Here is a 144179-nt window from a genome sequence, read left to right as displayed (position 1 = left end):
TGTTGTTGTTACTGTTTTTTTTTCTTAAGTGCTATGAAAATCAGTGACTTTTTCCCTGAAACTTTGTGTGCTGCCAGATGGGATGCTCTGAGTGCCAAAATGTTGACTGTGAGCACCCCAGCATCACTTTCTGTGAAGTACTTTTGGACTTCAGTTCATTTTAGAGGCAAGTGAACAGTGACTGCCTCCACAGAAAAGCTTATTAGGATTGTAGCATTTCTGAACCTGCCCTCCAGCACTCTGTGCACTGCACTTTTTGTGGGACAAAATCATTTTCCACTGGCTCCAAAGAACACCTTTCTGCACTGTAGAGGCTCACCTGCTTAATCATGGTAAATTGCTGTATAATCATTAACTGGCCAATATCTGTTAAAGCAAAACTGAAATAAGGAAAAACAGATGTTGTTTTCTGTGTTTAATGAAAAAGGCTTATGCATCCTCATACAGCATTGTCTGACCTTTCCCAGATTTAGACCTTATGTACCAGACAAAGACGTTTACCACATAATCCATGTATTCGAATGCAGTTTACAGAGTTACCCAGAATACATTTGAAAAGCAAAACAACGGCCCTTGGCAAATGTGCCAGTGCACATAACCTCTGTGCAAAGGAAAGCAGGACACCTGAGAGCTGCAGATCCCAGAATGCAACTGCTCACATGCTCGGTTGTCCCCTGGAGGCATATAAAAATTTTACACTTAACAAGAAGCCTGAGCATTTCACAGCAATGTGAGGAGGAATAAATATCACCCCATCTCCAGTGCATTTTAATTATTTCATTCTACTGTCACGAAAAAAAAAAAAAAAAAGTGCCACCATTAAAATAGTTTTCCAGATAGAAATTTCTTCTGACACTTCCAGAGAGAATGTCAGCTCCTGGTGTCTGTATGGAGCAAGTTCTCAACGTATAAAGCTAGTAATATATGTGAAACTCCTGTGGCAGTCACTGCACAAATGGGGAGCAGAAACTAACAACTCTTCTGTACAGGATATTTTCTGGGAAATAAGTCACCTTAGAGATAGCACTGACGCTGCAGTGAAGTGAGCTGCAAGTCTCTCCCTGAAGGTAATAGAGCTTGTTCTACTGGAAGAAGTGGTGGTTAATTCAGGAGGTTTTTCTCTTAAAACTAGAGATTTTATTGCTTGAAAGAAATGATTCCCTTATGCTAATCAAGTCTTCAGGAGGTCATCATTCTCTTTGACCCCATCACCTCTACAAAGGGGACAAGAAGAGCAGTGAGAAGAGCAGCTGCCATAATCTTCCTCCAGCACTGAAGATGATAGGTTACACTAATGCAGAAGTGCAGTATCTCATGAGAAACTCAATTCACAGCTGTCATTTTTAGTATGAAGTAGTGAAGTCATATAGAAATGCTAAAGTTAGTGCCATAGCTCCCAAAACTATAAGTATATAAAACAGCACACTTCCACCCTTTCCCTTCTTGTCCCATAGGAAGCCAACACCTTTCCTCTCAGGGGGATTCTATCTCCATGATTTTGGCTCTCTTTGTACAGAATCAAATGAAATGTTCATCCAGTCTGGTAATTTGTGTCTTACAGAGAGCAACAAAAGGCACTGTGAACAAATAAAAGAGTAGGCCGTACTTAGAGTGCTCTTTCCCTATTATCCACTCCCAGTTTCTGATAATCTAGATGTTCTGCATTTTGTTTAATGAAATAAGCAACCTCTTTCTGTTTATCGTTTATTTTCAAGTTTTTGTTTGCTTAATTGTTTTTAATCAGTTGCCAGCATGACAATTTTTCCAACTATCCCAGTTGTTTTGATCAAAGATACAGTTTCTCTTCCTGCAAACCTTGGTCTGCCATTTGTTGCTTTCTAGTTCTTGCTTTCTGAAAAAAAATGATGAATCTATCCTACATGCGATAGTCAGAAAATCCATGGTTTCATACATCTCATCATACTTCTTTCCAATTGCCCTTTTTTTTAGATGAAGAAAGTGAGGTCTAGCCTCACTTGTAGCAGAGATGAGAAGGAGTTGCCAGGATAGCACCTCAGAATCTTAGTAAAGCTGGTCAAGAATATGTCAACAAAGTATTTATTTTTTGAAATGTCCGTTTGTAGAAATGGACTGTTTTTACAAGAAATTCCAGTCTTGATAACTCCTTGGTGAGATATTTCTCAAGTCAGGGTGACTTTTCTGGCCAAGATGAAAAGGACAAACAAGGGCACAACTGCGCATCCTTTACCTATTGGGATAAATGAACACAGACATGAAAACTTCATGAACAACCTATGTTCAACACTAGGACTTTTATATAAGCTAAAGAAATGCTGACTGGATACAAAGTTTGTAACTCAGCCAGGTCAAAGAATGAAGCAGTAAAAAGTAATATATTGAACTCACATATTTTCATGCCTGTGGTGTTGCTGTAATCTCCCTGGCACAGTACATACAATTCTCCTTCACTTTAGAGCTCTTATTCCAACTCTAGGAATATAAAGAGACTTCAATTATGAAGTAAGAATAAATTACTATCAGTTTTAAGAACCTTTTACACTACCTGAGTGCAACTGTCTGAGAATCAAAAAAACAAACAGCTTTGAAATTTTAACAGAAAGAAACATTCTGCATTTGCAGTTTGAGATTAACCAGAACTGAAAATCTGCCTTTGTTACTGAATCATGTCTTGAGCTCTATCAGGACACAACCCTTTGCCTTTAGAGAATTTGGCTTTAATGTTTACTTTTAGAGGAAAAGGAGGTGGGAAAAAAATGCATCATTTATCATTCAGGATGGTAAAGATTGAGATACCAAGAGACATTTTTGGTGAAAGGCAGATTTCATGCTGTATGCCACAGTTCTTAGATGCTCAGCAGACTGTTTCTTATTCCACAGAAAGTCAGCTGTAGTGGTAGCTAGCATTAAGAATGTCATATTTAACATTTCATTTCTGCTACTTAGCTTAGTTAATCATTTCAGAGAAGTGCTGCTGACTGTGAAAAGTGGAAAATGAAGTACTTGTATGTGGAACTCTGCCCCAGGTGGGTCTTTTGCTGAGCATAAAAGAGTTTTAAGATTTTCCTGTTTTGCTAAATTTAATTGTGCTATTATTTAAACAGAAACAACCAAGGATGAACCTTTCAAGGACTCAATTTCCAGCTGCAATCCACGTTAAAAGCAGCTCTGGTAGCTCGTGTGTTTGCACAGTGCAGATACCAGGATGATACTACCTACAGCCGTGCAGAGGTATTAGAGGTACAGCAAGGCTGACTGCTGCACAACCTCCATCCCTGGACATCCTGTGGGAAACTACACATAGTAGTAGCTAAATCCTCTAAGCTGTCAACCCAAAGAGATAATTAAAAATAAATACACTTCAAAAGAAGGGTTCATTTTTGTCTCCTTGTAATTCTCTGTATTAGAAAAGAGCAGCATCCACCTTCACGGTGAGTTCCACATACAGCATTGCTTGCTCACTGCTATGGAAGTATGTGAGATTTCAGCAAAGCAAAACCAAAGTGGAAAATTTGGTGAAGAATCAGTGTCCTTCACTATTTAAGCACTATTATGAGTACAGCTTGGAACAAATTTACCTCTGCTGACAGGTGAAAGAGATGGACTTACTTGTGTTGATACAGCTATATGAGAAAGGAGCTAAATTGTCCCTTTTCTCTACCATGCAGTATCCATGCTGGGATGAGAGCTTATTATCACTATGACAATTACTCTCCCGTGCATTGCAATATGGAGAGTAGCTCAGCTAATGCATGCTGGCTCTGCTGAACTAAAAATGACAAATATCACAAAATCATTTTCAGTGTCAATTTCTCCTTTGTTCTTGTATTTTTGTAATCCACAAGACTAATCTCTCAGTTAAACTAATAGCTACAACACATACAGATTCATTGTTTTCCCATTATCTAGCACATCATAGCCCAAGCCAAAGCATAGCTAAGCAGGCCAGATTTTTGACAGGGTGTGGCTAGGAATAAGTTTTTCTTTGTGAAGAAGGACGCGTTTATGAAGGCTTAGATTAGGACTGGATACTGCATAGCCAGCGACAAACACATTAATTTCCTAGTGACAGCTATAGCAAAACGTCTCTGTTCTTTGCAGTTAAAGTAAGAAATACAACTTGTACCCTTATTTTATTTATACCATATGTTGGTGTCTGTAGTTATCCATATTGCAGTGAACTTACAAAAATGCAAGGTCAGGTAAGGAAAGCCCCGGAATGATGGATGTTACTTTCTATCGTAGATTTACCTTGAAGTATTGGCAAAGATAAAGAAGAAATGATACACAGACATAAATAAGAAAAAAATTGGTTTTAAAAAATATTTTTATATCACTGAAAACTTTTTGTTACTCTTAACCTGCTAAAAAGCACCAGTTCTGCTAGAGCTATAGATTTAAGATCTTTCTAGGAAGATAAGACAATTGATTTTCACTATTACATTTTATCATTTCTTTATAACTCCCATCTTAATCTTTTCAGTCTAAAGAAAAAAATAATGTCTGTATTCCAGAATCAGATGCTTCCATTGATTCAGAAGCCTAGAAGGATTACATCTCACTGATTTTCTTTGTCTCAAAAATCAGATATCGTCTCAAAAAAAAAAAAAAAAAAAAAGTGAACAAGCTAGTATACATACTTCACCTTAAACTGTGTAGCTTTTCTTACCTTTTTGTGCTTAACCTTTTCTAGGCTGTTTTGGAGGTGAGAGCACTAAGTCTCCACGAGGGAATGGCCCATGTCCCTTTCCTGCCCCAGACTTCTGAAGAAATTCTGCATTACCTTATCTGTCTGTGACTGCAGTGGTTATCTATGAAATGGACCTGCCCTTCCTATTGACAAGGTAGGGAAGCGATTCACAGCAGTGATCAGTCACACTCTATAATGCATAAATAGCTGCATACACATATATGTATACACACAGTTTTAGCAATGACATTTTTACAGCTTTTGCGAACATTCTGGAAAGCATTAGAGTGCTTGGCAGTGCTTATTCTCAAGCAGCATGTCTTTCCATGAGTGTTCATGAGGCTGATAGGTATGTCCAGCTGAGTACCAACTAGTCTGATAAAGGTTCTGGGTGTTGTACAGGAAAAGGAAACCTAACTTGCAAAACACTGCAAGGAGCACTCTTTTCCATCTTGATGTACATGCTACCAAATATTGCCTCTACAAATAAGGAAAAATGTGAAATTTAAGGCACTTCATTAGAAGAAACACAAAAAGAAGCAGAGAAATAAATGTTGCAAATGTAGCTGTAGGGGACAGAGCTTTTCCTACTAAACATGTCTGCAGGAAAACACTTGAGATAAGCTTCATTATCTTTCTGTAGACACATTTCTAACACAGGTGGGAGTCACTTAGGTAACCAGCAGATGAGAAGTTTTCTAAAGGTCAAGCAGAGTCTGTCAAAGTCACTGCTAAACCTGATTAAAAAAAATCATGTAGAAAGCCTCCTACAAAAATAAAAAGGTTCTTTCTCTCTTTTGAAAATATTTTATATCCTCAGAGAGAGGTTTTGTTTATTTTATTCAGTTTTCCAATAAAAAGCATAAAGAAATGTTGATTTTAATTGTGATTCTTTTTAAGGCTCTGCATTTTTCATGCCTTCCCAGTGTTTTGTGGGGACAATACTGCTTCCCCCTTAGCTGCAGTCAGTGCCAGTAATTGAATCTGGAAGTACTGATTCCCAGACCCTTACACTTAAGTATTTCATTTTATGCTATAATATTCCAGAAACAGTGTGTTTAAGAAAAAAAGAAAGAAAGAGAGTGAAAGAAAAAAAACTCCCAAAACACAGCTCCAAATTATCTACATAAAGCAAACAGAAATGTAGATACTGGAGGCTTTCCAGGACTCCTGGTTTCCTGTGACACTAAGAAGACAAAAGTTGGGGCAGCATGCTGCAAACAGATACCGAGCCTTTCCAGCATTGATAGACTTTCCATGTCTGCAATGCCACCAGAATAGAATTAGCTGTCAGACCCAAATTATCTCTACTGCAGGCTGTGCTGCCTGGGTTTGCAAGGCCATAAATCAAGGCTATCCCCTGGGATAGGAAGGGGAAAGCTGGGCACTTCTGGCTTTAGCCCCACACTTGCTTCCACCCCAGCCTCTTCCTCCATGGTGACTTACTTGGAGGGCCTCTCTGCACTCGCACTTCACACGCTTACTACCCATTAGCTTGCTCAAGTCATTGGTGGATGTAAGGAGAAAGAGACCAAGTCTAGAGCTTTAAAAAGTGTTATTCCAATCAAATTTTTAATTTTTCTGCTGTTGGCCTTTTTTCCCCTCTTGCTTGCTGTCTGTGTTAGGTAAAGTTGAGTAAGCAGTAGGCTGATTTCATGGGAACTGCTGGAACAGGTGCTTGTGGGAGAGTAGCTTGCCTTCAGAGCTGACTCTTAATTAATAATTGAAGAAGCCCTAGGAGCATAGATAGGTTAGAATTTATTTCATATTTCTGCATTTAAAAATTGCTGAACTGTGACCAGCTCAGATAAAACCATCATTTGCAGACTTGTACCTTCAAAAGTAAAAGTGTTATAAGCCAGGTTCAAAATAAGCAGCTTGTTCCTACATCCCATTACTTGATACTTGTCTTTGTTAAACCTTACATTAACTGAAAGGCAGTAGCTGTGCTACTTTTTAATTCTGAATTTTTCTGACATTCAGAAGTTTCATGGAAAGGGAGAGATATGTGTGAGGGAAGGAGTTACTCCTGCACTTCTGAAGAATAATAATGGAAAAGAAAACTTTTGTCTGAGTTGGAAACCTGGACTGCTATCCTAGCTGGAAGGCAGCGGGCAGCTGAAGTGCTACAGCACCATCTCCTGGAAGTCGAACACTTCTGAATTTCCAAAGCCAATGCAATTCTCAGTCACACAAGCAGATGAAACGTAATCGTCAAAACATGCAGTGAATTCAACGTATTTTTTGTTACAAAAATGCTTTAACAAAAATGAACTTAAAAAATGCAGATCCAGTAAAACCATTTCCATGACTTATCACATTTCCAAATATATATTGTTTTTAAATAAGAGATTATCACCGTTGGGCAGTACTTACTTCTTAACATGAAGCCTTTGATATTAATTTACAGGAAAATGGGAGGCATAAAATTAGATGGTAAAGTTGGTCAGAAAGTGCCCTTAACAAAAATGATTTGGTTAGCTTTTCATTGTCTATGGTGAGATAAGTAGGAGTTTAAAAGTCTGACTAACTCTACAAAGAAAGCATTAAAAGCAGCTTTTGAGGATGTTTAAATTATTAATTTCCTTGCCCTGGAATCTTCGTTCTAACCTGAAAGTATAGACCAGCTTTTAAAATAAAATAGCTAACCTGTAAATACATCTTTCACAAATGATCTACAACTGATATAATTTTTTTTTTTCCATGAGATTTCTTAGTGATTTCTTCCCAAACACCTACTGAAATTCTTTCATAGTCTGTGCAATTTTTTTTTTTTTAATTTTTTTTTTTTTTTTTTTTTTTTGCTGAGAACAAAGGTTATTTTTGAATTAAGAGAGTAATTTCCCACCCCTGCTGACAACATAACACGGTGACTAAACATGCCATGTTCATCTCCCATTCTGGTTTAGACTCTTCCAGTGTATGAACTGCTCATGGCTTTCCCCAGCCTCTACCATTAGAATGTGTCACTGCATGGTGCACAACATAAGCCATGGCCTAAAGAATCCCAAGTGATACAATTCACAAGCAGGTATAGTGTCTTAGCTCTGTTTCTGCTTCAGATACTTTGTGCAGGGACAACAAGACCATCTCTTTTCATCTCTGAAAAAAAATGATATTTGGTTCAGGAAGTAGAATGTGGGTAATGCCCTATATGAAATAATTCAAAGAGTCCTGCCGAGAGGTTTTTGTTTCTACAACTTCATTCAGCAATATGAGAGAGCACAAGAATCTCAACAGATCTTGATAGTCTTTACAGCAACTTGTCCTTGTGCTCCACTGATGTGGCATATTTATTATTTTCAACTGAATCTTCCCTTTTTTCCACCCTCTCTACAATAAGCCATTTCCTGTTGAGACACATCCAGAAACAGCTTATGTCTTTGCTGTATTCAGATCTCTGTTTTAAATTTACAGTCTGCGAAGCAACATCCAAGTTTCACAGTTGCGGGCAGATCGCTCCATCCCGTGGCAGCGCTGCTGCTTGCAGGCTCCCCCTGGCAGGCTGCAGAGAGAGGCAGAAGCACTGCAAAAACCCACCACGTCTGCAAAATCTGCGAATAATGCTGTGTATTCTTTAATGCCATTGGCACCCTCTCTATAAGCTCTTTACGCTTCCTTTGCACTTGTCTTTCTGTTACAGCTCACTTCATTTTGCCAGCTTGGGATATTTTCCAGCTGCGTCCTCTTATGACCAGTGGACAGTATCCTGAATTACGTAAGAGAGATACTGCCGGGGAGATAGAAGCTTCAAATTTTACTCCTCTGAGTATTTCTGATCCGAGCTTTTTCCACTAAGAGAGGAACTTAAACTGGACACACAGAAGCTTAATATAATAGTACATTCAACATGGGGTATTGGTGAATGGGAAGCTGGACATGAGCCAGCAGTGTGCACTCACAGCTCAGAAAGCCAACCATATCCTGAGCTGCATCAAAAGAAGTATGACCAGCAGATTGAGGGAGGTGATCCTGCCCCTCTACTCTGCACCTGTGGGGCCTCACCTGGAGTACTGTGTCCAGATGTGGAGTCCTCAGTACAGGAGAGACATGGATCTGTTGGAGCACATCCAGAAGAGGGCCACAAAAATGATCCAAGTGATGGAACATCTTTCCTTCAAGGACAAACTGAGAGATCTGAGGCCATGCAACCTGGAGAATGCTCTGTGGAGACCTGATTGTGGCTTTTCAATATCTAAAGAGGGACTGTGAGAAAGAGGGGAGATTTAGATAGGATATAAGAAAAAAAGTATTTTAGAATAAGGGTAGTGAAGCACTGGAACAAGTTGCTCGGAGTGGTGGTGGGTGCCTTGTCCCTGGAGACATTCAAGGTCAGGCTGGAAGAGGATCTCAGAGCGTGATCAAGCTGTAGGTGTCACTATATATTGCAGGGGAGTTGGACTAGATGGCCTTTAATGGTCTCTTTCAACTCAAACAATTCTGGTATTCTGGAATTCTGAGATTCTGGAAAAGTAAATTTTTGTTTAGATTAAGCATGAAAAATGCAGAAAAAAATTGAAAACTTCATTTAGCACAGGGCTTTTCCAAAAAGATTTCAACATTGAGTGATTAAGAGCCAAATGTTGATGTTTAAATGAGGTTTCATTTAAAAAACTAATAGAACCGTAGGAAAGGAAGGTTAAAAAGAATCTCAGAACTCATACTTCTGTGGGAAGAGATCGGTTATATTTCCTCATTATAGCCTCCTAACTATAGGTATATGCTGTATGTCGACTTCCTAACTCCTGTGTTAGAAAGGATTCACAATATCTGAACTTAATGTTCAGATGTTTTTCTTCAATTCCATTGCTTTTCAGTATATCCCTACGGGATATGAAGAAGTTTATTCCTTTCCTCTCATTGCACTATTGTTCTACACATTTGAAGCTTGTTGTTTTGTTGTCCTTCTTTAGGCTGCCCTTCCTTCTCATGCTTTTATACCTATTACTCAGCTTTCAGATCCTCCATCTGGCCCATGTATTTCTTGTTGTATGGTACGCTGAAATACAGTACTCAAAATCAGCTCAGTAGTAGTCAGCCCTTACAAAAAAAAAAAAAAAATCAGAAAAATCAGAAAAGTTTTGTTATTAAGTCTTCCCTGTTGCAATTTTTTTTTAATATGTATATGTCTGCTTGTCTATTTGCTTTTCTAGTATTCTGTCATCAGAAGCACTATATATTTCATTATAATTCTGAAATAAATAAAAGTATGCCCACCAGCCTGAAATCCATCATCCTCAGTTGTTCATGGAAGATTTTTAAAGTCAAAACACTCTTGTTAGAAACAGAGATCATCCCAGTGCAAGTGTAAGAAATGTTGATTTTGTGATGAATGTTGTAGTCTAACGAGAAGCTAGAAATCAAAAGGGCTGAAAGCTAGACTACCTTCATAATATTGGCAAAATATAGTTGGCATGAGTTTCTACTCATCATATCTGGCTCAAAGGATTTCTATGCTAAAGAATCATGCCTGCATCAGATTGCATTTTTAACAATTTCTGGGAAATTCCAGTATAAATAATTCTGAAGCACTGAAGATTTTACATACTAGGTCCACCCGAACAGATGTTGGTTCGTCTATTGACGTTACATAATGACAACCAAAATAGCATTGCATAAATCTCTCTAATACTCTTCATGATGGTCATCAATTAATTTTAAATATAACACCGAAGTGTAAGATTCAGAAAGTACCTAGAGGATCCCTCAGATTTATGGATGTATGGCACTTAGCCACAGCATTTCTAATAAATTTTCAATAAAGAGAAAGTACTTAGTGGTATGGTGATAGCTTTGATATACAACTGTGTGAAATCTGACAATTTCAATATTTTTCTTTTAAGTAAATTTGCCTGCTGTGTTTCTCACTCTCTGCTTTCTAATAGCTATAAAATGGACTTAATATACACAGTGAAATCTCTTCCTGACCAGAAATATGTAAGAGACCTATGGCCATTAGTTCTTTTTTTCACACCTAGACAACTGGGATAACACTAAATAAAAATTAAAGATTTTCCCTAAATAAATTGATTTATGAATTTATAGGTAAAGGATACAGATATTTATTATTATTTTTAATTTCTTTTAGAGTCCACTATTTACCTCACTGAGGAACAGAGAGGATCTTGTACTATACCTTGTAAAGAACTTAAAATATAAAACAGGTTGGGAAATAACTGAGTTTGGGGCTATTTAACAAATGGTAACTAGAAAGAATGTCAGATGGACATACAGTGAGAGATAATATTAAAATTGAAAGTGTCATATAGCTAGATGTGTAACTTATTTCTCCTTTTGTCTTTGCCTTGGAATTATTAGTCCATGAATTTCCTGCCCTTATCCAAATGGCATGATGAAATCTGTTTATACCACTCTTCCCACAGCAGAGACCTTTGCAAACTGCAGAACATGGATAGATCTGCCAGCAGTGGCTGATCCAAAACCACAAGTGACCAACCCCCCATCATCTGAGTGGCATGAAGAAAGATTGGCCTTTTGTCACTTGGGTGTGCAGAGAGGGTTTGTTAAAAATACCACCCTTAGTGTGCCAAGCAGCAGGAACATGTATTCCTCCTTAGTGGGGCACTCTGCCTTATAGAACTGAGGGATAAATAGGTGGGAAGGAAGGAAAGTTAAATGGATTCTGGGAAAGGGACACTGTAGTTAACGAAGGAAAAGATGATAAAAGTCAGTGCTGTCAAAACCAAAATGAAGTGTTACTCAAGATGAAATGGCAGAGTTTGGGAAAAGCCTGAACATTTCAGCACCCAGTCAGGCAGTACAGCCCAAAGAGAGAAGAGATGCTAGGATGCCCTACAGAACATACCATCCTGGAGGTGCCCCAGGCTGGCTTGTCTGGGGGGGGTTGTCTTTGTCTCACTCACTCCTGATCAGGTAAGTCACACCTCCACATCCTTCTGTGAGGTGGGAAATATGTTAGATCTATCACTGGGGAAATGGAATAGAAGATTTTGGTGGAGGAAGTCAAAGAGGACACATGCTGAAGACAGTGGTAAGGAGGAGAAGTTTCCATTTATGTAAGAACTAAATATAAGATGAATGAGCAGGAAGGTTAGTTTAGAGTCATTGACTCTGCAGATGTAGGGGAACAGATCTGACCTCCTGGGGAAATAAAGAAAAGCAAGAAAAAGTAAAATTGAGAACTCTTTATAAACAAATGACAGGAAAAAAAATTAAGAAGAAAAAGATTTGCTTACGGAAATTGCAAATTAAGGGTCAAAGTACCTGAAGGGGATCCAAGGGAGAAAAAAAATGGTGAAATTCAAAATATGGACAGTACATTCATACTAAAAACAGCCTTATTTTAGGACTGGTGAGAGATTCAGAGATAGAGCTTCTTGAAATTTTTTCTTGAAAAAAAAAAAAAAGACACTGAAACAAGATAGACAGCAGATACAGGAACAGCCACTTTTAAAAGCTGAAATAATGCTGCATTTTACCAGATCCAAGAAAATCTAAAAAACCTCTTATTCTACTTTCCTATTGATTGGAAAACCAGGAATCTGATACAACAGGAACAAAAAAAGTGAGCTTGCACATATTATTTAAAGTACATACACATTTGGAAGAGGAATGGGAGGACTGAAGATGCAGCAATGGTAAAATTAAAGCAAAATAAAATAGTAACTATTTTTCTGGAATTAAAGTAAAATATTTTCTTTTCTCTCTGCCTTCTGCCTATGAATAACATTTAGCAACAGCTATTCTGTATATAGCTGTTTGCTCACATGTATACTAGGATCACTGATAACTCTGCAATAATGAAAGCATTTAAAAATCTCAGTCGGGCCTAAGTAGATGAAAATATACTAATGTTTATTAGAATGAAGAATTAGAATGAAGAATACAACAGCAGAAAAAGAAAAAAAAAAAAAAACAGGAGAATGTGTACTGCATCTTGTTCTGGAAAACCAATCAAAAAAAAAAAAAAAAAAAAAAACACGCTCATTTTTTATAATAGAAAAATAACTGCACAGCAAGCTGGAAAAATAAGCTTTGCCACTCTCCTACTATTTTTTGTAATTTCTCAAATTTCTCTTCTCTTCCGCTGTCATCACATCCCCAGCATTCAGATGATGGATGAAAGACCCATGTGGATTTTTTAGAATTTGAGAGTTTAGGAACCTCTCAAGCTATTTTGCTGAGTTTTCTGACAGAAACAATAGCCATTCTAGTCTTACACCATGCTATTTCACAGTAACTCTCAATTAAATCCCCTTACAATTGACCTCAATGGTTTCTTTTTGACCCAGATGCAGCTTTCCTTCAAACTCCTCTCCTTGTTCCCTGCCAGAAACTGTTCATCTTGTTTTTCTTCATTTGCCTAATGAAAGGTACCTTCTGAGGAGCTACCAAAGAATAGATATGAAGATAAGCTCAGTCCTGGAGACATGCAGAAAAGCTGCTGCTGAACTCAGTGGACAAGTGTGTCCTAGAAATGAATGAGGTCTTAAGCGCAGCAGTTTAGCCCAGACGGTTCATCAGATCCTGACTCTGGTGGCTCAGAGACAGCCCCTCCAGAAGGTTAGCCTCCACCTGAGAAAAATGTGAATAAAAATCTTCTCAGGTCATCAGCTGAAGATGTAACATATTTTGATTTAAAACTCGGTTTCAGCTTTGAAGTATTAACTCAGGAACTTTGAAAACCCTTCTCCTGTAGAAGATTTGGGATCAGTTAACCAGCAACAGATGGCAACAAAGAGAAAGTCATAAGGAAATTGGAATAAACCAGGCTTCAGAAAGTTTACGGAGCTATGGAAAATAGGGTATAATGATTGAGAAATTTCTCCTTCCTAGAGCTGACTCAGCAGTCAGCTTTTCCTCTACCTGCCCTCAGGGGAGCTGTGTCCAGACCAAGATCACAACTGTAGATGCTTTTATCTGGGTCAGTCTGGATTTTCAATGAACATGGTCTGAGGCAGAATCCAGAGAGCCAGGAAGTGTAATTTCCTAGAATCCAAATGGAAAAATTACAGGAAGGGAGGGTGTTCTGAGAAGCATAAGGGAACATAAAGACTTCATAAATGTAATGGACATGGAGTCTCCAAGAGCAAAGAAGCTGAGGTCTGCAGAAGCCCCATGAATGAAAAGGAACATATTTCTCCACAGAGAGAAAGCTGGCTGTGATCTACTGTTCCTGGCAGATGGAACTTCAGCCTCAGCTGGCAATCTATCAGGCTTTAAAAAGAAAAAGAAAAAAAAAAAAGTAGTAAACTCTTGGCAATGAGTGGGAAACCAACTGCAGTGCTGAGGGAAGAAAAACCACATGCTCTGACGGCTGAGTGGTTCATGACCTCTGCTCACAAGAGAAATTGAAGGGTGATAGTGGCTGGTGACTCACTTCTCTCAGTAACAGAAACCATTTGTTGGTATGACCCAACACTTATGGAGAGGTTCTGCACAGATCAGAGCTATTGCAAGAGTTTACCAAGGCTCATTCAGCCATCTGAAACCTTTTCCGAGTGGCTCATTCACTTGGGAAATAGTACTACCATTCTAGGAACTAGCTGGAGAATGCCATAAGAAACAGCAAAGCTCCTGGACTGGTTATGAGATAATAGAAGCCTCAGCTGTTGTGCTTATCAATCCCATCAGAGAAAGGTAAAAGCCTGAGCAAGGACAGCCACATCCTGAAGATAAATATATATATATATATACAGACGGTGCAGTTTTAGAGGACTTGGGTTTCCTGAAGGGGAGAGGAGGTATTCATAATAGGGTCATAAGAGGGACAAGAAGGAAATGACTGAATCGGTTGTAGATATGTGCAAAGTATTTTGCCTTATACGATGCAGGATGCACATGTTCACTATGAGATCTGGAATCTGGTGGGAGACAGACCTGTTGGAATTCTCCAGGGTAATAATAGAAGGAGGAAAGGGCATCTTTGAGAAAGAAATACAACAGGACACAGAGAATGTATAACTGTGTATATTTTATTAAAATTTAACTATTACATATTTGGGCATCTAATTTAAACTAGCCAGGTAAGCACATTGCTATCAGTCCCTCCCATCTGTCTTTGACTGCTATTACAGGGTGGGAAGAATTGCCTCTGAAAGAGTCTGTCTCCCTGCGTTGCATATGGAGGAAGGGTAGACAGCAAAGTTCTTAAAGTCTCATATAGTAAATGTTTTTAAATTGTTGGGAGTGATAATCAAATCTCTTCTGGATTTGATTCTGAACCAGGAAGGAGAAAATGAATGAAAGTGGGAAAGGGGGAGGCAACTTAAGTGAGAATAATCTGTGAAGTGGTAGAACCTTTGCAATGGATATGGGTGCAGCAGTGGAAAAAAGGACAATGGATTTCAAGAAAGGGAATTTTCTTAACTCAAAAGGACTGATAAAACCTAAATAGGAAACACAACTATAGGAAAGAAGTTCCAAGGGAGTTAATAGTTTCTTAAATAAAGGGACAAGAAAGATGTACAACAAGGTATAAGGAAGAGCAGCCATCTCATAGATTGATGTGACATTCTAGTTTAAAGGGTTCTCTACTGTCTTCAACAGCCTTACAAACCAGAACAGAAGAGACTTCTTTTAGTCCCTCACAAGCTTTTTCCTCCCTCATCTCTTTTTGTTTCCTGTTAGATATAAGACAATTATTCTTAGTTATAATTTCCATTTCAAATTTTCCTTAATAACTAACATGCAATCTTAACAGTGAGAGGCTAAGTTCAGGTTAGTTCTTTCAATACTTCATTCTGAAGAAATAAATGAACATGGAATACAAACTGTTTAAATTGTTAATGACAAGCATGAAAAACATCAGTGTTTCATAAATATGAAGTGGAAGTTTCAAAAAGACCAATGTACAGAATAATATTGATACTGTTGTTGTGAAGTGATAACAAGACAAGAGTAGCAAGAAAGAAATCTGTAATTTTTTAAGTCATAGGATCTAGTCTGCTTAATGAAGATGGAGGGCTAAGGACAGATGTTGCCAACAAATTTGAAGAGTTTGATGTTTTTCTGGAATCAGTCTTCACCAATCGCAATTAGAGAGCTAACACAAAATCAGTGTTAAAGAAGGATGAAGTCAGTTGGCATAGAAAAGAGTAACTCTGAGGCTATCTAAATAAGTTAAAGGTTTTCAAATAATTTGATACCTTGTTGAAATCCTCCTCAGGCTAGTTAGGCCATTTTCTAGAGTAACAGCAGAAAATCTAGTGATTATGTTAGCTGGGCTCCAAAGGAATGAAAAGAGAAAATGAAGTGTAATGTTCAGAAAAGAATCCTCAGTAATTTATTGGCCAGTGAAAACTTATTTCAGCTCTAGAAAAAGTGAAAAGATTGTAAGTATTCAATTCGTTAGATTTGTAATGAAAAAAAAATGTTGTCAAGTCCATCAAATGGCCTTTTGCGATAGAATAACAAGCTGTTTGCAAAAGAAAAACTAAAAAAGTATGATACATCTGTGGTTTTTAAGCTTTTGACTTAGTTTTCTAGTCTAATTTCATAAAAAGGTTCAGAGTAAGTGGTTAAAATAATTATTTGCATGGAATTAATTGGGAAATTAACCCCACTATTAAACAATTTTGATATGGAAAGATAGATACATAAGCATGAAATCTACAGTGTTCTGTGGTGGGTCTGCTACTCTGCAGTGGGCACGTCAAATAACTTATGCAGTAGAAAAGAAATATGTTTTTGAAATCTGAACTTATATCAACCTTGAATTGCAAGTGTATTATGGGACAGGATTAAAACCCAAACAACCTTGATAAATTGAATACATTTTTGACATCAAAAATGACACTGAGAAATTGTATAAATGACATGCAATTAACATGACAATAAACATAAACAGGAAAACATAAACAGTATAAACAGTATAAACATAACAGGAAAACAAATGTTTGGAAAAATATTACTGTAAAAGCTTTTGAAGCTATGGTGGATCACATAGTAAATGTAAATTGATGGCGACATATATTACAAAACAGCTAACATCAGATTGGCAATAGCTAACAGATGGACTATATAGACGATGTTCAGGAATCCCTTCCACCTTAGAAGAAAATGTGAATTCAGACAGACATGAGTTCTGCATGTGCTCCTGAAAGGCACTGCACTTCTGGAGAGGGTTAGTGGTCAGCAGCAAGTCTAATCAGAAAGCTGAGTATAATGACCTAGCAAGGAAATGCAAATTGGATGTTTTGTTTTGTTTTTAAGTGCAAATAAAGGAAGTGGAGGAGAGACTTATAAGCATCTTTCAACTATAGAAAAATTTTCTAAAAAATAAAAAGAAAAATTTGGTGCCAGTTTTTACTTCACACACGCCTGGAGATAGAAAAAGCCTCATAAGTTGAAGTAACAACAGTGTCAATTTACTTAAAATTTTCATACTGTAAGGAGAGGAAAGTATCAAATTATCTTTCCAGTGATGATTATAGAATCCTAAAACTTTGTAGACCAATTAAGGCAAAAAGCTGTGAAATAATATATAGATAAGTAGATACATAGGTAGAGATTTTACCTTAAGTAATTTGTATTAATTCCTTTAGACTCTTTCCTGTGCATTTACTTTGATCTCACAAACTTTACTTAGTCCTGGTTTTTTTTGTTTTTTTTTTTTCTTCATAAGGAATAAAAATGATACAGAGCAATCTTAACCTCTTTTGTTACTTCAATCACATTGCCAGTTGCTGGAAATGGTGCCCATTTGGGGAAAGATAAATGCAGAGAAATCTGAGTATGAGAATAGCCATGACAGTGGGATTACAGTCTTCTGTGGAAGTGTCTAAAATCCACATTGGATATAACTACCTCTCTTTGGAGAAACTTTCATCATGTATAAAGGTGAGACTTCACTGTAAAGTGTGTTTTTATTCCAGAGGAACTGAGCTATCTCTGAGCCTAGAATTAAAGAGTTAATTTAGTTATCCTTGGTTCAGTCTATAGAATATCTCAAAGGCTTTGAAACCAGGGTAGAGTTTGGAAGACAAGTTGTGCTGCTGACAGGTACATATTCAGGAATACTGTATGAATTTAGTATATTTCAGGATTGAATAAGACATAAATAATTATACCATTTCCTATCTGTTATGTCAAACAGTCTTTCATCTGCAGGAGATGAGTGAAGGTTTGTCCATGAACACTTCCGCTTGAAATCTTTGCACATTAGTAAACATTCTTTTTCTTCTGGGTGAAGAAAAGGAGAGACCTATATTCAGTTTTATGTATATTAAAAAAACCAAACAAATAACAACAACAACAACAAACAATTATAATAACAACAAAACAATAGGATAAGGAATAGAAGCAATAGGAAAACATTTATTTTTACCTCTGTTTAGTTGATTTTATCTCATAAATTATAATGACAAACGTATGTGACAAGCTCCTAAAAATGATGTGTTTACCAATCATTTATGTGCTATACATAAAAATAAAAATAATAATAATAATAAAAATAATTCTGTTGCTTCCATTATTTAAATAAAGTCTATTTGTTGTATTTTTATTCTTTTTTTTTTTTTTTTTTCCCCACAATCTCAGTGTCATTGCAAAACAGTGTGAGAATGATACAATCTCCATAATATAACTGCTTGATAAAAATCTCTAAACCAAAAACTGGGAAGCATGAGTACTAATGGAGAAGTTCAGATAGCATGGAGTAGCAGGGAGACTGATCCATGAGTCTCTCAGACACTGAAAGGTCAAAATTAGTTCTATTAGTCTGTTGAGTGCATTGAAGGCAAATGTCTGTTTCCAAGTTTCTAGTGTGATGGATCCAAAATTAAGCCAAAATGCTGAACAAATAAGAAATGCTGGGAACATTTGTTCACAGAAACACACTCACAGAACCACAGGATTGTGTCCTATGGATTGTGTCAGGTTTCCAAGGATTGAGACACTGTAATATTGCAATCTGTTTCAGTGTTCAACTGCCCTCACCATAAAAAAAAAATTAAAAAGACCTGTTCTGACATTGAAGCAGAATTTCCTGTATTTCAGTTTGTGCTCATTGCCCCTAGTCCTGCCACAGAATACAACTGAGAAAAGACTGTCTCCAGATCCTTGTTATGTATTTACACACATTGACACGATTTCCCTTGAGCCTTTTTTTTCTCCAGGATGAATCAGCCTTTCCTCAGAAGTCAGATGCACCACTCTCTTCATCATCTTTGTGCTCCTTTGCTGGGTCTGCTCCAGTATGTTCATGTCTCTCTTGTACTGGGGAGCCCAGAAGCGGATCCAGCAATCCAAATGTGCCTTATCAGGGCTGAATAGAGAGGAAGAATCGCTTCCCTTGACCTGCTGGCATTGCAGCCCTGTTGCAAGCCAGGACATTTTTGAACTTTACTGTGAAGGCCCTTTGCTGGCTTATGGTCAACTTGGTGCCTGACAGAACTCACAGGGTTTTCTCTCCAAAGCTGCTTTCCAGCCAGCTGGTCTCCAGTGTGCATTGCTGGATAGGGTCACTCCTACCCAGGTGCAGGTCTTGGTATTTCCATTTGCTGAACTTCATAAATTGGAGCATTTCTCCAGCTAACCAAGGTCCCTCTGAACTGCAGCACAAGCATCTGGCAGATTAGCTACTCCTCCCAGTTCTGCAGCCACATGGGTAGAAGCTGGCAGTGCAGATTTATGTGCAGTATCAGAGGTTCTCCTGAAAGCACACAGAACCATGCTTATTATTTACTAGATTATATAGAACAAATGCATATATATATATATATCATAACTACATAAGTATATAGTTATATAAGCAGGCACAGATATATATTTATACACATACTGATATTCATATAAATATATATTAGGGGTAGCAGACAAGTTCATGGGTTGTGGGAAGATATTAGGTAGATGAAGTTCATTTCAAGCACATTCAAATTCCACCAACAATGGAGATGAATATGCTTACAGACATCAAGTCTCCCCATCCAAAAATGATCATCAGCCCCTGCCAAGCACAGCCACAGGGACAGCACATAGCAACACTGCCTTCATTTTATCAGTTCTTCAGGAAACCCAGAGATTGCTGTACCTTGTGTCAAGGTTCAGTGAAACAAGCACATACTGGTTGGCAGCCTGCCGAGCCCAATACACTGATCTTGGCAATGAATTGTAGGAAAGATGATATTAAGATTCCTCTTTGCCTCTATTCAGTGCAATGTGAAGGTAAATCTCTCTTTTAGAATTCTTTGCACTGCAAATATTGTGCAAGTTATTGAAGTAAGATATTCAAAATTCAGAACTAATTCCCACTTTGATGAGTAGTTTAATTAAATGTTGCCTAAAGGTGATATGACTTTCTTGAACATACCCTAATAAAGCATTTCAACAAATACCAAATCTATATTAAAAAAAAACAAGGCATATTTAATATCCTAAGAAAAGAGTTTGAATGACATGGTCATAGCAGAATATAAAACCCAGGTTAATGTAGAATCAAGTGGACAATTAGACCGAAATAGATTCAGAGATGAGATTTAGAGATATTGGACAGAAAAGATGTAGATGGGTAGACACAGGGCAGAGATGGAGAGATGAAGAGATAGATACAGCAGAAATAGTCTCATGAAATAGTCTTTCCGTGTTTGGTGTGCAGCTGCATAGCACCTGCCTGACATTTACAGCAGATAGCTTTTATTCATTTCATGGGATATTCATCAAAATGTGGTTGAGAGATGGAGAAAATTCCAAGTATGTGTCATCACTTTACTGGCTTGTGCAGCTGTTTCCTAAAGCGCACAATGATGTTGTGTTGTTAAGGAAATACACTGTCACCCCGCTGAACAAATAAAGCATTTAGTTTTATTGAGTAACATTACAATAATGATGGGAGATAATAGACTAAAAATACTGCTTATTCAGTGAGTATGGACAAGAACTTTACTGTCCATGAAAGAATCACTTCATGTATGGAAAATAAAATTTTTGTGATTTATTTAGCTAATATTGTCAAAGTACCTTTTTAATCATATTTGTGTAATATAATTACGGATATAAGATTCACTCAAGGACAAGAATCTTAATTGCAAAACTCATCAGAAGTACGGAGTTTAAAAAATAAAAATAAAAATAAATAAAAAGGTAGAAGGTTGCATCAGTAGATTCTATGTATATATAAAATAATTATGCTGTAGAAAGAATAAAACTAAGTTAGGGTGCTTTGTTGTTGTCAGGATATTGAACTCATGCACTTCTGATTGTACAAAGGCTCATGCTTCCTTTTCCTAGAAATATATCTGAATTGATTTTGCATCTCTTTCTATAAGATACTAACATTTGTCAAAACCTGACACTTTAGAAACTTTTATTTAAGATATTTATGATGATGATGGTATTTCAGCTAACTTGTCTAAGCCACAACCCTATGGAACTATACTGTTAATTTTATGGGACTGTTTTGCTCAGGCAAATCCAGTCCGGTGCCACAACATCGTGCTCCTTTTTTATTTTATTTCTTTCAATTTTTCAACTGTTTCTGAAGGAAAAGAATCCTCTGCAGTATTTTCTCTCAGAAATTCACATGGAAGCCATTTGTTAGTAGTGGTTTAATTCCTAATAATTCATCATACATTTCCTTATATTTAAACACACATTTTAAGATTCTTGAAGTAACTAAAACTTCAAACAAAGATGTAGGGGAAAAGTACAGGCTTTAAAAATTTCATGCTTGGGAGTGCATGATGGTACAGAGTGGGTCAAAATCAGCTAATTAGCTAGCAAATCAAAGGAGGTGATTGTCCCCCTCAACTCTGCCCTTGTGAGGCCCCATCTGGAGTGCTGTATCGAGACCCGGGGTCTCCAGCACAACAAAGACATAGAGCTGCTGGAGTGAGTCCAGAGGAGGCCACAAAGATGATCAGAGGTCTGGAACACTGCTCCTATGAAGAAAGGTTGAGTGAGCTGGGCTTGTGCAGCTTGGAGAAGAGAAGACTCTGGAAGACGTTATAGAAGCCTTCCAGCACCTGAAGAGTGTCTACAGGAAAGATGGAGGACTCTTTACTGAGAGGATAAAAAAATAACAGTCTAACAGTGACAGAACAAGGGAGAATGATTTTAAACAAAAAGAAGGAAGATTTAAATTAGATATTAGAAGAAAATTTTTTCTCAGATAGTGGTAAGGCTCTGGACAGGCTGCCAATTCCTGGAGGTTTTCAAAACCAGGTTGGATGGAATACTGGGCAGTCTTACCTGGTGGGTGTCAATCCTGCCCATAACAGAGAGTTGGGACTGGATGATTATTAATGCCCCTTCCAGTCCAAGCCACCCCTTTATGATTGTATGAATTATAGTGATAGAACAAGGGGCAGTAGTTTTAAACTAAAAAAGGTTAGATTTAAAGTAGATATAAGGAAGACATTATTCACAGTGAGATTGGTGAAGCTGTGGATGCCCCAGTCCTGGAGGTGTTCCAGGCCTGATTGGATGGGGTCTGGGCAATGTAGTCCCTACTGATGGCAAGGGTTTGGAGGCAGATGATCTTTAAGATTTGTTAAGATTCCTTCCAATTCAAAGCATTCTATGTTTCTACTTCTTTTTCTTTACAACTGAAGCCTCATTCATGCACTTCACTTGATCCAAAACCTGACCACAGCCTTTCACACATCAGGGCTGCCCTGCTTAGAGAGTCACCAGAGAGCACCTTGCAGTCTGCACTGTCATGCAAGCTCAGTGGTATTTCTGCCCAGTATAATGACAAATCCTGTCCTCCAGAAAAGCATTCCCATAAGAGCAATCTTGAAGCATATTCAGCCTACAGTATGTCTGTGGAAGCAAACTGAAGGTAACAGCTTACCAGCACAGGGTTACCCTATCAATGAGTTCCCCTTGCACAGCCAGCACGTGACAGCAGGATGCTAGCAATACTTGATGTGCTGATCCTGTCCAGCTGGAGCAAAGGGCCATAAAAGTGCTGGGAGACAGGAGTGTGAAATAAAAGAAGGCATCTATAAATGTGAGATATGGGGAAAAAAAAAATAGCATTCAGTAGACTTATGATGTTTACTTATTTATTGTAAATTGAAAGAAATTTTAAAAATCTACAAAGCCATTGCAGAGGGTTGAATGCTAAACTACTGATGTAAGCCCTTAGGACGATCTTTGCAATCACAGCTACGGTGACATGCAGTTACTGAATCCGTCCAGGCCATCTGTGGTGGCAGCTGAAGAAGGGAGTAGAGATACTCTGTTGTAATTTATGGAGAAAGCTTCAGAGCTCCCTGAGAGACCGCACTGTTCTAAAGGCACCCTTAACCACTGCAACCACAAGCTTTTCTAACTTGAGCACTCGGTAGCATCCTCTCAGTGAAAGGATAGTGGATTCAGTCCATAATGCAAACTGTCCATTGAAGCCTCCTGCAGCTAAGCGAGGAGCTCATAAGGGTTGGAACATTTTGGGCTTTGTCCTTTAGGAACAAAGTTGTTAAACTATGACCTCATGGTGCCTCTGTCATTACCATGGCTTAGATCCAAAGGCAATTGAAGTCGACTCCTATTGACTTCAGCGAGCTTTGGAACAAGCCTTTTTCCACTTCAGCACAAGGCTATTTTTAATGAATGAAGACAGCCTCATCAGAATCCGTTTTGGCCTTTAAAAATGGAGTGTACTGTTGCACTGGAACTGAAAGCCTCATCGTGATGCTTGGCTATGATATCAGGGTGGAAGGGGAGATAAAAGCCCTTTTCTTGCATCAAGCTGCTCCTGCTGGAGCTGCCTTTTTCTCATTTCTTTTTTGTTGAAATAGCAGTGCTATTGTTTGCTTTTGTTGGTCTCTTGGGATTTGAAAATCTCTTCCAAGGGAGGGGAGTGCAACCTGCACACACACACACACCCCACACCTGTCTTGTGTTCTCATTGCCATTTATATTTCTGCAGAAATATTTTATCTTCATCATCTACAAGTCAGTGGTTTCCTATTCAAAATAAAATTTCTATTCATTTATAACCCAAGACAGATCTCCCAGAAGAATCCACTGTCATACTGCTCTGCGCAGTTTTTCCATTCTTAAAATATGTAGCAGAACAACTTCCAAACTGCTTCTTGTGCTCAAGGGAGATTTTTAAAATTTTTTTACTTCTGTTTTTCATAGTTTGTAGTCCTGTCTTAAAGGATCAAACATTTTCATTGTTATGTAAACAAGAGATACTAATTTAAAAAAAAAGAAAAAGAAAAAGGAAAAGGAAAAGAAAAAAGAAAAAGAAAAAGAAAAAGAAAAAGAAAAAGAAAAAGAAAAAGAAAAAGAAAAAGAAAAAGAAAAAGAAAAAGAAAAAGAAAAAGAAAAAGAAAAAGAAAAAGAAAAAGAAAAAGAAAAAGAAAAAGAAAAAGAAAAAGAAAAAGAAAAAGAAAAAGAAAAAGAAAAAGGAAAAGAAGAAGAAAAAGAAGAAGAAAAAGGAAAAGGAAAAGGAAAAGGAAAAGAAAAAGGAAAAGAAAAAGAAAAAGAAAAAGGAAAAGGAAAAGGAAAAGGAAAAGGAAAAGGAAAAGGAAAAGGAAAAGGAAAAGGAAAAGGAAAAGGAAAAGGAAAAGGAAAAGAAAAAGGAAAAGGAAAAGAAAAAGAAAAAGAAAAAGAAAAAGAAAAAGAAAAAGAAAAAGAAAAAGAAAAAGAAAAAGAAAAAGAAAAAGAAAAAGGAAAAGGAAAAGGAAAAGGAAAAGGAAAAGGAAAAGGAAAAGAAAAAGAAAAAGAAAAAGAAAAAGAAAAAGAAAAAGAAAAAGAAAAAGAAAAAGAAAAAGAAAAAGAAAAAGAAAAAGAAAAAGAAAAAGAAAAAGAAAAAGAAAAAGAAAAAGAAAAAGAAAAAGAAAAAGGAAAAGGAAAAGGAAAAAAAAAAGAGATTTCAGGAATTAGATAACTGTATTTTTCAAGCATTATTTTGTGATATTATGTGTCTGAGGCAGTAATAGAAATAGCATTTCAGGCCATAATTATAAACAGAAGATGACTGTAATCAATATAGCAAAAAGAAAATTTATAAGCAAAATATAAAATTGAAGAATGATCTCTCTAACTTGATATCTCAAAACCTGAATAACTTCTTAGGTTGTTTGATTTTATAATATTCATTTCATAAAAAGTATGTTGCTCTGAGGCAGGAAGAGTACATATTTAAACATATTAAAATTTCTTATTCAAAATTAATGACTAATTTCAGCTAACTCTGAACTGTGAGAGAAGAAGGTAAGAAGATCTGTATGTTAAGGACAAGTGTCTTTAACTTGCTTGGTGTTAATAGAACTCACCAAAGGAAATATTCTGAATTTTAGGGTGCTCTTTGGATGGAAGTCATTCTAGAAGTGGAAAGTGTTGTTATTGAAAAGAACAACAGAGTTTTAAGGGCCTGAGCCAAAAGGAGCCAGGATATGGAAAGAGCCCAATCCAAGCCCAGTGGGGTAAATCAAAGACTTTCTATTCCTCACTGTGGAACTTGACTCAAATTGTGAACTTAGCATGGTGACATCTGTGTGTTCTTCAGTGATGGATGCAGTGGAACAGTGCTGGAGATGATCACAGATAGTTACCATTGCTGCAAAATAACAATTTCCTGGCTTTGTGTAGCATTTCTTCAGTTTTTCATGCCATTTTCTGAATGTCATCTTTCATCTGTTTCCCATGGCTCCTTTCTGTTTCCTATTCTCTTTCTCTCTCTCCTTCTTTTTTTTTTTTTTTTTTCTTTTCTTTCACAAGATAAAGCAATAACATATACAATCAGATGTGAAACCTTTCTACCCTGTTTTACTCTTTACTCTGTTTTACTCTGTAGTGTTTTGTCTCTTTGCAACAAATAAGATTGCTTTTTTTTTTTTTTTTTTTTTTTTCATTCTGCTCAATAAACTATATGTAAGGTTGGAAACTGGAATACTGAATTTGTGGCAACCTGAAGAATAACATCTTACCTTCTCTCCCAGGAGAGATTAAATTATGAGTCACCTCTTTCTCTGCCATTCCTCCACAAGTAAATTCTGCTGCTATCTTATATTAGAAACAGGCTGGAAAAAATGAAAGTGCAGCTGCCTCCTTGCTTTTCACCTCATAGGAAAATACATTAATGTTCTACTTCTTTGGGATTAGGGAAGAGTTCAGGTCTAGCTGGGGCCCACCACACACGTGCAATAGATTGTGAGGTCAGTCTGTGTAAAGTTTTCATGAGTACTACTGAGCCTGACTACTGGTCCTCAGTGCAACTATTGTTCTGCACTATAATTGCCCAGCTCATGGCTGGCCCAAAGGGACTAAGGAATAATACAGTACACTTGCCAATATGTCTCTAAGAATGTTATCTGCACTTTGATCTACATAAAGTGAGAGGAGGAAGAACTCATTCTGGGGCAGCATGAATGCATAGGCTTAGGGAGGGTCCCTTGAATCTGGAAATATCATGGTACGGTAGGCTTTTGAGAGACTATTTCATTCCATAAAATGATAAGAAGGCAAAGAGAATAGAGACGTAGGCTATTGACTTCCCAAATAAGTCTGTCTTGGCAAACAGCACCGCCTGCTTTTCTTTCCCTTCATAAAAATCATTCCTTCAGCAACCAGTATGTGCAAAGACAGCAAGTCTTGTCTCAAGCCAGAAACATATTTCATTCTGCCTCAAGTCTAGTCAAGGTGGTACAGCTGGATTGCTTTGGTTATAAGAAAGGCAACAAGGTTATTGAATGTGTCAGAATCAGATCTTGCCTTTTGAACAAATATACTTTCCTTTACTGCAGATTTGACATGAGCTTTTGAAATAAAGTCTTCCCTTGTCACCTTCTTACCTCAACACCTTTTTCTCAGTATATTTTTTGTTTCCTGAGCACTCTTTCCTCCCAAAATTTTGCTGAGACTACTTGAAGTGAGATGCCTTATTCTCTCACTATCTTTTTTCAGAGCCTCTATAGAGCAGAGCCCCTGGCAAAGGTAATGAAACAGGCCCTGACAGCCTTTCTGAGAGAGTCTCTGCCATCCACCTTACTCTGCTTTTCCTTAGGGCATCCATCTAGCCAGGGTAGAGGCAAAGGAAAGGGGTGCAGAAGGACTTGGTGTCCTTTAATTCTCACTGCTTTTCCAGTGGGACTTTAGAGGTGCAAGAAAAAGCCTATTCCATTTGTTACACAAGGCTATTTCTGTTCACAAATAGCAACTTTTAATGATGTGAATAGATACATTCCCAATAGTAAATGACTGCAGAGTCCTGCTGAGCAAATTTTGAGATAATCTTTGGTTTATCCATAAAATGTAGATGAGTTAGAAGCGATAAAAGAATAGATTCATAGAATCATAGAATGGCCTAGGTTGAAAAGGACCACAGTGATCATCTAGTTTCAAACCCCCTGCTATGTGCAGGGTTGCCAACCACCAGACCAGGCTGCCCAGAGCCACATCCAGCCTGGCCTTGAATGCCTCCAGGGATGGGGCATCCACAACCTGCTTGGGCAACCTGTTCCAGTGCGTCAACACCCTCTGAGAGAAAAACTTCCTCCTAATATCTAACATAAACCTCTGCTGTCTTAGTTTAAAATCATTGCCCCCTTGTCCTATCACTATCCACCCTCGTGAACAGATGTTCCCCCTCCTGTATATATGCTCCCTTCAAGTATTGGAAGGCCTGAGGTCTCTTTGGAGCCTTCTCTTCTCCAAGTTAACAATCCCAGTTCCCTCAACCTTTCTCCGTAGGAGAGGTGCTCCAGCCCTCTGATCATCTTAGTGGCCTTCCTCTGGACTCATTCCAAGAGCTCTTTCTTGTACTGGGGGCTCCAGGCCTGAATACAATACTCCAGATAGACTACTTATGAATGTTCAAAGTGGAGGAATACTGACACCTATGTTCTGTGGTTAAGCTGGAAGAGAAACACAGCAATTAGAAGAGAATGGAAAGAAGGAGTATTACCTAAACTGATCAGGATTCAAGCTGTAAATATCCTGAAATGGACAATTTATGTGTGACCTCCCTCTGAATAAAGGAAATGGTGGACTGGAAAAAGGCATGCCTATATATCTGATGTTATAGGCAACAATAAACAGAAAGTTGGAAAGATGGCTCCTTGTGTTTTAGCTGAGTTAACTCAAGAGAGCTCAGCCAATTGTTTGTAATCAGTGTAAATAGCTCTAACAATTCATCTTTGCAGTCAGTCTGGTTAGTCTACTGGGAAACCAGCCCCAGGTTTCTTCAGCAACAGTGGACCGAGTGAGCAAAGAGCAGTTCATCCCATCTCATCTTTTTCAGACACCTTAGAGACAAGTCTAAATCTCACTGCACTCGTGAAATAATATAATATGGAATACCTATGGAAAAACCATGACAGTCCACTCCAGAGGTACTATTTCTTTCCACTGACTGTCATGTAACTTAGTTATCTATTCATCTGATCTGTAGCCATCCAGCTTAGGTGAGATAAAAAAAAAAGTGAGCAAATCAGGGAGAAAAGCTCAGCTCTGAACTCTGCTGTGTTCTGTGAAACGAATAAATGAATGATGCTACAGTGTAGAGGAAATGAAACACACCAAACACAGACACTGCAAATCTATCATTGAATGAGTATAAGAGGGAGATAAAAATAGATTTTTAAGAAATAAGGCTCCCTTGCAAATCTCTGTTAGTTTTAAACACCTTTTTAATGTTGCAGTGTGTATCCCAGACTGATGTGGGTTGGGAACTTGCTGTGTTACTGCAAGGTAACTAAGGCAACCAAGATGCTGGTCTTAGTATTTGCTCCTAACGCTTGATATAATAAAATGCTCATAGAAAGAAAGTATGAGAAAATCAGTCAGAGATTTCAGAAAAGCAGTGTGCAGCTATACTTTATTAGGAAGACATCAGGTCCCTACCAGCAGGGCCAGCATCAGCTGGAGCAGCCCAGCCTCCTACAAAGGCTGCAGTTCCCAGACCTGTCTGTTCTCCTCGGGGCTTGGAACCTTTCACCAGCTGTGTGTGGTCTGGCTGAGCAGTGCCTCTGGCTCCCGGCAGCTTCCTATCAGCATGCTTAACCTCTAATTTTGGGAAACAAAAATACTGACTGGCACAACACCTCTGAAAGGGTGCCAGTCCCTGATTTCAGTCCGTCTTCTGCTAAGGTCAAATTCTTCTCTAGTTTCAGTTTCATTTTCTTTTACTCCCAGTAGTCAAGAGGAGTTTCCCTTGGGCATCCTTTCAACTGCTTCATCAACCTTTACAACCACGTGACTCTTAATAAATGGTAAGTGATGAGATGCTATGGCTACAAGCTCACAGGTTTTGGTCTGTGAACTTGTCCTGTATTCAGAAGAAATATGCCCTCCTTTCAGTGACACTGGCTGGAGCACTGAGCGAAAGTAAATCCATTTGGGCTCAGCCAATGGGAACGTGCTGTCACTAAGGAAAGTGTCCTGCTTGCAGCCTAGGCTTGAACAGATCTGCATTGTAGGTGCAGAATAACCTTGATATGCACTTTTCTACACAGATGGCTTATCAAAAACATTAAGAATAGTATTATATATAGGTGTTCTACAAAACACCGTATGCATGGCTTTTCACACCACCGTTTTACACTTGTTTAATTTGCACTTGGTGCTTTTTCTCCTTTCTCTTGTATTTGCATATGTGTGTTTATTTTTTAATTGCACAGATGTTTGCTTTTTTTTTTTTTTTTTTTTTTTTTAAATAAATGCAGTGTCCTCATCTACTTTATTCAATGCCTCTCCTCTATATATTTATCTCATTTTTTTGTCCCTTGTCAGGCTATAAATCCACCCTGCCAGATTTTCAGCTGACATTGCTCATATCCAAAGTGTTTCTAGGTTCTTAGTTCTCTCCCATGTTTAGTTGACTACTGGTTAAACATATTCACTTCGGTTACCTGTGTAGTCTTGCTGTTTTGCTAACTGAGTGCAGAAGTGGTGGTTTAGGAGTGTGGTCATGGGAGAGAAGGCTTATTGGTGTAAGTCAATGCTCTTGATTACTGCACTGTCTATAGCATTGCTACTTGGGTCTCATTATCTTCATGCATTGAAAATAATGTTATTGGAAACAATATCTAAACTAAATTACAATAGTAAACTGTGGAACTATCTGAAAGCATTCTAGAGGAATTCAGGTGCTATGAACCCTCCAGTATCATCTGTGGTCAAAAATGAGTGACAGAGATACAGAATACAGAATCACAGAATCACAGAATCACTAAGGTTGGAAAAGACCTATAAGATCATCCAGTCCAACCATCCACCTGTCACCAATGGTTCTCATTAAACCATATCCCTCAACACAACATCCAAACGTTCTTTGAACACCTCCAGGGTCGGTGACTCCACCACCTCCCTGGGCAGCCCATTCCAGTGCCTGACCACCCTTTCAGAGAAGTAGTATTTCCTAATATCCAGCCTGAATCTTCCCTGGCGAAGCTTGAAACCATTCCCTCTAGTCCTATCACCAGTTACACGAGAGAAGAGGCCGACCCCCAGCTCGTTACAACCTCCCTTCAGGTAGTTATAGAGAGCAATAAGGTCTCCCCTGAGCCTCCTCTTCTCCAGACTGAACAATCCCAGCTCCCTCAGCCGCTCCTCATAAGGCCTGTGCTCCAGACCCCTCACCAGCTTTGTTGCCCTTCTTTGAACACGCTCCAGGGCCTCAATGTCTTTCTTGCAGTGAGGGGCCCAGAAAAGTTGTTCACTTGTCTCTTGCTCGCTCTCCTTTTGCCTTCCAGGTTTCTTCAGAAAGCAGATCCTAATGATACGTGTATCCAGTCTGTGAAAGTAATGACAAACAAAAAAATATTTATTTATTTATTTATTTATTTATTTAAATTTCATTCTTCCCATCCAGCATCCTTAGAACATCCACAGAAAATACTCCTGCTATTCCCAATGCTGCATCTTGGGAAAACGCTCATACCCACGGAACATTTCTGTTGAAGAACTGAGCAATTATATTTCCTTCTCCAAAACTTCATTTAACAGAGTCTTTGTCTCTTTTGGTGCTCCACATGTGGAGACAAGAGGAATTAGGAAATGTGCTTGGACCTCTCTCATCCATCTGGTAAGTGGATGAATTCTCCAGCTCTCTTCCTGAAGGATATTTGCCAACGCGTTGTTCAGTGCTTATTGCTACTTTTCTCATATGTTCTTAGTCAATTGTTGCAATCTGTAGCTATTGTCCTGAGATAGGAATTAGTAACAATATCCAGAAAATAGTTGTGCAACACCACTAAACCCTAATGCCAACTTTGTATATCACATCTTGCATGTAATTATCTCCTGGAACTTCCACTGTCATCAACACATCTTATGCAATATCTCCTAGAACTTCTGTTGAGGCATCAGAGGCAAATAAGGATGGAGAAACTTCCAGTTAAAGTGCCCTCCAGGTAACACTGACTGCTTGCCGAGGCTTGAATCATGGTGATATTCACAAGTCTTCAGAACTAGTGCCTAGTGCCTGTCTTCTGAGGGATTATCACCTTAGATCAAGGACTTCTCTTACAACCTTCATTTAATCAAGAATTAAATGTGAAGTAGCACCAGAATACAGCTTTTTTTTTTTTTTTTTTTCTTTTTTTCCAAATGAATATTCATCCTGCCATTAAATAATGGTAGACTGCTAGTTTTGGTTATTTAATAAACCTTTGCTCACAAATTATTAGAATACTTCATTTTTACCATGCTGATATACTGTCATCTTAGTGTAGCCAAATCTATAGAAGGCCTGAACCCATCATACAAGCCAGGTCCTAAAAGCAAATAATAAAGTAGGACTAGGAGATCAGAGCAGATACAGATATCTGAATTTAGAATGTGAACAATGTGAATCCCATCCATCTGTCTGTATGACATTTGTCTGTATGTCTTCATCAGAATGAGAACACACTCATGACATTCCAGGCCCAGTTCAAAACCAAAGCTAAAAGTGTTATTTAAGATATAACATAAATCTAAATTCAAAAAATTCTAAGTATATGTAGAATTCAGGTCAAAATGTGTGCTAATTTAATTGAAAAACAGACAAACAAAATCAACACAGAAAGTCATACAGACACTATGTTCTGCCTTTTCAAAAGCAAACTTGTGCAAACTTTCAATAGCAAGACCATTTAAGTTCCACAGAGGGTTAAACACGTTTGGGAATCATTTAGAACATGCAAATGAAATGAGATGAAATGAAATGAAACACAACACAACACAACAAAACAAAATAAAACAAAATAAAACAAAACAAAACAAAACAAAATAAAATAAAATAAAATAAAATAAAATAAAATAAAATAAAATAAAATAAAATAAAATGACTTCCAACAGAGAGCTGCATGCAATTTATAAATTGCAGTGTGCATATTGAAATAATTTTCATTTTCTACTTTACAAATCAAACAACAGATAGTCTGGCTACAAAATAATACTATCTGATACTTTCCAGAGGAAGCTGCTGATAAACCTCATCATATATTTAACAAAATCTTCTTGCTTGCCTGCAAGAGAAGTTGGTTGCCACTTAGCCCCCAAGCTTTGTTATTCTGTTTTAGTTGGAGGTGAGAGCAACCCTTCCTGTATCTGCTTTACGATTCTTTGGTGAGCCTTTTGTGTACAACATTTTAAAGTCGACCAGCTTTAGAGACACAGTCTGAGGGGAACTGCAGAGCAAGGAACTGAATCAAAATAATCTGAAGTTTTGGAACTTAAACCTAGTCCTTCATATTGGAAAATGAATGTAATATGACTTTAGCAATGCAGAACAGAAGACAAAAATGAAGAAGTTGGAACTTTGTATATGAATGCACAAGTGAAAAGCCTGCTAGGCCTCGTCAGTTTTTCATTGAGTTTCCTCTGTTCAGTTTTTCATTTGAGTTCCCTCAAAATATCTTTCAGGCTAAAGCACCACCATATCAAGGCAGGCAATGAACATTTCTCAAATGAAATACATTCCCATATCTAAGTCTGTAAATCGAATAATTTTAGATAAATTGTTAACAGCAACACTCACTGAACTATTAATATTAAAAAAGATCAGGTTTTGTTTTACCCACAGGTAAAAATAACTAAAGACTGATAGGATCTATTTCTCTTAATCATTTATTGTTGTTTTTCTGCTTGTCTCTCTGAATCTTGTTTCATATCACATCTTAATATTAATTCTATCATAATGGTCATTGGCAGCTTGCTACATGTTCAAATTAGTGGCCACAGAATTTATTCACCAGAGAAAGAAAAGTCCTCCATAGCAAAGAGTGTCATTGATAAATCACAAGGCCAGGATAAAATCAACATCAAACAAATGTAGAGGCCATCTTGCCTGGATTATACTTAATTTTGAATTCTTCCTGTTGCCATGACACCAGGCATGAAAAAGAACAAGCCAGGCATTGAAAAGAACTCAAGAGCTGGTTGGAGATTTGTTTTTTCTTATGTTATAAATTGTAAGAAAATCCCATATTAGTGAAATAAAAGTAAGCAGCAGAAGGGATTTTCTTCTTTGTGATGTGGAAGGTTGTAGGACAGATATCTTCTGAAATCTTGCTTATTTAAGGAAGTAATCATAATGATTCAGAAATGTTTGCTTAGTGTACCCGATTCTCTTTCTGGCAAATCAAGTGATTAGCACCTTCTCTAATTCTTGCGGGCTACCTTTACTTAATATTCATTTGCATCCACCCACTCCCTGCCACCAGGAGCAGTGCTCAGCCAGAGTGCAGCATGCAGCCCACACAGCCAGCATACAAACCTCACACTATCTGCATATTAGCTCTTCAGAGATGCTAGGAGAGGTTGAATTCCTCAGGGTGCAAAGGTCTATTTTAAATGAAGGATATGTAAGGCACTCCAGAGAGTCGTGGAAATTTTTTGGAACGTCATGTTCCGACCATTTTAATGGACTTTTAAGAGATTATGAGATTTTCTTTTAAATAGAAAAGATTTTCATTCCCCTACCAAGAAGCTGAACACCCCTTTATCCAGGAGCTTTTATAGTTCCCGTGTTGCACACATGTGGTTGATGAACTCTCAACACAATAAAGCTCTGTAAAATCCTTCTGTTGAAGCATCATTAGTGTTTTTATTTTTTTTATTTTTTGTAAAACTCTGCGTAACACAGGCTCCCAACTGAGACCAATAACTGCTGCTTGAAGTAAGACACCAAGAACACCAAAGTCATCTCTAGGGGCCTGTCACATATCTGGAGACCCTCACCTCTAGCAGAGATGGTCACAGGCATTTCTACTGACTGCTCTCAGATGATAAGGGAATGGACAAAGACTGCTGATAAGGGTGATGGCACTAAGCACCATATATGGTTTCTTTATCACCTCATTGTATATTCAGCCTCATTTTATAGAAGTAACAGATAGAGAGCCTTTTCCCAACGCCTCTCTGCTTTTCTGCCTGGGATCTCCTTGTTTTCTGTTTCCTACCTGGAGATCAGTGATGTGGCTCCTGAAGACACATGTCTCCCAATAGTTGTCCTTGACATACAAGTACAATGCTGCTCTGCATCTAGAAACCATTTACCATTGCCAAGAAATTGTGACAGTCACAGGCAGCACCAAAAGGCCAAAGGTGGTCTGCATTTGAGAAGTCTCTCATTCTGTACCCACCTCATCAGCGCTGAAAGCTGTGGAAAACTGTTGAACATGCGGTGATATTGAGAACAATGTGCTATCAGTCTGGTAAGACACACTAAACTACACCAATTGTACTTTTATGAGGATGGATAGTGATAGAACAAGGGGGGAATGATTTTAAACTAAGACAGGGAGTTTTAGGTTAGATATTAGGAGGAAGTTTTTCTCTCAGAGGGTGGTGGAACAGGTTGCCCAAGGAGATTGTGGATGCCCCATCCCTGGAGACATTCAAGGCCAGGCTGGATGTGGCTCTGGGCAGCCTGGTCTGGTGGTTGGCAACCCTGCACATAGCAGGGGGTTGAAACTGGATGATCACTGTGGTCCTTTTCAACCCAGGCCATTCTATGATTCTGTGATTAGATATTTGTGGGGTCTTGCAAAGGACAGCTGGAACCAGCTGAAAACCATGCTCCAAACACGTCCCAAACAGGCTGGAACTGGCATGACCCAGAAGGTTCATAGGAGTACCTGGAAGTTTGGCAGGAAGATGGCAGCAGCCGGGACACCACATTTATATAATCATCAGCAGTCATGGTTTGTGTTTGTGCCAGCAGGATCCTGAAACACATCTCCATGCTACAACAAATACTAGAAACTAACTCTTCACTGTGAATTACACAGATGTGGGGTGGGGGGAGGAGACACAAACATTTGGCTGCATATAAATAGAGCAATAGAGAAGCAGAAGGGCTCACAGCAAACACTCATTGTAGAGTGCCTCCTCAGCCAAACATGTTGACTGCTAAACGGATGGTTGGAGTTATTGTTTGGACAGTTGCATTGTTTCTGCTGAACATCTGTATTGACGAACACAGATACGACAGCAGGCGTGGGTAGGAAGGGAGAAGAGAATAATTTGGCTCAGCAACAACATCCGTCAATTATAAAATATAGGGAAGGTGCAATATTATTAGCCAATGCATTATCTGTTTGGAATTAACTGATTTTTAGTGTTCCCCCTCCTTTTCTTAGTATGACTAATCAGTGCTCTCTGACTAACTGGCATTTTGAAACAGACCTTTCTCTCATTTTAGATTTATGGACTGAAACATCTCTGTGCTTAAATCAGGTTCCTGAAAGTTCAAACACTGAGGCTTTTTGACTTTCAGAAAAGGTTTATATACTCTGAGAGAAGAGGAGCAGTAACATATGTTAATATCCAGAGCACCAGCATAGTGTGCAGGCTCATCACAATATTGTTATTTTTAGCCAAGATATCATTACAATTAATTCTGTGCAAATTTTGAAACATATACTATAAAAGCTTGAGTTGGAAATGTCATTCATATGGATTTCTGTTCAGTACTCTCAAAGACGGCTATTTCTTTTTGCTTGTAATTGTGTTCAGAGACTGCACCCTGCTGGCTCATGGCAGCATAAGGGCTTAAAATACACTTTTGAGTGCTTTTTAAAATGCACTAAAGAAAAGCCTATCCATATTCCAGCTCAAGTGTCACTCATTTGACCTGTACCCAACGTAGAAGCCTCATGTACACAATCAAAATGGGTGTGTCTAAAAATGAAGAAATAAATGCTGCATCATTCCCTTTTGACAAGGCAACTTTCAGATTAAATCTGTATGCATTTCTTCTGCAGTTAGTCTCACAAAATGTCAGTGTTGTAGCCAAAACATGAGACCTCAAACTTTTGAGGCAGCATTTTTGCCACCCATTAAAACACCATTTCAAGTGACAAAAGAGGAAAAACAATGTGTGTACTTGTTTTTAATCATTCTCAAAGAACACAACAGTGCAGATCTCAGGAACGCCCAAGCCTGCAGACAAATTCTGACAACTGAAACAAGACACTGGCAGAGAAAATCCATTTCACAAACACAGCTCCCTTTTGCACACGCTCACTCTCACAGCAAGGTGAGCAGGACCACTAAGCGGAGCCTATTGAACGCCTAAAATTAAAACACAAACTCACTAAAAGTAACATGAACACTAATCTGTTTTAATGGGCTCTGAGCACCCAATTCATAGCATACACTTACATTTACAGGCCTTTATTTTTAGTTTTCCAGCTACTTGGGAGGGGTGGGGGGGAGAAAGGCAGTGTTTTGAAAGAAGAAATAATTAAATTCTATTCCCAACACACTTTTTTCATGTAAAGCTGCCAAAAATATCCCAGAGTCTTTATCAGCCTATTCAGTATGTACAACTTGCTTTGCTCCAGGATCAGATTTCTTGTTCTACAAATTTATGCAGTAGAATTTCTACTTCCTGAAGACATAGATATGCTACACTAACTAGAAGACATATTTGACATTTAGGAACATGCTGTGCATAAAAATAAAGTACCACACATGGGCTAGACACACACATTTACAATTGGATTTTAGAAAAGCAAATTGAGTTAGGATACCTACAACTTACTCCCAGGGGCTGTCTTCTTTGGGACTGAAGTTTAAATTTAGCATTTTGTACTTATTATAGCATTCATTTCATTTTCAGCTAGAAAAAATTAAAAAAAAAAAAAGGCTGAATTTCTGTTGTTTGTATGTGTGAATTGGTTTGCATCATCTACCTCATTGAAACATTTGTCTACGTGAATCACAGTCATTATCACAGACATTGATCTGGAAATTCCATATGGGAGCAGAGTGACCTGGTTCTAATTTGCACCTGGTATCTGAAAGCAGTGCTTGTGCTAAGGACTCAAAGAGTAAAAAGATGCTTTGCTCAGTTTTAGCTATAGAAATGTTGTGTATCTGGACAAAACCTGTGGCCTAGACTTCTGTGGTCAAAGTGGGTGGGAAAAAAATAAGAAGTATATTTTAAGTGGCTGAAAAAAAGCTGACTAGGTTGTCCAGACAGCTACCTTAACAAGCAGCATAGGATGGCAAGGGACATATCACCTTCCAGGAAATGGCTGAGCTTTTGCACTGACTGACAGCAGTTAAGGGAAAGATGAAAGTTAGGACAAACCTCATACTTAGGTGGTGTCAGATTCAAGGCTCAGTCTTCATTCTCAAAAAGCAGAGTGTGGGTAGAAAATGCTACCTATCCTGCACAAAATCAGACTTTAAGTTTAGATGTGCTGCAGTCGGGTAAGCAGAAAATCTCCTGTAAGAAACATCCTCTGTGGCCTCAGAATAAAACTAAAACTGAAAGCCAAAATAATTTATTTTGGAAACACTTTCTTCTGTGTTGGCAGTGGCAACATTTAGCATTACACCATAGTGTAAGTAACTGAACCCGTACAGTTATATGTCTATTTGCTACGTTTTTGTGCTGTAGTATTTGATTGTCTAAATCATTCAGATCCTGGAGGACAGTTACTGGACTGATTATGAGTCATCCTCCCACCCAGTGCCCAGGTACAATTTTGGAGTTACTGTGGACCACTCCTAGTTTGCTTATATACTCTAATTTTAGACAGGTGAGACCTTGAAATCTGTGACTTCACATTCTCTTTCTACAGTTTCTTGGTTCTCTTATTATGGACCTTTTGTACAGAAACCCAGTCACATACTTGAAGACATTAGTAAGAAAACCTTTGTGTGGCAAGGTAAGCTGAATCTCGAATAAAGACTGAGGAAATGCCCAAGAGGTTGAATGTTACCAAACTGCAGGAAAATTGCAAGTGACTGAAAACTAACTCTCCTCTCTAAAGAAAACTGCAAGGCAAAACAAAGCCTAATTGGAAGCTAAAGACCTTGGGAGCAGAGGAAGAAAGTAGAAAGATTGCTTTGTTAATGATACCTGCTCCACGAATTGTTCAACCCCCTCCTGACATTTATGCACTGCTTTCTGACAAATTAATCGAAGAAAATACCTCAACTGCTCTTCTCCTTGAGGAGAAAAATCATTATGTTCAATTAAAGGTGTAAGTGAGTAGCAGCTAATAACTGCTTTTTCTTAAATTATAAAGGGTGAAGCACACATTTTTATATGAGCCATGCGCACCATATTCTTTTTCAATAGATTGGGCCTTTTTTTTTTTTTTTTTTTTTTTTTTTTTTAAATAGGACTATTTCATAACAAGTAAGAAAGAAACCATGGGGGACCAAAGAAAAGATTGCATCCAAAACTGCAGTTTAGACAGAATGTAAACTGCTTGTTAATGGAATTAAGGACATGAGAGCAAATTCCCACTGTTACACAGCTAAAGACATTCTGTTGTTCGAGAGGTTGGACTTTGCCTTTAAAATCTCAACCTCAGTACTAGCAGCTGAGGTGAATACTAACTACTCTCTCTGGAGAGATCTGCTGCAATCACCTCCATCAGAACCAAACCTGTGGTGCAAGCACATACTCATGGCTCAGAGTGATGCACAGTGGAGAAAAATTCACCCAGGAATTGCCTACAAGAAATGCCTGCAACAGGAGGTGTACCAGAGACTTGGTTGTGGGTTGGGTCCACTTCCAGAGATGCCCAGATTCACTCTATTGGCTCATGTGGGACACCAGGAGACAGAAACCTCAGCTATGCCCAGAAATGAGGAAGTCATCAAAGCTGTGTGTGCTCTGAAGGAAGGAGAGGCAGGTAAGTATAAGCAGTCCTACCATAACAGAAGTACTTTTCTTTAGTGGACTCATAGCCTTGAAAAATGACTTGGAAAAATCACAAGAGACACATTCATTTAAAATATCTATTGAAATTACAAATTAAACTCTTCAATATGATTCAAAGTACAAAACACAACATTAAAAGGCATTCAACAGCTCTTTTATACATCACAGTGTTAGTGGCACAAAATGTACTTACATTTCAAATACATCAACAGAACTGTTTTTACACTTGGTCAAATACATTATTTATACATATGCATGACTTCTTCATGCTTATCCCTATGCAAGTTTTAAAATACATCCATGATAAAATGATCAAGAAAGGTTCCGTTATGTACCACGTACCTGTACCTAATGTTTCTGGAATTCTGATGAGAGATACACAAATCAAAGCAACAATGAAGACCGTAGGGCTCTAAACACAAACAGCATGCCTTACTTAGTATAAGTGCACTAGCAATTAAGCACTGATGCAGGTTTTTTTGATGTCCTTAATATCACTGTCATCAACAACCACCATTCTACCTGTTTTTCTCTGGATTGTAGATAATATGTGTGAAACGTATAAGCTTTGGTTTTAAAGAACTAACCTGCACAAAGCTTTATGCATGCTGCACCATATTGGGATGAAAACTGTCTATATTAAGCATATTTATTCCTATGCAGTAAAAGAACTACAGATGAAATGCATGAAACTTCATTTTTATTTTCCTGCCCATTCCAATTTTAAATGAAAAGCACTTCATCTTTTTCTGATCCATGAATCTTTTATCGTCAGCTCTATAAGCAAGAGAGCTTTTCTCTAATTTTGATTGTGTTTCCTGCATGTCAGGGTATCAACTAAGCTAAGAGTTTCACCATTCAGCTCTTATTTGGCCTGAATATTTGAGGGAAGATCATGCTGCTTGGTACATGGGAGAAAGTATCCCAAATTCTTGACATGCTAAAGTCAATAGTAGGAGGTTTTAGGTTGAAACACAATATGAATTAAATTGAAGTATTAATATAAATCTACTGCAAGCATTTATATATAACCTTTCATCAGAGAATCTTGAAAGGCCTTAAAACCAAAGAATTTGTCCTCACAACTCTCCTGTGAGGTAGGTGAACATTGGCCCGTCCGTGTAAAAGATGGTTAAATTGAGAGAAAAGGAGATAAGTGACTTGTCCAATGTCACGTGGGGAAGACCCAGTGCTACTGCCACTGTTCTGCTGATCTCTCTCAGGGCTAACTTGAGCCCAATGGTAAGTATAGGGAGATCAAAGTCTCTGGAGCCTGGACTTCACGCTCAGTCCTGTGCTCACAGGACAAGACACTATTTCACCCCAACAGAATGTGCAAATAATGTACTGTTACAAAAGACATTAAAAACAGCATATAAGACAATGCTAACAAACTAAATAATAGCATAGCTATAAAAAATGCAACAGAAATCATGCAGTAAATCTTCTTTTTCAGATGAAAATCTAAAAAGCTGTTGTAACAGAGTTTCAGCGGAAAAGCAGCAGACATTCACCTCTCCATGTCACGGGGCTTAAATGTTTATAATAATGTATTTACAATTCCACATAAGGGTATCAAATCTCACTATCAACAGAAACTATAACATAAGAATGTCCCAAATTCAATGTATCATTGACAGAAATATGCTATGTTGGAAAAAGACCTAACATTTAAAAAAATTAAAAGAAACAACAACAAGAAACATGACAAAACCAAATCCCCGAGAACATACATAGAATGATACTTAGCATACCTGAAAGGATTAGGTATTTGGGAAATATATGCAGGCATATAGTCAACCCTAACATGATATGAATCAAGAGATATGTAATAAAAATCTCCCATAGTAATTCAAGTATGTTGAGATCAGATACGCTGACAGAAGTACAAATTTTTCTGATTATATATAATGTTATCTGCAAGTATCAATTATATACATTTTTAAATGTCCATATTTTTGAAGGAATTCTTTATCTTTCCCTTTTTAAAATTTGGAAATACATCAATTTTGACATTGATTATTAACTGACCACAATACTGTGGGAATCTTCAGCCTTACTATATTGCCACAGAAAGGCTGTCTCTAAGTAAGGCACAGTAGAAATCAAATCTCAGACAAGGACACTCCAGGTGCTGTTAGCAGGTGGTCACACCTCGGCTATTTCCTATCATCAGCCACTGCCACATACAGGGAAAACCCTTAGTGCTTCTAATTAGAGGAAATTAATGACCCAGGAAATGTTTATGTCCTTTCATCCATTTCTTTTTCTGCAGTTAAACAGAACTACAGGGCCAAGGATGAAAGACCGTAGTTGAGCTTTACCACCCTGCCTTATGAGCTTACCTGCAGGAAGCTGTCCTTTGCAGAAGGGTTGCCATTGCTTCTGCACCTGGAAGCTGTGACCTGGGGCACGTGGGCTTAAACAGTGCTCTTCCACCAGGGATGGGATATGCACTATTCAGGCTTTCCTACAGATATTTTGGAACAGCTAAATAATTTTTAATAACAAAGACATATAAAAGAACTATGATAACAAAAATCAGATATTACAATTAAAGATCTGAGCTGTACCTTGCCATAAACAAGCTGAACACATCAAAAAGAGTTCAGACTGTTGGGAATCCGCTGTCCTTTTCCTTCATATAATCATGGCTGTAGTCATGAAAATCAAGTAGAATAAGTGAATTGCAGATAACCTCCATTTCCCAAAACTAAAACCTGTGTTTAGACACATTTTGAATTTGGAGACCATTAAACTGGGGAAGAGAGGGAGGGGAAGAAATCCAAGAGGTGTTTTACCAAAAAACGGCCCATATCAAAACTGTACTCTGCAGTCTTTTTGTCTAGCAGGTGAATATTATAAAATAAAAGGTAATGAAAAGTAGCAGTTATTTTCTCATGCTTGAGCTATGAAATCAAATTCCCAGCCTGTAAGAGCAGCCAGAAGCTGTTGCATTTAAGAGGCTTAATACATTTTCAGTGCAGAGTTATCCTGGCTTCAACGTATTCATCAATCTCAGCACACTGACAAAGCACAGAAATAAATGATGAAAAAAATGTAGTCAAACTTCAGTCTACACATCATTCAGAAGATTTTCCTCTAGTATTACACGCAGATATGCGCATCAATTCAGGTGCTTCATATTTCATGGAGACAAGTTATTAATCAAATTTCTGCCAGCTGTCAAATCAAAACAAAATGGTTTCCAACTAAAATATTACTAAAGAGAAACTACAATGATTAACAGTAGGTTGACTAGCACACTTTATTACCCTGGAAACACACAGCACTGAATTCTGCAAAATTATTACATTGAGTTAGTAATTATTTATCAAATGAAAACTTGTTTCATCACAGTATTGTTATTAAATAGCACACACCATAGATATTAACTCTGATAATGGGCTAAGTAGTTTAAATGTTAACTTCCACAAATATCCCAGGCATTTTTTATTATTAACTACAGGGATGATCTTGATGTATTTTTATACCTAGAAGGAAAGATTCACTGATAATCCAAGAGTTTGCTAAATAGTAAAACTAGTCCTGTATTTTTAATACCTGCCCTAAAGACAGAAACAAACTATTCTGAACTCCCAAAATATTTCAATAGCACTGCTATTTACACATTTGGTTTAAATAAGACTATCTATCTATATAAAAAGATGGAGATACCTGGATTAGAAGTTACATAGCCCTGTAAGTGTAGCAGAACTCCAAACAGCAAAAAATAACAATTCAGAAAAACACTAGTGGTCCAGTGGTAACAATACCATCATTTTTAAAAGAACCTTGATTAGATCGCAGGTTTGTGTCTCCACTCAACCATACAGCTTCATCAATTTATTTTAAAAACGTAGCTTTCAGTCAAACACATTTCTAATACGACTTCAAAATATTCCAGGAAGGCAACAGGACCAACTTTGCCCCTTTGTCCCTCCCCATACTTCAAGAAAGGCATTGGATGGCCTATATGCACCTTATTGACTTTGTTATACTTGGAAAAATATGCATTAAAAAGGATGTTATGATAGCATTAACAAAAACACATAACAAACATGGTAAAGACACAAAAAAGTTGACTATCCAATTAAAATGATAGACAACTTACATACATACAGGAATAAGACATCAAATTTTGAAGCAAACAAATATGCAGTTTTGATTTATATGCATTGTTAGCTTGTGCTGTTGAAGTCATTCAGCACAGTTCCCAGTCTTCCAGCAGGGCCAGAGAAACCTTTTGCATTATGTTTTAGCAATATCACCTCTTCCTTTCAGATAGCTACCTGGGTCCATGGTCTCCCTTAAGCACCAAACTTGCCTTTCATTACTGTCTTTGTCTATTAACAACTTGATCTATGCAACAGTTCCTGAAACCAAGACTGTGAGTCAATGAAAAGCAGAACAGGGCAAGTAAGGCTACAGCAATGTAAGTGCAAGAGAGAAACATCAACAGCAATAATAAAACCAAAACACATGTTGTAATGAGTCCAATCTTCCCTTGGTCTAGGTAGGTAGAGGGTCATCATCTCCTTTATTACATTTGCATTTGCAGCACAGAACAAATGGTGTAGCAAGTAAAAGGAAAGGGGAGGCCACCAAAAGTAGAAGACCAAATCCTGCAAAGATTCCAACCACCTGCAAGAGAAAGGAGTAGCACTGTTAAGGATGATACCTGTCTAGATTCTGATGACATCAGCATAACATCAGTGTCCTTTGGAAGAATCTCAGCAACTGCCACTGGCCTCACCAGAGCTGCAGCTTTTTACTGTGTGTATGCTATAGTCAACTCCTCAAGTCAGCAAGCACGAGAGAGCAAATGTTCATGTTTTGTTTCTACAGTCAGAACCATGCTGCATGATTCAGCTCCATCTCACAATGTGAGGCAAACAGCTATTTGCCTGTTTTATTTTTGTTGCATTTGGAATAGCTAATGAAGCAACCAACTAGATGCTTTTTTCTTGATCAAGCCTATTAAATATCAGGATCGAGACTACAAGACAGGCTCCTACTTGAGATGTTCTCCTCTTTTACTGGAGAAAGTTCTGAAAATAAGCAGTCAAGGTTCTGGTGTTGTTCGTGGAGAATCTTCTCACCAGTAGAAACACAAGCTTGGAAATCCTAGTCAGACTACAAACACTATGGGCTGAAGACCAACTATGCGTATGCCTAATGTCTGTGGGTTTTTTTTGCAGTCTGACCAGAGCTAATCCTGCTGTTTCAGGGGATATGACCTAACTCTATCTAAGAGCACTTGTATTTTTCATTTACATTATTGATCATCCCCTTCACAGAAGGGGCTGAAGACATCAAATCGTCCATCTTCTCAGTGTGCCAAACTATTAGTCTCTACAGAGTTTGATTTGGATTTTTAATTTAGTTTTTTATTTTTTATTTTTTAATTTAGGCAGAGGGTCATTGCTTGAGGAAGTTTCTCATTTGTCATAGACAGCTGCAACTGTATGCCTGCAAATTATTGAAGAAAATCATTTAGATTTATTCACACGAGAGTGTTTGTGAATAATTTTGAATAATGGAGGCAGGAGGGGAATGCTAATCTGCCCGCAACTCCTTGAAACAGAAGGCAAAATGAAATTACAGTGCAGTCCTCATTAAGAATTCTCCTAGCCAGGGCTATATATGCCACTTCAACTAGCTGGCAAATATTTAATTTGCCTTGGAAGAGAAGGGATGATTTACGAGTGCTTTTGCCTGCCATGCACCATTTCTCTTGCTGATTGCTAGGTACCTCTCTCTTGCAGTTCTATGAGCGAGGCATTTTGGAGCAGCAGTGGCAGGAGATGGCGCTGTGGGATAAACAGCACAACGATGAGCAGCTCCCAGTCATTCTCCTCACCTTGCACCAGGTTCTTCCTTCGGCCGTCTAGGGAGAAGGAGATCAAGCCTCCTTCTTCTAATAGTACTTTCTCTTGCCAAGAGAAATTTCTTTTGCAGCTCTAGTGGTGTGCACATTTCATTACTCATTCTTTTTTGGAATTGCTGACAGTCTGATGCAACTTCCATTTACTACTCTCTGCATTCATTTGCTACTGACACAGAATAAAGCTAACTTCTCATCTTTTTCGAAAACCATGAGCTGTAACTGGCTTTGCCTACCTCTTTGCAGCTCATGCAATAAAGTACACTAGAGATGAGATAGAGCCAAGCTGGTAGATACCTAGTCACTGGATTGGACCAACAAGTGCCAATATTAATGAGATGCCTATTTACAGCTTCCTTTCAGCTTCATCATGGCATTATTGAAGACATGGCTAGGTTTCACTTTAATTTTCTGGTGGTTTTTTTGTTTGTTTGTTTTTGTTTGGTTGGTTTTTTCTTAGTTCTTTTTAACAGTAGGTTGCTGACTGAGGGTTACTTATTTTCCACATGGTTCAGTTGCTTCTGAAGAAGTCACTGCCCTATGCAGCACCAAACCATTCCTTCTGGCCAAAAGAAATATATCATTTTTTTAAAATCCACAAACAATAAAACAAAGTCTCACTTCAATTTTCCCTAGATAAATACTCAAAGAAACTTAACATAGGGAAATGAATTCAACATTGAATTGCCATTAGTAGGTTCAGCAGAACTATATTTTCATTGGAAGAAAACTCTTTTTTCTCATCAATGACCAGAACATCAAACATACTGTCAATCAATTACACTTGTATTAACTACTGTTGCAGAGAACAGAATCCAAATATAGAGTGAATCCCCTCTATTACATTCGTTATTATATAAAGAAAGCTTATGTACATAAGCTTCAGTGCTGTGGAGGGAGAAGGCCGTGATCCTTCTCATATCATTTGTTTGTCCAGAATTCAGGTTTATTCTCAAACAGAAAGAAACCTGTACTTCAAGAAACTTACTTCCTCCCAGGCTAAGGTAAATATTTATTGGCAGAGAGTTAATTTAGGAAGAGATAAATTAGATACCCAGATGTTCTGTTATCTCTGAAATGACTGCCTAATTTACAGCAGTAGGTTAGACTAAGTCACACTGGCATTTATATTACATGACTGAAGGTAGTGCAGACAGTGCTTTTATTACAAGCATTCACAACTGGGTCCTGTCAGAATGATTCTAGACTACAAGAGGTATCCTCAGACTCTTTGTAATTGTCAATTTGAATCCATGTTTGGAACTACTAATAAGTCACTGGGTTATACGCTAGACTACCAAACTCTATCTAACCTCCATGAGTGAGTCAACTTGAAGCCATAGCAAGATACTGAGCGTAGAATGGCCTGGGTTGAAAAGGACCACAAAGGTCATCTAGTTTCAACCCCCCTGCTATGTGCAGGGTTGTCAACCACCAGACCAGGCTGCCCAGAGCCACATCCAGCATACTCAGGCTTATTTCTTTCCAGTTCTGTACTGGAAGCAAAAAATCTCTTGGAGGATGAGTTTCCCATTTGACTGTAGGGGTATTGGCAAAACAGATTTCCACCACATTTACTGAGAACAGATTCGAACTGGTATTTTACTTATTTCAGCAAACATAATCCTTTATAGTTTTCCATGGCTTTCTGCCACAGAGTGTCCTTTCTGGGAGAGCAAACTGTTTTTCTCCAAGCTGCTGCCCTCTTTAAACCTGCTATGGACATTAGCTACCATTCAGAACAGAATTTTACTTTGAGATGTTAAAATGAGTAAGGCAAAGAAAGGCACTGTTACTGTATTGTTTCTCTGTAGATCCATACAGTGCTTTTAAAGATCTGAGTTTTACCTGTGTTCTGTGCCAAATAACAGATGCCCTGGAGTGTCCCAGCTTATTTCGACAAGGTCCTTTGTCGTAATGTATGAGGAGAAAATCATCCTACAAAATATTAAATAGAAAAGTAAGCAATAAACCTGACAAAATATTAAATGGAAAGGTAGACAATATACAGAAATACAAACTGTTCTTCAAATTATAGACTGCTACTTTCTGAGAACTTAAAACCAAAAATTGCACAAGTAGGTAAAAGTTTGATAAAGTGGACATGACCAGGTTCAACCTTTCCAAAGTGCCTTTGTTTACAGTTAAGTCTCTTCACAAATGGGTTTGCATAGGAAGTCTTAAGTGTATATAAGGAATCTGTTCTCTCAAAGGCACTCAAATATTTAATGCTAATATCAAGTTTAGAAAGAGGATCCAAGAAGAAAAGCTGTCCAAAACACATATTATATACACACTCATAAGGAACAAAGGAGAATAAATACTTGTACCACAGGCTTCCTAAGCTTGGTTTATTTTATTAGTTGAAAAATAAAAGTAAGGCCAATACAGATTTTTGAGAAATGATTGAGAAATGATCTGTCCTATCATCCTTTTACAAACAATCCAAGTATCAGGGGAACACTCCTTTTTAACTGAGCATTTAACAAGCTTGCAATTGTTAAAGGCCTGTTGGTAAAACATTAAAATGGGACAACCATAGGATTTGAACACTCTGAGTAGCTTTTGGGAGCCTAAAACTTTTTTTTTTGCTATTGTTAACAATGTTATAAAATAAAACGGACATGGAAACAGATGTTGTATACTGTATGTATTCTGATCTTTGGGCACAATAAAAGGCTGATTTTAAAAATGTAAACACAGCAGCAGCTTATAGACTGACAAATTCCTGGTGTTAGAGTAACAATGCATTCTTTTTGATATATGAGATCTATTTCTTGTCCCATGGAAACAATAACAAGTAAACAAATCCAAGTTCTAGCCCCCTGCATGGTGACACACCAAATCTAGTGTTTGTCTATTAAACTTCCACAGAACTGAGAACACTGCTATACTTACCCTGTAATTTCTTCACAAAAGGGAACATTGAAAAGTCAGTGCTAAATAAAGCAGTATTAAAAAAGAGGCCAAAAACTCCCACAATACATGTCTCGTAAAGATTGAAAACAGAATATATTCACAAAATTTTACTTTATAATAATTATTTCCTAGCACACATGGACAAAATGCTAAGATCACACAGGTCAGACAAGTAAAATGGAATAAACAAATTCTACTAAATTACCAGCATCAGCTCTGGTGGGTCCCAGTGCATCAAGTTATGCAGAAGATAATGATCTAGTATTAATTGATAAATGAGACAGCTGGATAGCAAAACAATGAACTTCTCCTGAGAATCAGAGTGTACTGCATCTACTCACATCGAGAGATTCCAGACAGTACCAGCAAAAGGCGTGTTTGCAGTTCTTACACATCATTTGGGCACATCCTTCATCTCGTTCAATGTAAACTTTACACTTTGGGCAGCGCTTGATTGGAGCATCATCTTCTTCCATTTTAAAAACGGAACTGTCAGAGACAGTAAGGAACTTATAAGATATGCGGTCATGAGAGATTAGAGAAGAATTTTTAAGAATTGTGCTAAGAAATTATGCCTACTTTTTCAAAAAAATCTTGAGATTGCATGTTTCTGCTTTCCTTGAGGATCTTCTTTAGTTTTTGTTCCCTCCAGAACAAAAACCATTTTTGAGGAATGCTGTTATTTCAGAGTTGATCTCTTCATCTCTAACACTGTCCTAATGAAGCATGGTTCATAAGTTATAATCAGTGCCTCTTCTTCTTGTCTTGTACCACTATGTAAAACTGTAGGACACTCCATCGTGCAGTGGGCACAACAAAGAGGAAACAGTGGAAGAACATTTAATTCCATTGAGTAGCTTTATACCCTGCAGAGCCTTTATGCATGCCAAACACTGAAATGTGCTTGAAAAATGTATCTTCCTGCAGCCACTGCCAGTGGGAGATACAAGATTAACTGATGGGGAATCAACTGATTGCCCTTTAATCAATGGCTGGATAAAAGGACATAAAATCTTTAGTCATACTATAGGCAACCATGTCAAAGAAAAATGCTTTGAATACATAAAGTGTATATGAAACTCCAAATGAAGGTAGCACAAATTGCTACTGACACATTAAGCTTCAAAACGCTAAAGAAAACTCACCTTAGTTTTTACCTAAGGTAAAGAATGAAGTAAAAGCAATGAAAACAATAAGGAAAATAGATCAAGCATTCTAGCTTTCCATGAAGTTAACTGAGATTCTTTTCTGATCAAGCACACAGAAAGAGCACATGAATAGGAACTCATCAGGACAACATCCTAGTCATATTTTTCCCGCTGGGGCAAAAGAGCTGCTGATAGAGGTTGAAGGAGCTCCTTCGTGCTTTGCTGGGAATGGTGACAAGGGGTGAGGCAGCTGAGAGGTCTATTCCATTATTTAATACACGTTTATAAAAATGCAAATGACTAGATGAAGGAAAATACCTTTAAACTAAATATCTGGAAATTGCTTCTTTATTATTCATATTTATATTTGTTCAAAGATTTGGTGTTTTGTTTCCAAACACTTGATCCTTCGCAATGCTTTACCTTGTTTCTCCTGGAAGAAAAGAGATTGGCATGTTCTCCTGACAGCCTTGACCTGGATGCCAATTAGATTTGCAAACAGAGCAGAACTCAATGTCACAGGCTTTGCACTGGACCAGCTGGGGGCTCTGTGGGCTCGATTCCTGGAGCTGGCAAACTGCTTGGCAAGTAGAGGATGGACACCAAGTCCGACATGGATCCAAAAGCACTTCTGGACAAGGACATAAAAGAACAAATTTCAAAGGACCAGCCTTCCACAACAATAGATTCCAGCTGAGGTTGACTGGCAGGGCATTCAAAACCACACATTTTCAAAGGAAGCTTTTTAATTTATTCTACTCACTTAGACATAAACCTGGCCTGTTTATCAAATAGGCACCAAAGTAAAGTGGGTTTCCAGCATCAGAATTAATTATTCATTTTCATTCACTGAATTAAACTTGTTCCGAGAATGAGATGTGGTATTTTTCTTCAGTTGTACTTAACAGTTATATGTAGTTATATACCTGTATAACTATACAGCTATACAGGTATAATGTATCAAAAAGTGCTTTTACAGTGCATTGCCCAGTAGGATTATACTTTCAGTTGGTCTCTGCACTAACATAACCACAAGAATAACAAGTGTTATCCAGTTTTATCCTTCTCTTGAAGGCTGTTTACTTGTAAGTTATTTCATATTTCAAAGCCCACTAGAGTCAATAAAAACTCACCACTGACTTTAGTGGTCTCTAGGCTGGGTTCTTCCCTCAGCAAAAGCCTTACTCTAAGTTCTCTGTGGTCACATACTCTTTACAAGATTTCACCCAGTTCCACATCACTGAAGGGAGCCAGTCAGCTTATATCCTCATAAAAATTAACAAGAGTCATATTATCGTAACTGCCTAATATTTATGGGCCAGATTTTAGCATAAGGGATATTGGTGGCTTCTTAAAAAGAAACAGGCTACCTCTCAAGCAGCACTCTAAATAGAAGTCACTCCCTCCCTCAGTTACACAGCAACACAATACATAGTAATTTTCTTTCCTTAGTTTATTCCTAGAACATTGCAATGGGCATCACGCCAACAAAAGCAGAAACTATATATACATTTTTTCTTTCTGACGATTCCCTCAATTAACATACATGATCTTGTGCAGAACCAGATTCTGAATTTTGGGGTTGCTGAGGAGTGATACCATTCCCAAAACTTTGCAATGAATAGCGTTACATATATTACCTCTTTCAAATTGTAGTTTCTTATACCTCTGCATGATTTCTGATGCAACCATGCACTCAATCTGTTGAAGGAAGAAAAAGATAAATTTCCAATTAAGAACAGAAAGGACATTTTCAACAAATGGAGAGAAAATGTTTGACCTTTTGAGAATTGTTAAAAATGTATGCTGGCAACAATGACAGCTGTAACATAAAGAGCAATATATGTATCGACATTATGGAAAGAAAAAAACCAACAATCTGCAATAAAAACATACCTCATTTTCTTGCAAATGACCTCGCTTTGGGCAGGCAGCATCAGGGCAGCTGATTGCTGTTTCTAGACCTTCTTTGATCAAAAGTTCCACATACTGTTTTAGGCACTGTAAGAGAGCCAAAGACTGAGTTAACTCTTCCACCAAGAATAAACCATTCAATACTTTAACACTTTTCCTCTGGAACTCTGAAGAACATACACTTCTTTGACAAAAATACTGATGTGTCCATTTTACTACCATGGTCTGTACTCACAGCATGTATTATGGTTATACTCTTAGGTAGAAAATAGCAAGTTCACTTCCTCATCAAATAATTCTTCCTCAAATTAAAATATGCAGCAAATATAAAATAAAATAAAATAAAATAAAATAAAATAAAATAAAATAAAATAAAATAAAATAAAATAAAATAAAATAAAAACCAGCAATAATGGGGAAGAGACAAACCAAACAGGGAGCTAGAGGGAAAAAAAAATAAAAACCTGACTCCAAAAATCTTTGTGTGACTGGAAATCACAACACAGCTTAGTAAGCAGTAACTAGCGAGAGACAGATGTCTGTCAAGCACATCAGAGAGCAAGGAATGTATCTTGCCTTCTGTTTCTAGAAAATAACTATGTAAACTTCATGGTATATCTCCATGCTCCATAAGAAGCAAGAATGTGAGAATTAGGACTCCCAGAAGAAGTACAGTTTCCATGGGTACCGAATAATAAATATTAGTGGTACTAATACTTTTTCTCTCCTAGCAACCGTATCACCTTACCTAAGTCATAACTGAAAACATTGCATCTGACACATTGGCACACAGAATGACTGTCAACAAGAGAGAGGGCAGGGGATTACTTTAGAAAAAGGGCAAGTCAAGCCCAACCCTCATTATGTTTTGAAGAATATCTATCCCTCTCCCTCCATACTTCTCCCGTCAAGGTGAGCACACAGGTGCCTGCTAGGAAGGTGAGGGGAAAGACTAAAGGAGAGAAACACTTTTCTCTGCAGATTCCTCAGCTTCAGCCAGCCTGGCACTACACAGGAAGAGCAAATGAGGGTCTGTTTGCAGGTCATACCATGGTGGACACCTCATGGGTTCAGCAGTACCACTATACATACAGCACAAGCCCAGCACCAGCCTGGAAAGGCCAAGGGCTGAGTCAGCCCTGCTGAACCCAGTGTTCCCCACTGGAATTCACTGCACAAAGCAGACTCTGCCCTGCAGCCAGGTCACAAGGCATGTGTTTAGCCCAGCCCTGTGCTTGTGGCTTGTGGCTGCTGTGGTCCAGGCCTTGAGTCTACTCACTCAGCCAATCCATCTTCAGTTATCTCTCATAATATGTCTTTGCTGCTTCTTTCAGTGAACCTATCATGTAGCTTAGTGGTTTGTTTTGGATTTTACCTCTCATCGCCTGATTACAGCAAAAACTTCACTTTCTACCCACTTAATTTCAGCTGCCATGGTACACGGCTCTGCTGGTGACAACCTGCCATTGCCTTGATAGCTTGCAAATCATTTCTGACTCCCCTTTCCTGCCTCTCTTACTCAATAGAGACAACAGGTCTACATTTTAAAAAAAAACCAAACAAAAACAGACTAGATAATTGATATCTTTAAAAGTTTTATATGCATTAGAAAAACCCTTTGTGATGAATCAGAGCCTACATCTTCTTTATAAGCAAGGATTTACTGGAGATAACAGTTCATTTAGCAGATATTTGACTTGCAAAAGGTTTCCAACGTTTCACTTTTATCCCTGCAGAGAGGTGTAGTGGTTTGAGAGGACAGCTAGCAGCAATGACAGCAGGATGAGCTCTGCAAGAACCAGGCCCTAGGTTGCGTGCCTTGGCAGGCTGTGATTTCAGCTGGAATGAGGTATTAGCATGCCATAATGACACTGTTGGCTCTTCCCTTTCCCCTCCATTTGCAGATGCCAAGTGTGGATTAAAGCAAAAACGCATACAATTTTAATGCCAGCACTTAGCACTTATAGAAAGTACTTTTCGAGCTGAATGAGCTTTGCTATCATTAATCATTAATGTGGTTAATTCCCTCAGCCTGTTTGGGAGCATTGCCAAAACACATTTGATTTGTTTCTCTTTCTTCACATCTTCCAAGGAAAGCTATAGCTCATCCCTGCCACAGGCAGTGTCCAAGGCTTTCCCTTTCCACTGATGTGGCACTGGCACTATATACTCAAAACGAACCCAACTAAGGTGTACTTATGATGCTGTGCTTTCTGGGAATAGAGGTGCTGTCTTGAGGCCATGAAGTATCATTAGTCAGTTATGCAGAGGATTAAACATTTTGTTCACTCAAGACTTCTCCAGTCTAGAGATTTCTCAGGTAGAAAAGGGGTAATCCAGAGAGGTTGCAAGGCAGTATGAAGCAACCTGTGGCATGAAAGCAGACACAAAATGTGCTACTTGCAGCAAAAAAAATTATCTGGTGCAGTACTGGAAATGCACCACTATGAAGGTAAAACAATACAGTGTATAACTGGGCATCTAATTCCAATGTAAAATTCAACAAAATACAAATAACTTTTATAAAAAGGTGACAAATTGCTGCTCATATTTTGTAATGGTTTTAGGGGTCTCATATTGAAAGAAAATATCCTAACAGCTTTCCCACTAAGGCAACAAGGTACTGTATAGGATGATTCAAAAATGTATAAATCACCCAAAATAACATTCAAAATGAACTGCATTACATAAAATTCCTCAGAAAAAATGGGAGCTGAAATTAGGAACATAATGACAGAAGTAGGGAAAAAGGAACAATATATCCTTCCTTTTGTACACTGGCTCTTACAAAACTAACATGTCTTTATTTTTCTTTTAATTGACACACGTCAAGGGAGAGTTACTCATACTTGAAGCAATACTTTTACTGAATTTAATTGTTTCTCTCTTTAAAATACTTTGTATTTCAGTAATTAAGTATCTAAATATTTAATTGAGTCATACTCAGGGATACTCTATAAACCTGCTAAAAAAATGGCAGTGACTATTCTTCATATTTCTGTTTACATATACAGCTTGACATAATAAAGCCACAATAAGACTTGTCATTTCAGAAAAATTAAATCTTTAATCTGAATTAAGTAGGTCATAAAAATAAATGTTTCCTTTGCATTCAGTTTTGTACTCAGTTTCTGTACTCTGACAGTCTTCAGGCTTAGACAGCATGAAGAAGGATCAAGTATGCTGTAGTTTGTTCCTGTAGCTTGAGTAATGACTAAAACCATATGTACTCCTACTCCTTTTCTAATACTGAAGTAAAACATGTCCTCTTGTGATATTCTTTAGTCAAACTAGTGTATTTTACAATACAGCTGCAAAACGTGAACAGGCGCTTGTGGCAGACGTTTCTGTCCAGTGTACGTACTGTAAGCATACCAAATGATTCAGGGGAGAAAAGGAGTAATTATGCTATGACAGCACTCCAGGAGATTACTAAATTGAAGTATACAGATCTATACCCTTTTACAAATCTTTGCATTTTCCATGGAATCATAGAATTGCCTAGGTTGAAAAGGACCTCAAAGATCACCTAGTTTCAAACCCCCTGCTATGTGCAGGTCGCCAGCCACCAGACCAGGCTGCCCAGAGCCACATCCAGCCTGGCCTTGAATGCTCCAGGGATGGGGCATCCACAACCTCCTTGGGCAACCTGTTCCAATGTATCATCACCCTCTGAGAGAAAAACTTCCTCCTAATATCTAACATAAATCTCCCCTAACTCTGTTTAAAACCATTCCCCCTTGTCTCCCCAGAACCTTCTTTTCTCCAAACTAAACAATCCCAGTTCCCTCAACCTTTCTCCATGGGAGAGGTGCTCCAGCCCTCTGATCATCTTAGTGCTCTCCTCTGGACCCGCTCCAAGAGCTTCCTGTCCTTCCTGTACAGGGGGCCCCAGGTCTGGACGCAGTGCTGCAGATGGGGCCTCACAAGAGCCGAGTAGAGGGGGACAATCACCTCCCTCTCCCTGCTGGCCGCCCCTTTTTTAATACAGCCCACAACACAGTTGGCCTTCCGGGCTGCAAGAGCACACTGCTGGCTCATTTCCAGCATCTCATCCACCAGGACCCCCAAGTCCTTCTCCACAGGGCTGCTCTCAAGGAGTTCTTCTCCCACTCTATATAAATACCTGGGATTGCCCCAGCTCAAGTGCAACACCTTGCACTTGGCCTTGTTGAACCTCATTAAGTTTTCACGGGCCTGTTTCTTCACCCTGTCCACGTCCCTCTGGATGGGCTTTTTAAATTAAAACAAGCTTGTAATATACTATCATATATAAATGTTAGATAAGAAACCTCATGAAAACACTGACATATAATTGTTGCAACTTCCCTCAGACACAAGAAAGCAAACCATTGCACAGCATGTTTCAGACTGAAAGTCAAGACTCATTGCATGCCCCAGTTGCTGTCAACCAGCATAAGATCACTAAGAGCAGACTGATTAGTTCCCCTGAGTAATACACTTATGCTTTTCCCTTTGATTGCATACTCTTTGTGTGTTCCCGCTCTGTCCTTTTTCTCACTGTTCATCACTGTTGTCCTTTCTTACCAGCTGGTGTCTCAATGACTGTCTTCTACCTGGTAATCTAAGAATCCTCTTGTCATTGCAGTTCCCCTGACAAAGGGCAGGAGAGCATCCATTGGAGGAGTTTAGGTCTAAACCCATTCTTCCACAAAGACCAACTGAGAGCCCAACTCAGGTTTACTATGAGCTTCCAAAATAAGCAAGGTATGCTTCATTTTATTTTATTTTTTTCTTTGCTTCAGCAACAGAGGGCTAAATAAAGGAACAATTTTCCTTCTGAAGCTGCCAAGCACAGCCAGATATTTACGGCTCTGAACAATTTATTGCACTTCCAACTTTTGTACATTAAGGACCACAATGGTCAGAAAGGTACAATCACAATGACCTCTGAGGTGCTGTTGCTTTAGAGCTGAACATCTTTGTCCAATGCTATAAAGATCAAAGTGCTCTATAAGGATCTAAACTTTCCCTAAGTTCCAGACTTTAATATATAATTTCACTCTGCTACATTTAACTCTAACTAACCTGCACAGGACACAGCAAAATCTCAATGTAAAGAATTAAAATGTCTGCTCTTTTTTTTTTTTTTTTTTTGCTTTTAGAATTCCTGCAACAATTATGCCTATTTCTAACGAAGATGCTTTGACTTGTTTCTTCTGACATTCAAAACCAAGATAAAACTATCAAAACACATACGAAGAAAACTCCTGTTTTTCCCATATGAGGCAACATCAACTGTCTACTTTGAGGGGAAAAAAGGGGTTCACTTGGTCTTTAAGGTAAGTTTGCAATACAAATGCACTGAATTAAAAACATTTGGAAATACTTATGGTCAATGACTTCACTGTTTGAAACAGAAGAGCACACCTTTTCAAGAAATTATAGCAAGATTACTATTAAGAACACTCTATTGCTAATATCACAGGAGATAAGAAATGACTTTTTAAGATGACATTTTTCATTTGAGAGTTGGGCAGGCAAGAAGATTATCCTGTATTAATTCCTTACCAGTTGCTACATGGATTTTCTCACAATGCAGACTTCTAACTATACTAATGCTGCACATATAAGTATCAAGTCATCTGGGAAATTTCATAAATAAGTCAGTGGATTTAGAAAGGCAGAAAAGAGTGACAGGATTGCAGAGCCAAGTATATCATCACCATAACATTTGATTTATTTCTTAAAGCTTTAAATTTATTTTAGTGTTGGCATTAAGCCACAGCCCATCCCAAAACAAAATATGCACTCACAAAAAATCATTGCATGATGGCATTGGTAAAACAGCCAGGAGAACAATCCTTCACCTTGAGCAGACAATCTCTATGTTCTGCATTCCACTTCAGGAACACAAGAAAGGGTTGATGTGCTTTCTTCAATGTGGGAGATTATTGCTTTATTTTTTTAACAGAAATTCTGATTCTAAAATTAGTACTCCTGACTTCCAATGCAAAGAGGGGAAATGGAAAAAAACATTGAAAATAAAGTTCATACTAAACAATAAAACATTTCCAAGCAAGGCTATTATTAGCTAGATCAAATTAATAAGATTTCAGCAATATCTCTATCATCTGTAAAATAGGATTAGATTAACCTCTGTAAATACGCATACATAAAATAAATGTATGCGCTCACCCATATATTTACTGAAACTTGCATTTAACAACAGGAAGAGATAGGAAATGCTGGTTTGTATTTTAAGATTTACATTAAAAAAGGCACAAGTCTAGGTGAATATAATCATTTCTTTTGGCCTGACAATCTGTGAAGAAAATAAATATGAAAGGAAAAGAAGTGAGAAGTATTTAGCACTGTTTTGTAGCTACACATCTTTTTGTGCTAAAAATATACTGAGCCAAAATTTAAAATCCATATGATAAAGGTACACTAATAAGTAGGAGATATTAAAAATACACTTCATCAACTACTTAAAATAGTTTTGTTACATTTTTATACTCTGCATCCCAGGATTTTTCTTTATGTTGCTCAGAATTGAATACTGGGAAGGTAGTGCTTCTCTTGTCAGAAGAGAATATGATACCAAGGTTATTCCACTGCTCTGTGCTAATTCCATAAGCCAATTCCACAATCTGTCTGGTACGTAGGTATTTATACTGGTGGACATTGTGTAAGTCTTCAGGGTAAGGTGATGTAATGCTAGCTTTTAGCTTTGGATTAGAATAGTAAATAGGAAGCAGAGTGCAATAATCTTAGAAGTGAACTGGGAGAGAGAGCTAGTGTATGAAGAATGAGTGACTGTTCATTGCTACAAGTAAAAAGAAGAAAGATGAATTTGGGTGCCCATGTCTCAGATAGTGGCTATTATCTTTGGAATAATGCTTTCCTTCCCTTTAGTCAAAAGAAAATTCACTCTGAACTGGAGAAATTTTCCATGAAGAAATCATTCTCTAAAGGAAAGCAAAGCTGAACAGTTCCAAAAGGAAAAACTCCTCTAAAATAAACAACAGCCTACAGCTGGGTATTTTCTGGAGAGGACTGAATCATGACTGCATTTGGTTTGAGCCCGAGGCTTCCTTAATTTTTGAAGAGTAGGAATTCCAGTACCCATATATTACAGCTATACATTACATTTCTCAATATTTCTGTAGATCTTCTAAAAGCAACAAGACTGGCAATCTGGTGCTGAAAAAAAATGTGCTTTTAATGTCAGCATCTTGTGGAAAGAGAAAAATACTTTGTCAGATTTCAGTGGTATATTTAGTAACATAAACATGTGAGAAGAAAAACATTGTAGTTTTCTTGGAGAGCTTTTAAGCTTCTTCCAAACTTACTGATTTTTGTAGGTATTTTTTTCTTCGTGTGTGTTAAGCAGTAGTTATAATCCTGCTCAAACCTATTCTTATTTAATCACAGGCTCAGCTTTAAAATGCTCTTGCACTGCTGCTCCCTTGCGTACAATTCTCTATTGCAGATCTACAATCTGGCTTTTTAGTATCACCTTAATCCTATTCAAATGACAAGTGATTTACAGGGAAATATTTATGTGTGCTAAATCACAAATATCCCTAAGGCATACAAGCACAGCAGTGATTTTTTTCTCTTTATTAGATATACTGTTACCTATTACGGACCAAATCCAAGAGCACAATCTATATGCAACATCACAAACCTCTTAGATCTGAGACAGATGTACATTAAACAGATGTTTAATGTTTCTGATTCTATTTTAAACTTTAACAGATCATTTCCACTTACCTAGACATTGTGTCAGAGGTAAGAATTTACTTTCAAAGAAATCCAGACTACCAAAATTACATCTGTTATTAAACTTTTATCTGAATCATCATCCTTAATAAATCGCATGAGAAAACAGTCACTTGATACATAGTACTTCAAATCGAATATCTGAAAGCAATAATGGAACATTCTTACCCAGTTACCCTTTCTTATATCCTTACTTTGACTGAGGCAAAAATCATGCTACACAAGCATGCAAAATTTCACTCTAATACAAGAATCTACATGGTTCTGCAGTGGAGAAATATCTAGTGCCAAATTTGGTTGCTTTTTCAGTTGAAAGACATGCACTGAGAAATGAACCTTGGCCAGGACAAGAGGTGGGAAACATGACAGGTGATAACTGCTTAGTACCAAACTATATCATCCTGCTATAGCCCATATTCTCAGCTTAAATTCAGTCACATCTTCTTGCCCATGGATAATGGCCAAATGATAGCTTGGCTGGAGAAGATACTTGCAACCTGTTCTACCATGCCTCAGGACAAACTCCCTGGGCATCCTTCCCTCAGACATAAAATAAGGTGTTGTCCAAAGGTCTTCATGCTCTCATGAGCTGAGAGAACCTCAGGCTAGGAAACAAGCCAGCCACCAGCCTAGAGAAGAGATTCAACTGGTACAAGTGTGACTGTGCTTAGTGCAAAGGCACAGCTCTTGATTCATCCTGTGGACATCAGGGAAAGCTTGGCTGCATTAGCTCTGCCTCTTTCCAAATATTTTCTGACCATGCGCCCAAATATCATAACACTCACTGGCATACACTGCTTAGTTGATGCAAGCAACTTGCAAAGATTATGTATGTTAGTGAAGGGGTGCAGCATTTTTCTGCATCAGTGTTCAGCTGTGTCAGTTTGAAGATGGGGAAGTTTCACTATACTGCCATCAGTCAACAAATGACTAAGTGCAGCAAGAGGGAAATAGTATCATCAAGATGCAGCTATTTTCAGGGAGAAATATCTCTTAAAGAGGAATCCTGTTGACTTCTTCATCAGGACAAATGTCATTAGAATAAGGTTAATATTCTTTGAGGCACAGCAAGTGATGTCTGGGGAAGATCATTAGCAGGACCAAGTAGCAGAAACTACATAAAACTGAAAAACAACTGTGTGTTTCCAGCTGAACATCTCAGTTGAGAAAGGGACTTACAGCTGCCTACATTCTTAAGTGTTTTTTTTTTTTTTTGCATGGCCATATATATGTATCACAAAATGGTCTTCCCTTATACAGTTGCATGAGAGAAGTTACATTTTTACTTTTTTAAATTTCAGACCAGAATGAGTACTTTTGAGTTGGAGGCCGATACCCCTGCAGCAAAAAACCTTTCACTTTCACATGCAAAACAGTAACCAAACAATGAGTAACTAGTTTTCACAACACCTTGATAAAGACAACAAATGCTTATCTTTCCCAGTAAAATCACACCAGAGAGGAAGAGATGAAGGCTCTTAATCAAGCCCAGCTTTCACTTAGGGTTCTGCAGTTCCCAACTGCACCTTACTCTGCAAACAGACCAGTTCATTATTAAAGCAGGGAGCTTTATCATCATAGCACCTGGGAGCCAGAACCTGAACTGCAATGTGAACTTTACGTAAACACAATGACCTGTGATCACAAAGTCTCTACTGACACACCACGTGTCAAGATTGGTATCAGGTCTCTGTTAAAGTTTCAGGGAAGTGAGAACAAGCAGCAAGCTCTAAGCACTGCCAGAAGCTGGTGGGAAACAGGAAAACATTAGAGCTGCTAGAAAACTACCCAGAGCTCTATAAAAATGGCACAAAACACTTGGTTTTCCCCTCCCTCCTGTTTCAAAGCAAGTAGGGCAACTCCCTTAGCTGTATAGGGAAGGCAGCCAGGCTCATATGCTCTCTGCTCTTGTTATCCTCACTGCCTGGGGAAAGTGGAAACTGCCTCATTTGGAGTGAGGGAGAGAACTAAGTAACCTTTGCATTTTACTGTAATTCAGTAATGCTCTATGTGCTTTGAGTCAATTGCAATTAAAAAATAATGCTTGCTGCCACTTACAGGCAGCTTAATAATGTTTGTCTGGCTGCTCATAGGTCTTCCATTCAGGTCTTCATCCTACTAAGGAGCTCAGTTAGGGAAATAACTGGAATTAAACAGGTGTGTACAGACAGCCATGATTAGGCAGATAGAATAATCCTGGTTAAAGAGGGGTACTGATAGCAGGATAGTCTATCACTGTACCTACTGTCACTGTACCTACCTCAGATAGAATATGCTTAAATAAATATTCAAATCATTTAAGCCAAACTCAGAGGGACACCTAAAGCACCAGAAAAGATGAACCAGCTGTCTCCATGGCTGTGGATAAGAATCAAGGTATGAGTATCTACTAACAGAGAAATTAACACTGCTTTACAGTTTTATAATACAGTCGCAGGCAGTTATGGCAGCAGAAGATAAGGCTTAAATAAATGTTGCTTTATTTTCTAATTGCAGAGCTTGTGTCTTGCATCTGAGTAGCCCTCCTCCTTTCCACTGGTAGTAAGATAGCAGATGGGTGATTAAAACAGATTTCTCTATCAATAAAGACAAGCTCTCTTTCAGGCTTTGTATTTCTTCAAGATGTTTGCTTCTGTGAACTCCCCACTTGGGTTTTTTTGTTTTTTTTTTTTCTGTTAAATTGAGAAAGAAAAGCAATGAATCCATTGGTACCAGTATGACCAGTACTACATAAAATCTTGAATAGAATTGAACGGTTTCATATCAAGTCAAGAGGATCTTAGCTTGGCTTGAGAAAAAGTGCTGGCATCACTGTACATGCAACACACTATTTTAAAATATCTGTATGCTTTATGCAGTATTTAAAAAATACACACAATCTGGAAACAGATTTCAGCAGCTAACTTATTAACTGGAACAAAACCAGCTGTAACTTAAGTACATATACAATTGATAAGGTATCAAGGGAACATCCTGTCCCATAAAACACACAAGAATTTCAACATAGATCATGAAGTGGTGAGAACTGAAAGCAGCAAAAGGGCTAAATATGCTTCCTTTCTACCTCCTCTAAGAAAGTAGGGAAAGGCTAGATAATAACTAAAGGATTTGGGAGCAGTATCTACATACACTGGACATACTCTATGCATAATAGATTCAGTAGACTATGCTAAGACAAGTAGAAATATATCTGGCGAAGTATTTGACCTTGATAGACCAAGTTAGATCTCTATGTAGATACATATGTACAGAGAGATTTTATATATGTGTGTACATATTACATACATACATTTGTGTATATATATACAATTCTGTTCTGGCTTCTTGCTTTTATATCAAAGACCGGAGATAAGCAGTGACCTCTGCAGTGATATGAAGGAGGAGAGAAAGAAAAAGAAGTGTCAAATAGAAGTATGAAAACTGTCTTGCCACAGCTCTTGCTCCTGACTCTGACCCTTCAGTCTAAACCTCAGCAAGCTGAGACAGAATATTACAAAGAGGCCTTTTAAGTGCAGCGTTACTGGCCTGTAGGCAGAATTCAGATCACCATGCAAATTCCTCAATTCTATAATATTTCTGTCTGCAAGCCTTCACTCCCTTATAACCATAGAAGTGCTGTGGTAAAGATCTCATGAAAGATTGAAAGATTAACCACAAAGATGATCAGGGGACTGGAGCACCTCCCCTATGAAGACAGGCTGAGGGAGCTGGGCTTGTTCAGCCTGGAGAAAAGAAGGCTGCGGGGTGACCTCATTGCAGCATTTCAATACGTAAAGGGAGCCTACAAACAGCAGGGGAGTCAACTCTTTGAAAGAGTAGATAACAGCAGGATGAGGGGAAATGGTTTTAAGTTGAGGGAGGGGAGATTTAGGTTGGACGTCAGGGGGAAATTCTTTACAGAGAGAGGGTGAGGTACTGGAACAGGCTGCCCAGAGAGGTTGTGGATGCCCCATCCCTGGAGGTGTTCAAGGCCAGATTGGATGGGGCCCTGGGCAGCCTGTTCCTAGCATTAAATGGGGAGGTTGATGGCCCTGCATGTGGCAGGGGGTTGGAAATTCATGATCCTTGAGGTCCCTTCCAACCATGGCCATTCTGTGATTCTGTGATTGTCTCTTGCTGACACTTATACAATAACACAAAATTGCTATTCAGAAAGATAGAATGGGGGCCTCCCTCTCTGGTGGATCTGGGTTGAATAGAGCAGATTGCGACTCCTGAGCTGATGAGACAGAGAAGCTACAATTTCCCATTGTATTATTTTGCTAATTGTGGCTACTAGGACAATAAGCCATCATGCTTTTTTATTGTTATGATTGTTAATGCACACACAAAGCTATTGAGCTCTCAGGTTTTTGTACATTTGCATCCATTAGGAATATACCTGTTTTTTTGACTGCTTGATGTATCAGAGAGAAAAAGGTCTAGAGAGCAGAAAGGAAAATAAGCTGCCTGCTGTTAGCTTTTTGTTTCTTCGTTTTCTAAGTATTGTCAACATCTTTGTCCTCTTGGAATTAGGTCAACAGGGGAAATCTTAAGTTTGCTTTTTAAACCTGAATAAAAAAAGTAAGACATTAAAGCATTTTAATGTCACTTTTTCCTACTATAAATTAGCACACAGGAGGTAGCCTTAAATTTCAAGATAGGATGTCTCATAGCAGTTGCTTTTCCCAGGAGAAGTAATTAATTTTGCATGTTTTGCTCAGAAAGCTTTCATGATAACATTCATCTCCTTATAGATGGAATTTGAGAATAAAACAAACAGAATCACTTTATTGTTGTTAAATTTATTTTGTATTATGTGGGTTGCTCTGAAAGTAATGCCTTCTATTTATTTCCATGGTAACTACAACAACTACAAAGAGCACAATAACATTATCTGATAGAGCAAACTCTGCACCAGCAAGGGTGACCCACTGTTTCACAACAGCTACAACAGTACCATTGCTGAAACACACCACCTACTGCCTCGCTGCACTCATATCTACTATTTGTTCTCCAGAACTGTTCAGCAAGCACCAATTAATGTTAGTGAGAGTAATTTATTTTTCTTGCATGGAGGAATTTAATTGCACACTTATTTCATACACACTTCCATGCTGGATGCCACTTCGATAGAATCTTCCTCTGCTGTCATTTGTCACATGGCAACAAAATGTGAAAGAATATTGGTGAGAAGGTTCAATATTTACTGGCATACCACCTACATCTGCTTCTGATGTCATGGGCCAACGTCATAAAATAAGAGGCATTACTTTCACAGCAGCCCCTGTAAAGCAGGAGACATTAATGTTAGGGCTGTTCTGAAAGTAAGTCAAAAGGATTTATTCTGTGTTGTTGGTATTGTTTTTTTAATTTTTTTAATAACTTTAATCTGGCTGTTTACAAAACACCATTCATATTGAGGACTACCCTGATGATTTCCAGAAATACAAAGTTTCCAGAAACATTCCAGAAAGAACAGCACAGCTATCAATTTCTTCCTTCAGCATGAGTTATACAGACTTCGGCCTGACTAATTCCTATTTTCATAGGAAATTTATTAACCTTAGGCTGTCCAGAAGGTAGTGATGAAGGCCTTTTGTATCCATCACTCTGAATTACTGTGCTGCCCAGATCAGTGGTCTCCCAATTCAAACAGCTGAGATTGATTCTTATTTCCTTCCCCACCCTCAGCCAATGAATGTAAGGGTAACTTTATTTTCCTTTTACTTTGCAAGACAACTTGGGAGCAAATATGTTTTTCAGGGCACTCAAACATCAGCTCGTACAAATCCTGAGGTAGATGAGATAGGTTTGTTCTCCTGAAAAGGTCAAAACTGAATTAACTATTCAAGACAATCAAATAAGGATGTGAAAAATGATGATTCCATCTGAGTAGAGGTGAATACAGGAATCTAATTTTAACATGGTAAGTTTACTTAGCCTTCTCTTAGAACCTGGTCTGTTAGTGTAACAGGTTATACCTTCCAAAATGACAGTAAGAGCAAGTAAGCAGGAGAAATAGAAGATAAGGAATGGCAGCAAACATCAGAAGGAACAAGATGGTGTGGAAGAGGCATTTGATAATGAAGCCTTCTAGCTACCTCATAAGAATTACTGAAAAATTAATGAAAATAAAACATTCTCTACATCCAGGAAACAGAGACACAGAAAACTCAGCTGTAAATACCAGAACTATCCAGTGTACAATAAAGAACAGTTTTCGTGAAGTCCAACAGTCTGTTTTTTTTTGTGAAGCCTGTTATTTTGTATGCTTTTGCATGCTTGAGTAAACACTTCTTTCAGAAGTGCATGATGAAGCAATGCTCACTTTTTAATTGGACAGAAATATTGTTTACAACAGACTTTATCTGTTTACCTGCCTGTGTATTCATCTCTCTTCCCATGGAACATCAAAGGGAAAGTTCTTTGTAACAACTTGGATTTTTTGGAGTATTACATGTATTAGAATCTGAGCTGTTCACATCACTTCTTTTTCAAACACAACAAAAAGGAGCTGTCTCTTTTGTTGGTAATTCTTGATAATCATCAGAAGAAAAAAAACAAATTATGAAAAAATAGGTAATAGTTCTAGATAAAAAAAGAACCAGTAAAGACCACTTAAAAATTCTGATGCCAACACCAGAAAAATTAGGGATAGGAAGTTACTATTACTTTTATTTCTTCGTTTATAAATCAGCAATATTCATGTATTGTGAGGATGATCCTTGCTAAACATTACATTTGTGTTCATCAGTGTTTTCCACTTTAAAGCCATTCCAGGAACGTATTTGTGCAATACAGCAATTAAAAGGAGCCAACAAACTGTTAAGTGATTCTAGTATTATAGAATAAAAATTAAGATCAATAATATATGAGACACTTTGCTACTTCTTCTGGCAAGTTCACAGCAAAACAAAACAAACAACAGCAAAAAAAAAAATCCAAGTCACAGATAGAAAAGAGAGCAAAGTAAAAGTGAATAATCTGGCTAAAGATGTAACTGTGTACAATATACTAAAGCGCTAAGTTAATTTTATTTACTTTTTTAATAGGAAAACCGAGATATTTATTTGCTAGTCTCTGTGTCAAATGTGCAGCTCCAGCACCCATTAATGGGATGAAGTCCAACAAGACCAAGTGCCAGGTCCTGCACTTTGGCCACAAGAACCCCAGAGAATGCTACATGCTTGGGGCAAAGTGGCTGGAAGACTGCGTGGAAGAAATTAACCTGGGGGTGTTGGGTTGACACCCAGCTGAACATGAGCCAGTAGTGTGTCCAGGCAGCCAAGGCCAACAGCATTCTGGCTTGTATCAGAAATAGCATTCCCAGCAGGAGCAGGGAAGCGAACATCCCTCTGCACTCAGCACACGTGAGGCTGCACCTTGATTACTGTGTTCAGTTTTGGGCCCCTCACTACAAGAAAGACATGGAGGCCCCTGGACACACTTCAGGAAGGGCAACAAAGCTGTGAGGGGTCTGTAGCACAAGTCTTATGAGGAGCAGCAGAGAGAACTGGGATTCTTTAGTCTGTGGAAGAGGATACTCGGGCAAGAACTTATTGCTCTCTGCAACTATCTGAAAGGAGGCTGTGGTGAGGTGGAAATTGGCCTCTTTGCCTGCCTATCTACTGATAGGACTAGAGGGAATGGCCTCACATTGTGCCAGGGTAAATGCAGGTTGGACATTAGGAAAAATTTCTTCACTGAAAGAGTGGCCAGGTGCTGGAATGGATGTCCAGGGACGTAGTAGAGTCACCATCCCTGGAGGTGTTGAAGAAATGTTTAGATGTTGTAAGGGACATGGTTTAATGGAGAAATACTGATGGTAGGTGAACTGCATGATCTTAGAGGTCTTTTCCAGCCTTGGTGGTTCTATGATTCCATTTCTAGTGTAACATCAACACTTCAAGGTGAAGCACACTCAGTAAAAATGCATATAATTTCTTCTGTTAAGAATTGTGAATTGTTTTCTATGCCTAATTAAAAAGAAGGCAAACTCACCAGAGTACAGAAGATGCATTGGCATTGTGCTATTGTTGTCATCTGCTCCACAGGATATTCACCAAGGCAGAGCTTGCAGGATACTAACGGGTCAAGTACCAAGTCCCAGGTAGGCCTATATCTTGCTGTAGTCATTGCAGAGCAGTCTGAAAAACAGAGCAAAAGTCAAGATACTCCATCACTTCATTATATTGATACTCTGCACTCTTTTGCTATTGCACACCCCAGTGTCAGCTTCTGCCTGCTACATATTTGGAAACAATATAAATAGCAATTGTTAGTTGGGCAGTGTCAGCACTTGGAGTAAATATACATCCCCTGACTGACAAGGCACTCAAGCAAAAGGAAAAAGCCATGGGATGCACTGACAAAATGTCACATGAGCAAGCAAGACACATCTTTAGGACATGGACTTGCGTCTGACACAACCTCATTCCTAATTCTTGTCATTTTCAGCAGGAGTTATTAGCTTACTTTGACCTACATTGATTATCCATTATTAAAAATACATTCCTTAATGTCTCCCTGCTCCAGCTACCAAGCAATATATGCAGCATCTCTTCCAAGAGCCAAACATCCATTATGTCCCTTTTCCAACCTGATGGTATTACAGCTCACAGTGCCAGATATTTTTGTTCCTAAGAGCATGACAGATTGATCAGTTTGCTAAGCTAATTTTAGAAAAAACGATGGATATTCTGAGCATCCTCAGCATTTCTAAGCCTGCTTTTTTTCTCTCAACCTTGCACTATGCTGAAAGCACAGCTTTGCTGCAGCAGCAAACAACTGGGACAAATAAGATGACAAAAAATGTGCTATAAAAAGATTCTATAATACTTATATATCATCCTCAAGACAGCAAAAGGATAGGACTATGCAGAGCATCTTTATCCTAGGTTTCAGGGCCCAGATGGAGAGTTGTCAAATGACTAAGGAGAAAGAAAACAATCTCACACATAACAAATGCATTGCCACAAAGAGGAAAGGTAATTTAAAAGTTACACATACGGGGAAGAAAAAGCAAACAAAAACCACACTCCTTCAAATCAGCTAGGGTAATTTATGTAGTATATCTAATCTTAATGTCATATTTACTATTTTTTCATGGTGATACTGACCTTCCAGAAGCGGAAAATTCACATCTCAGGATTGCTGAGAAGTCTACTTTATCTCACCACCCCATTTCCCCAAATTAGCTGCTTCCTTACTTTTACTTTTGCCCGCATAGGATAATAAAATACGCCAACTATACTCACAGCTTTTTTTCTTTTTCCCCTATTTGCACACGCATGAACTTCAGTATCTAAAACCTAACATCTACAAACTTCCTAAGACCAACAGAACCACGACAAATATGACCTTTCTGTCTTCTGCTGAGATTTAGGCAGATGTTCAAGCAAAAGATGGTATTTTGCCCCCAGACAATCACATGGAGAATTCAAAGCAGTGCTTGTTAAGCCTGAGCCTTTGATACTCAATTCATTGTGGACACGACTCCACCAAGGGCTCTAAAATATTTGAAATAAAGTGATGATTTTACATTAGTTTTCCATTCATTCTAACCCACTGGAAGAAGCTCTTTAAAAGGTACATCAAGGATGACAACAAAAAAAGCAGATCCTTGTCATATTTCATTCTAATACAGCTATCATGGAGAAAAGATAAAACAATCCCATTTTCAGGAATGCTCAGGATCACTTGCTCAGAAAACCCCACAGTTTCGAAGGAAACTGGTAAAAGAGCCCTTCAAAACATCACGTGAATAATGGCTCCAAGACGCAAAATAAGAATAGCTGGGATGTCTTTTCTGAGACCAACATGAAAGACCAACACTGTCATACAAATCAGAGCCTAAGATTTTGGAGGCTATTAGACTACTGTCAATTCCCACTACTTCTTCCATTTAACACAAAGTACCAGTAAAAATTTTCTTCCCAACTCTGTTGTATCTGACATTTACAGCTAGAATTATGAAATATTTGAGAAGCAATGATCAAACACCATCCAATCTGCTTTGTATCAGCTCCAGTGTCCTTTGCTCATCCTGCCCAGTTTATTGCACATCTGCTTCTTATAGCAACAAGGAGATGAAACCAGCAGATGAACAGTGAAGAGAGAAATAAGTTATGGGTGCACTTGCATATGTCAGGCAGACAAAAGTTCTAGCAAGCTTTCTTTAGAGCAAAGATGTAAAATTTGACCCAATTCAGACTAAAAGATCGACAAATATACCAATATGATGAAATCCAGACTAAAAGAAGTTTTAAGTATATTCAGTGCCTGTCAATAAGTATAGGGGAAAATATTAACCTTTCAGCTCCAAGTCTTATCCATGTTCCCTAAGTCTTTAACAGAGGTTTACTGGTATCACTGTGATAATTAATTTTTTTGCAAAACAACTGCAATAACTCAATGAGAAATATTTCTCTTCTTTTGTCTTCTTTGGCAAAGAGTGAAGCAAAGCAAAACTTCCTCCAAGCTAGCATCCTGCAGGCCAAGAGAAACGGGTTGCCTGATAAGAGTTGACATCTAATCCGTGACTTGAAGTCAACCATAGTGATAACAGAAAGCAAAATCTGGCCGTAGTGTCAAATAGCAGTAGACCAGCCTGCTTTTTGCTTACCTTTCTTGCCAAGCATCTGCTGCTGAGAAAGGAATACATGCAGCAGAGACCAATTACTTCCCTTTGATCACAGGGGCATGTTTAAAAAAAAAAAAAAAGTGCTTATTTGATTCTCAAGCCACTTACAAGAACAACTGCTCCATGCTGTCATAAAAAAAAAAAAAAAAAAAAGAAAGAAAAAAAAACAGCTTCAGGCTACCAAATTAGTCTCATTAGTTTTTTGTATGTCACTTTTATAACAGCGTGCAAAAGGCAAAAGATAGCATCATAATAATTTTCACCTTTGACTTAAGCCTACTGCAGCCTAATATGCATGTACATTCATTATAACCTCAATTATTTCCTAAATCCGTGTTAAAGTAGTCTTTTAATTATGATGTCTTACAATCGTTTGCAACAGGAAAAAAAAACAAGAATTATTGTCACTGGTGGCACTAAAGTGAGGAACTTAGACTCTGCCACTTGGCATTGCAAAACATACATGGAAAGCTACCATGTTTAAGTGGAATATGTCTGCTGGTCATCCCTGTAAAGAAACACGCAAGAAATGAAGCTTTCCAAAGCAAGAGACTGAATTTCGCTTCACAATCACCTGGCACACTGTTGTAACTAAATAAGTTTTTGTGTTCACACACACTGTGCTCTCCCAACAACCCTACAAATTCATAGAAGAGAAGACAAATAACTTTCAGTCAAAATGTGATAATGTTCCATAGCCAGGACTTTTATTGCTTCAGATTGTGTTCTCATATGTTTTTTAGTGATGTGCAATGCTTCAGGAAAAATGTAAAGCAACAGCAAGAAGAAAAAGAAAGCAACTAAAAGAAAATGTAGAGGACCAAAGCAGTGATACATAAATACTGGAGTATTTCTGTAATGAAAAACATCAGTTACAACTCCAGACAGTAGGAATTTGAGTATCTGCTAGTAAGCCGTTGGAAGTACAGATAGTAAAGGTACAGCTACAGTTCAATCCAACTCCTAAACAAATTTTACCCCAATTAATGCTTAGGTCACTACAAATTGAGACTGGATTACCAAAGTCAACACATGCATTTCACAGATCCTGGTAACGAATCAAGTCAGATTTATTAGACTTAGAAAAACAGAACAGAAGATAGCTTTCAGTTCAGATTTCAAACTCAGCATGATCATAGTCGCTCTCATCTACACATTCCTGCAGAATACATCCATACACAGTAAAACTGAATCTGTAAAAATATGGTAATGCAGCACATTTTCTAGGACAGAATCCTAAAAAGCTGGAAATAGAAATCACAAGAAATAGCTGATGTAATTTTTTGTTTAGAGCTTTCTTTTCATAAAGAATCAGCAAACTGATTAATCAACTATTTAGTTCTGCAGCCATGTGCATGTCCACAGAAAAGAGGAACCACTGCAGAAAAACATGGAAATGACAGAAATCTTGCTGCTATAACAACATTGTTAATACATTTCAAATGTGATTGTCATGCATTCTGTGAGATAAGCATGGAGGGGAAACGAGCAGTTCATTATTTCTGCACAACAACTAATGACTTAAGTGAAGATAAATGGGATTTCTGACCTTAGATTTTGGCCTACCTACACAGACTACTTTATTAAGTAAGAACAAATGGAAGATTTGATCTCTGATAAGCCTAGAGCTGAACAATGCCTTATTTCCAAGCTTCTGAACAGTAAGATCAAAATGTAAAAACTTCTGTGAAAGCAAAGATTATACAACTTTTTCTTCAGTGCAAGTCATTTGAGAACTTACAAAGCTATACAAATTTTTATTGCACTTTTAAGTCAGTTTTTCATGACACTGTAGAGTTAAGCTGCAATTGCATCAAGTTAATGCTGCATGAATGCAAAACCAGCTAGGTGTGAAAAAAGTGCAAAGAAAATACAGTTGAATAAGTGGTCATATGCTGTGTGCTTTAACTAATGGGTCTTTTGCACCAGGTAAGACTCAAAATAGAGCTTCCAACAGAATCTTAATTTCAGCTCTAGACTGGGGATAGGTTTAATTTCTAAACTAAAACAGTCATGTACTCTTAAAGTCACATGCCTTAAAGTTTCATCTTAATGTCTAACTATATTTACTGGTAGGATGAAAACCAACTCTTTTAGAAGTCAAAGGAAAGGATTTAAAGATTTAAAATTGGTTCTCATTTCTATTGCCCTTCTTTGTCAAAGTAATTTCAGTAAATATAATGCAGGCTATATTTTCTCCTAGAAAGAATCAAACACACCTGCTACAGCACAGTTTCTCCAAATATTTTACTTCTTTGGAGAAAAAAAAAAATGGATGTTTCTGAAGTGAAGTCATATGCAGAAAGGCTATTATATGGCACATTGGAACTAGAGCTGGTTGCTGTACTTTTTAGGTGAATATTTTAGAACTAAACCACTCTGAGACTCCCTAAGCAGCTGTAACTCACTGCACATGAATGTCTTCATGTTCTCTCCAAAGGAACAGCAACTTTTTGACACAATTGAGGTTGGTGGCTGAGGGTATTCTGTAGGTCCTCAGAACTTGCATTGTTTTTCCTCTGACAGACTTTGAACTGGATGTCACTTTCTCTGTTCCTAGGCTCCTTGATGGATCATCAGGAGGATTATACAGCTTGAGAAATATGGAGAAAGCATACATGACAGAATTGACTAATTAGTAAATATTTTTGTTAATACTATCAGTTTTGGTTATGTAAATGCACCATGGCTTTCTGATTAGACCATTTAAAAGCCCCTACATGAAACAAACTAATGAATAAATTTACCCACTAGGATTTTTTGATTGTAAGAGCTGTCAAACAGAATTAATGGCTTTCTTATCAATCCCAGTTAGATACAGGCACCTACAACTGCATTAACTAACTGCTTCTGCACCTTCATCTCCATGAACTACTTGAGAGGTACAGAAGAGTCATTCTGCCAGCTAGCTGTCAGGCAAACTAACACCTAAAAGGCTGGACTTACATAGATGCTTGGAGATGACTGCGTTCCGGAGGTTTGTAGCCTACCTTCCCTAAGCTCTTAAATCCTGCCCAATATTTACTTAATTCTTAATGTACAGTCTTAAATCTGATTCACAGTCAACTAAGCAAGTCCAGTGAATACCAGTTGTCCTTCAAATGATATACTATGGCATAACTTTTCATCACGTAAGGGCACAGGAAATCTTGTCAATGCACAGTGTACTGTGAAATCTTGAGCTGAGCTCTACTCTTCTATTGCATTGGTTAACCCTCAACATCAAGCTTACTATCTCTGTTCTCATCTTCAAGTGATGCTATGGCCTGGGCCTGGAATAGATAGACCACGTAAAAGTTTGGAGCTCTGTCAGCAGCTTCAACCTTCTGGCTAGTAAAGAATATGACAAATGGGCTCCCTCCTGAGTGGAGATGGAATTGAATTTTTCGATGATCCAGGTCCACTCCATGAAGAGCCAGTGTTTGTTTGCTTTATCTTCTTGGCAAACATAGACAAATAGGTATGTATGTAACTATATTTTATGTATAAACGTACTATAATGTATACATGAAACATAAAACAAAAGTTTTAGACATGTCAGTGACCAAGAAAAACTGAACAGTACCACTGAACAATAGCATCAAGAGTGCAAAAATGTACTGGACTGCTCCAAAGACACATGATTGAGTTAGGGGAAGTTCAAAAAAGTCTGCTAAACAGGCTGGCTGATAGGATTTCTTCCCTCACACAGCCTTTTCTTACTAATTAGATATAGTGTTAGAAGGCATAAAATGAAAATTTTAACAGCTTGGCTTGGTTACAACACAAACCGTGAAAAGTTTTAAAGTATTAGCAGGGTAATGGACAATTTGTAGATCTATTCATGCATATAAAGTGTTGCCTATCAAATGAATGGATAGGTGTAGAGGAAAAGATGTTACAGAAATAAAGAAAACAAATTTTAAAAAGCTTTAACTGCTAAAGAAGACACACCAGAAACTCCTCTTTTGTCCAAAAGATAACCTGTAAGCTGAGACGCAGAAATGCCTCAGAGTACAAGATCCTATCATCTGTACTGAAAAATGCAGACTCTGTGCAACGTGACAGAGCCAAAGAATTTTCTGACCTTGTATCTTCCTGTGTTTGTCACCAGCTATAGTGCCACTGTGGGTTCTGGAAACACTGCCAAGCAGCAGCAACCTGAAATAAACTGGGAGTGGCTGTTATTCAAGCCCTGTAGGCCTGAATAAAACAATTTGAAGGAAAAATAAAAATTGTGGTGAAAGAAAAGAAAGAGCAGGAAGATAAGAAGGTATGGGGAAAGATACACTGCTCCACCCTGAACAGGAAAATCTGTCTCTCCTACTAGAGGAAAAGACTGGATACTGTAAGCACAGGTACATCACCTGGACCTGAGGTGGGCAGAAATGCAGCACAAGCATTCTGCTCTGGAGAAGATGGGCCTGCGCATCTCATCTGTTTGCCTTAAGAGTCACAAACCCATTTGGCCCTCATTAAGAAAGCCCATGAATTCCCAGCTGCCTCCTAATGCTTTTCTACTGCATTGAGCCACTGCCTTTGAATAGTAGAGCCAAGGACAGGTTAAAAATCTATAATTGTTACAGCAACAACTAAGTTCATGTCAACACGTGGAAGACCAGGGGTTAAATCATTAACAGTTTAATGTCATTAAATGTTTAAGCTCTTTGAGTATTTGAGAGAGAGGAAAATCAGCTGCACACAGTATCTAGGAAATAAAGGTTTTCTCCATATGAAGAATGATACTTCACATTGTTGTTCTTCCCAAATTTAAACAAACCAGAACTGAGATTACACAACTGAGACAGTAGTCTGTCTGAGATCAAACAGACTGAAACAATTCATCAGCATCCTGACCAACAGAACAGGGGAAAAAAACAAACCACCAACAACAAAAAACCAGCTTGCTTCTCCACTGACAATTGGCTAAAACAAAAGCACTATAATTGTTCTTAAAAGGAATTGTGATCTGAATAAGCATTTCAGCAGATGCTGGCAAGAGCCAGAGATATTCAGAGTGAAAGAGCTACATCCTGTTGACTTGGCTTTGTTTATCAGAAGATGAAATCAGAAACAATTAGACTAGTTTCCTGACTGAACGTCTTCAGATTTTACTTCTACTGAAAGAAGGCAGATGGTTACTTAGTATTTAGATTTCCAGAGTATTATGCATCTTGTAGCTGCCACCTTTGTTAAAATAATTCAAGCTCAAAACTATAAATATACCAAGGGCTACACAGCCAGCACTCATCAGCCAAGGAAGGCAGCAAAGTACGCAGTTAAGACCTGTTCAGTGTTAACATAGTAAAGTGAAGATATTTGATGCTTTCTGTCTATCTAAGCTCCCATTACAGTTACAGGATGAAGGTGCCTACTTCTGGCCGTGCTGGCTGAGTTTGGCAGTGCTGCTGGCTATGCTGACTACAGCTTCACTACTAGCTGTCGGTAGCCTATAGATGCCTGCATGTCAAATACCTTAAATCTTATATCAGTTATCACTAACTGGCAGTGAAAAGTCACTCATGCCTCAATTATTTCCTAGCTTGTGAAGTTATAACAAGTTTCAGACAATTCCACTGCTCTCTAGGGTAACATATCATTTAATTATTTTCCAGAAATTCATAAACCACCCAGTCAAAAACAACTGCTTCTCTTTGTCTTCCCTCCCACCCCTGGTATTTTCCCATTTTGATTTTTCCTCTTCCCTCAACTCTTTTCCTCTCCACCCTTTTTCTCACTTCCTCCTATTCTTTCCCCCTCTCTGCTTACAAGGAACTGATGAATTAGTGCTCCCTTTGAGCTGTCTCCACAATAACAATAAATCAGCAAGGAACAGTTTGAAACTTTAACATACCACAAGCATTTTCTTCTCCACAGTTGATTCCCTTAGAAAAGTAACAGCTATGTTTACACAAAGCCCAAATAATACCAAGCTTGAGCTCCGTGGCTTTTTCGTCTGTTGGCAGGGGATGGAAGAGAAAAAGGGAAAAGTCTTGGAAGCTTAAAGCTAGAAACCACATTTAAAGCTGTGTGAAATTACTGAGAATATGTGAATATGAGCAAGGGGAGTGGAGTGCTAGTTCTGACTGAGACACTCAGAGACTTGTTGAGCAATTCCCTTGTTTCCACCAAAAGGAAATCAAATTTTTCTTTTTTTTTTCTTGCAACTAGGAAAAAAAAATGCATGCTTGGTGCATTGCCCAGCACTGCACTTTCATAGTGCTTTACATGTATCAGATGAAGGAACAAATTACTCAGGAATGACAGAATCACAGAATGGCCAGGGTTGGAAGGGACCTCAAGGATCATGAAGCTCCAACCCCCCTGCCACATGCAGAGCCACCAACCTTCCCCATTTAATACTAGACCAGGGCCCCATCCAATCTGGCCTTGAATACCTTCAGGGATGGGCCATCCACAACCTCTCTGGGCAGCCTGTTCCAGTACCTCACCACTCTCTGTAAAGAATTTCCCCCTGACATCCAACCTGAATCTCCCCTCCCTTAACTTAAAACCATTTCCCCTTGTCCTGCAGTTATCAACCCTTTCAAAGAGTTGATTCCTCTCCTGTTTGTAGGCTCCCTTTAGGTATTGAAAGGCTGCAATGAGGTCACCCCGCAGCCCTCTTTTCTCCAGGCTGAACAAGGCCAGCTCCCTCAGCCTGTCTTAGGGGGAGGTGCTCCAGTCCCCTGATCATCTTCGTATACCAATACACACTGCAAAAGCTCTTACTGTCTGTCACTTCTATTTTAAAAGTGAAACTTAGGTTTTATCGACAGCTCGTACCCCAGCTGTAAGATATACAGAAAGATATCCCCACATATGCTGCAACTGTCCCATAAAACAGGTAAGCCTGTAGCTGAAAATTCCCTTCAGAGAGGGATGAGGTTGGGTTAGCTTACTACAACTTTGTTCTTCTGACTTGATAATCAAATTTCAAACATATATTTATGAGACAGCATTTTCACAGTTCCCAGTGCTGACAGCAAGTTCCCAGTCTTGTCATTCAGCTCTGACCCTCAGAGACTAGCATGAAATTTTCCTGTGTTCTGAAGAATTCAGAAGACCCAATGGAGCATGTAAAGTCAATGGGACTATTAGGAAAATTCCTAAGACCTCATTCAATTGTTGGTACTGGAGAAGGTAGGACTTCTAGAACAGATTGTCTACATAATTTGCCTTTCACTGACTAAACAGGAAATTTTAGAGGTCTTTAAAGAAAGATTATGTTTGTTTAATATCAGGCACCTCAGCCAATAATAAACAACGGGGAAAAAACACCAAATTTTCTGGAGGAATTCCACCTCCTGACACCTAGTGGTATGAGCTGTGCAATTAAACTGAATTATAGATCGTTAAGAAGGGTCATTTCTTTCCTTTATTTTTCCCCTCAAATTCTGAGAAAACGCTGAGAAATTCTCAGCATACCCTGTAAAGAGGATCTATCCTTATCAACAGTATTACCTACTCACCTTTTCTCTTCATAGCATCAGACTGAAAAATGGATAACTCCTGTATCTCTCACTAAACAATTCATCCTTAAATAGCATCTGATGCCTTATGTGATAAGAATAATCCATTGTGTAAAAATATTTCTTCTTACACCTACCCACTAAGTATGGTGGTTTCACCCTGGAGGGCAGCTAAACTTCACCAAGCCACTCTCTCACATCCCCCTGATCACCTAAAGGAACAGTGGGAGAAAATATGATAAGAAAGGGTTCAAAGGTTGAGATAAGGACAGGGAGATCAGTTGCCAGTTACCATCATGGGCAAAACAGACTCATTCTAGGAAGATTAATGTAATTTATTGTTTATTACTTACAGATTAGATCAGTCAAAACTAAAAATAAACCACAAATTCCTGAGATCATTAAAGATTTTCTCTTTTCTCTAGGAGAAAAATAGTCTGCCTTTAAGCAGAGTGTTACAAAATGTAATAGTATTATTGTCTAAGGTAGAATCTCAGGCATTCCAGATTGGCAAACAAATTGTATGAATAAACTGTTCCCAACTTTCATTTTACATATTACAGAATTACATCTTTCATCTCCATTTTTCCAAATCAGATCCCACCGTGACATTCAATCAGAACATGGTTGGACACAGATCTCTCACCCACACTGAACAGCACAGCTAGGGAACTTAAAATAAGAATCTGTCTATAACACTAATTCAGGGCAGATCTTTAAATTGGTCTAAGCTCCTACCTTCTCAGTGATGGTCAAGTCGCATAGCACAGGCTGTGAAAGACCTTCAAGGAATGCAATCAAGGTAAAGCTCTTATAATCGCTTGAGCCACTATGACTACATACACAAGAGGACGATCTAGTGGTTAGAACATTACTTGAGTTTACTTGAGAGCAAGAAACTACTGATAACCGCTTCTGCCACAAGCTTTAAGTATAACTCAGCAGTTCAATTTACTCATGCCTCCAGCAGACATGAGAGCTGGTGGTACCTACCACATCACGTAGGCCAGTGGGTTGAAAGAGAAACTACTCATAACACAACTGCAATAGCACTGGCAGAAAGACAGAGACCTGTTGGCTGATGTAGCAGCATATTGGGGCAACTGAAAAGATAAGGGACAAATAAAAAAGAAAGAACGCAGGTTCACCGCAGCAGAAATGCTGTGCTCGAAGCTCCCCAACCAAAGTTTCCTAAATAAGAAGCACTGATGAATTAAAAATCTTTGATTTAGAGAGTGCAAGCAGAGGAATATTATTTGACTTTTCTCCATACAGCTCTGTAAATCTGAGCACAGCTCTTAAAAATGAGTAGGTGTTGGGCTTTGGTTTAATCGTTTCTAGTTCCCATGTAGCTTTCTCTTCTTACTCAATGGTTAATCATAGTCAGTTAAGACACATTTGGAGCTTGAAGTATAGTTTTTGTTTCCTCATTTATAATAAAACTTTAACAACAAAAGCAACAGGGTGCTCTGCATTTGTAAATGGCTCTCACTGCCAGCTAGTTAATTTAGTAAGGACGTTAAAAAAGGGATAGGACTTTGCTTTCTTAACCTTTAATATTGTGCAAGACACCAGAATATATTAGACCTCTCCCCCAATTAACATACACATTGTAGAAGGTACTTCCAACCTAAATCATTCTGTCATGCTCAGTGCAGACATGTTAAATGTTATCACATGCTGTATAAAAGCAGCGCTGGACTGTGGCTCTGAGCGTGGCACATGCATTCTGCTTCATCTATGATTCCTCTGGTTTCCTCAGCTCTGGAAAGATAGTGAACTGGAAAAAGTCCAGCAGAGGGCCACAAAGATGACTCGGCCTCGGAGTATCTCTGATATAAGGAAAGGCTGAGAGACTAGGGACTGTTCAGCCTGGAGATGAAAAGACTGAAGGGGGAATCTTATCAATGCTTATTAATATCTAATGTGCAGGAGTCAAGCGGATGGGGCCAGGCTATTTTTGGTGGTGCCCATCGACAGGACAAGGACAATGGGCACAAACTGGAACTCAGGAAGTTCCATCTGAATGTGAGAAAGAACTTATTTGAGTGTGACAGAGCACTGGCATGGGCTGTCCAGAGAGGTTGTAGACTCTCCTCATCTGAATGCTTTCCTGTGTGACCCACCCACTGTAGGGAACCTGCTTTAGCAGAGAGTTGGACTCTATCTCCAGAGATGCCTTCCAACCCCTATGATTCTGCAACTGTGCAGGAAGAGTACCAAAATGCTATCCTCACTAACACTTTCTCATAGGCTACAGTGCTTGTTTGCTTAGTTGTTGAGTGCACGCAGAGCACAGAGACAGAAAATGTATTTATTCTCAGCAGAGAGATCTGGCATGCTGCATAAAACGGGAAATTTGACAAGATTTATTCTGGCAAGGAGAGAAAAACATTTCTAGGGCAGCTTACATTTGTGCTCATCATTCTAAGGACTTATAAAGAAAAGCTTTAAAAACACCCAGTCCAATGAATAGCTTTCTTATGAGTTTTGATGATTTTTAAAGAAACTTAGTATTAACAGCATTTTCATTTTACTTCCTAAAGAAAAAAACAAAATGAAGAAACAGTATTTATATTTAAAGCATTGATATCCATAAAAATATATTCCCTAAGCTATTTTATAAAATGAGCTCCTCTTATACATCAAAGCAATCAACTAATGATCAGAAAGGTCACATGAGTTTGTCACATGGAAACAATATCCATGAAAGAGCTCCTAAGAGGCATTCCCCTCTCTTCATGAAACACTCACCTCAAGTCTCATACCCTGAACATACATTCTGTCTGAAAAAATCTGGTTTAAAAGCTCTACACATAGTCAGATAGTTACTCTGTACGGTGAGTATTGTAGTGGATCACAGGTTTCAGAAGCTAAAATCATAGTAATAAAGTTATAAAGCTCAACTAATAAATATCCTCAATACTCTATTTACTGCTTCAAAAAACAGATGGATGAATTTCCGAATATTGTGTTCAACCATTTTCTCTAGGGAGCCTACAGAGGGGAGGGGAGTCAACTCTTTGAAAGGGTAGATAACTGCAGGATGAGGGGAAATGGTTTTAAGTTGAGGGAGGGGAGATTTAGGTTGGATGTCAGGGGGAAGTTCTTTACAGAGAGTGGTGAGGTGCTGGAACAGGCTGCCCAGAGAGGTTGTGGATGCCCCATCCCTGGAGGTGTTCAAGGCCAGGTTGGATGGGGCCCTGGGCAGCCTGGTCTAGCATTAAATGAGGTTGGTAGGCCTGCAGGTTGGAGCCTTGTGATCCTTGAGGTCCCTTCCAACCCTGGTCATTCTGTGATTCTGTGAAAACATGTCTGAAGCAGAATTTGAGCAGTTCTGACTGCTCTAGCATCTTTCCTTTTGTATGCAGCACTAAAAAAAGTGATAATCTCAACTATTTAATACCTAAATGCTAAAAATAAAGAAAAAATCTTAGTAAAATAAAATTTCAGTGGAAAGAAAAATTATTACTAAGAAGGCCAAATTAAAAAATGGTAGTTAAAGATATTCTACACTTTCCAGATGCCACGTGTTGAAATTGGAAAGAATCCTACTATCTAAAATGCTCAACTCATGCTTTCCCAAACCAAACAAGAAAAAACCCACAGAAGCCTGCTTTTTTTTTTTTTTTTTTTACAGCTTCTGGGAAGATCACAGATGAGGTCGTTTACCATAGTCCAAGCCAAGTTACATGGCACTTGCACAGACATATGCCACCCACCCAGCTCAAGACATAATGTCCTATTTAAAGAAAAACCACTGTACTAAAAAATGAATGTTTTTTGTAAGTTCTTTTCCTATTCTTTTTCCTATTTTACTTTAATGGTGTTTTATGTTAAGGAGATGGCGAAAGAGCAGCTACATTGGTCTGACATACCGATTTTAAAATAGAAACGGAGAGGAATTGCTCCAGAGGTTCTAAACCAAACAACATGAGTGGCAACCCACTGTTTAAAATTAGCTTTTGTGGTTTGTTTTTAGATACTCCTAGTAGCAAATTCAATCTGACTGCTCTCTCTTGGTTGACTTTATTGTACCTAGCAATCTAGGAGACCAGTAATAGAAATTTCATTTAAATATGGCTATTAATGTTCCTAAAGATAGCCTATTGTATGAGTAAGCTTTGTCACAGGCCCTAGATTTCCCCTCCCCCACACACATCACTGTCGCCCCTGTAGAGGACAATAAGTGCTTGACTAGGAGTTAAAAGCTCTACATGCTTTTAGGATTAAGTAGTTGGTCAATATTAAAACTAGACAGGAAGGAAAAAAAAAACTTCTACAGGGAGGGAACAGAACACTGAAATGTCTTGAATTTCTATTTTAAGACTAATGAAAAGAACCCCCACTAATGAATAACCATCACACCAGATCTATACCGTCTTTATTTTCTATTTCCCTGGTTAACCTTCACTGACAACTAATACAGTAGTTTGCCTCAATCAATTGGAGTACACCGCCCTTTTGTTTCTTTCCAGCAGGAAACCGATTAAACATTCAATAGCAGAGTAGTGGTACTTTAAAAGTATATAGGAGAGAGAAACAGAGCAGAGGGCTGCTGTTTCTCCAAAAGAAGCAGAACAAGCCTTTCTCTAAGTAGGGGGGAAAGTAAGGACAGCACGTCTTACAGCAGTGAGCACAAACAAGAGCAACTGAAAGAAAGGTGCTTGGAGGCCTTCACAATTCATTTAGACAGGGGCAGACTGTCGTAGGAAGACACTGCAATGCAAGAGAAGATGGAAATCCAGTGATTCTTTCATCCATACCAAACACTACTATGAAAGAAGAATAGGTAGCTATTACTACAACAACCATAAGCCAAGGCAATGCTACATAAGCTTTAAACATCTGAAGTCTGGTAAGTGAAGTCATGTTCTCAAACACACTGTTAATGTGAATACATGACAAAGCAACTAGGTCAGTAACTGATTAATCCCAGGCACATTTGTAGTCTAATCTGTGCTTTAAAATAACAACAGAAAACCCAAGCACTGGTAGCAAAGGCCTACAGAAGACAGTATTGATTAGAAGGCACACAGACCAGGAAGAGCCATCCAAATACAAGATACTAAGACGTTTAAATCATAAGCTGACCACGTGTCTTCTAAATGGCAGTTACCAGATGAATGAAAATAACTAGCCATTTATAAAGTGTATGATAAAAACAGGAGTGTAGGTCTTTAAAAAAAAAATCACAATGCATAAAAAAAGATTATGAACATAAAGCAATGGCATAAGAGCTAGAATGCAAGCTATAGAGAAGAGAATTCTTCCCCCACACACTGGTCACAGCACTTTGACATTGAGTGGCCAACTAGACATGATTCAAACCTATGAATAGAAGTTACCTGATCTTGGTTGATGAAGACTGCTCTAATACCTTGCAACCTGAAGTAACCAGGAGGCCTGGGATACTGGGACACCAGCTGTGGTTGACAGATGGAAAAAGCAGGCAAAGTGGTATGTAGTGCATAAAGGAATATAATTATCCTGCGTCACAGACAGTTTGTACTCTCTCCTGTATCCTCCACTAACTCTCAAAATTAAATGTTTTTATTCTGGAGAGACTGACTTTGTGTTTGGTTCAAGAAAGCGTGGTTGAAAAGTGGGTGTTGTGCTTGGAACAGCAAGTGGTGAGGTTTGAGAGGGCTCCAAGTTCCTGGAGAAGTTTGTTCCACAGCCCATGAGACAGCTTCTGCTCTTGCACCACTCAGCTTGCTTCTGCAACAGACTCAGCCACCAACCTGCCTCTTCCTCAGCTCTGAGCTCCAGTCTTTATGGTAGCAGCACTTCAAAATTATGACAAAAATGAGAAGAGCTACTGAATAACAGGAAAGTTATTAGACAAGTTGTAAATCAGCCTTCTACCTTAATAGTGAAGGAAAAGACAGTATGAAACTCACATCCTTTCCCTGAGATGCAGAGTTCTTCAGCAGCTTTGTTCTCACCGGCAATTCTTATCCTGTACAACTGTTTCAACTCAATAATTTTACAGGAAAGTAAAACTGGATGGAGACATGCAAAAAGCAAACCAGAGCTGAAGACAGAAGAAGGAAGAGCTCAAAATGAATCTTCATCCCATCCTGGATAGCAAGATTAACACCAATATAACAATTAACATGGAGAGAGCTTTTGTACTGATTTCACTTGGAAGGACACTGGAAAAATACAGGAGAATAAAAAACTGTTAACATAAAACTAGAGGATCCAGAGCAATCCCTGAACCTAGGAAGGTACAAGAAAGTTTCTCAAGCACATCTGCAGTGAATCTCATTCAAGAGGAGAAAAAAAGTGCAAGTTTTTTGGGGGGAAAGCTCAGGAACTGAGTTTGACATGCAGCAACAAGACGTTTTGCATGAAACAGTCAACTTCTATAAAGGACTGGTCTGCAGTGATTGCTTAACACTTCTCTTTGAAGGTCAAAATACACAACAGCAGACAAATGCCTTAACTTATGCCTATTTGTCCACTTTGCACATTGCCAGTACATTCCAGCACATTTAAGTATTGGAATCTTACTGCATTTCCATATTTTGTGTCTGCAGTGGTCTGCAACCTCTACTCACTTCTCACTCACTGCACAGAGGAAAAAGCTGGGCTATGCCCAAGTCCACCAACTCTTCAAATCCATTCTTAACAGAAAAGCAGCCAGTTTCACATAGCCTGGAACAATCTATTCAGAGAGCTCATTTCACATATACACAACATCTGTTCAAAAAGCAAACGTTTGCAGCCAGATTTCAGTTCTACAAAACACAAAAGGGGAGAAAAAAACCCTCCCATTTAGTTCTCAGCATATGGTACTACCACCAAAACAGCTTATTCAATTGCACCTTCTATAAATCAAGACTAAGTTCTCAAAAGAGCACTACAACAAAAGAGAGGGGAAAAGACTTCTAGTATTTGAAATAAAAGCCTAGAGATGTAACCTACCACTGATGATTTCAATCAAATGCTAAGCTTGTCTGGAATAATTGCAACACACTAAGAACTAAGAATTTATTTTATTTTTGAGACTGAGAATTCCTGGCCTGGTTAGGACCATTCTTTGTCACTTTTCACAAACCACACCAGTGCCATATAAACAACAGAGCAAACAAGGAACACAGACGGCTCTAAAATGAGCTGACATAAGATACTTTCTAAAATTTTACTTTCCAAAAAGAAAAAAGAAAAGTCATTGTCCACTTTCACCACTTCCAAACCTTTATTTGCTATCAGAGAGGAGATTTCCTTTGGACTGAGGTCAATGGTTTTACTTTCACATCTTCTTTCAGGAACTATAATTAAACAAAACCTACTTAGTGGCTGTTGCCACAAAGTGTGTTTGTCACCTCTGCAGCACAGTTCTTTCTTCCTGTCACAGGCTGAAAAAAAAAAACAAACCCAACTCCTGTAAGCAGTTTATATTCACATCTTCACTAACTTTCATGTCACCTCTCAACATTTCCAAGCTGAACTCAGCAGCAGCCAAAGGCACAGCTTGGCTACAAAATGTAACAGAATAATAATAATAATGCAAATGATGTATGTGTCACTGGAGCTGGATCATCCACACTGCACACTCATCCCTGAACCATAGCACACCAACTCAGTTACAGGGATCTCAGCTGCCACCGGGCTTACAGACAGCAAATTAGAATACATTAACTTTGCTATGACATCTGATCCAAAGCCAAAACACAGTGATTGCTTCCTTTCACAACAAAATGGAACATTAGAATTATATAAAGGTTATTAACAAGACGACAAACAACTTCAAAAGAAATCTCCACAATCTCAAACCAGTGCTAGATCATTAGATAAGTTTGCCTTTTTCTGGCAAACTCTGGTTTTCACCATTAGTTCCTTCTCTCTCAGCTAATGAGCAGGAGTAAGCTACAGAGATACATCTATGAAAGCACCTCAGAAGAAGAGATGCACAAGCTTTTCCTCAGGATACTTAGAGAAGAAAAATCAATACTTATTGCAGCTCAGCAAGTTCTGTCAATATATTCACTGTCATACAAAGGAAACAGCAGGCTTTTGCCTGCTAGACAAAGATAACACAGTGTAGCACTCTTCTGCTTTGTATTAACAGCCTGAATTATGTATGGTATGTTCTTGTTCGTCACACAAATACCTCATGATCATCCGTATGCCACAAATATTTTCCAGTACAGACTTCTGCCAGAATATGCATCATTCCAGTAATCCTTTAGAGTCATTGCAGAGTGTGCAGGATGCAGAAGTATTCAAAATCAAGTCACATTTCAGCTATGGAAGAGCACAGTGAGGCTGAGCTGTTCAGACTCATCACAGAAGACCAGAAGAGACTGATAGAGTCTAGAGTTGCTTCACATTTGGTGACTACCATGCATGAACAGATAGGACTCTCCTAGGAGAAGGATGGAGAGTTGATCACGGCAAAGGAACCTGGGGAAGCTTGGCTTATTTGTTTGACACATGGGGGATCAGGAGGAGATATAGTCACTCACTGCATTCAGATGACACAGGGTAACATACATCACAAAGTATGAAATGAGTTATCTAAGCTAGAGAGATGTCATTGACTGCCAGGGCAAACAGGCATGAACTTGTCATTATATATTTATTATAGAAACTTGAAGAGTTGTTCTAGAGTAATAGACAGGCAGCAAAAGTTTCTACTACATCTTCCCAAAAGAAGTAGGGTGAGCAGAAATAATGATTATTTGTGAGATGAAAGTTTATGAAAAGAGAAGTTACACAATCTACAGTCCAAACTGCAAGGGACACAAGAAATCATTTCTAGTTCTTCATATTAAAGTTTTAAATCAACTGCATAAAATAATAATAATAAGCAATGAAGAGTTGTTTAATTTCATTTTTTTTAAGGAAGGGATACTGAAAATGCTGAGACATTCTGGTTTAAAATAAATTTTATCGATTTCTTTGCCTTTTTGTTTTTCTGCTGGTAAAAAAAAAAAGAGTATGACAAAATATTTTTTTTTCAGTTGGTACAAAAAGAGTGAGCGGGAAAGAAAATGCTATGTGAAAAATATTTCAATAAACTTTACAGTTAAGCAGTACTTCTTCACACTAAGACACGTTGCTCAAGTTAAACATGCAGCTTTTTGTATAAAAACTCAATACATAAACTCAAGCCAATGAGGAAATAGTTATGCTTTTTTCACACTAGATTCTTTCTGTGTTCAGAAAAAGTCACGCAAGAACATTGTTGCAGTTTGAGTGCTAAGCCAAGAACATCAGTTTGAAAGAAAAGGAGAAAAAAAATCTGCTAGTCTGTACATATATGAGTTTACAATATTATTTCCAAAAGATGTATGTAAGCAAAAGTGGCATTGCTCAGGAAAATGCTAAACTTTGAATATCTAATTACAAGCTCAGGCAAATGAAAAATCTGAAATTTATATTAATTTCCACATATGGCAACATATGAGGGTAAACATAATGCAGCAGTTCCAATGCTAGCGACATTTACACGATCTTTTCTAAACCACAAGCAGAATAAAAATGGAGACATTTTCATTATTTAAAGTGAATTTTTACTGCCTTCTAGAATGCAAGGAGATTTAGCATGTGTGCTACATTTTTCTTCTTTGTTGGAAATGCATTTATCAAATACATGAACTGTTTGCTATGACATGAGTACAGATAGATCTATAGCCAACCCAAGAAAGAAATCACTTTTGTTACCATATTTCCTTATTTGGATTATTACTACTGGTTAAAACTGAAAGCATAGTATTGTGCAACACCAAGCTACCAAATCAAGGAATGTATATGAAAGCAAAGCGGGCTCTCATGTACAGTTCGATGAAAACAAAAACCTAATCAGCCTATTTAAGGCAGTACAAGAAGACTGTGCTTTGAAGACAGTTACAGAACTGGACCAAAACAAGTCTCTGTGCCCTGCACTTTTCTAGGAAGTTAACTGGAATGCACATTTTTGCTTTTTTTCTACATTTAATTGGTAAATAAACCAGGTTTTTTCATCGTAGAGCTCCATAATTAAAAACAAACTTTAACAAATTCCCTCCTCTGTAGCAGTTCAAGCTATGTGGTTTTGATTTTTATGGGACAACACAGCAACAATTCCAGAGCCTCCATAAAGCCCTTCTCTCACGGGCTTTCTTTCCAGCTCCTGTTGGCATAAGAGTCCTATGAAAGAGTGGCTGCATTGGAAACTGCATCTGCGTTTGCCCAGGATAAGTGCTGCCAAGACAGTCAATGCAAGTGCCTACCACAACAAGCTCTCCTTTGTCAGTCACAGGGATCCCATGAGACAGCACCAACCAGTCTAGGAATTTGGCTCGATGCAGAGGTAGACAATCCTAAAAAAAAACAAAAATAAGGGTCAGACTTTATTTAGATTGACTGTATAAAACCGGAACTCACCGCTCTGTTCCATCAATGAGCTTTGAAAAGAGTGTGGAGGCACAGGAGGTCTTAGTGAAGGCAAAAATTCACCTCTCGACTCTTTTTTGGCTCAAAGAGCATGTGGGATGGGATAAGTCTTCTTAAAGTGACACGATGAAGATTTTTTTAATGCAATGTATTTTTACACCTGAAGAGGAAAAAATATATGTTATAACGTCTCACATAGATGCAGTCCTCATGGTCAGAGCTTCACAAAAGTATACTCTGAAGGATAACAGACCGCATACAGCAATAGATTCAGGGACTTCTCGTGTGCAAGAACTACACTGAATTAAGGCAGCTTTCCACACTCTTAACAAAGCATTCCCTGAAACTGTACCAGGACAACATACATACAAAATCACATGCAAAGCCCACCACTTCGAGCAAAGCTAGTCTGTAGGCAGAGCATTTTAATAAATATGATAAAATGCCAGGGAAGAGGAGGAATTCAGAATACAGAAGCTGGCAGGAGTGCTGCTTTCATTCCAAGCCATTTCCCATTTTCTGATCTATCCAAGTGTTATTTCTGAGAAAGAAACCATTGCCTCAGCTCCTTTTCAGTGAATACTCAGAAAAACTACATCCTCAAATGGAGTAAGTAGATTTTAAACATGAAAGCAATCTTTTATTACTTTGTTCATTTTCTTTAAAGCGGTTTTGGAATTAGCTTATTGCCACACAAATAAGATTCTGGTCTTCCTTAATTTCTTAATCATGAGCTTTATTAAAGTAACATTTTAAAACAGCTGTACATTTCAAGACGTAGTTTAACCTTTGGAAGTTTTGAAAATGAGCATTTAATTCCTGCAGTGTTCTCAGCTTTCACACTGATTTCCACTTAGAGAGATGTGATACAGGAAAAAAAAGCTATCTTTCATACTAAAAAAAAAAAAAAAAAAAAAAGAATAAAAGAACGAAGAACAACAAACATCAGTAGCTAAAAGATTGACCAGACAGCTCAGGAAACCTTTGTTTGCGCAAGCTTTAATCCACAGGCATGTATGCACATGCACTACAACATCTTAGAGCTATCCAACATGCTGTTCATCCAACTGTTGTCACCAAAAGGAGGTTCCTTCTTCCCTTCTTGCACATTCTCCTCACTTTTTAACTTTTTCCTCCTACTTGCTTCTTTGCCTCAAATTCTGCTTGAAAATTAGGAAATAGGACCAACTATCATTATTGCCCTCTTCCCACATTCTCTTGATGTGTTAAGGAAGAAATGACAATCAAAATCTATTTTCATTATGGTACATCTGCTAATAAAAAAAAAAAAGTAGCTTCCTTGAGCTGAAGGTCAGAGGGAGCATTGCATGTATTAGCTGGTTGGTCTGAATTCTAGAGATCACTTAAGTCCCAGCTAGTCTGAAAGCTAGACAGGCTACAAACACTGTCCAAGCACATGGTCTGCCTTTATCTGGACACCTCAAGAGATTTACTTCTTTCTCCAGTGGTGGAGAAAGAAATTTACTGACTTGAACTACATCCAGTAAGCTTTGCATGTGAAGGGACTTAGCTTTAGTCAGTGACTGTAGTTGCACATCTGTCTAAATGGGAACGGACACTGGGGGGGGTAGAGAGGAGAAAAACAAAGGAAATCGCCTTCCAGAAGCTTCCTCCTTTTTCTGTCTTTCAAAGTCTGGAGAAACCTAAGGAAACAATTCCCTTTTTGTCAGTGTTTGCTCTCACACTGTCTCTCCCAGCTCCCAAAATTCAGTGGAACCTTAGGGATTTACCTCCTATTTCAGGCCTTTCCTTTCTTAGCCAAAGTAGAAATTTCAGTCCTTCTCTCCAGCATTTTCTTAAAAACACTCAGCTACTAGGTTAAGCTCTGCAGAGAGACAAAATTCTTATATCCCCTCCCACACAAGGCTCTCCCTTCATTAGCCAGCATCCTGCCAGTCACCCAGCCTGGAGGTTAATCATTAGAGGCAACGTGAACTTGCCCATCTAAATCATGCAGAAAGAACGTGCATAATCCACTCAAAATGCAGTTTTTCCTCATCAGATGAAGAAATTGCTTACTCAGGTACTCAAGATCTTCCACCTCTTCACAGGTTTCAACCAAGAAATGTGATAAGCATTCTGAAAGGACCTAAGGAATTATCATCTTCTCTGTGTGACACCGTGCCCTTGTGAATTAAATGACAAAAATGTGTTATGTCAGAAACAATAAATCTCCTTGTAATTTCAATCATCTTCTCACTGTTTTCTCTTGATTATTTTTCCCCAGTGTTTCAAGAGCCAGCATCCTGCTTCTGACCTGCCCATGACGTTGCTCTGCTGGCAATGGAGGACAATACATCACACAGAGGTAGACATGACACAGCCACCTATCTGACATGTTTTAGACATTTGTCTTTGGATGACTGTAGGTCTGCCCTAAAATTACCTGAACAAGGACGCAATAAAACAAAAACACTGGCAAGTAAAAAAAAATAAAAGCTGCTCATAACTCATCCTTTCCACACTAAATCACTACCAGGAATTGTTTCAGCACCAATAATTCTTGTGACTCTTTTTTTTGATACCTCCTACAAGTTTTCAAAAGACCTTTCAAAGATGGGAAAACTAAAACCAGATGCAGAATTTACATATTAAACTGTCATTAATGCTTTGCAAGGAGAATCTCTCTCTTACAAATCCCAGCCAAGGATAATTTAATCCTTGTCCCTCCCCAATCCTTCCAGCTATGAGCTATGCACTGGTAAGCTAAATGAAGTTCTATATGCAGTATGTTTGCAGAGTTCCTGCTTTCCAGGATGCTGCCTCCCTTGCTACAGATGCCCAGAAAATTCCTGCATGCTTATATTTGGTTTCCCTCATTAAAAATAAGTCATTGTTGTGACTGCTTAGTTATCTATAAAATCTGAGAAAGACAGAGTGGTAATCAGCGTAATTGGCTTTTCCAAAAAAATAAAAATAAAAATAGAGATGGTGTCTGGTTGATGCCCAGTCCTTCTGAAGCATTTTCATTGCTAGTTTATTTCCCACAGACATCCACTTGTTAATATTTCTGCTGCTCCATTCACCCGGCGTGTTTTTGCTGACATGCTGTAATGCCTCTCCTAACAAGTAAGCTCCATTGTACAAAGCCACAAACTGACAGGCAGAATTAGGAAACCTGCATCAGGATCAACACAGAACCAGTGACAGATGAGGAAAGAAAGGCTATGGGATCTGCTCTGTATTTATGTGACAGCCCACAGTTCATCTGCTTTTGTGTCAGCCAGGAGTAGCCAGGAGGCACGAACGGCCGTGAAACTCATCTCCCTCAGCTCCATTCTGTCAGAGCTGATGATGCATCTCATGGCCCAGCAGCCACAGGGTCCAAGGACAAACGCTTCAGGACAGGGAGGAAAAAAGGATGAAATTTGACAGTTTATGTGCACAATTTCAGCTTCAGATTCTCACTTTTGCTTACTGTAGGGACAACGTGTGATTATGCAAAAATGTAAAACCCTCACTGGCATCCTTCAACACTGTCAGGAGATGGCATTTGTGCAGTCCTACGCTGTCACCACCACAGAGAAAGGCAAGAATCAAAAGGATGATGGTGAGATTCCCTCGGCATCAATCACTCCCTGGAGCAGTGGAAGAACCAGGAACACAGTACCTTGAGCAAAGGGAAATTCTGCTGTGCATGATGTTCACATGCCACACCAACCCCAAGTCCTGTTACCCTTGGCTAAAGAGGTTACATCTTGAAATACTTAAACAGAATAGAACCATACTATTTAGCAAAAAGAAAAATGCAGAGGTCTTTGGGTAAAGCTCTGGGCTCTTTGGTGTCAGCTAACTCTGCTGTTCTTCAAGTCAAGAGGTGAAATCCCCACGGACATTTAGGACCAGCCACCCATCTGCTCTAGTCCTTCCTTTTGGTTTTACCAGATACATGACCCATGTCATTCTCTCTTGGCAAGCACAGTTCAGACTACCACAGCTGAACAGTTATTCACCTAGCTGATTTGTGACCGTAAGATGCTTTCTTATCAGATCCCACGTGGGAAGCTCTAAGGAAGCCAAGTGATTTCATGAAGCCAGAAGGGCTCAAAATATAGTGAGAGAAGATGCTTTAATAAAATCCACGCACATCAGCGCATCAGATACTGAGTGTTGAAAATTGGGAAATGTATTTCTAACATGGCAAGCCAGACAATTTAATTACAAGGTCTACTTAGAAGCTGACAGCTATTACCGCTCAACTTACTCCAGGATGCACTTGCAAAAGAATCTTCATCATTTCAGATTTGTAACAAGAGGTGGTCTTCTCTTGGATTTAACTACCAGGTTTACTATAATAGTGCAACAGAAATCCATACACAATTAAGCCTTTGTGAGAAGATGACTCCCCTGCACACCTGCTCATTAAGAAGCTGGAGTGGAAAATGTCTTCCCTATACTTATTTTTCCCTCCAGTGAAGAGCAAACATTCAAAAGCTACTGTTAACATAATGAAATCAGCATTGCATATTTATTTTACTGCAGGAGGTTTTGTAATGACTGCATTTGAAGAGCATTTAGAGGGAAGCTGAAGAAATAAGGTATAGATTCCTCTGAAAAGGCAGATGCAGGCATATCACACCACTTTGAACAATTTCTGTACAATGCGGAAAAAATTGCTTTTTCCACATGGCTTGCTAGTCTAGTTTCTTAAGGAGAAATATTAAAATATTGTGACTATGATTTGCATAGAAGTGCCAAGTGGAGTAATAAAAGGCTGAATTTTAGAAAATTTCTAGCTATCCTTCAGTCACATATGAGAATATTAGGCAGTATTTTTCTTCCTCCATTTGCAAAAACTCCTTGAAGTTATTATTCACTGAAAGCACTAAACAAAAATTAAGCTACTGTTTAAGGGCAGCTTCAAGCTGACCTACAATTCTGCACAGACTTAACCTAACCTCATTTTGACATTCAGTCACAGAGGGAGCAGAGAAGTCACTGCTTATCTCTGACACTCTGAAATGCAGAAAGTATTCTTCTGGAAAAGACTAGTGTTTTGTTCTCAAGTGCATGTTTATTTTTAAGTGCCATGGATTTGTATTTTTGCAGCCAAGAAGCATTTGAATCGCCTCTTGAAACTCAGGCGCACAGGGATTGACTAGGTAAGCAGAAATACATGGGGTAAGTCCAAATTCCTTTTGGACTACAAACTGTCCATAGTTCATTAGATGTTAACAGGTACAACTGCACACCATTCAGCCTACAGCCAGAGTGATGGAACTGGAGTGGTTTGGTTGCTGCTGGCTGGCAGCGTGCTCCAAGCCAACACAGGGGCTAAACAGAAGGCAGGAAAAGCTGGTAGCACAGTGTTACCTTGAAACATACACTCCCTAAGGTCTCAGTATTTCGTGGGTGGTACTCTCCTTAAAGCTGTAGGATGTATTGCTCTTCCCCTACATCTTGTGTTATACCAGCATACTCACCAGAGTCACTATATTAGCTGAGAGGATTGTGGTCTTTCAGTGGGAAAGTGAGTTAGATAAGGAATATAGCGTTAATTTTCTGCTTCATGTTTACCATCTAAAAAACCAACAGATGAAAAAACCAAACCACCAATCCCTTAACCTGGATACAAGCACAGGAGACCACGGGGAATAGAAGAGAATGTTAAAGGAGATGGCAATGATCTGAACAAGAACTGTCAGTAAGGAAAATACAGCTCTGTAAAAGAGCACACAACCCATCTCTGTGCGTGCCATTACTCATGTAGAACATGGTATGCAGCACTGTAATTCATAACACCACAGCAATAAAGGCCCCATTCAGTCTGACTGCCTCTACCACTAACACCAGACAATCCTCCAAGAAGTCTCCGAAATAACTCCAGTCCTCCCAGTCATGCAGTACTGCTCACTCAGTTATGTTACACATAAGCTTTCACATCTTGGAGACGATGAACTTTTAATGTGTACCACCAGATGCCCAATACTCTTGTTCATTTTATGACAGACTGCCCTGAAGCCACTCTTTGTGTTTATGTGATTTGCATATGTGGGTACATACCCAGAATAGATTACATCTGCCAAAACATACTGCCTTCAGATGAAAATCTATTTAACTGTTTTCTTTTTTGAGGAGCTCACATCTTGTTTTCTTTGAGAGTTTCATTATAATTAACCATTAATATCCACAGGAAATGCCAACATTAAAAACCAGCAAGTATTTTTTGGAAATAATTTATGCAAAACATCTCAATTTTAAAAAATTTATCCTCATTTTACTGTTTTAATGTAGTGAATGAGTAGTAAGAAAATAAAATTGAAGAGTCTTTGTTGTTATTACTGCTGTTATTAAAAGTTACTCTTGTTTTTGGAGAATGTTAGATTTAAAGTTCTCAGGCAAATCAGAAGTGTTTCCTGATTGCCGCAGAGCTACCAACCCTGTAGGTCTATGTTAACTGTAAATGGCAGAAGCCCTCTAATCAAAGGAAGAGCCCGTTTGTCACTTAGTATCCCCAATAAAGCAACCATAGAAGACATAGCTATCATGAAACCTTCCTGAGCATTTACATGTGCATCAAAATACAAAGCCCAGTCAAGATATAAAGCAAGAATGTGTTTTTTTAAATTATTTCTTACTGTCACATTACAGCATTCACCGTTTCAAGCACTCAAGTTCTTTGTATCCTCACAAAATAGAAATGAAACAATCAGGGCTATGATGATGAATGTTTGGGGAGAACTCTCCAAGGAAATTCTGATACACCCCCATCGAGTACTAGAACATTTAGACAGAGACTTTGGCACCTCAGCGTGGCTAACAAAACATTTAGGCTCATGCGTAGAACATCTATAAAGAGGATTTCCCACACGTACTGTGTAAGACCTACTTGCCAAAACCAAGACACAAAATTCTTGCAACCTCCCAACAACGTTCAAGTGCAAAGATACCTCCTGTTCATCCCAAACACCACCCCCAAATATCTGTTTAGAGGCAAGTCGCTTGCTTTTATTTTTATTAAGTTACCAGCATATCCTAAACTGTTCTCTTTATCATCAAAGAGATGCTAACCCAACAGTGCTGTTCCATACATATTGGCTTTCCCCCTCTCTTCTCAACAGTGAGGTGTGCAGCCCACTGAACAAATGAGCCATTTTGAATTGCCAGAACTTTAGAATGTTTTTCAGTAAAGAAGGAAAAAAAAAATTACTTTATTGCTTTCCTTTTGAAGGCCATACCCCCAAACTTTTACTAACTTCTCAGCACAACTGACAAACATTTTAAAAAGTCTAAAACACATTTATCACAAATCTTTAAACTAGGAAAGATCTAGACCTTATTGTAACCTGTCAGATTTCTGCCAGGTCTTTCAGGCCTACTTGCCGAAAGTCACTTTGACTACTACAAAGAAATTTTGAGATAGAACCAGAACTTCCTGTCTTTTATATCGTACTCTGGATACTCCTAAGATTCCTAAGAGCTCTGACAAAATAGGACTGGATAATTTCTGTATCACAGATACTAATGAAGCCTCATGTGAAAGTTCCTTTCATAGTTAGAAGAGAAATGGATTTCCATGTTAGTTGAGGTGCCTTTGATAGGACATTCAGATATAATAGTCCACTTTTCATTTTATCCTGGCCCTTTCCAAGTTAAATTTTTAGTTAACATTCTGCCTATGACACCACAAAAGCTGCAATTCAAAAAGAAGAAAAAAAACACAATCTTTGCCCTTCTTTCACACCTCAAGATAAGAATGAGTCGGTATCACAGCGTAAAATACCCAGTTATTTCAATGAAAAGAACAGGACAGTCTTAAAGTGTGATAATTGAAGCAGTATGAGGAAAGATCCCAAGGTGAGAGGCAGAAGCAGAAATCCTGTGCGACTCTGCTGCCCTTCCAGTGATCCATCCTGAACTCCTTTCACACAACAGAAAACAAATCTTCCTAACAACAAGCAGCCAACCTCCTGGAAGCACTTATATCTTTAACAACAATGAAGCTTCAAAGCAATAGCCTAAATTGAAAGGTAGGGAATACAGCCATAAACATGAGATTTTGTTCAGATCTGTGAACTTGAGCTGTTTAAGGAGCTAATGGAAATGTGAAATGACTGGTGAAAATATTTAGTGCTAACTGACAGTTTGCTAAAAAGACTATCACACTCTTTGGATTTAGATGTTGCCTAAGGATTTGTCATAACTTCATTTTAAGGTAAATATCCATTGTGAACTGAAGCTAGAACTAGATTGCTGCTCCCTCTGAAGTTAGATTTTTTTCAAACTGTAAATTTGAAACAAAAGGTAAAAGAAAAGTGGGTTATCAGCCTACTAATGTTGTAACTATCCACAGATCTAAAAGGGACAGGAAAACAAGCAAGAATTGTTTGTTTGCTAAGTAACAGTCACTGGTGAAGTATTACAGAATGGATTTGCAGACATAAATCCATACAAAGTCAAAGTCTGAGAGTGGTGCTGCAACAGGATATCACATCGCAGAAGAAAGGAGGTAAATATGAAACACGACATCCTGAATGCCACCAGATCAAATGCCCAGAGATGGCAGCCATTTGATGCAAGCCACGTTCTGGAGGCTTTTGCAGCATAAGAAACTGCAGCAAAGCAAAGGATGAAATCGGATGGTGCAGACAGGCTCCCTCAGAGTCACACAGCTCCAAAGCACAGGGCAGGACCAATCAGCTGCACTGGAGCCAACAACAGCATGGACAGCTGCCAGGCTCGGCAGCACTGCTTGGAGCAAGACACAGCACAAACATGCTCAGCAGAACAGTTCCCAAGACCAGAGATTGTCACTTCACTCAGGAGATAAAGAAAAACAGCCTATTTCAGAGCCCTGAGATAAACTGGCACCCTGCAGGTGAGCACAAGCAGAGGAAGTGCCATGACCTTCTGGGCCTCTGATTGTTTACCATTAGAGCTGCAGATGAGATAGCACATGAAGTGGCTGGTGTCAACACACGCAATAACCACAAAGGTCACCGTCATATTGTGCTTAAGGACCTTCCTTTGTGGGCTTCACCTCTTGGTAACTAGCCTGAAGAGCTGCCTGCTCTGCTCAGCTTGCAGCTTACCAGGGGCATGAAGGCCCTGACCCAGCAGTGGGGTCAGGATCCCCGTAGGCTGGTGACCTGGCATACGGCTAAGCTGCTCAGCGTCACCCCAATCCATTGGGATCCATCAGGACAGCCCTGCAACCCTTTGGCCTACACAGCCAGCAAGTCAGGCCCCGAAGGTCAGTTGAGGCCAGGCTCTGGGATGCTGTGAGTACAAACAACATGCTCGAGCTGGCCCTCTGCTCCCAGGCACGGGGAATAAAACAGCGCAGTTTCCCCACTACAGCTTCGCTAGAAAGCTACACACACACAATGACTGACACAAACATAACCTTCTAATTCACTGTAGAGAGAAACATCACCTGCAAACTTCAAGATCTAAGGTGTCAACAACTATAAAGAGTTGAAAGAGAATAAGAAATGCTAAAATGAAAAAGTTTTAACAAGAGAGGGTTGTATTTTTTTATTATTATTATTTAGCAATTGCTCATACACTTTCTTCCAAAAATGTAACATGGATTGCCTCTTTACAAATCAAACATCTCCTCAACTCATATTTCTGGTCAGCCCTTTTCCTCACCTCACAAAGGCCAGAAAATCAGTGGGCAAAGATAAAAGTAACACAGAGTTAGTGGAAGAAAGTGGGTGTAGATGTTTTCTCCTTCAGGTTCCAAACACAAGAAATACTTTATACATGAGGGAAAATGGTGATACAACATTAACCAAACCACAATAAAGAAGAAAACAGAAGACAAAAGGTATGTTTAATACATACCAGTAAGCAAAAGGGACCAGCAGAAGTAGACTGTTTACATAAAGCCGACACAGAGGAGAAATAAAAATGGAACTGTTTCAGTTCATATCCTGTCATACAACATGCTCCATTCAGGGAATGACCACTATACACAAAAAGCTATCAGAATCCTAAAGCTTCTGGGTCTCTGAAGAATTGATGTTGCAAGACAAAGCTAGCAAATGGAGGAAGCAAGTTGAAATAACCATTTTAACAAGAGAGAATTAACATAATGAAAGCACAATATATTAAGTATTTTATAACAATACAACAAACAGAAGTTTTGAGGTTTCATTTATTTTTCTCTCCTCATGCACTTTCAGCTGTATTATGAAGTTGTGATTAATGAATACAATTAAACATTTGCTCTTTTTCTCTATTCAAAATACTCATAAAGGAAGTCGTAGTTTAATTTCAGATAAGGTCAAAAAAAAAAAAAAAAACAACAACACCACAACGTAAGCTGTTTCGTAAGCAACTTAGCCAGCAAAATCCAGTTTCCTAGGAATGCGTGTGTCAAAGTGGTAGGAAGAGTTCAGGCTGCAGCCACTGCTTCTGCTAGGATCTCTCCATCTGCTCAGGCTGCCTGCTGTCAGCCCACTGCTGGGTTTATTGGAGATAAGCTTCTACCCCTCTTGTAAATGCAACTGGAATTAGTCAAGAGGTTTAGAAGTTATTAAGAGCTAGAGTGAAAGACAGACATTCACAGAGGGAGTTGCACGTAATCTCTATTTTCTTAGAAAGCCAGGCTAATATACACACTGACTGCAAATAGCTCAGCCTTGAATTTTCCCTTGCTGTTACAAGATCACACTAGAGATGTAAGCCTGGCCACCCAAATCGCAAGGCACTGCTGTAATTCCATCTGGATGCATGATTTCCTCAACACAGGCATAGAGAAATGAAGGAAAACTCCTTTGTTAGGCAGCAATAGAAGAACAAGACAAATTTAAATAACCTGTATTTTCCTTTCATGAAATACAAACATTGTTGGCGGCCCACAAAAACACAACTGCCTTAAGCAATGCGGATATGAACAAACTTCATTGCAGCGTAACCAAGCTCAGAGAGTACTGCATTTGTTTCATTGCTTCCTAGAAGCTATATACACAAACAAGCTCAAAGGTAGGTTGGCTCAGGGAGGGTTCAGTTTTCTGCCCTCTACATGCAGCAGAGTAGTTATGAGGGAGACTTGACAATTGGCACATCCCAACAGCCTGCAATGGGCAGGGACTGCTCCCAGTCAGCAGAACCACAGCTTGGTGATCAGCACATCCAAATTAGGAGAGGATGCACTTCAAGAGCAAGGTGTTGAGAAAGAGAAAGGCACCAGAAATCAGGGCAAAGAGTGCTTCAGGAAAGCTACTGTGGCTGAGACAAACATTCAGCTCCATCAGCAGTTCCACCAGATCAGCCCCCTTACAGATATTGCTTGGAGAAATTACAGGGTAAAAATATTTTATACTTACTATAAAGTAATACATAACAGCAACACATATATGTGAACCTATAGAAAAAAGAGATTAGTACCTGAAAAATTAAGAAAACCACATGCTTCTGTGTTGATCTTCACCAGCAATGAGACAAGAAGCAGTCTATCTGGTAAATAGCAACAGCAGAAATAGGAAGCAAAAGAAGTTGATCATGCAACAGCTTGCAGAAGGGCAATAATGGACTGTTGCTTCAATATAACCATAGTTCCTATTTATATTCCACACTAGCTAAAAACTCAGGAGTCCTCCACAAAGGCTGACATGTCCAACAGCTGCCAGGTAGGATTTAATTCTATTTACAGGGCTAAGACAAAGGCAGATTGAGCTGAAGATGTGATTGATTCACAGACAGCATGAGCTCATGGTAGATTTTTATGATAATGGGAAATAACTACAGTACTCTGGAAACTGGATTGGTAAAATTTCCAAATGAAATCCCAAAGTAAATACAAACACTCCAAAGATTTGCAAACTAGCTGCTCATAAGAAAAGTTTTGATCAGTGCAAGCAAAACTGAGCACTTGTACACAGCAAAAGAATTTGTGCCTGAGCACACAAAGTCAGAATCTTATTTTTCAGATAGCCTTTGAGGTCCATCTTCACTCCTAAGTATTTCAGATGATCCTTTGGATGTTACGTGGTGGAAAAAAAGAACCATAGAATTGTTTGAGTCGGAAGGGACCTTTAAAGGTCATCTAGTGCAACTCCCCTGCAATGAACAGGGGCACCTACAGCTCGATCAGGTGCTCAGAGCCCCATCCAGCCTGACTTTGAGCATCTCCAGACACAGGGCATCCACCACAAAGGCCTTATTATGTAAGCGTTAGCCCACCTATTCCATCCTAAGTTGCTTCCACTTTGTATGAGCAGGGTGCAGCTTCATTAAACTGGGACAGTGGTATCTGGAAAACAACACAGGCAGATCTTCCCATATAACAAGCCACTGCCCATGTGCCATTCTCTGGATGAAAAGAAGGAAGCGATCCTATAGAAAGAAAATGCCATTGTCTTGCCAAAATTAGAACCATCTAAAGAAGGTTTTATTTCTCACAGTAAGTAAATAACAAGTACCAAACATTATTTCACTTTCTCTGTTCCTCTTTTTTTTTTTTTGCCCTCCTACAGCAATTTGAGGAAGGTCACTTACATGACATCACTGTAAATATCACCACCAGCATGCAGTCAAGGTATTTGAAAATCAGCTTTGTACAAGCACTCTCAGCTCCAGCGTTCAACAACTTCACAAGTAGGAAATCTGTATTTCCAATTCAATTTGAAGCATATAGATCATGAAATAGAAAGTTATGCCCACTGCTTTGCAACATGCAGCCAGAGAATAAAGTGTGTTTTCAACAGCTTACCTCAGCCATCAGAACTAGAAAATAAAAATTATCATTATGATCTTTTTGCCTGATCTCCTTCAAAAGGTCAGTGAAATACGAACATTATGAGCTCCTTTCTGCAGAGGAAAATAAATGCCTTGTAAAAAGAACAGCTGACCACAGCCTAAGCTGGGCATAGCAGAATTACCAAACCCAGCTGAGCAGTGTGTTGGTGTCTAATTGCTTTCCCTTTCCTTTTTTTGCAACTCAAGATAAAAGAAAAGGCATCCAGTTAAAAGCAAATCTTTCAGTCAAGCCACAGCCTATTGACACAGCTGCCTATCCATACCATATCCACAGGAAACAAGAAGAAATGCAACACATTCTGATTTCCCTGTACACCCATTTTCTGGGAGAAAAGGGGGCTACACATGCAGACCAAACTGCAGGATGATCCAAGCTGTTGTTTTTCCCTACATCAGCACTGGGAGGGCAAACAACAGCTCTTTGCCAGCCTATGAGAGCACTTTTGTAAATACAGCAGATACACTAAGGCCATTCATACCCCCCCGTATGGCACCACAGCCAAAACTCATGGTTAGGATAGCAGCCTTGTCCTTTGGCTTAACTGAAAGAAAAGTTGTCACAAGTTATTTGGGAGGAAAAAAAAATAAAAAATACACACAAAATGGGACAAAAACACGGAATGTAGCACTGGAAAAAGCAAAACATTAAAGAAACAAAAAGAGTTCACTATGATATCTTTTTCTGCAAACTATTGCCTTAAAATACCGAGCTATGCAGAATCCAGATTGTAAGTGAAGATAACTTACGATATTCAAAGATAACACTGTTTGAAGATAATTCACAATGCTATACTTCAAGGGCAAAACTCTACAATAACAGCTTGTAGATGATAAACACATGATTTGGTCTAGCAGTTCCTAGAACAGGAACAAAGAACATTTGGAAAGAACAAAAATTAACCCTTGGTTTTACCCAAAGAATGTCTCAATCAAAGGAGTTGCATCACATTGAAACACTGCACTCTTATTTCAAGCACAGATGGCTTCTCCCTGTCACAAGCAATATTCCAATTGCACAAGAGGATAATGAAACTTCATGTCTAGGGAAAGGAGGGGAGGAAGGAAAAAAAAATACTATCTTTTACAAGTAACTCCTAAGCAAAAGTAAAGAACTTTTTTCCCCTCCTAATTCTTCTCATTTAATCTTATTTTAGGTATGTAATAAACTTCCTTTTGGGTTATTTTGCCTTACCACAAGACAGTTATCCAATTTCTCCTACCGTTATACAAGTTCTCCTCCTTTGCCACAAAGACTCCTTGAGGTACGAGCACTTTGTTTAAGGCACCAATCTGCCCTGAACATCCCTACACAGCCTCCTTCCTCCACCACACTCCCTCGTTAGATTTCGGGTCCACAAGAAAAAACACACAGAAGCAATGAGCAAGGCCAGCAAGTACAAGCTGTAAAGCCAAGGAACTGGAACTGATGTCATTTCCAGTAGCACTCTGCCCAAGAACATCGCCACTTCAGCTGCAGCCTCTTCTAGGTCAGCACTGATAAGCTGATGTGAAATGAAGCAGTCCCATTTCACAACATAAACAGTTGTTTGGCCGCACTGTGAACAATATAAACATATGGATCTATTTATAAACCATTCTTCCTACTTATTGCAGAACACAGCATGACTTATTCCAGGGTAGAAATGATAGTATTTCCAAGAACAGACTGAAATTTGGGCAGCTTACATCCACTCCCACAGCCTGCCCCAACGACGCTCCTTGTTTAGAAGCCATAGAAACAAAGTGACACAGAGCTGCTACTTCAAGAAGATACCCTTGGATTCAAGGGGAGAGCAACCTTGTTATCACGCACGTGGCTTCTGACACTTCAAAAGGAAGGACAAAAACAAAACACAATGGCAGAATTGCAGCGAATTAAGCTAAGATAAGAGAGACAACATCCCCAACTCCTAGTCCTTTACCCCGTGACCCGAACAAAACCATTTCACTCCCGAGACCGCACCGCGTGTTGCTGAGAACGGACTGCCGGACGGAGGGCGAGATCCTCGATGTAAATCGCAGGACAGCAGGCACACAACTCCCAGGAACCGCTTTCCTCCCCGCCCCGCGACGCCCGTTGGAGGCTGCACCGCGGGCAGCGGCTCCACCGGCGTGCGCCCATCCGCCCCGCGGCGGCTCCGGCCGCAGCCGCGCAGCGCCCTGTACCCCCCCTCCCCGCCGGGCGGCAGACGGCAACGGGACCGCAGCACCGCGCGCCCTCGGGGGACGAGACCGGCGGCGGTCAGCCGGCACTGGAGGACCCGCGGGCCCTTATGTAAAGGATTTCGGGAACCCCGCGGCCACCCGCTGCGAGGACACCCTTCCCCCCGAGATTCTCGGCAGAGCCTCCCAGCAGCATCCCTCCTCCCAGCAGCACTCCTCCTGCCGCTGCCGCCCCGCAGCCCCCCGCCGCCGCCTTACCGCTCCGTGCCAGCCGCGCCGAGAAGGTTGCGAAGGTGCGCGGCGCTACCCGGTGGAACCGCGGCCGGGCGCCGCCGCCCTGCGCATGGTCTCCCCCCGCCGGCACCACCGAACGAAGTGCGCGCGGCCGGCGCCGCTCGCGGGCTTTTCCCCAGGGCCGGCGGTGGCGGCGGCGGAGGGTGGGGTGAGGGCGCGCGGGGGCGGGCGCGCCCACAGCTACGCGAGCGCCATTAACCGCCGCGGTGCCGCCGCCGCTCGCTTTGAAGCGGCCGCGCCGCGCCGCGCCGCGCCGCGCCAGGCGTTGTGGCGCCCCCTTGTGGCTGCAAGCGGTGCGGGGATGCCGGGCTTTCCCGCTTGGCAGCCGCGTTGCTGCAAGCAGCGGCCGGGCGTGCCGCACCGCGCCGCTCTCCTTCCTTTTGTCCTGCCTTGGCAGTGGCTGCGGGCCCGGCGGCTAAACAGGTCTTTCGGAGGTAGGAGAGAAACAATAGGGGTTTTACAAAGGAAGGCAGAAAGGTTCCAGCCTTGTTGCCAGGAAAGGAAGAGGAGAAACATCAGGAAATCAGGAAACCACGAGGCTGTTTTGCAGGTGCTCTTTTGCAAGCATTGTTTAGCAAAAAAAAAAAAAACAAAACCGTCACCACCAAAAAAAAAAAAAAGAAAAGAAAAGAAAAAAAGAAAACAACACCACCAACAAATCCCAACAGCTGCTTTCCTGTTGTTGGCTTATGTGTGGAGCAACGGGGAAGCACAAAAGAAAGAAACCGAGCTGCAGAGGTGGGCAGGCGATTCTCCACCATTGTTCTCCATCCAACGCTGCCATTGGCATCGTGCAGGCAGAGCCTGGTGCTAAACACAGGCCTTGTCCACAATAACAGCTCTCATGAAGGCAGTCATTATTCAGCTATTGTGGGTCTGGGCTATATTAAAAAATAATAATAATAATAATAAAGAAAAATGACGGGCAGATTTAGGAAAGTAGAAAATTTTATTGCAATGTGTAACATACTGATGTAGAACATTCAGCACAAATTATGTATCATTCAAAAATTCTTCTCGACATTCAAACGCATTGAGCTTCTTTCACATTGAAAAAGAGTGCATCATAAAATGCATCTTTATTTACATGACAATATTACCCACTACTCAAGTTATAATCCTGCTAATTTAAACTGAACCAATTCTCCCTAACTTTCATCTCAACAAGTTTTAAAAATAGCTGCACAGCGCTGGTAAACTGCAGTGTAAGGTGCTGCCTGACCCAGTGGCTGCACTGCTATGGGATTACACCTGGAAATGCAATTAGGTATATCTGCATTTTCAGGACACAAATTTACACCCTGACTCTCTGATGTGTAATCCTGCAGCCTGGGAGCGGCCCTATTGAACCTGATATTACTTCTCTGGCCCCAAACACAGAATTAAAGTCACAAATCTATCTTTGATCCAACATGAAATAATAGCAATAATCTAGGTTAATCAAGAAGCAGCCAACTTTTTTTTTTTTTTAATTTCATACCAAAAATGAATTTTGTGTATAAACATCCCAATAGCTATTTATTAACTTTCAGGTCTGTCTGTCAAACTGTGTTAGGCAAATTCTTCATTTACAATGTACACAACAATATGGCACTTTATTATTATTTTTTTTTTGGAGGCGAGAGTCACACAGAGCAGAACCATTTTCCCAGTCATGTATGGCGGCAGGAAGCAATGCAGAATCCTGAGCATTTTAAGAAACAATTTAGAACCTTGTGATTAAAACCATCCTCCGTGCCTTAGTGTTCAAACTATTCACAGCGCTTTCACATTCTCAGCTCCTTTTGTTTATCTTGCAGCTTCCTCCTGCAGCACAGCGATGTCTTGGAGCACAACAATGGCCATTTACAGAGCAGAACACTCAGGGAAGCATGGCAGGATTTCTGGCTCTGAATGGGGTTTTGTGCACCGCACATCTGCGCGCCGCGATACAGCTGGCGTTTTCTGCAGCAGCAGCAAGCGGGTGGATTTAGTGGCACAGGGATGCATTAAATCTTTCCTCGGGCTGTGGCTGAGCCAGCAGCAAAGGAAAATGCTCCTTTTCTATCATGCAGCGTCAGTGCTGAGGAAGAAGCCAGACTTCAAGCCTGAGCAATGGGAGCACAGAGGAAGTCAAGCACTGCGGTCACATGGATTTGCGCTGCCCGTAGTTGGCACTCGGGCAAAACTCCAGCAGAGGTCAGAGGAACAGCTGCCAAAAGACTGTGGGGTTAATGCGTGTGGGCCACATTTAAAATGTCACCGAGTATTAATAACGGGAAAAAAATACAGAAGTGCGTCGGAAGTGAGGGCAAGATGCAAAAAGACAAAGGAGCACCATTGAGATGGTGCATTTGCAGTTAGGACAGTAGAAACAGAAACGGAAAGAACTATAAACTGAGACATTTTCACAGTTTTCAGAGGTGCATCTTTTTGTTCTTCAGAAGAACCAGCTCCTGTTTAAGAGCCTTCCTCTTCGGTTCTGAAGGTGCATTGGGTGAATGCAAGACATTTCTCTTTAAAATGTCTTTAAAAACATGGGTACAATCAGAAAAGGGAAAGAAGGTGTACTGTACATAGTTTAGTGCATGCCGGCTTCCAGTGTTTGAAAATATTCAGACATTTGAGGCAGCCTGGGCAGAAAGTGCAATGGGCAGTGAGAACAAAGAGTGCCCGCTCACTGCTGTTTGTGCAAAGGTTACCCCCAGGACCCCACATAGAGCTCTGGGGAGGATGGGACTATTAGCTTTGAAAAACTGTAATTAGAACACTATAAAATTAGCCAAAAACCAAGCAAGCAGGCAGCATATTTAATTATCACAGGGTGTTTTTGCTTGTCTATTTTCTATTATATATTGGTGCTGCCAGCTTTTCAAATCACAGGCAGCCTTCACAAAACCCAAGAGTTTCACACAATATCTGCCAGTTAGCAACCAGCAGGTAAGAACCAGCAACCTTTAAAAGAAGGGTACATGATATATGAGCCTTGTTGTTTGCACATCCATGCCTTAGCAAAACAAAAAGCATGGGAAGAAGCACTGCCTGTATTCAAGAGAAGACATGTGTGAAGTGTCTTACATATTATTCACTCATTTCAGAAAAGATCTTCAGCAAATCTGTGTGCAAGTAGCTACTAAATAATAATAAATCAACTTTTGCAGATAAGAAGAGAAGGGACAAAATTATGAATAAAATGTAAACACTGTTTCCACTGTAAATTTTTCTCAGAACTGAGGTCATTGCCAGCGTGAATCAAGAAGTTGTTTGTTATTGAGTAAAATTCATTTTCATGTTTTAGGAGAAAAACAACATTCTCACATGACTAAAAAAAATATTTTCAGAGAAAATTGCATCTCCCAATATTTTTGCAAATGCCACATGTGTATATGGAGAGGAGGGAGAGAAACAACAGATGCCTTTATCATTTTAAAAATGAAAATTGCTATTTAAAAAAAAAAAAAATCCCTATCTCCTGTTGAGTATATATAATGATAACAACATTCTGACTCTCCATTATGTCTGAAAAAGACGAGGTCTGTTTCCAAAGGGTTGCCTGTGGGCCCTCTTGTGAGCTGGTAAGGAACTGCAAAAACCTTTCCATGAGAATATTTTCTCATATGAGTTTGCACTAATCAACAACTGCAACTCTATATAATGAGTTTGTTTGTTTCTTTCCTGCAACCACACTTATCTATTATCTTAATACTGTGTAAGATACTGTGTAACAGCATCCTAATGGTTTGCCATTAAGTCCTTCATATTTCTATGAAAGCTCTGTAGCTGCTCAGTAACATTCAACCTATGAATAAGTAAGAATATAATCTGCATCCTAAAAACATTTAACACATTCACAGAATCATAAAATCATAGAATCGCTCACGTATCAAGTTATACATCAACCTGCATGCATCAACAATATACCATATTGTAGTCAACAGCATTCAATATATATATACAGCTATATAAATGTACACACATATACATAATTTTCTTTAGAAAATGCACATCAAAACTCAGTGCACAGCATTACCAGTCCAGAATCATGTCTGCTTTACTCCACACATACTTTCCTCCTCGTTTGAGGAACATCTTTTCATCAAATCCACTGAATTTTATTGCTGCTTCTACACCAATGTCCAGGATAGACTTGGAAGGCTCTTTCCGTCCATTTCTACAGTTTAGAAAACGCATCTGGAAAACCATTATGAAATAAGTTAGAAAGGTAATTTGTAAAAGCTTGATTTTTCTACAGAATTAAGCAGAATGAACTTGCATTGCAATCCCACAGCAACCTGCGTAACAATATGAAGAGTATCGCTGCAGCCCTCAGATGGCTTACAGGCTCACAGTTAGACACAATGACATACATTAGCAAGAATAAAGCCTTACTCCTAATCCTGACTATTTAATGCTTTTCTTCAACCATATGTAAAATAAGTATATTCTTTGAAACTTAGTTTTCAGGACAAGTTCTATATATTTAAATTACAGGAAAGCAGACAACCATATACTTTAAGATTTGCAAGATTATGCATGCAAGCCAATAGCAGTTCCTCCTTATGTCACACTTATATTCATTTCTTGATGTGTCTGAGAGGAAGAAATTACATTTGTACTATACAGTAAAAATTATTTTATGGAATGCATAGAAAAAATTAAGTTGGCTATCACTGTTGTACATATAAGCATGTATTAGCACACATATATTAAGAATAAAACGAAGACTTACGTATTCATCCAAAATGAGGTATGAATCTCTCATCTATAATAGATTAAAAATAAAATATTAGTACACAAACGAAAATTCTACTCTCATGAAAGTCAAGGACAAGACAAACAAATCATTCTTTTAAAGTCTGATTCAAGTCCAGAGTAAGTAGTGGACTTCCCATGGATTTCAGTTAATCTGTTTCAAATTTACAGGAGTAAGTCACAGGATTACTATTATGACTTATCACATGAACAAACCAGAAATCATTTGAATATGACATCTTAAAACGTCAAATTCAAATGTGGGTTTTCAGCTGTATTCAGGTGCTCTAAATAATGTTCAAATTTGCTGATAACTTCAACATCAGCAAAAATTACAGTTTTGCATTCTAGAATGATTAAGTCATTTGCCAAACAAATGACATGGCTATTTAAGCAGGGCTGTTTAATTATCACCTCAGCAGACAGAGATGCCAGTGGTAATTTCCCAGATCAAAAAGCTCTCAGGTCTGCACAAGGAAATAAGCCAAGAGTAGAAATAAGACACACTTTATGAGCTAAATGGGCATTTCCTGGGTAACTTCTACTTGTCTGTCCACTGTCCTCCCCCCCAAAAAAATTACCTTCATAAGTGAAAGAAGAACCAAGATTACAAATTGTCTTTACTTTGATATTGAACCTTATCAGACTCCTAGGGGAGGCGTATCCAGTTCCAAAGGTATTTAGAGTTCACAACTCAACTATGGAAATTTCAGTTTCTACCCTTTTTGTACTGAGACTTTTTATATCCACATAATTCAGAGGGCCATGCAACACTGTGACAGGAATCCCACCAGAACTAAGATCAGTGAGTTTTTAACCTTTAATTAATAACTTTGTCCTCATTAAGAGGCCTTAAAGAAAATAAAAGACTTTGGTTTCCACTGTAACAAAACCAGATGTTGACTAATTTTCACTGTAGCTCTTCTAACCCAATTTTAATAGAGAAAGTGCTAATTACCACGACACCTATTAGTTATCAAGTACCTTTCCAGCTAGCCACAAAATAAATTTATCAAATGACAGTCTCAGTTTTACCTTTTGATTAGATTCAGGTACCAAACAGGGGACATCTTTGTGGCGTTCCAGGAATAGCTCAAAGTCTTCATCGCTGATAACAAATTTATCTGCTTCTCTTAGAGCATCTTCCCCACTGTTCTCTCCTTCAATGATTAGGCACTGGAACACCTGAAAACAAAACACACCATGGCATGATTTTATGACTTTACGAGCCGCAAAACACTTCAAAAACCTTCAGTAGTCTTGGTAGCAATATTTTTCATTTTTTTTTCTATCAGTGGAGCCACACTGGTAGAAACTGTGATTAAATGAATACTATACAAATGATCTATTAAATAATTAACATTGCGTAGTTGTATATGCAATTACACAATCATGGTTCTTGAGCAGATTTCCACATAAATCTTAACTGCTCTAGTCTTAATGAGGGCTTTGATAATCAAGGCCAAGAACAAACTTCTGATTGACCCTTGATTATGATAGGTATACTACAAATGCTGGTAAGTGCTATGTGGCATGCAGATTATCAAGTCAACCTGTATTCTTTATTATTTTAATTTGATTGGGAACTGCAAGTTTAGCTAGCTTCGGATGACCACAAAAGCAAATAGAATTACAGTATCACAGAACAATAAGAAATTATTAGACATGTTGTCTCCTATTTCTCAGTCACATTATCTCTACCCATATTTAAGATGATAATATAATGTATCTATTAATATAGTGCTAATAGACTGTTATATCATATACATACTGTCCACTAATACTCTGTAACAGAACATCAATGTATAAAGTTTTATGCTGCTAATTATATATCATTGTACACTACCTTCTCTTCATTTTCTTTACAACATGACACATTTTCAAACAATAAAGCCCTTCTGTCTTATTTTTAAAGTTATAAAAAAATAGATCTACATATGGTGAAGTAGTAATTTCCTGTAAATATCACAACAGAGGAGACTCTTGACATACTGAGCTCCATTTAAGTGCAGAATGAGAGACAACCCATCCAACAGCATGCAGCACTGACAAGATGTCCCCTATTATCACCCCAAGCTAGAGCTGGAGCTCTGACCGAGGCTATTAGACTTTCAGAGAGTTACAGAACCTCATTTCATCATTGGTTTTCTCTGAAGAGTGACTTATAGTGCACACTACTTTCTTACCTTCCAGCGCACAGGGTTGAGTGCCTTGATCTGCTCATTCATATCTTCCTCAACATTAAATCTGTTGATCACGGAGTTTATTTTGAAAGCAACAGCATAATCTCGGCACCACTGCCTCAGTTTATGCAGATTTTCCACGTGGTTCTTCTTTCCTTGACCACGGCCAATTAAAACGTTGACTTCCTCATTAAAACTATCACATGAGATTGCCAGAATGTCTAAATATTCACCTGAGAACAAGTTTCAAAAATCAATAAGCGGTATGTTTTTTTTTTTCATTTGGAAATTGTTGTAGTCTGCCTAGCTTCATTTCCTCATGGTCTATCACCAAGAATCATCCAACTACAGTTCTGTGAAATCATTGCATCAACCACAAAAACCACAGCAGTGTCATCTTCAGAAGGCACACCACCCTTCTAGCATTGTGGAAACAGGCTGAGTTATTCTTTTATTATGCTGTTGTCCCAGAGAGGCAATAGAACTGACTGCATATGTTCAGAATGTGTAATTAACAGTATTTCACTGTAAATTACTCTTGGTTCACAGGCACTGTAATCATAGAATCATTAAGGTTGGAAATGACCACTAAGATCATCTGGTCCAATCATCAACAGACTCCCATCATGCCCAGTAACCATGTCCCTCAGTGCCACACCTCCACACTTCTTGAGCACCTCCAGGAGCAGTGAATTCATCACCTCCCTTGGCAGCCTGTTCCAATACTTCACCACTCTGTCTGACAAAAAATCTTTCCTATTATCAGACTTGAAAATGAACTATTAAGAAGACATTTCCTAGCATCCTTCCAGAAGGCTGCCCTGATCTGTTTCTCAAACCCCACCAGAGCTTGTTTTGCATGGTGAGCTTTTCTTACCATACTTCTTGAACCACCGTTCTCTGATCAGGCTGCCATTGCTCACAATGCTGACACTTGGCAGCTTCAGCTCCTTCTTGCAGAACTGGACCAGCTGGCCTACAAATTCACCTCTGTCCTGAAGGAATGGTTCTCCTCCTGAGAAATTTATTTTCTCCATTCCTAGAAAAGGACCAAAGAATAATGTAATGAGCCTGTCCGCCTATTGACCACTACTTTCCAACACCCCACCCCAGTGATCTTATGAGATCATGGCAGTTACAGAATTACTTAGAATCATAAAGTCATGTGAACTGAAAAGGACCTTCAAAGGCCATCTAGTCCAACAGCCCTGCGATGAACAGGGACACCTACAGCTCAATCAGATCCCCATCCAGCCTGACCTTGAACGTCTCCAGGCACAGGCATCCACCGTGTCTCTGGCCAACCCATCCCAGTGACACACCATCCTTATAGTAAAAAACTTTTTCCTTATATCCACTTTTTAATCTCCCCATTTTATTTTGAAATCATTTCCACTTATCCTATCAGAACAGACCCTGCTAAAGAGTCTGACTTCTTCAATGCCATTTTGTTCTGCTTGTGGTTCCCATGCATTCCTCACCCTACCTCTCCCAGTGGCCCCCAGACTCACCCGCCTCCTTGAGCATTGCCAGTCCCCGTTTGGCTTCCTCCAGGGGCAGCACGAAGGAGGTCTTGGCCGTATGGAAGCAGAAACCGCACTTGTAGTTGCACTGCCTGGTGAAGTGGTAATTGACGCTGGTTGGCGTCGGGACCGCCTCGTCCCTGTCATCCCGGAGTGCTGCGGGGGTGTCGGGGCTGCAGCCCGACTGCCGTCTCCAGGAGAGCAGGGGCAGAAAGAGGGGCGTCAGCTCCCAGCACAGCGCGCTCAGCCGCCCGCGCAGCGCTGCCAGAACCGCCCGCGCCAGGGCCAGCGGCAGGTGACCCAGCACGCCCAGCAGCATGGCTCGGCTCGGTTGGACCCGGAGAGGTGCACTGAGGTTCAGCTGGATCGGCTCGATTCGGCTCGACTTGTCCCTGCTGGATTCGAATCGTCACGGATCAACTCAGCTTTAACAGTTTATCTACTCTAGGCTTGTCTCGGCGTTATGATGCTCGGCTCCGTCCGGCTCGGATCTCACACCGCAGCGAGGAGCCCGGCGCTCCGCTTTTAAAAGAGCGGCGGCACAGCCCGCCCCGCCCGCCGCGACACGGCACCGCACGGCACGGGGAAGCGCCGAGTTTCGCTTTCCTTTCTCGATGAGAAGAACTTTGGCTCCGAGCCCTTTCCTCTCGAGGCCGCGGTGTGGCCGTTGTCACCTCTGTAGGGCCGGGCGCTTCCAGCACCTGAGGATTCCTACTGGGTGTGGGCTCTGTGGCTTCAGTTCTTGCAGTGGTAAAGGGCGAGGCAAGGTGACAGCTGAGCTTGTGTTCTACCGAGCATGGTGAGGCTCTGGCACAGAGGAGCTGTGGATGCCCCATTCCTGGAGATGTTCAAGGCCAGGTTGGATGGGGCCATCCATTTTGTGGCGGGCAACTCTGCCTACTGCAGGGGATTGGAACTAGATGATCTTAAGGTCCCTTCTGACTCAAACCATTCTATGATTCTATGATTCACTCGCAGAATCACAGAATCACAGAATGGCCCGGGTTGGCAGGGACTTCAAGGATCATGAATCTCCAACCCTCTTGCAACAGGCAACCCCCCCTGCCACAGGCAGGACTATCAACCATCACATTTATACTAGACCAGACTGTCCAGGGCGCCATCCAATCTGGCCTTGAACACCTCCTGGGACGGGGCATCCACAACCTCCCTGGGCATCCTGTTCCAGTACCTCACCACTTTCTCTGTAAAGAACTTCCCCCTGACATCCAACCTAATTCTTTCCTCCCTCAGCTTAAAACCATTTCCCTTGTCCTGCCATTATCTACCCTTGTAAAGAGCTAACTCCTCTCTTGTTTATAGGCTCCCTTTAGTTACTGGAAGGCTGCAGTGAGGTCACCCCACAGCCTCCTCTTCTCCAGGCTGAACAAGCCTAGCTCACTCAGTCTGTCCTCATAGGAGAGGTGCTCCAGCCCTCTGATCATCTTTGTGGCCCTCCTGTGGACCCTCTCCAACACCTCCTTGTCTTTCTTGTACTGGGGGCTCCAGACCTGGATGCAGTATTCCAGATGGTGCCTCACAAGGGCAGAGTAGAGAGGGACAATCACCTCCCCATTCCTGCTGGCCACCCCTCTTCTGATGGAGCCCAGGGTACCATTTACTTTCTAAGCTGCTACTCTCCTGAAGCTGCCTGGTCCACTAATGACTGGACCAAAACATACCAGGCTTCAGCTTTCCCCTTAAGCCAGTTCCCCATCAGCTATCTTTGCTAGATCCATGTCAGCAGGGTGGGAAGAGAGCCTTTCTGCTGTGTCTGGCCTTCATAGCACCACCTTACAAATGGGTTGTTTCTCTATGACAGGAAACATCTCAGCTTCTGAGGGTTTCCAGAATTATCTTGGAGTTTATCAACAGAGACCATTTCAGTGAGTTGTCCACATGAGATGTGATCCATATGCCCTTCCAGCTCCTTCAGGTTTGTGTAAGACACAAGCTTAAGGATGAAAACAGGCTTTTCTGGTATCCTCAGTTCTTCCCTCTCTTACATAATCCCCCTCTGCTTCATGTTAGAAACTTTCTCACATGTTGTATCTTATCTACCCCAATTCATATTACTTTCTCATCTAATTTCTAACTTGTATGTATGTCAATTTCAGCCAATGCAACCACAGGGAGCACAGTTTTCTCCCTTCCTTGAGTTGAACATCAGCTGTGGGTAAAAATCAGAGACCAGACAAAAGACATCTGTAGGTTGGTGTCTATTTCAGGGGAAATTTTTCACTCAGAGGGTGGTGAGGCCCTGGCACAACTGCCCAGAGAGATGTGGGTGCCCCATCCCTGGATACACCCAAGGCCGGATTGGGTGGGCAGTAGGTAACCAGTCCACAGCAAGGGGATTGGAACTGAATGATCTTTGAGGCCCATTCCAACACAAGCCATTCTATGATTCTGTGATCTATGATTCTGAGAATGCTTGTAGTAGGTAGGCACAAGATCTTGAAGACTTCCACTAGTGTGTCTCATATGGCAAAATATGTTCCAAAACATGTAATTTTCAAAATCAATTGAAATTTTTAATGATTACCAATTTATCCCAACACGAGATTTACATCTGATGCAAAAAGACTCTGAGAGTATGTCTGAATAGTACCAGTAAAATAAAACATCAGCATTTTTGAACTGTGTTCCTTTTTGAAAGAAGGGATCTGCATTTCCAGAAAAAAAAAAAAAAAATACAGAGAGCTTAACACTGAAGTTTACTTCCTGTTCTTCATAATTTTCTCTGAGCTTTCTTAGAAAATGGCAATTATGAAATTTTTCTCTAATTTTTGCCTCAGCTGAGTGCAATTTCAGATGATGTTCTCTGCATTGCATGCAAAGCCCATGCCTGATTGTTACTGCAACCTAAACCTAGACCTGGATGTGCCCTCTGAGTACTAGCAAGTACTAGCAATCTACAGCACATGTTGCAAGCAATTCTGGCCTATAGCCTTCTAGAAGAGGTTTGGAAAAGCACAGTCATCTCTATAAGTGGCAGGAGATCTGGCTTCCTCCCTTTGTTCCTGATAGCACTCCTGTAGTCAGAGAATGGCATCCCAGAACTTAGTGTGTTTCAGTTCATCAGATATGCATCAAAAATATTTTCAACATACACATAATTTTTAAGAAATGTTTGAATGCTGCTATTATGGCAAACTGGATGGCACACAGTGATGGGAAAAGGTTTTAAATTGAGGGAGAGAAGATTTAGGTTGGATGTCAGGGGGAAGTTCTTTACAGAGAGAGTGGTGAGGTACTGGAACAGGCTGCCCAGGGAGGTTGTGAATGCCCCGTCCCTGGAGGTGTTCAAGGCCAGATTGGATGGGGCCCTGGGCAGCCTGGTCTATTATTGAATGTGAAGGTTGGTGGCCCTGCATGTGGCAGGGGGGGTTGGAGATTCATGATCCTTGAGATCCCTTCCAACCTTGGCTATTCTGTGATTCTGTGATTCATGACTGGCGTAAAAGAATCCAGCAGGATATACGTGGCTAATACTGCTGTGCTCCCTTTTTGCTAGAAAAGCAGAACTTGAAAATAATGTTTCAGTAGAACAGTGCTTTTCACATAGTTAGCACATTTGCCCTTCAACATCGTTTCCTGTTGTACAAAAGACAAAATGATAAAAGTACAGTTGAAGTAAGTGAAAAAATGTTTAGTGTAAGTTAATTTCGAAAGAGATTTATACTCTCTACATTGATTCTAAACGCAAAGATCTGCCTTGGAGAAAAAAAAGGCAACTCCATTCTCCTTTGTTTTTACCTGGCTATTTCTGTATAATTTGTTGTGAAGCAGCTGAAATCTTGCACAAAGATAGTTTTAAGTAGTTAGCCAGGAGAATAGAAAGTCACACACAAAAGTGATCTCTTAATCATACTATTAAAAAAAAAGAAGCACTGGCTGCTTGGCTCTGGAATGCTTGTAAACAGGGTGAGATCAATGTGGTGGGAGGGGAAAATGGAAAATGGAAAATGAAAGTAAACATTCAGCCATCAGGGAAAGGCAGCAGTGCCGGCAGGAAACAAGGAAAACAGATAAGCAAGGAACCAGAGAAGTCAATGAGGAACCAGGTCAGGTTTTCAAGCAAGACTTGGCTGCGAGTCAAAGAGCTGAATGAACAAAAATGTAGCAGATAAGCTTCAGTGTAGGGGAATGTAACACAGTGCGCATATGAAAAAATAATCAAAACCACATTTGCATAATGTTGAGCTCAGTAGTTGCACTTCCATCTCAGGAAAGACATCTCAGAGTGCAGTTACCTTCCTGAAACCACTGGCTCTGTAGGAGGTAGCAGCCAAAAAAAGTCAACCAAAAAAAAGTCAATACTAGGCACTGACAATAAGAGAGATGGCATTAATTTGCTGTTCTGCACAAACTGGGCACATAGAGCTCTACTTTGAGAAGTGGTACAGTTCTGGTCCCTACATCTTAGCAGGATCTCACGGTGTTAAAGCTGTCCTTGGAATCAAATGAGCAAGGGGACTGAGCAGCAGGAAGGGCTCTCACTTCTACATGACAGACCTGAGGGGAAAATCTAAGCCAGCTTTACAAAATCATGAAGGTGGTAAACAAGCTGAGTGTTGAACGGTTATTTACTAGTCAGCTATTTTATAAGTAGAGGGCATTTACTGAAAGAAGTAACAGAGTGTACTCTCTTTTATATTCAAGACGTTGAGGCCCTGGAGCGTATCCAGAGAAGGGCAACAAAGCTGTGACGGGTCTGGAGCACAAGGTTTATGGGGAGTGGCTGAAGGAACTAGGATGGTACAGTGTGGAGAAGAGGAGGCTCAGGGGAGATCTTAACACTCTCTACAACTACCTGAAGGGAGGCTGTGGTGAGGTGGGGGGTTGGCCTCTTTTCCCGCATACAAGTGACAGGATAAGAGAGAATGGCCTCAAGTTGTACCAGGAAAGGTCCAGTTTTATATGTTAGGAAACATTTCTTCTCAGAAAGGATGATGAGGCATTGGCACAGGCTGCCCAGGGAAGTAGTGGAGTTACTATCCCTGAAGATGCTCAAGAAATGTGGAGATGTGGCACTGAGGGACATTGTTAATGAGCATGGCAGAGGTGAGTTGACAGTGAAATTAGATTATCTTAAACATCTTTTCCAACCATAATGATTCAATTCTAGGATTCTGTGATATTCAGAAGTCAACTTGGGTATCTCCAACGTGCAGTTTTCCAGCTATTTAAAGGGCAAAATGGGACTGCTGCAGGTTTTCCTATTTTGCAAGCTAAATATTTCAAAAAGCACAAAATCTACATTTTGGACAGCGTCACTCCCAGCAGCTGTCAAGAATCATGTAATCATACAGTGTCCTGAGTCGGAAAGGACCCACAAGGATCATTAAGTCTAACTCCTGGCTCCACACCGGAGCATCCAAAATCCAACTCTATGCCGGAGGGCAGTGTGCAAACGCTCCTTGAACTCCAGCATTAGGGGCCGTGCCCACTGCCCTGGACAGCCTGTTCCATGCCCACCGCCCTCTGGTGCACAGCCTGTCCCTAATCCCTACCTGACCCTCCCCTAACGCAGCTCCATGCCGTTCCCTCGGGTTTATCGCCGGTCATCAGAAAGAGGAGATCGGAAACATAAATTAGAAAACCATCTGTCTCTATCTTCTTTTCACTTTCACTTCCACCCCAGGCACGCCCAGCCTGCAAGGAGCGATTTCCCGCGGGGAGCGCTCCTGTGATCCACCGAACGAGGAGAGGCGGAGCAGAAAACCCTTCCCCCAGAGACACAGCCCTCGCTTTTCCTCACAGACACGAGTTAGTTTCGTTTCTCGCCGGCTCCGCCACCGCCCGCCCCTTTCCTCGCCCGACCCCGGTGCGGCAGAGGCAGCGGGCGGCGATGCTGCGGGGCTGCACCGCGGGGCCTCCGGGCCCCCTCCGCCGCGCCCTGCCTGCTGCCGCCCCCGCCGTCCGCCTCCGCCTGCGGGAGGTGAGCGCCCGGGGGGCCGCGGGGCGCTCCGTTCCGTGTGGTTGGCAGGCAGGTACGAAGGTTTAACTCTCTCCCGCAGTGCGCGGTGCGGATCCCGGAGGCCGGAGCGGTGCTGGACATTCTAGAGAAGTGCCCCGAGAGTCAGCGGAAGGGAGAGTTTCCCGTCGTGGTGTTTGAGGGGCTGGATGCCACAGGTAGGAGCGTGGTGTAGTAGCGGTTGTTGGGAAGAGTAACCACTATGGCTTTAAGACACACCTAAGGCTTAAAATGTCATTAAAAAAAAAACAAATTATGTTCAAAAATTCAAAAGCTCAAAAATACAGAAAATTAGACTTACAGCACGAATAATTAGCCATTATAAATATCAGTCTACTTTCTCTCAGTTGCTGCTTTTCATCCTATGGTTGAATTCTTTGTCTGTGTAAATGAAGAAACACAAAGTGTGGCATGCTGGAAATTGTAGTTCTTGTGCAGATTATGAAGCATATTTTTGTTGACAAGTAAACTCAACTAGTGGAGCTAAAGTAGTGGTGGGCTGGGAAACTGTCACAGGGAAAAGTATGAATTGCTTCTGAATAACTTTGTTTTCTTTATTTTTGTCAAATAGAACCGAAAATCGCTTCTAAAAAGCAGGTATTGGTTGATAGTATCCACACAGATTGTCACATAGAAAAATAACTGTAAATGGATATATAGAGAAATTAGTATTCATAATGCATTTAAAGGAGTGAATCTAGAGAACTGCTGGAAGGGAAGAGGAGGTCCAGAGAGCTGAAAGTGGAGTAATTAATAACCTTTGAGTCAAGCTCATAAGCATTTTGCACCAAAAGCCTTATCACAAGGTACTCAGGCTACACTGGTGCCAGAACATGTACTCCAAATAGAAAAATAATAGCACTTTTCAGTTATTAAAATTCAGCTGTATCTGAAGTGATATATAACAACTGTTTCCTTTTGTAAATGAAATGCAGGCAAAACCACAGTAACACAGTCAGTTAAAGATGCCCTGGGTGCTGTTCTGTTAAGGTCTCCGCCAGCTTGCATCAGCCAGTGGAGGACAATATTTGATGAAGAGCCAACGCCCATTAGAAGGGCCTTTTATGCTGCAGGCAACTACATCCTTGCTTCAGAAATAGCAAAAGCATCTACTCAGGCACCTGTGATTGTAGACAGGTTTGTATATTTAAGAAGTCCTCTTACATCAGTACCATCATCCAGTTGCTCAGTGGAAAGAAAGAAAAGAAAGGAATAGAAATGAAAGAAAAAGGGAGAAGGGAGGGGAAAGGAGGTGAGGGGAGGGGAGGGCAGAGGAGGGAAGAGGAGAGGATGGAAGGGAGGGAAGGGGAGGGAAGGGAAAAGAGAAGAAAAGAGAGGAAAAGAGAAGAAAAGAGAAAAGTAGCAAGGGACCTCAGGGAATTACTGAGTCCAACCATTGCTGCAAGTCAGTGCCTACAAAATGTTAAAGCATATTACTGAGAGCATTGTCCAAATGCTTGTTGAACACTGGCAGGCATGAAGCATCAACCACTTCTCTTACTCTTAATAAAGGAAGTCTATATGTACTTTGAAACCCCAGGCATGTTTCAATAGATGTACTATGACCTTCTCCCCTCCCATTGCCCAGAATTTGTTTGTGTATCTGTGAGTGGTATTTCTAACCAGCCTTAAAAACACAGAAATGTGTACAGTGTAGTGCCTCATGGTGGTAGGAATGTTAATCACAAATGAAACCGGTAACCATCAATAAAGATCATCTTCATTAACATATGGTTGAAGACCTATGTTTGCTACCAAACTTGCTCCATATAGTGGTATAGAAATCACACACACACACACACACACACACAAAAACCAACAACAACAACAACAAAAAAACAACAACAAAAAAAACAACAAAAACCATGGTTATTGGATTTGAAAATATTACGTAACACTCTCCTTTTGGGCCTCATTATATGAGAAGACTTTATTTTGATAGGAGTATCTGGAACATTTTACCTAATCCATAGCTTCTACCATACCTTTTAATTCATAATTCACAATGATTCTGACTGTTATGGAGTACTATGGCAATTCTGGATGGCACAGAATTTTTCTTTATAGTTGCCTTCAAACTCCCAGCATCAACTACCTAGTCATTATTTTACATGTGGTTATCATAGAATCAGCAGCATGGAATCATTTGAGTTGGACAAGGACCCTCAAAGGTTATCTCATCCAGCTCCCCTGCAATGAACAGGGACACCTACAGCTAGATCAGTTTGCTCAGAGCCCCATCCATCCTGACCTTGAGTGTCTCTAAGGATGAGTCATCTACCACCTCTCACAGCAGCCTGTTATATTGATACCTGCCTCCTATGTTACTGAAGATCTTATGTCTATTCTAAAATGTCTTTCTGTCCATTCTGTATTTTCCCAACAGGTATTGGCATAGCACAGCTGCTTATACAATAGCTACTGAAACAGATGGGAACATCCAAAATCTTCCACCAGATCATGATGCCGTGTATAAGTGGCCTGAGGACCTGCTCAAACCCGATCTTGTTCTTCTCCTAACTGTCAGCCCTGAGGAGCGAGCTCGGAGGCTTGAAGGTCGAGGGCTGGAGAGAACAAAGGAAGAGGCTGAGCTGGAAGCTAACAGCTTGTTTCGCCAAAGGTATACTTTAATGAAGGGTAAGAGGATGGAAGCAGTCTTGGTTCCTGTGAAATCGGTAACAAAATGTCCAGCTTTTGTTATTGGGACAAGGATTCCCGTATCTCTACATCTTGTAGAGATTTTTTTTTTCTTTTTTTTTTTTTTTTTTTTTGGAAAAGATTCATGGCTGATGAGGAGGGTAAATTTTATCATTTCTAATTAAATGTTTGAAAGCTACAGGTGAATAATTTCAGTCTCCTATATAGTCAATGCAGTCAGTGCCACCTTCAGCGTAATTCAGCTGAGTCAGCAGCTGGAAGCTAAATGAGATTAGACTACGTCGTCTCAAGCAGCACTTGAAACACATGTTTAGGCATCTGAATTGCACCCTAGATATCCTACTTCAGGGTGAGCTGAATTGCTGTCTAGGTGCCACCAAATGTATTGGTGATGTCATCATTTTTTGCAGTGGGAGCATGAATAACTAGTGCTCTTGTATATACCTCCACATCATCAACACCTGGATGTAGGTGTCTATATACACAAATCTCAAAGCTGAAACTTACCTCTCAAGTTTTAGCATTTATATTGATAGCACATATTAAAAAATGTATTGCTTAATTTTGACAGAAGCTCTGTGCAGACATACAGCAGGGCCTGTGCCAGGATGGGTGTACTGAGAGAAAATGATGCCATTTAAATATCATAGACTCATAGGATCATAGAATTGCTCAGGTTGGAAAAGATCTTCAAGATCACCAAGTCCAACCACGACTTGACCATACTACCCTAATTCTAACAACCCTCTGTTAAATCATGTCCCTGAGCACCACATTCAAACACATTCAGGGATGGTGACTCAACCACCTCCCTAGGGAGCCCATTCCAGTGCTTAATAACCTTTTCTGTAAAGAAGTGTTTCTTGATATCCAACCTGAACTTCCCCTGGCTCAACTTAAGGCCATTTCCCCTTGTCCTGTCACCTGTCACCAGTGAGAAGGTACCAGCCCCTCTCTCACCACAGTTACCTTTCAGGTATTTGAAGAGAGCAATAATGTCAGGTGTTAGAAGCAGCATGCCTACTGTATAGCTGTTCTGGACAGTTTCTAGAGCTAAGCCATAAAGAAAGAAATGCATCAGTGTCATGCCATGTGAATATTGATATGGGTCTGGCAATCATTGTCAAGGAAACTGTGCAGTCTCAAGTTTTCCTAATAGTTCATTGTTCTTTGCAGTAGATTTCATACTTAGCTTCATATTATGTTTTTTTTCCATTGTCTCTGCAGTGCCAGCACTTTCTTCTGAGACCGATGACTAATGCTGTTTCACATTCCTGCAATTTGTTTTGTTGCTCTTGTTTTGTTTTAAAATAGAATTGAAGAGTCGTACAGAAGGATGGTGAATCCCACATGCCAAGAGGTTGATGCCAGTCCCTCCAAGGAAGAGGTTTTCAAGACAGTGCTGCAACTAATTAAAAAACACTGTGCCTTGTGAAAGCAACTTCTTTTTATTAACACTTAAAATCTACTTTTTATTGTCCCTTTATTTCTGCTAGCTCTAAGTGCCCTATGATGTGCTTTGTTCCCTAGAAGAACCTTTTATTTCTTCTGCCAACAGCAATCTGGTCAGGTTATCAGTTTCACTGATGTCTACTGCACTTTTATGTATGAAGCAAAATAGCACTCCCACATTGTTCAGCATTCCTGGTAAAGCCACAAGCCTACCATTGTCTTACACAAAGTACATGAGAGTCCTCTCTGACAGTGCGACATTTCAAGATGCTGTCAGGTTGTATCATCATCAAGATGAGAACTTGTTCCTGCCTTCACTGTGCACCAGAATTCACTGATTGCAGCAGGGGCATGAGATGTATAAGGAGAGGATAAAATGTAATCCAGCAGTAAAGCAATGAGACGATCATAACATTTTGGAACAGCCTGATATTGCTTACTGTAATAGAGGATGAGCTGCTGTGATGAGCATCCTGTAAGAAGTGTCTCATAAATACGGGCTAGTAAGTACCTGGGACTCTAAGGAATACAGCTCATGCCTGTCAACATATGCAAATGAAATGTAAATTCATTTCAGAGGGAAAAAATGAGAACACTGACATGTTAGAAGCAGAGACCTGAGAGGAACATGAGATTAAAAACATTGGTTAAATAATTCTTAAAATATCTTTCTACAAAGTATTTTCTCTATCCTATAGGTTTGTCAGTGTAAGTTTGTGCTCTTTTTGAGAGAATATGAAATGACAAAATGCAGAGAATTGGAGCAATGAGGATGATGGTTTTTTTACCCCACATGTTGAATACAAAAGCAGGCTACCAGCAAGACTTCAGCCCTGCAAAGGCTTATTTTTATGTATGTTTGTTTCACTGTTACTCATAACTATAAAACAAAACATATGGATAAGCCTTTGGGGGTGTCAGAAGAGAACTGCAGTTCCAGAAAAAACAACAACAACAACAACAACAACAACAACAAAACACTAATAAAATGCAATTTGATTTAAAACACTATGCTTACTTTCCTGTGTTATACAATATAATTATGAACAAATCTATCTTGTAAATTAAAATGAGCAGTATTGTATTGATTATATCCAATCTTTATATAGAAGGTGATAAAATAACTTCCAAACCCGATGATTTTAATGTAAATAAGTTTTGTTCATGAACTCTTTTATCTTTGTGAGTCTATGCCATTTATGTAATACATTTTTACATACTGATAACGTATGCTGCTGTGTTTGGTGTGTTATTCTGAATAACAGTAGCCTTGGGATCTGCCATGCATGTAGGCTGGAAATACATCTTGTGGGCGATACACTTATGAAGCGTTCAGGTATTCAGTTATTCTCAGATAATCACTGAATTCCACATATGGAGGGCAGCACTGTGCATGGATCGCTAGGCTACCAATAAATAATACACGTGACCTAAGCATTCTGTAGCTTTTCCAAGTGAGAGAGCACCTGGCCTGAAGAACACTGAACATTTCATGCCAAGCAAGAATTTCATCTGCTTGCTGAGTTGTGAACTGTTTTGCTGAGAAGTTTAATGGCCATAGGAGGTCAGGGTTTTTGTTTCGGTGCTTAAAGATCTGAAGCTCCAAAGAATATTATGCAGATTGAGGAATTTAGGCTAAATCTTGGTAGATCAAATTGGTTTTTTTTGTGTATCTTTTAGACATGATCTAAGAAAGACTGTGGATGGGCCCATGTCATAATGCTGGCCCATGACCACGAGCCCTTGCCAGGCAGTCCAAAGCATGTTCATCCTTCAGCATCTTCATTTATTTACCACTGGCCAACCTATTCTTGAGACCAGGAGTTTCTGAGCACAGATGAAGGTTGTCAGCCTGAGGGTAAAAGACATGCCAAAGAATGTTTGTTTTATTACTACCCCAGTAAATATAGCAATTTGTTAATTTACTTATTTACTAATGTAGAACTGGCTTTAGGACATGGTATTGCAAAGATCCTGCTGCCAGGAAAGCACACACACAAAAACTTAACTTTGAGATTCTTAGTACTGCTTTAAAGTCAGTGAATGCAGTTCTTACTAAAAAGCAAACATATCTGTAAAGTTCAAGTGTTTCCTCAGGTATAAAATAATACTTGTATTGGCTCGAGTTAATTTTTTTTTTTTTTTTTTTAGTTATTAAAAACATCTCCAAGAGTTTTATGTGAGAGACTTTTACTTGACATTGTATTGCACTGTATTGTGTAGTACTCACCTCAGTATTTTAAGCACTTTTTTTCCATTTTAATATAATTTACTGCCTTTTCTGTGTGTTTATTTATTTATTTGTTGGCGAAGAGTAGATCAGAAGTTTACATAAGGTGGTATACATAAGGAGGTGTCTTTAACACAGATATTGAGGGCCTGTTCATCTCCCTTAGGTAGCTGAGATGTCTGTGTAGAGCTGCCAGCCATGACAGAAGACATTTGGGTGAGCTGTTCATCTGCAGAGTGGCAGCTGGAGGCCTGCAGGGATACCATATGGTGCCTAAAATGGCACTGCTCACACTTTAAAGCAGTGAGAGGTTAGAAAACAGTGACATAGCCTGCTTGTCTGTGTCTGTATTAGCAGGTGGCATGGAATGAGGAGAGGAGCTAGTGCAGATCCCAGTGTGTACCTTACAGGTATTTTGAAGATTCATTTCAGATGAGGTCTAATCTTATCACATGGGCTGGTCTTGCATTTGCAGCTGCTATGTGTTCCTGCACCAAATCTGCTGTTTTAACTTTGAATGGAGCTCAGTTCACCAGTTCCTGTACACAGTGCAAAGCAAAGCCTGGTAAGAAGCGGTGGTCAGGGAAACACTTTGAATGCATGTTCCTGATCCAAGCCAAGATGCTAAGATAGATGCATTATGTAGATGCAATGTGCGTCTTTTGCACGTTGCAAGTGGAGCAGAAAGGTTTCCTAGGAAGCAAAATAGAGCTTGGGAATCCTGTACCCTCAGCCTCCAAACTCAGAGTTAATCCTGAACATGCTACAGCATGGTCCATGCCCTTCTGTTTCTTGTAGTAGTACCCACTAGATGGGAGCAGGGGAGGATGGGTTGTGGTTTTCTTCTTTGTTCTGTATTTTGTGTGCTTTCTCCATATCATTACCAGCTTCTAGAAATTTGCCCAAAAATGTGCACACTGCCTCTATCCTGACACAGTTCCTGTCAGTTCCTGACTGTTGTGGAGGAAGGAAAGTCAGGACCTACTCCAGGGGACTTTGATGGAAAGAAAAATGTCTTTCCAAGGCCAGGATGAACAAAGGCCTCAAATACTCCTTTTTTTAAAAAAAAGAAAGATAGAAAGTAATGAACAATGAGTCATTGCTAGCTGTCTGTTAGAATTCATTAGCTTTTTCAGTCCCAGTTCCCCCATTTTCTTAATTTGAATATTTGAAGAAGTGCATAAGATGGAATTGTTGCTGCAGGGAGCTGCACCAACTTTGATCTTTTAAATGGAAAACTGTGTTCAATAAAATTTAATCATCTCCTTTGTAAAGACAAAAATCATCACCCTCTGGCTTAATTTAGCTAAAGAGATGTAGGGTTTATGTAAATATGCGGTCATTGTAATATGAAACAAAACTTGAATACCCTGTCATTAGTATAAGCCTGCTGTGTTACCAGCTGGTCAGTCGTGACCTTTCATTCAGCCATAGAAACAGTGCATGTCATGCACTCCCAAACAGGAGAAATACGAAACAAAGTGTTCCTATGTCTGCAGTTTCATTGCTTATGAGAGGAGGCAGACAGATAAAGCCCTTATTTAAGCTTGTAGCAGGCACAGGAGGAGTTCCAGTGGGTCAGTTACTGCTCCTGCTGCCCACCCTTGTCAGTGCCAGATGCACAGTGCAGGAATAGTGCAGCCTGCACAGCTGTTTCATCTTGGAGGTGGATTTTTTCATGAAAGATAATGTGAGCAAGCAGGCACATCTCAAGAAGACTAAAGGAAAAAGTTCTCAGAGGATCTAGACCACCTCCCACAGCTGGAAGTCTTCTGGGCCAGCAACTCTAAAGCTTTTGTCATTGATATGAATACTCTCCTAGAGAAGCAGTTCCAAATACAAGTCTTTCTTGGTTTTAGCGGTATTGGTCAGGCTTGCTTTATGTTGGAGTGGTGAGTAATGAGTGATGTCCTGTGTTAATAAATCTCAGCTATCGTAAGGATATTTTTATTTTTCATTCTAAAATCTTAGAATCATAGGATCACAGAAGCACAGAACCATTTAATCAGAATCACCTGTTGGTTGGGTTGGGCGGGATCTCACAGCCCACCCACCCAACCTGTGCTATGGGCTGGCTGCCCCCCACCAGTTCAGGCTGCCCAGGGCCCACCCAACCCAGCTTTGAATGCCTCTGGTAATGGGGCACCCACAGCTCTCTGGGCAGCCAGTGTGAGCACCTCACCACATGGCAAAGAAATAGAGTACAATGCTTTTGTTAAAAGTTGCTGAAAAGTACTGTCATCTGAGCTTTCTCACTCTACAATATTTTACTGGAGCTGTTCTCCTAAGATCAATATAGACATCCCTGAATAATGCAGTTCATGTATTTTATTTTATTTTTTTTTTTGGGGGGGGGAGGGAGGGTTTGCTCTAATTTCACATTATCTACAATAAATTTATTTGGTAAATGAATTACAGGCCATTTTATTGAAGGGAAAGCCCTTGCAGCTAGCTTAACTTGCAGTTCTCAGCATTGGAAATGGCACTGGGATAAATTGTGATGTTTGGGATCAGAAGCCTTTAGCTGGGTGTGACTCAGCTTCCCCACAGCAGTGCAGCTCTGCAGCTAGCACCAACACCACCATATATTTTTTTACTGCTATGAGGAGTGCAGCTCCAGAGTTCATCTGCTTTACAACCACAGCTGCCTCCCTCAGAGGATGCATCATCTGGTCAACAAACATTTCTCAAGGTGCTGTAAATAGCCTCTCCTTTACATGTGTGGGAGTTTCACTGAGCAGGCAGATAGGAAATGATCAGAGTGTGGCCTCTGTATAGGAAATTGGTACTCGTTTATTTGCAGCTGCAACACAGAGGAAGAACCTCTACGTTGCATTGCCAGTGACCACCTAAAATAAACTCCCTTTCTCAAAGTGTTTGATCTTAAGAAATTACTTGGCACAAAGGTTTTCCTAAAAATCTGAACATGTTGGGTCAAAACCTGTTTTTCGCATAACCCTGCAAAGACTGGATCTGAGGGATAAGATCAAAAGAGCAGCGGAAGCACTGTACTGGAGAAAGGGAGCAGAACACAGCTTCTTGTACCTGCAGATTCATCAGCAGTCCTGAAGGTTCACCCCAGCCCAATCCCTGGGATGCTGCACATACCTCAGAAACTTGATGTGAGGAGCTGCAGGGAGACCCTCAGGGAGGGCAGAGGAATCCAGTAGAATTCAGTTCAATCAAACAAACCTGGGAACTGCTACAGATTTGCAGCCCACCGGGCAGCAGGGAGCTTTGAGCCAGAGAGGGATTGGTGAAGGCTGTGCTCAGCAGGAACCATAACAGAATAAGACAGGAAAAAACAGGGGATAGTCATACAAATGGCAGACTCAGAGGAACACACATTTCCCTCCTGAAAGTCATACTATCAAGGGCACAAAAAACACTGCAAATACTGCATTTATAAACAAAAATGCAAAAAGTAGAGATATTCTTATTCCAAATATTGATCACCTATTATGGAGTCACAGAGATGTAGTATTACAATGCTGCAGCACTGCAAGGGAACAGGACTAGATGCACAACATCCTGAGAGATAGCTTTGTGTGTCTGTGTGTTTATGTGTTTGTGCACTTGCTGGGGGATGGTGTAGGGATTTAAATCTGTCTCTGAATCCACAGCTTAGTTCAATGACAGGAATGTTTTTCAAATGCCTCCTGCATGGAAATATTGTGCACATCCCTAAGGGATGGCAACTGAGGGTCAGCAGATCCCAGAAACTCCCCAAGCTGCCTACGTGGCTCTCTGGTGAGTAAAAATGGATGAACATGCCTAACCTGATCTGTGCAAGGAAAACTTCATCGGTTGTAATGCTCCACATGTGTGTTCCTTCCCCAGATCTGAATGCCATTTAGCACACTTCTAAAAACACTGTGTATGTCTGCACTGTGATTCTGTAGTAAAGCATGACTTCTCTCACACAGGAGAGAGAAATGTGCTGATTTCTTAATCTTTTCCCCACAGGGCTACAAGAGCAGGAACACTCTTATTCCCAAAGCAATTTTAGCCTGACTCTTACCTGCGAAAAGAGGAAGAGATTCAATTTTTTAAGGTAGAGTAAAGCTCTGAACCGTGGTTATGTCTTCCCAGATTGCATTTTGTCAATCTCCTGTACAAAGGAAGAGCATTTCCATACCTATACTTTCAAGGTCAGTGTGTGAGCCTTCGCAGACTTTGCACCGGTAGGAAAAATGATTTAACATGGACCTTCAGCTCAGATTTTCCATTTTCATGCTTTTGGAGGCCTTTAAGCTGTGCATAATTGCTGCACTGAGTTCCTTGATCAAAGCCTGCGCTGTGTAAGCAACTCATTTAGAGTTCTGACTCCATCTTTGGCAGGTAGATATCGAAATGTGCTGTGTTGATCAATTTTCAGAAAACATCAGCAACAGGGATAGGAGAAGTGTTTTGTACGTGATTAAAACACTCAAACCACACCTAGCCACACAAGAAGCTGCCTGGGAAGCTTCTGAAGTTCTACTTCTGTTCATATACTTCTTTACGCGTTCACCTGGGACTACAAATGGTAAAGTGATGAGAAATCCCACTCTCAGAGTGGGATCTGTATCAATAACAGGCTTGAAGGCTTCACGGAAGGTTTGTTCTCACCATTGTTTCACCTCTCTGTTTGAGGGATTGTTTTTGTTTTGTTCTTTTCCTCAGCAGCTGCACTTACTGAGAAAGAAATGAAAATATTGTAAATGGTGTTGGTTCATATCCTGCAGGGAAAAATAAAGAAGTGAATGATTCTAGGGTTTCTCACTGGCAGGTTGAGTGGAATCGGAGGTATTGACACAAAGTAAAGAGATGGCCAGTGGGAAGGAAGGGTCAAAAGATTTTGGCCATCAAGCTCTTAGTTTTAGTTGACATCCATCCTCAGAACATCCAGAACGTCTGGGGCATCAACAAATAAGATGAGAAGTAATGGCCTTGCATTGTAACAAGGAAATTTCAGGTTGGATATTAAGAAACATTTATTCTCAGAAAGAGTGGTGAGACACTGGCACAGGCTACCCAGGGATGTGGTGGAGTCACCATCCCTGGAGATGTTCAAGAAACTTGTGGATGTGGCACTGAGGGACGCGGTTTGTTGGTATGCTGGGGATGACGGTTGGTCTAGATGATCCTAGTGGTCTTTTCCAACCCCGATGATTCTATGATTCTATGATTCTATGATTCTATGATTCTAGGAACATTATTGTTTGCTTTTGTCCCCTGGTATGCAGACATTGTCAGTGCTGAATGCATGGTCTTCAGAGCTGGTGTAAGCCACAGAAGCCTGGAAGTGCACTAGCTTTCAGAGCAGTTTTGGTTTGGATTTTTGGTTTTGGTCCAGTACAGATTGTCACGCTGAGCCCTGATATTTTTTTCTCAGCATGGGATTGATGGGTTCTGCATGGTGGATTTGGAATCTAAAGTTCAAATGTGAAGAGTCTCGTGCTGAACCTCTAGTCTTTCACAGGAGCTGTGTGCACTCTCAAGCACAGATCATTAGGTCCTGCACGCTGGTTAGAGATGGTTAGTATCTCACCCTGCTTCAGGAGGTAGAAGACAGAAGTTTACAGCCTCCAGATGTAATTATTTTCATGTGCTTCAACAAGAAGAATCAAACATTTGAAGCAATGTATGTGAATTGTTTGAAGAAACCTCAGAAGACAACTCTGTCCCCATAATCTGTGTTAGAGTATAAAAGGGCATCAAAGGGGCATAATTTCTCTGACATAAATGCCTCATTTCTTTCGTGAAACATTTTCTTTTCATCCCAGACTGGAATCTTCAACTTACATGTTAAATTATTTTGTTATTTGCACCAAGGTCTGGCTTACATGACCTACTGATGTCCCCCATGCTCTGTGTCTGGTTCAGAAAGGAATGCTGCCTCTAGATATTAAGTTCCTCTTATTTTGATCTCTGCAAAAGGTATTCTACCTTTTGTACCATGAAATTAGGGGTCCAAAGGGAGGTGAAGGAGCCAGGTGCCCCCGAGGTGGCTCAGGAGCAGAAAGGCAGAGCAGAGGCCTTCCACTCAGGGGAGGTGACCCCAGTTTTTGGAAGCTTCCTATGGAGGTCTGGAGGCCCTGGGGCAGGGTGGCCAACATCTGACAAAACAATCTGCTGGAGGCCTCCTGGAGGGAACCTCACAGAGCTTTCTGATGCTTGCTCAAACTGTTCCACACAGGGAGCAGATCTGGCACATGGGATATGAGCACTTTGAATTCAGAATGTCCTGTGCCATAAATTCCATCAAAGTGCTGCACAACAGACATCTGGCTTTGACCCATGTCTCACTCCACTCACGTGCCTGAAGCTGCTGAAATGCCAGCTCTTTTTCTTTAAAGTTTCTTTTCTTGCAGTGTTTTTATTAATCCAGTGTATCAGACATGCTCATGTGTGCAGGGAAGTCTGCAGCACATTAGAGGAATGCTGTATCTTCTGATGTTGTTTTCTGTTGTCCCGCAGCCCATCCTTTAGAGACTCTGTACAGATGATGTGCAGCCACGAGAGGGAGTAAGAGGACCAAATAAAAGGATTTGAGATTTAAGGTGCAGTTATAGATCCAGAATACACACAACAGCATTCAGGTGATATAAACACATAAAAATAAAGAGGAAGAACAGAAGGGTTTAGCTCAGAGGGTATGAGGTCTTATCTAATTGAAAGCAAAAAGACAGCTTAAAGCCATTTTGATACATGTGGTAAGCATTCTTTTTTCTTCTTCTTTTTTTTTTTTTTTTTTTTTTCCCTGTTTTTCCAAATTCTTGATTTCTTTCCGTAGAGACAACTGCCTAAACTGCCTAAGCTACCAAATGGCACAAAGATGTGGCTTTCACATATGCCCTTCTGTTGCCCCTCTAAGAGAAAAGGGGAAAAGGAATATTAAATAAGATGATTCACATGACCCTTTATTGCACGGGATTCAAACACAATGCTTCATTCTTACAAGAGCACTGCTGAAGCAAGGTTTTCCTTTTCTGTCATTGTTCTCTCCCAAAGCAGATTCTCTGAGATAATTATGTAACTAAAACTGACAAGAACTGCATAAATGAAGTGTGATCCCATATAATACTGTGATCTAAATAATACTGTGATCCCATATCCCTGATGCCTCATTTGCTTTATACATCTGAAGTAAATTCTTCCCCTGCCTGAAAAATTGAAGATGTTAATCTGCTAAAGAGAGTAAAAGGTTTCTATGTTGCAGGTACCTAAGCTTCACTGTCTTTGATTGTTATAACTAACATAAAGTAACTGGATTTTTTAATGATACTGTTTCTTGAACAAGTGCATCCTGCTCTGGTTTCCCATTCAACTGTACAGAAGGTGTGCCACAAGGTTACAAACCAGTGATTTTGATTAAAAACTCGAGATTCCCAGAGCTCTGCAGCGATGCATGCTCTACATTGATCCACTGTCCTTTTTACCAAAGTGTCTTTTGTGCTTCTTGAGTTTTATCAGTTTGCTTCATTGTAATAAGTTCATTCAGGCCGCAATAATGAAGGGCGTGCCAGATTTTTCCATAATACAATCTTATTTTTCAATGGGCTATAAAATTTCACTCTTGGCTGCAACTTGACGCATGTAGTTGAGAACCTGCTGCTTTTAAAGTGTTTTTGAATGCCTTGAAGCATTCTTTGAACAAAATTGGGCCATTAAGAATAGGGGGACTGCACTCCATAATATGCTGCTTCTAAAAATCTCTTTCAAGTCAGTAGGAATTCCTCCCCCTCCTTCTCTTGATGTCTTTCAGGCCACAAGTAATAGAAGGAGCCATAGGAATTAATGGTGTTAAAGAAATTACAAAATTGCATTGTGCAGGGAACATGTTATCTTCACACTGTTATACTGAATTTTGATCTTAGAGCAGAGGAAAAAATTACTGTTGAAGAATTTGCTGTGGTACCTCAAAAACTGCAAGTACTCTGTAAGTGCATGCCTCTTCTAAACAGTGCAAGCAGCAGTACTTTGACAAAACTTGCCTCAAATCTGTCCTTTTAAGACACCATTTTTTAGTTTCTTATAATTTTGCCAACATTTTCTGACTTGAATGTCAGAAATGTGCCTTTAGCTTCTACCACACAAAAGCTATCAACATCTGGGGCCTCTGGGATCTTCCCATTCATTGCAGCTCGAAAGACATTTGCTAAGGTTACCAAATGGCCCCATCATGACTGCAGGCTGATGATGAGGCTGAGAAGAGCCCAGAATCAGTGTCGTTGTCTGATTGGCTCTGTGACATCAGGGTAAAGATCAAAAATTGGTTATGGGTCAAAAGCAAGGAACTACATACTCAAGTGCTCACAGTGGAGGACTGCATTCTGCTTCTGTTGGTCTCTGTATGTATCCTAAGGGGGAAGAGTTGAAGGCCCATGTTGCTGGTGAATGAGATAAGACTCACAAAGCTCAGTCCAAAGGGACATTTCTCTGTATTTTTATCTCACACGTGGCAGAAATTAATGGCATTCAGAAAATGGATTGAGATGGGGTTTTAGTGAAACCTCATTAATAAGTACCCTTATCTCACTATAAAAATTAAAGCAGTGAAGGTTTGCAGTCATGGGAATGTTGGTTGGGTTGCTAAAGGGGGGAAACTGCTCAATGCTGACCTCTGTGAATCCTAAATGAGAGTAAAAATTTTCTCCCCAGCTCTTCCAAAGATCTAACATGGTCACTTTTTTTTTTTTTTTTTTTTTTTTTTTTTATTGTTTTCTAAGTTGATACCAAATTTCTGGACAAAGCTTGGACCCCAGAGTTGTTCCCCGGGGAGCTACCTCTATCTTGTGACACATAGCTTCTTCCCTGGCACCTCTGTCTTTACTTTCTTCATTCTTCATCCTTACTTCCTCCTTCATCCTCTGAAGATCAGTGTTTTAGTCATCTTCTCCACCACTTCCTTTACACGGACAGATGGGCCAAGGACAGAGGCAGATCCAGCTGAGCCCCAAGGCTCTTGCAGGGTCATGTCAAACTCCATTTGACCTGATTTCTGGGCAATCACTTATTGTTATTATTATTATTTTTTTAATATTATATAATTTTATGTTACATTAAATAACTTCTCTTTCATAGGTGTCAGTTAAGTGAGTGTGCTTCTCCCTGTAGAGCCTACCAAGAGATTTCTGATGTCTGCAGCAGCACTGGGCTTTCAGGGTGGCAACTGGAGTCAATAAGAATTATGCTCAGATTAAAGAAAGTGTCCTATGGTAAGTAAAGTGCCATAAAACAACACTGTATAAAAAAAGCTGGGGCCTGTCATTTCAAGTCAGGGTTTAACAAATGAGGAGAAAGTATTGATGTGAATATTTTTGTCCTCATCCGTAGAAGGAGAAGAGTGAGAACTGTTCATGTCATAAGGATACTATCAGGACAAATCCATATTGGAAGCATTTGTCTACTATCCTGGTGGAGCCGTGGACAAATCCATCATGAAATGACTGATATGTTTCCCATGACCAAAAGTTACTGGAGGGTTATTCTGCTGACGCTTTATTTTGGAAAAGACAATAATAGAAGTAAAGCATTCTCAATTTATTTCAGCACAAAATATACAGATATTTATTTATTTGCTTGTTTGTTTTTTGTTTTGCTATGGACAGAAAAATAATGGTTTTAATTTGTTCAAAAGGGGCACTATGGCTTGATAAAATATTTTGCCTTAGACATAATTTTTAGGGAAAAAATAACACATCAGTTTCAATTGGAGTGGAAACACTGTGAAATGTCAGAAACTGACTAACTGGGAAAAAAGATCAAATAATTCTCTAAGATATTTATTATTTTGAGGAAGATGTGGGAGATGCTGTCAATGTCTACCTCCAAATGGTAATGGGGCTAAAATTCTGTGGGGCTAAAATGCATCCATATCAAAGTGTGTGTGGTCTTTAGTAGCAGCATTTCTGCTTTCAAATTGCTTAAGTTCAGAAAGAAATGTAGCAAGAGGGCTCAGTGTAACAGATTACCAAGTACTACGTTTAAGAGATGTGTGATTATTGCTGACCAAACTGGATAAAGGACTACATGCAAATAAATCAGAGGAAAATACATGTTAATATTGGTAAAAGTAATATTAAAGCATAATTCTGACAGCTTCTTTAGAGTGAGAATCTGCTTGAAGTGAAAATCAGGATTAAGTCAAAGAAATTAAAATGGTGCAGATGACAAGGACATCAGACCCAGGTTTATCCAGACAGTCAAGAGGCAGTTTGGAGCAGGTTTCATTTCAGTCTGTGCATTAAAATTGTGCCACATATTTGAGTAAATTCCCATAGGAAACCTAAGCCTGAACTCAGGCAATGTAAATGAAAACACAGTTTTAAATGGACAGTGGTTTGTACAGGGTGATTTTCTTCAGCTATCTTGCTCTGGCATATGTTGTTGTTTTATTCAAAAGAATACACGTAGTTTAAAATCATTATATCTTTCATTGAAGACAGATTGGGTAAAACTCCTTATAAAAATATTTCATATATTTTCTAAATGCTTTCTTCTGCCAGAATTGGCAAGGGTGCATTATCTGGAGTGCAATCAAATGTCATGCTAGAAAAGCACTAAAGCCTTTTTAATTAAAAACGTCATAAAGGCTTAAGTAAAATTATAACTGCTGGTTACTGTAATCTTCTTAGAGGAGTCCTTGTGTGTGTAGATGTATGCTTGTGCATGTGTGAGTGGGGTATAAGTACAGGGGAAAATGAATCCTGTGCAAACAGAGGAATACAATGTCTGCAAGGGCTGATCTGAACTTGCAGCTGTGCACACCCCCAGCCAGGCTGTTAACTCTTCCTTGCTCCTGCTGGAATGCTTCATAGCTTCACAGGTTCATGTATGGAGCAAATGCAGTGCAGAGGTGAGCATGGCCGTTAGGAAAGTTGTGGATCTTGCAGTGGATGTGTGATTTGAAAGTTACTACTTCAAGGCACATGCTGCTTCCTGCCAAATACAATCATAGTATCAGAGAATAACCCGAGTTGGAAGGGATCCACAAGGATCACTGAGTCCAACTCCTGGCTACACACAGGACCACCCAAAAATCAGACCATATGACTGAGAACGTTGTCCAAGTGCTTCTTGAACTTGCTGCCCCTATTCCCATCCCAGCAGTAGCAGGAAAAGAAAGCATTTCCATCTCCAGCTCTCTGCTCCCTTTCCTATTTTACACCCTTTTTCCTTCAGTACTCTTTACTAAGCTCCATCGAGACTTTCCCCTTCATCCTTCATTCCCCTTTTTCCACTTCTGCTCCTCTCAACTACATCCCAAGATTTGCCACCACTCAGCCACCAGGAGAAACACTGAATTTTGCCCACATGGCCCAGCAGCCTTGACAGGCTGTTTAAGGTTGTAAAGTTCCTGCTGCAGTATTCATGCTTGTCTATTATATTAGCCATCAATACCATGTAACTTCAAAAACCAACCATCAGCATGTTGACACTGACAGTTTAGGCATAATATGATGATGGAGATTTATTCTTTAAAGGACACACTTTGGTTTTGCCATGAGACCAATGCAAAAAGATAATGTTGCATTTCTGCAAGGCAAGCTGAGTCACCAGACGCCCTGCTCTACCTCATACTGGTATAATTTTAATGGGGTGTCTGAGTCCTGCTGTTCCCTTATGTGGATACAGAAGATGTACCACAATTTAGACTGAAGGAAATTCAAATATTTTGAGGAAAAAATCACTGAAGAGGCCTGAAAGCTGAAACATCCTGTCATTACAAACTCACTGAAGCAGTTTGAGATTACAGTCAAAAAGACCCTGATACTCCCAGGTGTGTGCATATTCTGGAAGCCTTGGGATAGACAAAACGCTCATTGCTCTTGCACATCCTGCTGCTCTTGCACTTGTATATTCTTTCATATCTGTCATTAAAAATAAATAAATAAGACTGGTCTGGTCAACTTCATCTAAGAGCTCAATGGCATGTGCCTTTTTGTGCCACTAAAATAATTTTAAATCATTTTTATTTGTTACAGTGAGAACATAATGAAAATGAAAACTCCTTGGCATTTACTTTCCAGTTCCTCAGCTATTCCAGGTGTGTTTATTTGCAATTCATGAATTTTAAATCATGAATTCCTCATATGTGCAGTATACCCAGCTATTGCAGTGGTTTAAATAATGTCTGCTTTTGTTTTTTGGTTGTTTCAGAACAAATGTGGCAAACAGACACTATTTAGGAACCTTTGAAAATCCTATGAGAGAGTGGTGCAAAGGTCATATACTGGTTTCTGGGTTGGTACGCTGGGACTAACAACAACTGGAAGGTGGCATCTCCACAACTTCTTGAGTCATCTCCTCATGGAAACCAAGAACACAGCTGAACTTGGAGACATCAGTATTAGCTAATTAACCACTGCCAGGAATATACTAGTAATTCAGGAAAGGCAAACTCATAACCACACCCAGCTGAACATGCAGGAATAGCTGAGATCTGTAGCACGTTCTGTCTGCACTCTGTCCCAAAGTGTTTTCCTGAGAGGTCCACATAACAGACCTGAATTCCGCACTTTGAGACACAAGGGGTGGGTGCTCACACTACCTGTGCCAGGCAGATACAGAATGCACTTTAGGTTATCCCAGGTAAGGTAAATTGCCTAGTTTAAAGGTCCAATGTATACAGCTCACTTCACCGTCAAGTCTTTCACTTAATGAAAGCACACTTGAACTACATGGGAAATGAAGAGGGAGCAGAACTGAAACTTGTAAAAAAATTCTCTACATTAATAAACTGAAACACATTTGTGCTCTCTATCATCAGAGATGTCAGACTACATTCCACTTGTTACAACTCTGAGAATGAGCCCTGTTCCACAGACTGGAAGTAAATGTCTCAGATAAAGGCAGTTACCTCCTGTAACTATTTAAGAAATTAGCAATACTTCAGGCCTTTATGCTAATAGGTGCAGATAACTTCACTCTCTGCTTCAGTATGACTGCAACCCATTTCATGACAGTCAGCCATCTCAGTAACATAAATAAAACAGCACATCTTCAGCATGGAGAATACCTCTCTGTTTGACAGGACTGAAGCAACTTTACTGTTACATGCAGGTGGCTGGCCTGAGATGAAAACCAGCCTGGGGGTGCTGGGGACAGTGCTAACACCTCCGAGCCTCTGTGGGCTGTGGGCTCCCTCCCTCTCCAGCTGTCCCCTAGGAAAGATGGTGGCAGCAGGTGAAGCTCACATTCTGTTTTCAGGCTAGACATTGTTCAGGCACCTGAACTGCTTCCAAAACAGTTTACCTAGAGCTTGGCTTTCTGCCAACAACAGCTTTGGTGCAGCCTTTGTGCTTTCTCTAAGTCCTCTCTGGTGAAAGATTGGGTTTTGTAATACAAAGGTTTTTGAGAAGCAGTAGAATCATAGACTTGTTAGAGTTAGAAGGGACCCTTAAAGGCCATCTAGTCCAACTCCCCTGCAATGAACAGGGACACTTACAGCTCGATCAGGGTGCTCAAAGCTCTGTCCAGCCTGATCTTAAATGTCTCCAGGCACAGAGCTTCCACCACCTCTGTTCCAGTGCCTCATCACTCTCATTGTAATGGTAATAATAAATAATAGTAATAAATACAAGTGTGACATTTGGTACCTGCTGTTGAAATGGAGGCACAAACATATGATAAAGGGGCTGGCTGATAGATAGGGACATGTTGGGTGCACTACAGTGATAAATTGTTTCCCTGTTATGCCTTCGAGACAGAAGAGATGCACATATGGCATACTGGCATACTGTCACTGCTGTATTTCCATCGTCACAGAAAGCTGTGAATATAACAGCTCTCCCTAATTGATCAAGCCAGCTCTGGTCAATATTAAATTGACAAAAAGAAATATGCCTTTTCTCTACATTAGTAGTGATTTTTAGGCAGGGCCTGATCTCCTGTTATGACAGTAGAGCTCTGAGTACAAGCTCCAAACATTACAGTCATAGTAGGAAATTCAGAATGACTGTCTAGGCATTTTACACACTGAAAATACATATCCATAGAGAAACTAGTGCTGTGCAGACATGTACGACAGTTGTTCCAAAAGAATCCGTAAATTTGAGGTTAACTTATGCTGAAAGATTAAATGGCCCCCTCCATCAAGCAGGCTTCAGATTCCACACTTATGAGGTGGGTAGGTTTGTATCTGACTGCCTCTGACTTTACTCCCTGAATCACAGTACAGCATGGGATTAGGATTTAACGTGAGGCTGGGGATATACTATTTCATCGTCACCCTGGCCTCCGTGCTGTTACAGAATATTAATAATATTTCTTCTTATATGATAATTCATTAGACCCCATGGATGATTTTCTGTGTAAGCAATTATATGTTCTGACACTGTCTTCCAGCTCCATGATTAGGTTATGACTGGTATTGCTGCCTATACTTCATCTGTACCCCAGGTACTGTCTGACTGTCAGTGATGCTCAGAATAAGAAGCAGTGCTTGGTGCTGATTCAGCAGCTGAAATGCATTCTTACTGCTGTCCCATTATTCACCTTTGTGCTTCATAGTGCTAATCACAGAGCTCTGATTCTCCGTATTCTTTCTAAATGAAATAATAAAGCTTTTTTTTCCCCTCTCTTCTTCACCTCCACTCCAACGAAGCATCAATGAGGCAGAAATATTCAGGTGTTCGGCCATAATTCTTATTTCTGTGCAGCATGCACAGCACCAGACAGGTGTTTTGAAATGTAAATGAAAGGCAGTGTAGTGTGGGATGCAGAACACAAACTGTTGCAGAAGACCCCGGTGCAATGAGAAATGTGACATCTATCTGTTCAGTAGGGCACAGGCCTATGTAATGAGCAGAAACCACACATTTATAGCCTTTCCCACAGCCCTCTAACTAAAATATCAAGCATATTCCAAGGAGGCAGGAGGTGGAATAGCAGAGCTCTGGTATAATGTGGAGGGTAGGGTACAACAGCTCAGTCAAAAGGTCTCTGTAATTCACATAGGAAGGATGTGAGAAGTCTGCTAGGTGAGGCAGGAGATAGCAAACAGCAGCAGGCGACACTGGTTCCAACAGGTATGATGCCCAGCAGCCAAAAGGTTATGCATAGGTCTTTAGTGTGTGTGCTCAGAGTAGGTTTCTAAGCAAGTTATCCATTTCCAAAACTATGTGCTTGTGGTTAAAGGGATTAGCCAGTGGTAATCCAGTTCTGGCGGAGATTAACTTTCAAAAATAAGGGAAAGCTTCTGCAGTGGACACATTTTTGGCTGTGCTGCCAGGGTGGAGTGTTCAGTTGGTGAAGGAGCAGGAGTCTGGACAGCCTCCACCCACTGTTTATCGTTTATCTCCACACTAGAGTCCTCTACACAACTGTCAAAAAAAAAAAAAAAAAAAAAAAAAAAAAAAAAAAAGCTTTTATTTCCAACATATTTTTAGGCCATTTTGGATGACAAAGTGCAGAAACCAAGCAGGCAGCCTTCTGGGGAGGGCGAGACCTGTGTGACTGTAGCTCCCAGCACCGGGCTGCCGTGTAGGAAGTGATTCTACCACAGTCCAGTAGCTGCCCTGCAATTAGTGATACATTTGTATGTAAAGCTTAATCTTGATCATATGGTCTTACACAACATGGCTCTACAGGCTTCAGTGAGGTTATTTTAGTTATTGGTGCAAGCAAAGGAGATTGGTGGCCCTGCATGTGGCAGGGAGGTTGGAGATTCATGAGCCTTGAGATCTCTTCCAACCCTGGCCATTCTGTGATTCTGTGATTCCAGGTGAAAAGTGAGGAGGTTGCAGGTTGTAATATACAAGATAAATGATACAACAGTTTTCTTGGTATGCTGTTGTATCTTTCTGCTACTGCTGCTTTGAAAACTGTGTTTCACATACACTTATTCAAGCTCTTTGGTTTTCCATTAAATATTTCAATTAGCTTTTAGTTTTAAAGGCTGCTTTTCAGTGCTTCAGCCTTTTCTGACAGAACCAGAGCTGATGCTAATGACATCAGCATTGATGTCTATCTCACAGACCATAGCAGGTCTCTAATTCCATCAAGGGAAAGACTTGAGGGGTTGGCTAATGTCACCAGAAACCCTCAATGGAATTACAGCCTCAATTGGGAGGGTCTGGAGTATTTCACTCGCTGCAGTATGGTGCTGGAATATTATCATCTTGCGGCCTCTCTGAGGCACAGTTTTATTGAATTGTCCTGAGCAGTGTGGAGAGATTAGTGGGAAGATGTTACCTCTGGGCATCAGTGGAGATGTCTTCTAGGGTTTTGTAAACCCACCCCACCAGCCTGCAAGTTGTTCTGCTGTGAAGGGTTGGATTCCCAAAACCACAGAGGGAGGGTTGCTTGGAGGCCCTTTGCTTTAGGAACAAAAGTTTATCCTTATTATATTGTTCTGAGTGTTAGGTTTAACCCTGTATATGCCCACACTAATATTACCCATGTATTACCAAGGTATTTAAAGGTATCTTGTAGCTATAACTGCTTTTTGCCTGTTTCAGACTCTCCTTCTTTTCCTCTCCCCTTGTAACATTAGGCTTTCGGCACACTACTGTTCAGATGGCTAAAGATTTTACTACATTAAGTCACCCTGCTCCTGCTTCTATCCCCTTGGAAGCTGGAAAACATTTCACATGAAGCCATAACATATGTGTGTGTTCATATGCTCTGCTGGGTGACAGCTGCAGCTGTGCACACCTGTGCAAGCTCCTGCAAAAATGTAACAAACCAAACCACAACAAAAAACTTTAACAAGGTGAAAAAAAAACAATAATAATAATACAGCAGGTTAAAAAAAGACATCAGTGTTATACAGTTTCACTAAAATCAGAATACAAAGACATATGGGCAGCACCTGGGCCTGTAGCTGTGACCCTACTATCTTCCCCCAGGAACATGGTTCTCCCTGGATGCTGTAGGCAGAGGTCACTGAGAATACTCTGTTCACATATTTCTGAAGGCTGTTATGGTCTTGAAGTTGCCTAGTTGCCTTCTTTCACTAGATTCTCAGCACACATTACCCAAAATTTTCTTATCAAAGCTGAGGAGAATTTTAATACCTCTTCTGGCCTCCTCCCACCCCCAGCACCCAATTCCAGTTAGACTGGCAGAGATGCTATCACACACACTCTCCTCTTAGGTCACTGTATGCTCCTTCAGAAATTACTCTGAGTTATGCTTCCAGGCTACTTAAAATATTGTAGATTTCCAGCACAAACTGAAACCTAATAACGCTAATGAACAGAGAGCTTTTATCTAGCTTTTTTTGCCAAGTTCAAGTATTATGTCTCAAACCTTCATAATTACCCCATCGTTTTATCTGTGATTGCTTAGTGTGATGATTTCATGAGTTTTGCTGGGGAAGAGGTAATCTAGCCAACGAGAATTTTCAGGCTATCTGGCAGCCTTTCTTTTCAAAAGATGCATTGTTCCTGCTGGAGTTTACTCTACTATTTCGTCCAATTCATCTTGACATTTTGCTGCTTGCATGGTGAGCTCTTAAGGAAAGAGATAGTTTAGTCTTTGTCCTCTTTATCTCTACCCTCATCTTGTTTGTTGCTAGCCTTGAAAGCAGAAGCAATGACTATCTATATGCCAAAAGAAAAAAACAACTGACTTCCTTACAGTTTTATCTGGGCTGCTTCAAGCTAATTTAAAGAAACAGTCCTGGCAGGCCATATAAATGAGGACATAAATGGTCATAACCAGTCTGGGGAGACTTTTAAATGCACCTAGCGGATTTAAGAGCACATATCTAATTGTGCCTAAATCACTTATGTTCTTTTATAAAATTCCTTATCTCCAATGCTCTCCTGCAGTAAAATGCAAGAGAGAGTGGAGTCCTGGACCCTGAGACTGTTGAATTTCTTTTAAGGACTCAATTCGAGGGAAAGAGTAATTAAGCTTTGAAAAAATGATTCTATCTCTCACAAAGAAAAAAAGAAAAAAGAAAAATTTTTTAGTCATTGAATTGTCCTGAGCAGGGTGTAGAGATCAGGGAAAAGATGTGTCCTTTCATAGGTTGTCCTTTAGGCTTTATTTTACCCTGGCAGCATCCTTTTCTTGCAAATGAAGCATGAATCTTAAGATTAATACATCTTTTCCAAAGTAATCATATGCACTCCTTTCACAAAATATATGGAAAGCATTATATTCCCAGGAGGAGCTGCATCATTTCCCATCTGGAAAACTCTAAGACCTGAGAAGATAGAACTGTTTTCCCATGATTTTTTTCTTAAGCTATCTTATTGCAAGTTAAAATGGAAATTTTGGATTTTATGAAAGACAGGATCCTTTTTTTTATTATTGTTATTTTTTTTATTATGTCCCTAAATTTGGAAATGTCAGAACATTTATTACATTTTATTTTGAGAATGCCAGAAAGTTTATGTTCAGTAATACTGAAGGATTTCTTTTACACCATGGCAAATCACAGTATAAAATATTAAATACACTAGATATATTATATAGAGAGTAACATTAATATTTAATCCTTAGGTCAGAGGAAAATGCATGAAAACTATAAAGCCAAATCAATTTATTTTAATACTAGTAAATATCTTTATGTTATTTAAATAAAACAAAACTCTATTATTAATTTTGACTTGCTTTTATTGAATGTGAAAGTTCTAGCTTTGCCAAAAATGCCATCTTTTATCTTGAATATCTTCTGCACTTATGTTTGTCTGTCTCCAGAAGGGTATTGTACAACTGGTAACAGCACAAAGAAGGTCAAAGGAGCTTAAATGAGTGGAGTGCCTGCTGGGAGCAAAAGCAAATGTGTTGGCTGGGAAGAGTTGGACGAGGACAGATCTAGCACCATGATAGGCTTTAGGAAGCACACTGGGACAGATTATTCATTTTCTTTTTCAGCAAGATAAGGAAGGACCAGTGATGGAGTTGAAACAAATGAGAAGAGCTAGTTTTCTACACAGGCACATACAAGCCACGAAGCAGAAGGCATGTGGATCAAAGTTTTATCATAGAATCACAGAATGACTCAGGTTGGAAAGGATCTTAAAGATCAAGCAGGACAAACTCACAGTGCCATGGGCAAGGACATCTTCTACTAAACCCAAAAGCCTCATCAACCTGGCCTTAAACACTTCAGATGGAAAGTTATCCACAAGTTCTTTGGGCAACAGTTCCAGTGCCTCACAATCTGCACCATGAAAGATTTCTTTTCTGTATTCAATCTAAATCAATCCTCTTTCAGCTTAAGCTATTGCTCCTTTTATCTTAACTTTCTGAATAATGGATGAACTACAAGGTGAAGATCAACAGTCAGTCTGCTGAACATAAACATGCTGCCTATGCTTAAGGAAGTCTGTGAGCTGCAAATGCTGGAGGCTGGTGATAGATTAGAGAAGTGTCCATGGGTAGCAGCATGACAACCTTCTTTTCTGGTCCTCCCTTTTGCTATCTGGACTTCTGCTATGACTCAGCACATCTGCTGCATATGTTTATACTACCTGGCACAAGCTTTTCAGGGAACCCTGCATAGCTCCTGGTTCAGCAGCACATCAGTTCTCCAGTTGGAGATAGGACCTGCTTGTGGGTGTTATCAGCTCTGCCTTATGCTGCCCTTGCCACATGCACAGCAAAAACCAGAGCAACCTACATTTTTGATGCCCCTCCAGCCCAGCTCTCCTTTCCTATTTCTTCCCCTAGGAGAAGACACAGGGTCCCTCAGCTGAGGCAAGGACAGCAAGGCTCAATGTTTGTGCTGGATACTTTGGATCACTCTGTGTAATCCTTTTAAAGGGTTTTTCAGAGTCAAATCCTAAATCTATCCATTGAAATTGCCTCAACATCTTTCAGAAACAATTTTTAAGAGCTGAAAATTCTTGTTTGTGTTAGACAGAAGCAAAATTGTTGCTTGGTGTACATCATTCCCAGAAGGCAAACAACCAAGGTCCCTGTGGAATCTGTTCTCAATCCCCCGATGCTGAATCTGCAGAACGCAATTCTCATATGTGAAATATTGCTTAAAGATGTAATGAAGAGGGCAAGTTCTTCATGCCAGCTAATTTTCAGGCTGTCATCTCTCAAGCAAAGCAGCAAGCTTGGGATGCACACTGGAAAATCTAGAGGGAATAAAAGTAATGTGGTTAGCCAACTAACCACTGGATGACACTGTTGTTCCATACAGCTACAGCTGAAAGGCTTCATCTGGTAGTGAAAATGTGCCTTGTAAAAGAGAAGTGCAGATGTGAGGCTTTAAGTGTTTAGTGTATTCTGTGTCTTAGTGCAAGGGGCAAATTCATTGCATTTGCCTTTGTGTATGTCCTCACAATTAAATGCTGGCTTTCATTCCTTAGCATTTAGGTTAAACAGCCTGATTCAATCTAGATTTAGCCACTACTGCCTGGGTTCTCCAGATTCATAGCAATGAAGAAAATAGTAACTTCATATGTCACACAGGGCGGCTTTACTTACAACATCACTTAGAAGATTAAAAATAAATTGAAGCATATGTCACTTCAAAGGGGGCAAAAAAAGGACATCTGCATTATTTGATGCATTAATGAGAAAGTTCTGCTGAGTTTTGATTTGAACTGTATGGGAAATGATGCGATTGGTAAGCTTGCAAGTTAAACATATTTCAAATGAAATTGTTTCTGAAATTTGTATTTAAGCTAGGTTAAGGGGATGCTTGCATTTTATACTTTGCCTTGTGACATCTTGTTCGTAAATTGAGCTTTACCCTTTTAACTTGAGGAGTTTACAATAAAAAAAAAAATCAAAGCAATTTAGCTACAGATATCTAAGGCTGCATTTCAGTAGAATAAGCAAGAACAGCTCTCCTGCCTGGGGCAAATCTTATCATCCATGACCATCTGTGCAACTACAAACTAACTACCTCCGGGACTGCATGATTCTGTAGACATAGGGCTGTGGACTAGCAAACTAACATCCATCCATCCATTCCGATTCCCACTCCCAGCTCTAAATCCTCTTTGTGATATCCTCGGCTCCTTTAAAAGAGAAAACAAGTGTCTTTGTTTTCCTTGTATAACAAATACCCTCCAAAATGTGGAGGACCAGATCATTTTTATCTTTCCCATTCCTACTATGGGGATAAGGATAAGTAAAGGTCAGTAAAGCATAGCTGGATGTTAGAGATGCACAGGCAGAAACAGTCATGAAAAATTAACGAGGAATGATATGAGTTTCTCTGTGCCATCTTGGTACTTCTGGTTTGTATGGCTTGACTGAGAAAGGTTTCGTTCATTTTGAAGGAAATATGACTTCAGGAGGCTAATGTTCTGTGTTTAATGCATTAGTTTTTCCCCCTGGGGCTCAGTTACAAATGTGGCTCAGGCCAAATTGATGAAATATCAGTTAATATGTAAGTCTGACAGCTTGGAGAGGACACAGCTGCAGCGATCTAGGGCAGTTTTGAGATGATAGAAAAAAATCTAAATCTACGAAGGCCACTATTTGCATATGTGGATGTTTTAGAGGGAGACACCAACAGCTTATTAA

The 144179-nt window shown here is 39.6% G+C and overlaps 3 protein-coding genes across 6 annotated transcripts; 1 reads left to right on the top strand and 2 right to left on the bottom strand.

Annotated features, from left to right (window-relative positions):
• Positions 1-38783: 38783 nt before the first annotated feature.
• Positions 38784-102091, bottom strand: RNF144A (ring finger protein 144A). 4 transcript variants are annotated; one of them, XR_004169365.2, is made up of 10 exons: positions 101952-102091; positions 86639-86728; positions 66321-66466; positions 50571-50675; positions 50315-50375; positions 49098-49305; positions 47868-48015; positions 46456-46545; positions 41294-43364; positions 38784-41190 (listed from the first exon to the last, which is right to left on the bottom strand). XR_004169365.2 is itself a non-coding variant. In XM_031611145.2 (9 exons), exons 3-9 carry the CDS (start codon positions 66453-66455, stop codon positions 43233-43235), a joined length of 879 nt encoding a protein of 292 aa, XP_031467005.1. In that variant the 5' UTR covers positions 66456-66466; positions 86639-86728; positions 101952-102091; the 3' UTR covers positions 38784-43232. The 4 variants fall into 4 exon arrangements, 3 of the variants coding, with proteins under 3 accessions (XP_031467005.1, XP_031467006.1, XP_089992474.1); XM_031611145.2 differs by having other exon boundaries at positions 38784-43364; XM_031611146.2 differs by lacking the exon at positions 101952-102091 and adding an exon at positions 101494-101918 and having other exon boundaries at positions 38784-43364.
• Positions 102092-102917: 826 nt separating this feature from the next.
• RSAD2 (radical S-adenosyl methionine domain containing 2) lies at positions 102918-110963 on the bottom strand. Its single transcript, XM_031610965.2, has 6 exons — positions 110413-110963; positions 109779-109940; positions 108905-109134; positions 107754-107903; positions 106696-106728; positions 102918-106157 (listed from the first exon to the last, which is right to left on the bottom strand). Exons 1-6 carry the CDS (start codon positions 110741-110743, stop codon positions 105993-105995), a joined length of 1071 nt encoding a protein of 356 aa, XP_031466825.1. The 5' UTR covers positions 110744-110963; the 3' UTR covers positions 102918-105992.
• A 5252-nt stretch (positions 110964-116215) lies between these two features.
• CMPK2 (cytidine/uridine monophosphate kinase 2) lies at positions 116216-121520 on the top strand. Its single transcript, XM_031611003.2, has 5 exons — positions 116216-116368; positions 116448-116562; positions 117340-117541; positions 118791-119024; positions 120377-121520. Exons 1-5 carry the CDS (start codon positions 116279-116281, stop codon positions 120495-120497), a joined length of 762 nt encoding a protein of 253 aa, XP_031466863.2. The 5' UTR covers positions 116216-116278; the 3' UTR covers positions 120498-121520.
• Positions 121521-144179: the final 22659 nt, after the last annotated feature.

This window comes from Phasianus colchicus, chromosome 2, assembly GCF_987193195.1.
Source record: "Phasianus colchicus chromosome 2, bPhaCol1.hap1.1, whole genome shotgun sequence".
Taxonomy (NCBI): domain Eukaryota; kingdom Metazoa; phylum Chordata; class Aves; order Galliformes; family Phasianidae; genus Phasianus; species Phasianus colchicus.
This window is presented reverse-complemented; position numbering and strand designations above follow the sequence as displayed.

Bases quoted from the DNA above. Each gene is read 5' to 3' on its own strand.
- RSAD2 (XM_031610965.2), bottom strand. From the start codon at position 110,743: ATGCTGCTGGGCGTGCTGGGTCACCTGCCGCTGGCCCTGGCGCGGGCG. The intron at 106,729-107,753 runs GTAAAACTGAGA...AATCTATTATAG, and splicing joins TACCTGAATCTAATCAAAAG to ATGAGAGATTCATACCTCAT. The intron at 106,158-106,695 runs GTAAGTCTTCGT...ATGGTTTTCCAG, and splicing joins ACCTCATTTTGGATGAATAC to ATGCGTTTTCTAAACTGTAG.
- CMPK2 (XM_031611003.2), top strand. From the start codon at position 116,279: ATGCTGCGGGGCTGCACCGCGGGGCCTCCGGGCCCCCTCCGCCGCGCC. The intron at 116,369-116,447 runs GTGAGCGCCCGG...TCTCTCCCGCAG, and splicing joins TCCGCCTCCGCCTGCGGGAG to TGCGCGGTGCGGATCCCGGA. The intron at 117,542-118,790 runs GTTTGTATATTT...TTTTCCCAACAG, and splicing joins GCACCTGTGATTGTAGACAG to GTATTGGCATAGCACAGCTG.
- RNF144A (XM_031611145.2), bottom strand. From the start codon at position 66,455: ATGACTACAGCAAGATATAGGCCTACCTGGGACTTGGTACTTGACCCG. The intron at 48,016-49,097 runs GTAAAGCATTGC...TGTCTCTGACAG, and splicing joins TTTCTTCCAGGAGAAACAAG to TTCCGTTTTTAAAATGGAAG. The intron at 43,365-46,455 runs GTAAAACTCAGA...TTTCTCTTGCAG, and splicing joins TTATTTGGCACAGAACACAG to GTGGTTGGAATCTTTGCAGG.